General features: G+C 33.9%; 4 protein-coding genes and 1 pseudogene across 8 annotated transcripts; 1 reads left to right on the top strand and 4 right to left on the bottom strand.

Annotated features, from left to right (window-relative positions):
* Positions 1-18,285: 18,285 nt before the first annotated feature.
* On the bottom strand, positions 18,286-52,202 carry LOC140053105 (dynein beta chain, ciliary-like). Its single transcript, XM_072098472.1, has 60 exons — positions 51,510-52,202; positions 51,186-51,379; positions 50,853-51,042; positions 50,539-50,638; positions 50,109-50,320; positions 49,202-49,435; positions 48,725-48,892; positions 48,132-48,248; positions 47,746-48,014; positions 45,795-45,863; positions 45,038-45,665; positions 43,993-44,322; positions 43,349-43,603; positions 42,864-43,033; positions 42,316-42,655; positions 42,004-42,090; positions 41,435-41,836; positions 40,751-40,996; positions 40,150-40,374; positions 39,918-40,009; positions 39,578-39,704; positions 39,101-39,253; positions 38,494-38,727; positions 37,791-38,083; positions 37,515-37,671; positions 37,123-37,227; positions 36,657-36,814; positions 36,256-36,394; positions 35,687-36,052; positions 35,102-35,362; positions 34,681-34,829; positions 34,434-34,567; positions 33,843-34,165; positions 33,350-33,554; positions 32,866-32,966; positions 32,238-32,645; positions 31,707-31,868; positions 31,037-31,230; positions 30,630-30,792; positions 30,105-30,371; positions 29,812-29,973; positions 29,252-29,485; positions 28,814-29,074; positions 28,441-28,584; positions 27,414-27,695; positions 26,789-26,984; positions 26,466-26,578; positions 25,882-26,240; positions 25,436-25,640; positions 24,805-25,110; positions 24,156-24,326; positions 23,724-23,846; positions 22,863-23,056; positions 22,470-22,746; positions 22,097-22,324; positions 21,643-21,834; positions 21,219-21,338; positions 20,739-20,981; positions 20,303-20,485; positions 18,286-19,973 (listed from the first exon to the last, which is right to left on the bottom strand). The coding sequence occupies exons 1-60, from the start codon at positions 51,855-51,857 to the stop codon at positions 19,356-19,358; spliced, it is 13,386 nt and encodes a 4,461-aa protein (XP_071954573.1). The 5' UTR covers positions 51,858-52,202; the 3' UTR covers positions 18,286-19,355.
* A 685-nt stretch (positions 52,203-52,887) lies between these two features.
* Positions 52,888-85,132, bottom strand: LOC140053089 (uncharacterized). The gene is made up of 13 exons (XM_072098471.1): positions 85,109-85,132; positions 63,333-63,526; positions 60,303-62,215; positions 59,411-59,626; positions 58,736-58,876; positions 58,361-58,474; positions 56,956-57,252; positions 56,630-56,680; positions 55,899-56,085; positions 55,350-55,528; positions 54,788-54,967; positions 54,203-54,407; positions 52,888-54,070 (listed from the first exon to the last, which is right to left on the bottom strand). Exons 2-13 carry the CDS (start codon positions 63,514-63,516, stop codon positions 54,015-54,017), a joined length of 3,723 nt encoding a protein of 1,240 aa, XP_071954572.1. The 5' UTR covers positions 63,517-63,526; positions 85,109-85,132; the 3' UTR covers positions 52,888-54,014.
* Positions 85,133-85,268: 136 nt separating this feature from the next.
* LOC140053017 (uncharacterized) lies at positions 85,269-99,213 on the top strand. 4 transcript variants are annotated; one of them, XM_072098468.1, is made up of 5 exons: positions 85,269-85,422; positions 85,762-87,192; positions 87,533-87,713; positions 88,159-88,357; positions 99,090-99,213. In XM_072098468.1, exons 2-4 carry the CDS (start codon positions 86,029-86,031, stop codon positions 88,326-88,328), a joined length of 1,515 nt encoding a protein of 504 aa, XP_071954569.1. In that variant the 5' UTR covers positions 85,269-85,422; positions 85,762-86,028; the 3' UTR covers positions 88,329-88,357; positions 99,090-99,213. The 4 variants fall into 4 exon arrangements, with proteins under 4 accessions (XP_071954569.1, XP_071954568.1, XP_071954566.1 ...); XM_072098467.1 differs by having other exon boundaries at positions 88,159-88,340; positions 99,090-99,212; XM_072098465.1 differs by lacking the exon at positions 99,090-99,213 and having other exon boundaries at positions 85,269-85,334; positions 88,159-90,301.
* Positions 99,151-114,280, bottom strand: LOC140053063 (uncharacterized). Of its 2 annotated transcripts, none has more exons than XM_072098469.1 (4): positions 113,741-114,280; positions 112,040-112,129; positions 99,805-99,942; positions 99,151-99,434 (listed from the first exon to the last, which is right to left on the bottom strand). In XM_072098469.1, exons 1-4 carry the CDS (start codon positions 114,153-114,155, stop codon positions 99,151-99,153), a joined length of 927 nt encoding a protein of 308 aa, XP_071954570.1. In that variant the 5' UTR covers positions 114,156-114,280. The 2 variants fall into 2 exon arrangements, with proteins under 2 accessions (XP_071954570.1, XP_071954571.1); XM_072098470.1 differs by having other exon boundaries at positions 113,834-114,280.
* On the bottom strand, positions 105,210-105,330 carry LOC140063725 (5S ribosomal RNA; annotated as a pseudogene).
* Positions 114,281-124,797: the final 10,517 nt, after the last annotated feature.

Genomic DNA, 124,797 nt, shown 5'->3' with positions numbered 1-124,797 from the left:
CTGTATATACTATACATTCTGTATGCTTTCTGTATATACTATACATTTTGTATGCTTTCTGTATATACTATACATTTTGTATGCTTTCTGTATATACTATACATTCTGTATGCTTTCTGTATATACTATACATTCTGTATGCTTTCTGTATATACTATACATTTTGTATGCTTTCTGTATATACTATACATTTTATATGCTTTCTGTATATACTATACATTTTGTATGCTTTCTGTATATACTATACATTTTGTATGCTTTCTGTATATACTATACATTTTGTATGCTTTCTGTATATACTATACATTCTGTATGCTTTCTGTATATACTATACATTTTTGGTTATCCGCAACTTAGTTGCAGGATAACCCATGTGATTGTAAATATCTTTCTTCTTTGTTCTTCTTTCTTTCCCTGATTTTGTGAGCAGCATATCCCCTATAGCTTATGAATATAACTTTTGTATAACTTTGTCATTATATGGACATTTACCTGAAGTTGTGCACCTCCATATTTTGAATGACGTCAGAGTTGCGCAACGTGACTTACGCGCGATTTTATGAATTTCAATGATTGATCATAGGATAAAAAATAAAAGTCATTTTGAATTGACACTTAGTGAAAATTTAAGTTATATCAAGGGCAATCTTTCTATGGATTAAAAATGGCATGTTTTACAAGAAGTTACGCGCGCACGCGCATTTAAAGTTTCAAAATGCGCAAAATTAATTTCTAATCAACTTTCTACGCTGATCATGACATTTTGAGCATGTCAAAATTTCCCACGCGCGCGAAAAAAATTATTAAAATCACGTCATACGAGCACGTTGATTTGGACCATTTGCGCGCGTTTTAGTTGAAAAAGTTACAAAATATTGTCAAAATAATGCCTATTTTGAATCTATTATAGCTCTTCAGGATCAAAGGTGACCCCCAATTTTTTTAACTTATTATGCAAGAAGATAAATTGTAGATATGAATTCATGCAGAATCTTTACCCCTTGGATGTTATGACGTCATCGTATGGCCACACGAATGTAAAATATAGGATTTTTTACTCTTTCGTTATTGCTAATCACATTAAATAGAGCGCATCTCGCTTATACGTATTCCATTTCCTCAGATATTTTAATACTGTCTAGGTCAATCAACTATCTTTCGCATGAGTTAAAAATATTTTAATTTTTATGACGTCATCATGTCTAAAAATGTAAATAACGTGGGTAACCTTATTTCATCTTTACAGTAAATTTCAATCTGTTATAGCTCGTCAGAATAAAAAGAAATAATCATGAATAAAACGTTTTCTAGAAGCTATTGGATTGTAGATACGAATTCATGTCAATATTTTGCCAATCAAATGTTTTGACGTCATTATATGGCCAGTTGAATAACAAAAGTCGTATTTTCATATTTTGCGTCATAGTTCAGCACGTTTAAACGAGAGCGCATCTCACTTTTAAGTGCCCAAAATACTTCATATTTGTAATAATGTAATTATTTAGATAATTATCTTCTAAAATTGTTATCTTTTATGTCAATTTGATGACGTCATCGTGTTAATAATTGGATTTAAAAGATGGGTCTCGTTATTTCGTCTATGCTACACTGTATATAACATATACAGTTTATTCTGTAAATACTGTAATATGCTGTATGCTACAAAATAGGTACAATTCAGCACTGTAAACATTTTTAATTCATGTCAAAGGATGGCATAATAATTGTCGAAGTTCATATAGTTTAAAGTATGTGCATGTTGCGTTTGCGCGGATAACCCGAACTCGTCAAAGTGACGAGTTCAAATCTAGTTATAATGTATTTTTATATTAATGTGTTTTGCTACTTTGTTCCTGACATTTCTTTTTAATCTGTTTTTAACCATGTTAATTTGGCATACCGGTCACAATAACAATTGATTTGAATAAACTTGTTCTCACTAGAGACGCAATGTAAGAAAGTAGATGCAACACCAGCCAGTTAATCAATGACAAGCGACAGTTTGATTTTCCATCGCTTGTGATTTTTCAAATCACTAATACCTCTTTTACAATGCCTAGCTTAGAACAAACCTGTGTCGTGTCAAGATAAATTTCCATTTCACACGCGATTCATTAACCCGGGAATGACATAGGTTGACAGTATTTTACACTGCAAAATACCAACCCTTGTAAATGTACAGTACTAGGTTAATCAAAATATCACCCTCTGATGCATGAAGTGACACCCTAGTAACGGTCTGCTCATTATACCTCCTACAATTTTGTTTTATGGCAATACACACAAAAATGTTGTCTACTCGTGAAGAATAATATTTCTTGAAATCAAAATGAATAACAAATAACCATACATTGTATATTAAATAAGCGAATAAACAAAATCAGTCTTATTTTAATTGTATGTAAACAAAATACTATGAGTGAGCGAGGATATCAACCAATATGCGGGACTATTTACACAGTGAACACGCAAGTACACGGTTTCGTCCCGAGTTGCGGAGTTTCATCCAGTATATATAGTATAACTAAAAAATCTCTTTTAAAATTGTGCGATAAATCCTAATAAATCGTGACATTTTGACACTGGACAGATACTACTAATCCCAGTCATTTCCCACACTTGCTACAGTGGTCTTTGGAAACATCTGCGTAAGTGCGGCACCTCACCATATGTAAATTCCACAATTTCTCAATTCCGTATTAGTCTCTATGAAAAAATGGCAGTAAACATCTTTTGGGAAATGCCGAAGGCAGTCTTACTTAAGTATCAGAATTATTTATGTGTTGACAACATTATATCACACTTTTGAATCCGTGACACTTACAAAATGCGGTGCGATCCAGAAACAAAAAATGTTGAAATAAGAAAGTAAAAGTAACTGAACAATGTAACTAAAAATATTTAATATATTTATTCAAACAAATTCTCCGAGCTGAAAATGGTAATTTCCTACACCCAGCCCTGTAGTTCAAAAGGTACATTGTAGTATTATTAGTGTCATCCCTCCACCAGTCTTAATAATTCATAAGTCATAATAATTTAGCCTCACGTATTGACCGACTCTACTCTAGATTTTGGCGCTACATCAGCCACAATCAGAATAACCTTTATAAATGTAACGATCTTTATAATTGTGACGATGAAAAAAATATATATCCCATATCTCCCCCTTCATTACGAAGATGTCACCATGATCTTATTTTTCTTTTTAAATGTCTTTTTATGCAGGATCCTTGTTATCAGTTGCAATTATGATGTAATTGATGACTAAATAAATCATAAATAAATTCTATTTTTGACTGCAACTTTATCTCCAATTTTGGTATTCGTGTTCCCGCCCGTAATTTAAGAAATAACAATATCCTTTGTGTTCCCTTTAGAGTCAATGTTCTTAAAGATCTTATAATAGTTTAGTCCAGGCCCATCCCCATCGACATTTTAATTCCAATCTTTATCTGTTTTGTCGTAATTTAAGTGTTTCTGAGTTGTTGGAATTGTCTTTGTATCTGTTAAACCATGCTGTAAGTGGCGGATTTGTTTCTGCGGTTGTTTCGGGTTTTAAAAATAAAATAAAAAATAAAATTTGTCCTTAACTAATCACACTTTAAATGCGCAAACGTAAATAAAACGTATCATAGTATTCGTGAACTATACCAAAATTACCAGGAAATGCACGAGGATGGGCTAAGAGAGGACACTCAGTTTTTTACCAAAGAAAATACAGAAAAAGCCTTTTGAGGTAATACAATAGTATAATTCAAATTTAGAAATAAAGATTATACTACTGATAACTATTGAATGACACTTAAATTAGACAGCTCAATTTGTGGGATAGGTTGAAAAACAAAAAGTTAAATAGTTCGGGAAAAATGTATAGAGTTGAGAGAAGGAAGTGAGAGTTGTTTAACGTAACACATAATGTTGGCCCTAAATAAATAGCAAATATATTTCTGTACTTGCTATGCTACTCAAATACACACAAGTCATTTGATTTTACTATGGTATATCAAAGCTAAATTGTACTCATAAAAGCATTAAATTGTACAGTGAAAAATAAGTGTAACCAAGCAACTATCCAAAGTCTCTTATCCTCATGTGTCACATGAGCAATGACTGTTCGAATGGCGCTATATAAATCAAACGATTGATTGATTGATGGTGAGAGAGATAATGACATAATATTGACATGAGATAACCTACTCAAATACAAAGTCATTTGAGGAAAATATTGTATAATCAAAGGTAAGTTGAGGGAAGTAATTCGTAAATAATTGCTACACAAATAACAGCCATATCTCCTGATGACACCTGAGGAGAGATAAAAGATAATATAAACATGAGATACACAACTCAAACACAAAAGAAGAAGAGGTTAGTATGAAATCAAAGGTAAATACAAGATACACTTTTATTGCGACATTGTACAGAATATTATTTGTGCTGGTTTCTTGTGTTTATCTATGGCATAATATAATTATAGCGTGACTTCATACACAATTACTCAACCATACATTCAAGCACTGAACTTAAATGATGCTCCTTGTATTTCCATAATTTATATTATAATGGTTGTCAAGATATCAACAAAATATGAATGTTTGTAATTCATTAAATAATTGCTTTTTTAGAAAGAAAAACCGTTGAGATACACACAACAGGCTATACATAATATTGATGGGAATATAATAAATTTCTTTTAAATAACAGAAAGAATCAGCGGCATTGGATTCCTGACTTCTCTCTGAAAATTAGAATCGCCATTATCAGTAGGATTTAAGCCAATCAACTATTTAATAAATCTGGATGATTGAAAAATTTCAAGTGTAATTTTAAAATGTATGTTTAATAAAAGATTGGTAAATATAATGTATTTTTGCATGAGTGTTTTTTTTTACTTGCCAATAAAACATTTAATAATCCAATCTGTTTTCTTTTGATGAACCAAAGTTCAGTAGCGGATTATATTCTAAATTAATACTTTTGTGGCGTTTCATACTTGGTAATAATCGTCAGGTCCATTGGCCAGTTCTATCAATAACAAAGTTCATGTTGCAGTTTTCAAGCATCATCACACTGAACTTTGTGTTAATGTTAGTATTACTGTTTTATTGGCCACACCTGAATCTCACTGTATAGTAGGTTACAGAATGAACAACTGGTAGATTATCACAAAGAAATTAAGGTTAGTTACTAATTGTTATTTTGTTTTGTAAACAGTTTTCAAATATACAATTTAGTTTAGTTTTTGATCAAGCATTTGGTTATAAAGAAATCTATTTACATTTATTTATTTATTCAAGAACTTTTATGTTATTTGTTACATTATAAATAAACAAACATAGGCAAACAAAAAATTTATTTTTAGAAATAAAATTATGATTTAGCTAGCTTGGGGACATTTATATATGGATCTCTTTTTATTACTCAAAAAATACTTGTTTGCACTATTTTTTTATAAATACAAACTAATGCAAGACCAATGTGATTATGATTCAATATTTCAAACTTTATATGTTCATTTTCAGGAAATCAGAATTTAATAAAATATATACTATACAATCATAATGGCTTGCCTCATCGGCAATTTGTTTTATATTGTCATATATCAAATTTATTAGTTTTAATTGTTCATATTAGCAACCATATTAATCTGTTTTTGTAAATATTTAAAATCTTTTGTTAATTGTATAGAAAGAATTACGCAATGTTAAAAGTACAAGTCAATTGTAATCTATAAACAAATTTATTAGGGCGGTCGGATATGTGAGGATAACTAGCTCAAGCTCGATATTTGTGCATGTGGGGATTTATAGCGAGCCACTTCAATTATTGAAATCGGTTTTCCACATTTTTAACCATTTAAAGATGAAAATAGGACCATATAGTATTTATTTTTACATTAAATGTTGTTTGTTGATTATATTTTACTTTACACAAAATGTTTATGTTAAACTATATAATAAATCATTATTCCTTAAATTATTTAATAGAGTATCAATAACAAATAGCATCATTTAATGAAGATTGTTAAACTATATAATAAATCCTTATTCCTTAAATTATTTAATAGAGTATCAATAACAAAATTGCATCATTTAATGAAAAACCATAATAAAATCAAAAAGTCGAGCAGCGTTTTTTGTAAGAAATATTTCTTGTTAGAACATATTTTGGAATGTTTGCCACACAAGGTTGTTGACTTATCCACATTAAAAAATCAACCTGTAGTGCGTGCTGTCTATAACTGTTTTACTCTGCATCCAAAGTTGTAGCACTGCCTCGAAATATTATGTATGTTATTTTGTGGCATTCCCCTTGGAATTTGTATATTATACAAATAGTAGTGATGTTTATGATGATGGTGAGAATATTTCATGAGTTGAAAAATTGACTGCTCTATTTTTAACAAGGCGGCCAAATTGAAAATAGAGCAGTCAACTTTTTATCAAATGAAATATTCTTTCCATTCAAAGAATACACAACATTCATTATTTGTTTTGTAACCTACTTTTATTCAATGTATTTATCGTAATCATTGACAAATTGCTAGGCTGGGAAGCCATTAAAAAAGGCAGTGCTTTAACTTAGATGCGAAGATGGCAAGCACAACAAGTCGATTTTCGAATACTATCAGCAACATTGCATGAAAAAATTCTCAAAATGTAAGATACCTGAGAATCAATATGTAATATGAATAATGGTTGGTTTCTGAATAGCACTATTTTTCTTATAAATAGAACCTAGGCCTAATGCAAAGACCAAGCCAATCTTATACTTTGAGACTGCTAGAGAAAACTAATAAATCTAGTTTATAGCCCTAAAAAAACATAGGGAATTATACAAATTACCTACTGTATATACAGTGGTAAAAGAGAACAATTTGATTAAGTTATCATCCATTTGTATAAAATTGGAAACAATCAATAATGTGAAAGAATGAATCATCCATTTGTTTTGAAATCTAACATTACCTGAATTCGGGAAAAATCATTTTTTATTCCAAATGCCATTATAAATGTTACCATATTATTGTAAAAAAAATGGCGTCACATACTTCTTATATTATTATGATGATAAACTCCGAAAAAAGTAAGGCAGCCATTTTACGCTGTAATTCAATACAAAGTAAGGCAAGCCATTTTACGCTGTAATTCAACACAAAGTAAGGCAGCCATTTTACGCTGTAATTCAATACAAAGTAAGGCAAGCCATTTTACTCTGTAATTCAATACAAAGTAAGGCAGCCATTTTACGCTGTAATTCAATACAAAGTAAGGCAAGCCATTTTACGCTGTAATTCAATACAAAGTAAGGCAAGCCATTTTACGCTGTAATTCAATACAAAGTAAGGCAAGCCATTTTACGCTGTAATTCAATACAAAGTAAGGCAAGCCATTTTACTCTGTAATTCAATACAAAGTAAGGCAAGCCATTTTAAGCCATTTTACGCTGTAATTCAATACAAAGTAAGGCAGCCATTTTACGCTGTAATTCAATACAAAGTAAGGCAAGCCATTTTACGCTGTAATTCAATACAAAGTAAGGCAAGCCATTTTACGCTGTAATTCAATACAAAGTAAGGCAAGCCATTTTACGCTGTAATTCAATACAAAGTAAGGCAAGCCATTTTACGCTGTAATTCAATACAAAGTAAGGCAAGCCATTTTACGCTGTAATTCAATACAAAGTAAGGCAAGCCATTTTACGCTGTAATTCAATACAAAGTAAGGCAAGCCATTTTACGCTGTAATTCAATACAAAGTAAGGCAAGCCATTTTACGCTGTAATTCAATACAAAGTAAGGCAAGCCATTTTACGCTGTAATTCAATACAAAGTAAGGCAAGCCATTTTACTCTGTAATTCAATACAAAGTAAGGCAAGCCATTTTACGCTGTAATTCAATACAAAGTAAGGCAAGCCATTTTACGCTGTAATTCAATACAAAGTAAGGCAAGCCATTTTACGCTGTAATTCAATACAAAGTAAGGCAAGCCATTTTAAGCCATTTTACGCTGTAATTCAATACAAAGTAAGGCAGCCATTTTACGCTGTAATTCAATACAAAGTAAGGCAAGCCATTTTACGCTGTAATTCAATACAAAGTAAGGCAAGCCATTTTACGCTGTAATTCAATACAAAGTAAGGCAAGCCATTTTACGCTGTAATTCAATACAAAGTAAGGCAAGCCATTTTACGCTGTAATTCAATACAAAGTAAGGCAAGCCATTTTACGCTGTAATTCAATACAAAGTAAGGCAAGCCATTTTACGCTGTAATTCAATACAAAGTAAGGCAAGCCATTTTACGCTGTAATTCAATACAAAGTAAGGCAAGCCATTTTACGCTGTAATTCAATACAAAGTAAGGCAAGCCATTTTACGCTGTAATTCAATACAAAGTAAGGCAAGCCATTTTACGCTGTAATTCAATACAAAGTAAGGCAAGCCATTTTACGCTGTAATTCAATACAAAGTAAGGCAAGCCATTTTACGCTGTAATTCAATACAAAGTAAGGCAAGCCATTTTACGCTGTAATTCAATACAAAGTAAGGCAAGCCATTTTACGCTGTAATTCAATACAAAGTAAGGCAAGCCATTTTACGCTGTAATTCAATACAAAGTAAGGCAAGCCATTTTACGCTGTAATTCAATACAAAGTAAGGCAAGCCATTTTACGCTGTAATTCAATACAAAGTAAGGCAAGCCATTTTACGCTGTAATTCAATACAAAGTAAGGCAAGCCATTTTACGCTGTAATTCAATACAAAGTAAGGCAAGCCATTTTACGCTGTAATTCAATACAAAGTAAGGCAAGCCATTTTACGCTGTAATTCAATACAAAGTAAGGCAAGCCATTTTACGCTGTAATTCAATACAAAGTAAGGCAAGCCATTTTACGCTGTAATTCAATACAAAGTAAGGCAAGCCATTTTACGCTGTAATTCAATACAAAGTAAGGCAAGCCATTTTACGCTGTAATTCAATACAAAGTAAGGCAAGCCATTTTACGCTGTAATTCAATACAAAGTAAGGCAAGCCATTTTACGCTGTAATTCAATACAAAGTAAGGCAAGCCATTTTACGCTGTAATTCAATACAAAGTAAGGCAAGCCATTTTACGCTGTAATTCAATACAAAGTAAGGCAAGCCATTTTACGCTGTAATTCAATACAAAGTAAGGCAAGCCATTTTACGCTGTAATTCAATACAAAGTAAGGCAAGCCATTTTACGCTGTAATTCAATACAAAGTAAGGCAAGCCATTTTACGCTGTAATTCAATACAAAGTAAGGCAAGCCATTTTACGCTGTAATTCAATACAAAGTAAGGCAAGCCATTTTACGCTGTAATTCAATACAAAGTAAGGCAAGCCATTTTACGCTGTAATTCAATACAAAGTAAGGCAGCCATTTTACGCTGTAATTCAATACAACGTAAGGCAGCCATTTTACGCTGTAATTCAATACAAAGTAAGGCAAGCCATTTTACGCTGTAATTCAATACAAAGTAAGGCAAGCCATTTTACGCTGTAATTCAATACAAAGTAAGGCAAGCCATTTTACGCTGTAATTCAAAATTTGTCATATCAGAGAAAAACTTTTACTTTATTATACATAATCATCTTTATTGCATTATCTTTATTTTATATATTTATCAAAATATAAAAAAATATAGGATTGGATATCATAATAAATTTAAATTTGGTAGTAACCCGTTGTATAAAAAACCTGCTAAATAGGTAGAAGAATATAAAAATCAGTAGCCCACAGTGTAAATTTATATTTCATTATTGAAATAAATCAAACACAGTTATTTTCGGAGATGGACTGACAGCTAGGACTTTACAGATTCTTTCTAAGTAAAGGTCTCATGGTTAAAATTATATTTTAGAGGCCGCTATAACCATATATGTTAGTTGATAAATCACTGCAAGGTAAATCGTATGGTGCGATAGTAGTGCGTGTGATGCACTGTCGAACTAGAGGTTTATGTAGCATTTTTATTTGTTTAGTGTAGATAAATAAACAAATACATTAAACACAATCCATTCACTTTTCAGAAATGAAGATAGAAAATTGAATTTGCAACATGGAAGCAGGTGAAAATCACTTTCTTTTTTTCAAATTTTAAGTGATTTTTTTCATTATTATTATTTCAATTATAGCAATAGAGTTACTTATTAGCAAACAGATGCGTTTTAAGGGCTTTGCTAAATTAACAGAGGTTTGTTCCTGGATTTTAGAGGTGAGAACATTCCATAATACTGTTCCAAATTTTGAAAAAGTGTTATTACCAGAGGTCTGCTTTTAAAGATAACGATCCAACCTGGTGTGATCTCTCTCAGCCACATACATCCAAGTATAAACTGTAAGAAATTCCTCAAACATCTGGGTGTGCCTTATTATTTGTACAATTAAAAATACAGAGTAAATGTAAGTCACAAATGAGAGGTTCAGAAGTCATGTAAACATATTTTTGCTTATTAAATTAATGCATGGTTTACAACTGAAAGGAAATGAGGTTAAGAGAATTATGAAAATTAGAGATTAGATAGGCATCGTAAAATATTTATTTATTCAGATATTGAATTCTTAGTAGAAAACAATTACATCGGCCTACAAAACACAAAGAGTATCAGTTTTTACTTTTTAAAGCTTAAAAAACTTAATTACGTTATTTAATTATTAGAATTGAAAGAGGACGATTACAATGAACTGCTCACAGAGGTATCAGACTGGTGGAAGGAACATGGAAACATTGACATGCTGAGAGTGTTACTAAGCGAGTTCACGTATCGTGATACAACCATTACTTTGAACAAAATAGAGAGTGGAAATACACCCTATGATCTGCTTGGTCTACTTAAGGGATCTGGACTTCTCAAACCAGCAGACATTGGTATTCTTGTTGAAGCCACTAATATATGCGGACTTCAGGGTGTTCAAGATGTGATTGCGAAAACTGTGAAATTACCAAACTTCAAATGCATTCCATTCAAACATTTTTCAGAGCATCGAAGAAAATTGATAGCGTTTGGTCAGAAATTGAATACAGACAACATTTTCAGAATTGGCCACCTTAAAGGCATTAAAGTCAGTGACAAAACGGATCCGTTTTGGTTAATCTTAAAATTAGAAATGAAAGGCACACTTGCAGAAGGAAATGAGATGGACAAATTCATTGAACTGCTTACAGATAAGAAGATGACGAAAGAAGTCGAGGCATTGACAACACTAAAAGGTAAACCAAAGCAGTATAATTAGCTCATTCACAGCAGAAATAAATGATATAGTTCTGTAGTATAGAATGGTTTGAGGGAAAAAAATTATCGAAATGGATAGTAATCAATAACATGGATGTTGTAATACTGTACTAAAATACTTTCTTTTTAGGTGAACAATCAAGAAGTGGAGCTGGATCATCAAGCAATACAGAAAGTATGCTTGTTTCTTTTTTTCCAAAAAATGAATATTCTGTAATTCAACATTGTGTTAGGGTTAGGGTTAAATATTGCACTTATTTAATGGCATTGGTATACATTATTTTGATCTAACTGAAGGTCACAAACTGCATTTTATGCAAAAATACAGGGTTTTCCCCAATTTTTATTAATGGATTCTACTAAAAAAAATGTATTTATTTATTACAGTATAAAAATGTAATACAAAAAGCAGCAAAAGCTGAAAGCATTGTGTGTACATACTAAAATATATAACATTAAAACATTATGGGCAGAACCAGGAAAATCAAGACAATATTGAGCAGCAACAAAAACCATATAAAAATAATATTACAAAAAAAACAAAAATAGTCTATTGTAAGATCCTATTGCACAAAAATATAGTTGATTATTTATTTAAAGCTTATATAAAATTAATTATTTGTTATACTCTAACCTAAAATCCAATTTGAGAATAACGCTTATAAAATTGACCTATGATGTTTATTTAAAAATTGGGGTAAAAAGTGGGTATGGTCGACATCCTGAATCTTTGACTTTTAAATTTAGGTATAAAAAGAAAAACAACTAATTCAACCAGCAGACAACGCCAGCCTAACTAGCGTACAGTGTGTTTATATGTTACACTATTGCAATTTGACACAAGCTTAAATAATGTTCATAATTCTACATATGTCTATAGAATATCTATACTGAACAATGAAAACATGTGAATTATAATTCTTATAAACTAAACAATGAACATTCACATTAAAACTCCATTTTCAGTCTCACACAATGGAAGCCGGCACTGTTCAATTCTAACCATTATTTAACAAAATGCTTCCGGTGTGAACTAATCAATCAATAACTTTTTACTCCTAATCGTAATGGAAAACAATTTAGTAATAAGGTAATTAAAAATGCAATCAGAGAAGGGGGTGGGGTGGGGATGGTGCCAAGGAGAAAGCTTAATTATAAAAATATTTATATATAATATATATATAATATATAACTATAACATTGCCATACATTACTAGTAACAATTTATCCTAATATCCACAATTGGATTGGACCTCAAAGAGGTTATAAACATCTCAAAGAGGTTATGCTTGAAAGATTATAATTTATATTTATATTGTTACTACATGTGTTTTAATATTGTTTATTGTAAATGTTTATTCTTATGGTATTTTTATCCTTAAGGGCCACAATGGAAATAAGTTTGACCTTTGGTTACTTTTTTGTGTTACTCTGAATTCATTCTTTGTATTTTTTATGTTGTGTTATTTTATGAATTTGAATAAAGAACTGAAAAAAATTAAAAATGAATAAATTGTGTGTAAACTTTGAAGTGATCATTTTATGGTAAGATATTAAAAAAAAGTCAGATGTTTCAATGTATTGTAAACAATGTGTCCGTTTAAGTGTGGTAATTCATTGTGAAGGAATGTGTATTTCATGTAACAAGAAGTGATCCACTGAAACATAAATTTAGGGCAAAAGTACTAACACAACAACGACAAAAAAAATTTGAGTTACCATTTGTCTGTAAGTATCACTGTAAATGACAGTGCTCTACAAACAATAAGTTTAATACAGTAAAATGTGATTTTGTCTTCGCAGTTTTTTTCACATGGACATTGTTTCAACCTAATTCATTCTGGATCCAAATAAAATGAGGAACCACAACGAATATAGTCATATAAAATTAAAACCCTTTTAAACATTAATGCTTTGCTTTCTGCATTTTATTTTATTATTGTAAAAAGAAAATGTATCAATTACATGTATTTATGGGATATTTGTATGATATAATAAAAATGTTATATGACAATCTTTAAATTTAATAAATGAAAATCAAAGCTAAAATGTTGAAATATTTGCAGGAGAACTTGAAAAATCAAGAAATACAGGATCAGGTATGTACATTTAGTTAGGCATGTAGCTTTTAATAGTGCCAAAAAATCAACTCCCTGATTATTCTGCCATTTAATTATCTTTCTAGAGCCTAGAATTTATTGTAGACTGTATTCTAAAACAAGGCTGTTCAAAACAAAGAACATCAGTAAAAAACAAAAAACTTGCTACAAAATAACTTCATAATGAAATATAATATAATTTAACAGAACATTACATTTCTGGCTGTTTTACTTTTGATTTAGCTTTATGCTTAATTTATTTATATCTCCATTGAGATCCAGCCACTGATACAGCATTGTCATTTTCACACTAATTTGCCTTTTGATTTATAAACAAAATATAACATTTTTGTACATTTTAGAACCGCCAATTGTATCTACAAATCCACCACCAACACTGCAAACGGATAGGAGAAGAGAGTATGGTAGGTAATATTTTTTAATGCTTCTAAAATCTGATGAATAATCAGATGAAGATCGGTTTAAGATTATAACTATTTCTTTTAAAATTTATTTTATTGATATTGTCATAGTTATATCTAAAACCAGAAATTAGGCACTCTTCTAAATATAGCAATATATATATCTGACACTTTTAACTCTATATATGAGAAAAGATCAAATTTAAAAAACTCCCATTGCTTGTATATATTTCAGTTTCGTTATTACGTTTTTCTTTTCTTGTTTTCATCATTTTTTGTTTTGTATACTGGACCAGACTGCATTGTGTGACAAATTCAAAGGTGAACGGTCATCAAATAAATTAGAGTATTAATATATTTTGTAATTTCAGATGCGCCATCAACATCTTCAAATCTACCACAACAACCGCCACAAGTGGATAGGACAGACTATGCATCAGGTACAGTAGGATAGACTTAACTAATATTTTTAATGCTTCTAAAATGCAAAAATATAATCAGATGAAAAATATGTGGTCTAAAATAATAAACTACTGGTATTTCTTATATTTTAACATTTATTATTATGTTATTGTTACTATATCTAAAACCAGAAACCATTATATTAGAAATAGTATTTAATTTTGTTGTAGAATTATCAGATCTGGAGTTCAATGATTTGTTAACAAGAGTATCTAACTGGTGTGACGAACAGGGCCAAGGATATTTAAACAAGATGAAAATGGTAATCAGCGAGTTCAAGAGTAAGATTACACTTTTCGACATCCAGGCAATGGACACGACCCATGATCTGATTAGGTTGCTTGTGACTCCTGGAATTATCAAACCAACAGACATACGTGTTCTCATTGAAGTTATTAAATTATGTGGAATGGCTGGTGTTGAAAGCGTGATTAAGCCAGATTGGAATTTACCAAAATTCAAAGATGTTCCAATCACAAACTTTTCAGTTCATCGTAGAAAACTGTTACAATTCAGTTACGTGGTAGGTAAAGTCAATACGACAACCATTGGACAATTGTACAGCATTCGCAGAGAAACTGATCCAAATTCTTTGATTCTAAAATTAGAAATAAGAGGCTATCTCACAGAAGGAGACAAGATGAACGAATTCATTGAAAAACTTAGAGAATATGGCATGACTAGTGAAATTAATGCATTGACACGTTTAGATATCCAAGTAGACCCAAGTTAGATTACTCAAACCAAAGAGTGGAAACATTACGTAACAAACTTTAACATACATTACCATATAATGGTTACAGATAATGGTATAGTCCGTTTAAAAACGCCCTCTAGTGAGATATACCCACCTAACATATTCATCATTTCTTTTCGTAATGCTGGTGTGTGAACATCTACAAGAAACGAATTGAAGAATTGCTAGAATTCCTCAGTAGAAACAAAGATAACGAAGCTAAGTGTCATACTCTGTTATCACGTTAGTGAAATATGTGAATTAGTACAGGCTTTGCTATCAGTGATTCGTTGAAAATCGATATTTTAGGGTGTTCTCTAAAATAGAAATTAAGAAATACGTTTCAAGCCGTTATTTTAGGCTAGAAAAAGACTGACTAGAATAAAAACCGATACGTTCCTAGAATTCCTGAATTGAACTACTAAAATAAAAACAAAGATAACAAAGCTAAGTTTTATACTCTGTTATCACGCTAGTGAAATACGTGAATTAGTACAGGCTTTGCTATCAGTGATTCGTTGAAAATCGATATTTTAGGGTGTTCCCTAAAATAGAAAATAAGAGATACGTTTCAAGCCGTTATTCTAGGCTAGAAAAAGATTGACTAGAATAGAAACCGATACGTTGAGATACGTTATCCTAGTGTTACACTAGGATAGAAATAGGACTTTACTTTGTTAGGCTTGTGTAGGATCCATAGGGACCCAAATGTAGGGGTCCCACCTCAATGACCCAAGTTCTCCAAATATTATCATAGTGTGTGATGTTTCTAATATTACAAATAAAGCATCTTTAATTTTTATTCACTTAAACAACAATGAATGAAGAACATATGCTATAGAAAATATGCTAGTTTATGTGCATTTTAAAGATATATTGTCCGCCTGAAAAAATAATTTTTGTTAAAGTCGAAATATGATGTGTAAATAATTATGAAGAATATAGAAAGTAAAAAAAAAAATGCAATACCATTTCTAATGAATTTACTCGATGAATAGTGATTTGAACAGTTTCAGGGTGCACCTCTATATTCATTCCATCAATTTGAAGTGATAATCAATGTAATAATAATAATGTAAATAATGTAATTTGTGTATGCTTTCTGTATATACTATACATTTTTATATTGTATTTTTATTGTATATTATTGTGTTTTTCTACTTTGTTGCTGACGTTTCTTTTTAATGTACCTGTTTTTAACCATGTTAATTTGGCATGCAGGCCACGATAACAATTGATTTGAATAAACCATAATAAATAAATAAAAATATGTCGTACAATGTTATTCTGTATATTGCTTAAGCTCTCACTAGAGACGCAATGAATGTAGATGCAACACAAGCCAGTTGACCAATGACAAGCGACAGTTTGATTTTCCATCGATTGTGATTTGTCAAATCACTAATACTTCTTTTACAATGCAGAGCTTAGAACAACCCTGTGTCATGTCCGGATAATTTCCATTTCACACGCGATTCATTAACCCGGCCCGGAATTAATGACACAGGTTGCGTGTACAGTATTTACACTGCAAAATACCAACCCTTGTAAATGTACTAGGTTAATCAAAATATCGCCCTCTCATGCATGAAGTGACACCCTAGTAACGGCCTACAATTTTGTTTTATGGCAACACACACAAAAGAAAGAATAAGAAGAATAATATTTCTTGAAATAAAAATGAATAACAAATAACCACACGGTGTATTTAAATAAGCAAATAAACAAAATCAGTCTTATTTTAATTGTATGTAAACAAAATACTATGAGTGAGCGAGGATATCAACTAATACGCTAGACTATTTACACAGCGAACATGCAAGTACACGGTTTAGTCTCGAGTTGCGGAGTTTTATCCAGAATACCTAGTATAACTAAAAAATCTCTTTTAAAATTGTGCGATAAATCCCTGATAAATCGTGACATTTTGACATGGGACAGAAACTACTAATCCCAGTCATTTCCCACACTTGTGCTACGGTGGTCTTGGGAAACATCTGCGTAAGTGCGGCACCTCCTGTATGGAAATACCACAATTTCTCGTTTCCTTATAATCTCTATTAAAAACTGGCAGTAAACATTTTTTTGGGAAATACCAAAGGAGTCTTAAATCTAAATATCAGAATGATTTATTTATTTGACACTAACATGCATTATATCACACCACCCTTTGAATCTGTGACACTCACAAAATGCGGTGCGATCCAGAAACAAAACAAAAAAAGTTGAAATAAGAAAATAAAAGTAACTGAACAATTAATGTAACTAAAAATAATTACGTTTACCAAAAAAATTCTCCGAGTTGAAAATGGTAGTTTCCCTGTAGGTCCAGCCACAAAAGGTACAGTATTATAGTATTATTATTGGCACCCCTCCATCATGACGGTCAGAAGGCCAGTCTAGTCATCATGTGTGGCAAAACAAAGTAAGCAGGGCTAGATTATGAAGGTACTGTATGTTTAAAATCTGTTTTTAAATTTACGTTACAATAACATTATTAAAATACTACTATCTTTAAGAGGGCTTACCTTTTCAGTTTCAGAAATCGGGTTTGACTTCAGTATGATTATCATGGCCAATTCTTAACTCTCTTCCACCACACCACACTCAGTTCCCACAACAAGAACCAGAACAATGACGACCATGCTCAGCTCATTGTATGGTGGCTGCATATCTTTGTTCTGATTGGTTGTTTGATTAAAAATATGTGTAGTGTATTTTTTTTCTTCCCTAAATAATTTGTGATTTTCTTTGATAACATGTTTTTTTTTCTGTTAATGACATTTAAAAAAATAAAAATCTGTTCTATCCGAATAATTTATAAGTAGGCTATTGAGATGAGGCTCTGGTCTCCAGAACACTCCCCACAAACAAGGCATTTGGTGCAAGCTTGTATTCGATCTGGACAGTAATTTTAAAGCTCTGTCTACCCCATCAAGTTTGACAAAAACAGTGTGATGTGCCCAAATATGGTAGTGATTTGCCCAAATATGGTAGTGATGATGTCCATATATGGGCACATCACATTTTTTTTCACATAAAATTAAATTTGTAGTGTAGACATTCGTAATTATTTGTGAAGTCACACAGAGGAACTATTTTAATTGGTATTGCGCTAAAAGTATGCTTTGATATCCAATAGTAAAACATATCCATATTAGTATTATTCCATGTGTCACCCATTCAAATAAGTACTTTGTTGTAATTATTAATTACTTCTATATAGTCATTATCCAACATGAGAACAAAATAAATGATGGAAACTATCCAAAGAGACTTTGTCAAAATCATTTTATTATCTTCACTTCATAGCAAATTACATTGTTTTGAACATGTCAATATATTTTTCATTTTATAATCTCTTAAATTTAGAAATTGTATTTATAATAATGGACGGAACACTTTTTTTGGTATTTATACCACAAACAAATTAAATAAAATGGACAGAATAGTTGACACCCACAAACAGAATCAAATGGAATCCATAAATTGATTTGATGACAAAAAGAGGCCCCGCTATTTTTAATCCAAGACTAATCCTTTGCTAAAGCTCTGTCTACACTATCAAACTAGTTTGACAAAAAAAAGTGTGATGTGCTTAAATATGGTGGTGATATGACATCATCGTGTCCATATATGGGCACATCACATTTTTTTGTCACATAAAGTTTGATAGTGTAGACAGAGCTTAACACAATGCAATTCTAAAGCTTTTATGCAAGAAGATTGCATATTAATTCCAATGCAAGTAAAATTAGTAGTTTGTTTTGCCATTTTGGTAAAATACCTAAAAATAATATTTTATTTTATATATATTATATATAGTTATTACATTTATCTATTGGCACAAATACAAAAAAGGTTGTTAAAAATAGATAACAAATATGGACGGAAAGCACTGATAAATGGATGTATTGTTTATTTTACAATGCATAGTATAGAATTTAACTTTAAAATAAAAATATAAACATATTTAGTGAATGCTTTGAAAACCAATGTCTTTGAGTGGTGGCTTTAGCTCTATATACACATTGAATTAGTATAATACAATAGGTATAGTTGAAAACATTTGAATTATAAACTTTATTTTATTCATTTGAAAATACAGTAAACTTTCCAATTGTTAAGTTGCACTCAATTTTGCAAAAAGATGATGTTTAATTTAAATTAAATTTTCAATAAACAATCAAATATATAATAATAAATATACTAGATAGTATACTAGAGGATGTTCTGTTTACCTGGACTTGTTCCCAAATGTTTCCCATAACAAGGCATGGTAGTATATGAACATTAAAATAACACAGAGTTTTATGAATTAGGTAACTTTTAGTCACAAAAGTTTTAAAACATTTTTGTAAAGGAATGAAAACCTACGAAGACAGTAGAAGAGCAACACCAGCAAGAACCCATTTTGAAGCCTTCTCTTTGGACTTCAAGTTGAAAGTCCAAACAAATGTCGGTCCTCGTATCTTAGTCTTGTACACTGGACACTCATAAATGTTTCTCGTCTCTTGCTTATCAACAGGGATAGCCCGGATAAAGATTACTGGCATCGCAGGGGTGAGTTCCTTCAAACGCGCATCGGCTATCATACCCGTTTGAATATCCCATCGTGCACCTTCCATGAACAAGCCATGTACGTAAGCGCCCTCACGAGGTGCGCTGCTGAAATCTTCCTTATTCTTTTTCGTCACGTCACATTGTAAACACATCTTGTCTAGAGGCCATTCATTCTTGCGTGCCATCGACTGCATAATGGCTGTCAGGAACGACTGAGGGTTGAAGAAGCCTGCAAGCCAGACTACATTTGGTAATGCAAAGTCTGACGTCCAGCTTTCAAGCTCTTTGATACGTAGTAGTAGATCAGTATACCATTGACCTAGGCCAAATAAGCTAGGGTAGGCACGTTTCATCCATGAGGCTGGTACCTGATCAAGGTACAGAGCATTGCTGAGATCTTCCATATCTGCAGTGATTGTCAGTTCACCCTATAACACAAATTAAAATAACAATTAAAACAACTTTAGCTCCTCCTGGATGAAGAAGAAAACTACAACATAAATATAAGGCAAAGGTTATTTTGAGTAAACCAATACAAAACCAGTTACTGTGCTAAAAATGATGCAGTACCTTTTTAAAATTATAAAGTCTTACAATTGTTGGGTGAATTTTTCATCTTGGAATTAAAACTGGTATTGGCAGTAGCCATCAAGGAAAACATTAAGCATTACAAGGTTTAGGGCACAAGCTTTAAATTAAGAATTCCCATTCAAAACTGTCGCAACCAAGGTAATTATAAGACAATGATAATATTTACCTTAAGTCCAAGATCAAGTTCCTTAAGTGTGCGTCTAATCTCATTGGTCAACGTATTCATACGTTCACATTCTTGGAAGGCAACCACAACATATGGTGATCTTTCCTCAACCTTTGCTGCCAGTTCCATGATGTTGAACTCTTCTGGTAACTTCTCAATGATCTCATCTAGTAAAGATTTTATCTGTAGAGAAAAAAAGTCATTCAAAAGAAAACCAGAAGAAAATGTATGCATGCCATAAATAAGCAAAGCAATTTAACTTGATTACAGTATTCAGCAGAAAAAAAATAAATGACTTTTCTAAGAATGAAAAATGACACTGAAGTGTTTGCTTTCCAATATAAGGTTCCTAGATTCTAATCCATTTTGTTACAACACTAGGGTTAATCCTTAGTTTACAAATAATGTTGAATTTAAGTGACAACAAAACAATCACCTTTTCCTCTCTGCTACTAGCGCCCCCACCGCCTCCGCTACTGTCTCTCGGCTGCATCTCCAGTACTGTCTTGAACAAGTTATCTGATGTAGTTGTAAGGAATCCAATTTCTGCGTTAGGATGAAGTCCGTACAGATATGGACTTTCCGCTGGGAGCATCTCGTCAATGTAAGTGTGATATGCTTTGTAGTCTGAGTTACCAGGCACTGGGAAACCAGGGGCGAGGTACAATTCACCGTCAAGCTGCAAAGATATTGAATAGATGTAATAATTAGTTGTTATGATTCAGGGATGTAATACAAAACATGAAATACATAGAATGATCATGATGCTGTACTATTAAAAAAGATATATTTTCTGTATTTGTAAATTTTGACTTGACAAGGCTATGGCATTGATGACAGAAAAAATAGACATCACATAAGAGCATTCCAAAAGTTGACTGGAAGAGTAATAAGATATATTTTGACGGAATCTTACCATATCAACATGCATATACACTTCAAGATAAGTTTGGCAGAGTCTCCTGTCCCAGTCATCTGTGATGTGACCTCCGTACATGATTTCACCAAAGAGATAACGTAGATCTTCCCATGGGACCTGTAACAAGCACACAAAAAATTAAACCAATCTGTCAATTAGGATGCATAGAAGTAAGTTTCTTAGTAATATATAGTTTCTTAGTAATATAAATAATACTGTAGTTTCTTACATATTTACTCTTTATTGCTGAATAATAACTTTAAACAAATATAAAAAAAATAGGATAAATATGTTTTGCCTTTTAGTGCTTTAAGCAAATGCACCCATTAAATCATGAATTAGAATTACAACAATTAAAGATCAGTTTATTTAGATAAAGATATGACAGTTACAATAGGTTCAATAAAAGATTTTTACAAACCTTAGCATTTGCTTCAAGATAATTATAGAGTACATTGACAGAGATTGTCAAGTCTCCAGTGTTGTATGGATAGACTCTGTTCCAGCCCTGTGGTCCAAACTTACGACGCTCTGCGACGACTGCATGGAAGTAACAGAGGGCAAAGAGAATGCTCTTGAACTCTGCCTCACGGGAGCACATCTCAAGTGTATCCTGCAATTGATAATTTTATGATAAAAATGTGGCATAAACCATTAATCCTAAAGGGGTGTACTAATTTTTTAGTCAGTTTGTTTGTCAGTTTATTCAGGTAAGTGTTTAATTCTCTATTTTGTTTTATAGATAATATTTTTACACACAAAAATAAAGTTGCTTGTACAGTAAAGCAGATTCTGGTTTGGACAATTTTATTAATCGCAAGGGGTGTTTAATTATACAAACATAATGATGTTGAGATATGAGAAAAAAAAATTACCTGATTAAAGTTGTCAAGAGCCTTATGTAGATTTGCGTGCATGCCAGTTGGCGGTTCGTTTGTGATCTTGATGGAAGACTCCAATATACCTTGAGGTATGATGTGCGACTCTGGTGTGCCCGAGGGCTCAGCACTCATGAACACTCTGTAATCTTTATGACTACCATAGCTGTATGCTTCCAGCTTCTTTTCTAATGTCGAAAGCCATTTGGCAACCAAATGGATGTTCTGTGTATAATAACAGTGATGTAAAAATATGTCAAAATAAGTATGTGACAGTCACATCCTGATTGTCACCAAAAATTCAGATCAGTGTCAAAGATACTGTAAAAAAATATATAACTGCATTGAAACAAATATAAAGATACCTTACCTGTAAAATGACCCAATGGCCTTCTTTAGCTGCCAAATCCATACACTGTTCAGCCACGATTTCCTGACCTTGACCCAAAGACACATTGTGAAAGTTACCCTGGTCAAATGTCCAGCCAATCTTCTTACCCAACGCTTCCACGTCCTTCAACGGGTCAACACCAGGGGATAGAATAAAGAAGACAGGTGTTTCTGGACCGGTTTCTTCAAATGATTTGGAAAACTCAACAGCACGATTTTCTGTGTACTGAGCACCAAGTTTCTCTTCAATGAAGTTACTAAAATGAATCAAATATCAACTTATTACTTTAAAAAATTAAAATTTATAAAACAATGTAAATTTATAATTGAATTAAGATATGATATATTTCATTAAAAAAACTTAACACCATACCTGACAGCGTATGTCATCCTGTCTGGTCGGAGCGCCCTCATCATACATAGCTTCTGTAGCGATGACTTGTTCTTCCATTCTTGTGGGAACTTCTCCTTCTCTGGGCATTCACTCTCTACAAATTTCTTCCAACGTTTTGCAGAACCTTCAATGTCACGATCCAAGTTTCGGAATTCTTCCATACCAGACAGGGACTGAAGAGAATTAGGATTAAAGTCAAATCAGGCAACTAAATATGTACAATACGATACTATTTATTCATTTTAACAATGAGGTGCAAATGAGATTTGATTGCTTGGTTTACATTTTGATTTACATACAATTATACAATGAATACAAAAAAGAGAGAAAAAAAAGAGATCTTAACTTGCTACTAAATACGTGAATAAAATTACAAAGAGATTTCCTAAAATTCATCAACACTACTTTTTTTTTTTTTTTTTTTTTTTTATTCAGTATATTACACAGAGGCGCCTTACAAGATGGAACCATCTTAGCTTCAAGGCGCCTCAGATTAACAAATACAACATTTTAAAACGACTAACAGAAACATCAATTAAATCTTCCAGAATTAACAAGAAATTGTTGTACATAATAAAATAATAAAGCATTTTCACAATTCGAAAGAAGATCGGAACCAAAAATAAAAATTTCACTTAAAAATGTAAAATTAAATGTTAAAGAAAAATCCTGGGCTAAGATATCCTCAATAATTGAGTTAGCGCTTACAAGTAGAATATCTCTTTGTGTATTATAATTAGGGCAGTAACATACTACACTACACCATCAACACTACTTTATCACCATAAACTTAAAATGATTAGTATTAGCAAAAAATAAATAGAGAATATAGTGGCATACCTTGATTGCACCCCAAGAGTTGTTTGAAAGGAAGTCAACTGGACTGGTGACATTCATTTGTGATGGGAATCTTAGCAGGAACTCCAGCTCCAATGGGTTGATCTCTTTCTTCATCAATAACACCTATATTAAATAATAATATTATAGTTACAAAGACATTATTACTTTTAATATGAAAAAGTTGAACAAGTGATGGCTACAAGGAACATTAAAAATGTGGATTTTTGTCAGAATTTTTTCTGATACAGAACATAATAACACGAGAACTGGCACAACAGATAGTTTTATTAGCCCACAGCTGTACTTTCATTTAAAAAACACCTTATTGATATCAACTATCTATTTGTATTTTTCTTTGAAATAGTAAGGTTTGGTACCATGAGATTAAACATAAATGGGAAATTGGATGAAAACAAAACATAATCTACACACCTGGAAGGCGACTTGAGCAGTGAAAATAAGTTTGTCTTGTTCAAAGAGACCACGAGATGTGTACATGAACACAGAGTATGTGATGAAATCAATCAGGTTTCCAACACGTTGCTTTACTTCCTCAGCAGGCTCAGCTTTGCTGATGGCATGTGCGAACACAACACTGAAAGCCTGCAAAAAAGACAATTAAATAATGAGATCAGGAGCCTTAGATAGTAATGCAGCATTGTGCGAACACAACATTAAAAGCCTGAAAGAAAGAACACATTAAAGAATTAGACTTTTACTTAAAGCATGCATAGAGATATTAGTTCACTATAACATCTATATGCTTAAAGTGTAAGTGTTGTCAGGAGTCTTGGATAGTAGTGCTGCTTTGATAATAAGACAGATTTTGGTATGATTTGAACTCATGACCATGGCATTGTAAGCAATGAGCTAAATAATCACAAACACAATAATCCTCAAAATGCTACGTTTCAATACACTTTTTTAAACATTTCAACTGTATAAAATATAAATCTTATCAAATTATAAGGTTTACAGATTCAATTCTTTCTATATGACACTACATCCTTGTTTGAGATACTTGCTTTGTGTAAATAATTTCCAACTTATATAGAACAAAACAACTACAAAATTCTATTACCTTAAGAGAGAATTGATACATTGGATTGATCCTGTTAAGATCGTTCAGAATGAAGTAGAGGAGAGATGCTCTTGCAGCAGCAGGTCTGTAGTGTTCTCTTGCTTCGTTGATTTGCACTTCTGTTGTTTTCGCTTCCGTCACCTTCACCTCGATCTCCGCTGCAGTTCGTTTGGTTGTTTCCAGATTCTCCACTAGAGCTGTATCTCCAAGGAAGTTGCCTTCTGCAGATGACAGTCGGGAGAGGAGATTGTCTTCAAGCTCTTTGAGGACAATCTTGAAGTCGTTCTGTTGCTTCGTCAAATCCAACTAACAATTTGGAGAAAAAATACATCAATCAACTGTGTGTGTTTGTCCTGTGCCATTAGATGTGATGGGTGAAACCATATACCTTGCACCTTGAGACATATTTAACTGTAAGGTTTGGTTTTACACTAGACTGGCTCTAACAGGTTGATTCAAGGTTTACTATGCAGTAGAAAGCATCAATATTTATAATATTATTCTTCTCAAATTCTTTATAGAATGACAATAGCAAATTTTCTAGACTATCTCTAACAAAGTATTTGAGATTGTGTCAGTTGGTTTGAGTACTACAAGTAAGCTTAATTATTTTCAACCAGTGTTCTTATACCTTAAGAGCTTCAAGATCTGGTCTTTCTTGCGCAACAACCTGTGCCAACAACTGGTCTTCAAGACCGTCTCTTGTGACAGTGAAGTTGATCAGTGTTGTTTGGGCTTGCATCTCTGGTTTGTAATGAGGATTAGCTAGCTTAGTCTGTAAGATTAGACGGAACTCTGGGTTGTACTCAACCTCTTTGTCACCAATCTTGATGTATCTATAATTTATAAACAAATAAAGTATTTTTTTATATTTCAGTGCAACTCTTTCCTTCTAAAAGATTCTCCTTTTTTAGCTGTTGGTATTATCCAAACTGGAATGAAGATGCTGCAAGTTGATGATGTATTATCTATTTCTGATGAGACTAACACGTTTATTTATATAATAAAGTAATTGGTCTGACAGGAATAACGTTAATCTAAAAACATTTTATATTGATTTCTTGATAAATCTCTTACCTTCCTTTCTTGATAGTATTTCTTCCCAATAGAGGATCCAGTACAGGATCCACACTCTCCATCATATTCTCAATCAGCACCGTATCTCCATTCGATATTCCTTGCTCAATCGTGTCCAGATAACCACGCTGACCAAGTCGCACGACTCGTAGACCGTCTCCGTACTTGCTCTTGATCCATTTGATACCCTGTAGCTGTGGGTCAACCATTAAAGGCCAGCGTTCACAGTTGGTCAAAATGGTTGCGTTTTCTGTTGACATGCGATCACTTGGCAGACCTTCGTTGTTCCAAAGAGCAACAGCAGCATCGTCTGTAAGGAGTGACAATGGATCTATCCCTTCAGTTATTGGAATAGGAACCTAGAATAAATAATATATATAATTGTTAGTTAGTAGTATTAGTAATATTATATTTAATACATTTTTATTTTTTGAAAGACAGACATTTAGTTAAATGTTACTGAAAGATAGCAAATATGAATTTTTTGTAGACCTTAGGTCACAGGTGCTCACTTTTTAAAATGGTGCCCCTTCATGCACATATTATAAACTATACTGTCAATATCTTTTGTACATAGCACATACCTTTTGGCTCTTTAGGAATGGCAACCACATCTTCTCAATGAGATCAATACGGTAAGATTTACTGAAACATCCCATGTACGACACAAAGCCGGTTGTCAACAGCACATCACCAGCTGGAAAAAGAAACAAGATTAACAAGTTAGATGAAAGAATGATGTTTTACTCATAAATGAATATTTTTATTAAAATTGAAAAGAAACGTGAAATGTAAGCAAAGACTGGAAATATAATATAACAAGACAAGCTCCAACAAGATAAACCAATTACAAAAGGGAGAGTGAGAGGGTTAAAAAAAAATGGGGAAAGTTAATTTAATTACTTACGAAGAGTTTTTTCCTGCTCTTTAAATCCTGCTACAGCCTCAGCCCAACGGACATTCTCAGAGGCTAGGCCACCAACAAGCCTGTTAGCTAACGTGATGGTTCTAGCAGTGGACTCTGCTTCTTGCTGGCACTTCAACTTGGCGGATGTTGCTTCCTCAAAATCAGCTGTTAATTTAGCCAAGTTAGCATCCAATTCCTAACATTAAATGATAATTACAATGCTTGTTATTATTAAGATGTACTGAATCATCTAATATTTAAAAACTTAATATTGATACTTGTTGGGTGTTGGATAAAAACAGTGGATTTACAAACTTTGATATTATAGTATAATATTTCTGATCAAATGTTACAGCAATTTTAAAGACTTTGATAACAAAATGATGATATTGTATGTTGAATGATATTATAGAAAATGATACGAAAATGAAAAATAAATAAGTCTATGTACACTTTGGTTAATAATCGCTCTGATTGTTGTTAAGTGCGTTATGTCGCATGATGTTCAGCGTTCGTGATGATTATTATATAAGTTTTACCTTAATTGTGTTTTTAAGTGTATATTTTGTTATTAGCCTGTCATTGTTGCTTTGCACTGTTGGTTGTGGGAATATATCAAACTTACAGCAATCTTAGCCGTGATAATAGCCAGTTTGTCTTGCGCAGCAGTCAACTCAGCATTAGCCTTGTTCAATGCATTTCTTTTTGGTTCCACATCGCAGAACACATTGTAGAACGTAACAATGTTTACTGCCCATGAGCAGAGACCAGCTGCCGCGGCAGACTTTGACTTGATGAGGTCAGGCTTAAACTCAGGGTTGTTGAGATACTCTTGTACAGCTTTTAACGAGCCATCAGGAATGTTTTCTTTATCATAGTTTAATAGAGAATCCAAGAAACCATCAACCTAAATGTATATAAAAGTGTTTTTAATTTCTAAACTACTATACATACAATTGAAGGCAGACAATTCAAACAGGATCTGGAATAAGCGAAAAGCGAAAAACATATGGTGATGATAATAATAATAATAGTGATACAATTATACAGTAAAAAAATATCGTGAAAAAATATTAAGAAACCAAATCAACCGAATAATTTTTATTGGATTCAAAATTTTACATAAAAAGCCAGTAAAAGTTAACATCTTTGGATATACAACCCAACATGTGAAAAATACACTGATCTGAATTATGAAATGCTTTAAAAAGAAAGTTTATTTGTTCAAAACAAGTCAAGACAATTGTATGAATTGTTTAATTGAAATGCCACACGCAAATGCACTGGAGCTTCAATCGGTTCAGAATTGTAAATATATATTAAAAATATAAATCAATCAAACAACATAGTGAAATGTGTAACTTTACTGACAAGTACAGTAGCAAAAAATGTGCAATAAAATTGTAGAAAGAAATGAATGAAGAAAAAAGCTTTTAAAGAATGTAAGAACATACTTCTCCATACTTAAGAATCCAAGAGAGAAAATAATAATTAAAGAAGTTAGATTTATTATTGATGGAAAACTGTTGTATATTTTTATCTGTTTCTTATTATTATAAATATATATATATATATTATTATTTTCAAATCTACAACCACAAACCCCTATATAATATAATTATCATGTTTTTTTAGTGAAAAAAATATTTTACCTTTTGCATCATGGATTTAGCGGCTTTCCAGCCACGGTCTTTTGGTACTTTGCCATTTGGAGCGAGGAGACACATAACAGCTGCTGTGACCATAAGTACAGCTGATGGGGGTGTAGCAAAAGACTTCAGCTCAGTGAGGTTGTTCTAAAAATAGACAAAGGATGATTATTGATGGATACTGCCATTCTAACATATTTTATATGTATTTGTATTTCGGTCTTCTAACACGATTAAGTTCACTTTTGGCAATCCTATGTGTTTTGCTTACATTGGATATATTTTTGTATTTTTCTGTAATATTTGTTGTGCCAAAATTGAATAAATCAAATATAATAGCTTTTTCTAACACAGAAACAAGATTCAGTCAATGTACCTTATTGAGGGTGTTAAGAGCCTCTTGTGCTGCAATGAGGGCAGGTTCCGCTTTGGCAAGATCAGTTTCACATTCTTTAGCTTTCTTGCCGACTTCCTCCGCAATCACTGCTACCTTCTTCTCTTCCTCAGCAGCCATCACCTTCTCTTTGCTCACCTTTTCTGTCTCAATACCAACTACCTGGATTAGTTTGTCAGCATCCTCATTCTTCTGAGTAAGTTCAACTTCTTGAGAGGCTAACTTGGCTTTCAGGTCATCCACCTAATTGAAAATTAATTAAAGAACCAGTATAAATTACCAAAATACAATATTCCCTTTTACCTCTCATTTTAAAACAAGAGCTAAAATACTAAAAAAACTGGAATCACAGATGGGAAATGGCATGTTCTTCATCTGAAGAGAAAGAAGCTTGCAAGCCAAATTAAACAAGTAAAATACCTGCTGTGCTGTACTCTGTAGTTTGGTTAAGCCATTTTCCAGACGTTCCATCTTGGCAGTCAGTTCAAGACTCTTGACCGTCAGTAAACTCTGGTACAACTTGATCTGTTCAAGGAAACTCTTAGGTGTTGTGTAGTTATACCGTCTCTCATTCTGCAGGTACATTTTGCTTGTCTCGTTTACGCTTGTGTGTACATACGACATGAACTGTGCCACTGATAATTTGATATCTCTCTGAAGAAAACATATCAATAAATGACATCATATATCACATCAAAAACAACAACATTATATTTATTATTTTAATATAATGATCAGCTAAAAGTTTAAGTCAGGTCCAGTCTACAGTCACCATACAGAAAGACTACTTCTATGAATGGGTGGCTAGTTCGCGTCTAGTTGATCATACTCAGTACGGTTTCATACGTTTTATATATATTTATTAATTCATTTTAGGTCTAAATTAAAAAACTTTGATGCTAATCACTGATGTTGGGAAACTCTACAGTTTTTTTGTGTCACAAACATGCTTTATTGAGGAAAGAGACTTTCTTACTTACCGGTAGTAACTCAATTTCTTCAAGGAATCTCTGACTGACAGACACCAGAGCCTCTTCTGGCCACTCATGGAACCAATCGATACATGTGGAGTTGACAACTGCAGGGAACTTACGGCTTCTAACACGAAGAGTGTTACCAACGGGTGAAAAGCACAACACAACCTACAAAAAGAAAAATAAATGATATTACACATTCTGACATATTCATATTATCCTTATTATCGTAATAACTTGGCCATAATTAGTTGATGTAAAAGAACCAGACATGTGTAATCTATCTTCTCTCATCTTACTTTCAATTGCTTTCTGAGCCTCTCAATGAAGAACTTCCAGCAGTTTTCTCTTGTGTCTTGCAAACCAGTAGACTTCACTTCATTCCTTACACCACCAATGATATTCTCAACTTCATCATCTGGAAACAGATCTGGAATCTCACCAGATGCCAAGAGATCGTTGATCAAGACCAAGAAGATCTCATCTGCTACCTGTGCATCTGTCATCAAGAACATGGTGCCAACTCCTTTCATACCAGCTTTCAGACATTGGGCAGCCAAGTCAACCTGAAACGATCAACATAATATGTTATAATTATAATTCACATAACTACACCACTACAGGTGTTAATTGTAAGGTTTGATTTACCTGGAAATGATCAAAATAAATAATAATCTTTTTGGTTCAAAAAATGATGTGCTTTTGTTTTTATCCTGTTTTTGTTTGGTGGTCACTTTAATTGGTAGTCGCGTTTATGTGTGTCACCATTAAATTAGAGCAGAATTGTACCCCAGTGTTTGAAATAAAAAATTAGTAAAATTTACCTTAAGATCAGGTATTCCATAACCTTTCTTCAGTGTAATCTGGAAAACATCTAAACTACTGATGTACGCTGCAAGACGAGCCAAACTCTGCTTACCACTGCCACCAACACCAACCAGCAGAGCGTTGCCACGAGGAGACTCCAGTATACGATTGATACGACAGCTAAAAAATAAAAATTCAGCAATTACGCCATGGATGTAGTTATGTTTGCGGTACACCATGTGTTTCCAAAAGAAGAATTATGCCATATACCAACATTTCTTTCACAGTCACTCTATTTTAATTTTTTTACTACAATATGTACTGAATTTTATCTAAAAGAATATTTTATTTGTTGTATTTGACTATTAAAACACAGGCCTTCTACTCAACAGAGATACATTATTTAAAACACCATGTAACTTACACATGCTGCATGGCATCTTCAAACAGCACAAGGTTCATGACAGCATTGATTTCATTGTAGCTATCCAGTGCTTCCATAAGGATCTTGCTAAGCTCTTCCCAGCCAGCAACACCAAGGTATTTTGGATCCCCAATTCCTGACGCAAAATGGCAGAAGATGTTTGGCTTTTTTGTAAAAGTTTCTTCATCAACATCCTAAAAGAAAAATATTAAAATGATAAGAAAACATAAATTATATAACATACTGTATTACCAATAATAACGAACGAACCCACTTTTTGCCTGAAGTGCCCTTTTCAACTAGAGATCAGCAGCAGAAATAATAGTAAATAGGCCTAACAAGCCTTAATTGTGACAATTTTTCCCATTTTGTTAAAAAACGAATCCCCTATAAAAATCCTGGCTACGAGCTTGAATTGTGTAGTAAGATAGTAATTAAGCCAATGTCAATCACACAACAAAAAATAGCTTAATGTGCCAAGGGGTTACAAAAACCCCACATAAGCTTCTGTTGCTGATTTAGGTGTCTCACCAGAAAAAACATAAAAAACATTGAAATCAAAAACGAAATGTAGTTCCTATATGTTTAAAATAATTGTTTAAAATGTCTTTAAATAATTATTGTTTCTAAAATTAAAAATTCTTGGTAATTATTTAATTTGAATACTAACCTCAAAGTACTTTTTGCCAAAATCTACTAATGTTTTCTGGAATGTTTCAATGTCTTTCTCATCAATCATTTTGTCGCCATACACACGATCTGACTCATGCATCCAAAGACGAATAAGATCACTTGGCGTCTTCAAGCACTCAGGACTAGAGAATAACAAACCCTAAATATATGCAAAATGAAACAAATAACAAAATATAATAATGGTCATGTTAATTATTCTGATCTTATATGACTTCAAAAACAAATATAAAGCTCTGTCTACACTATCAAACTTTATGTGACAAAAAGATGGACATGATGATGTTGTATCACTACCATATTTAAGCATATCACTACCAAATTTGGGCACATCACACTTTTTTAGTCAAACAAGTTTGATAGTGTAGACTGAGCCTAATAAATGCTGAAATAATATAGCAATATTCCAAAAGAGAAAAAACATAGTCACTATACAGTGTTTTTAAGGCTGTTTACAGCATACAAAACTATTGACAAAAAAAAAATGAACGTAAAAGAACAAATTGAATACCTGAAAGATGTTTGAGAGATCTCTAAGATTAAAGATGTAATGAAACTTGACGGCTGTTGGTAGGAAGGCACTGGTGATCTTCTTGTGCAGATCAAGAGCTGCCGTCACGACTGTAAGACTCATCTTCTGAATGTTAGTGGTGCACCCTGTCAGGCTCAGATGTTGGCTGAAGATACTGTTGTATATAGTGGTGAGAGCATCGTGACCAGGGAAGCTAAGAGCAAACACACAGAAGTGTCGCTGAAGTCTGGAATTGATGGTGAAGCTTCCAGATGTTGGGTTCATGCAAGAGATGTATTGACAGTTGTGGATCTCTTTCAGACTTAGCTTTACTCTGTCATACCAATGTCTGTAATCCATGTGCTGACGTATCAAAGTATGGGGTTGTACTGTGCCATACGTATCAACCTGTTTATTAAGATTTTGTATTTCATTAATAGCGATTTATTTTATATTTTCTCCTTGTATCGTGTTTGATTAATTTGTATTATATTTTGTAAAATCTTTTGCCTGAATATATAATAACAATAACTGCAGATAGTTATATTACAGAATAAACATAAAATATTATATTTTGGTGATTAGCCAATAATTAGGATTTTAAACGTTAAATGAAATAAAAAGTTACCTCTGGCATGTTCATGTCATCAATGAAGTAGACAAGCTTCTTAGTTCCTGGAGGACCATAGTTACGTCCAGCTTTCTTCTCCAATGGTTTCTCCAAAACACCTAATTATAAATGACAATTAAGTTAAGTCTTTCGTGCTTGCATTGTGTGACATAATGAATACAAAACCATGGACAACATACATTGTAATCGACTTTTCTCTTCATCAAGTCACAATGTTTAATGTTGACTAGAATAAAAATAATGATTTTATTCTCATCTCACAAGGGGTTATACAAACATTCGTAGAGAAATTTAAGTTTTCTTTTCTAAAATTGATTTCCATTTTTAGTGTATATTTTCTCTATTTATAATTTTGATTTTGTCTTTACTTTGTCATGTTTGTTATAATATTTCCAATTACTGAACCACTTTAAAAATCAGTGCACTAGTACTGAAAGTGTCTGCAGACTAAAGAAGGAATGAAATGTTAAATAAAACTTACGTTGCAACATTTCAGAGGTTGTGTAGTAATTGAATGGTACATTAGCAACCATGTAGTCTTCAGACAGTGAGTTTAGTTTATCTCCAACGAGTACGCTCTTGCCAAGACCGGCATTACCAACTAGCATGACTGGACGGCCATTGGCCATTAACAGATCAACGAAGAACCGTACACGTGTTGTTTCTGCTGTGTGCACAAGGACAGCCTAACAATTTGAAATGAGATAAGTTTAATGTAGAGTTTGAAGTTTTTAGTGTGGCCAATAGAGCCAAATGAGGCAATGGTAACGCATTTATTTTTTCCGGCCTGAACTTTCTATTAAGTTTGTACTAATCATGTACGCAAATCATGTAGGCAATGGTACATGAGCAGAAGTATTGATACATACATAACACATTTATTATTACTAAACAAGGCCTACTTTCCAAATATTTGTAGAGGAAGGTCTAACATGAAATGAATAGTATGCTGTATAAGAAAAGTGGACCGTTACCTGTAGGGGCATCTCCTGATCAAGCTCAAAGACTGGAACTCTTTCAGACCAGTGCAAGAACTTTTTGGAATCCCGATCGATGTAATAATCAAAGACAGTTCCCTGGCTGGGGAATTTAATGGTCTTGAACTCAGTGACCCACCACTTGCTGAACTCTACCCGATAGTCCACCAGCTGATCTTGGAACATGGCACCACCAAACGCCCAGATGGAAGCAAACACAAAGTAAAGTTCGTAAAGTTCTTTTGGACAGTCTGGAGGTGTGTTTTCAGGTGTTAGGAGGCATTCTAGAAGGTAGCATAACATTTGTACCATACTTTGTTCTGAAAGGATAAAAATAGTGTGGTAAAAAATAAAAGACAATTTATCTCTTTTCATAAGTGCAAGAACACAACTGAAGTAGTGTAGTAACTGTGGTAGAACAATCTTGACATGATCAATAATATTTATGGCTGTTGTGGGTCAGTGAAGGGTGCTTGGCTGCTGTGGGACAGTGAAGAACGCAATTCATATTGTTCAGCTCTTTCTCAAAATGCAAAATTGTATTTGAAAATAAAATCACTAATGAGAGCGAGTAATCTGTGTGGTTACCTGGAATAGGAATAATCTTCTTAAATCGCACACGCATGGTTTCTAGCATTGCAGGTAAGTACTTGTCAAACAAAATGGTAAGGTTCGCTCTCTCTGACTGCACTTCTCTTGTGTCTATCCAGCTTGTAACAACGCTGAAGAAAAAAAGAAGCGTGAAATTTTATACAATAGCTACTTCAATATATACTATTATTTTTGTACACTTCTAAGCACTAGCTATCAAAGATGTATATGCAACAAGTCTTACGGATTCCAGCCGAGATCAGAGGCATTGATGTACAGAATACCAGCTCGAGATACAGTGGCTGGGGTAGCAGTTTTCAGATGACTAATTTCAAACAATAGACGCATACTGGGTGTTAATGGAATACGTTCATTACTGGCCAATGTTAGCACCTATACAAAGAAAAACAGTTTAATTATTTGAATTCGCAATGTTGAAAAATCATCACACAAAGAAATGTTCTAGCTCCGCAGTGTTATTTTAACACTACTACTTGTTTAACAATACTGTTCCAGTCATAGGACAAGAATTATTTTTGAAAGCATCTTAACATTTTATTAGAACAATGTGTATGGTAATTGATCAAGTATTAATCTGTAAGCTTTAATAAGCATTTACTGCTTAATTATGGTAAACATTCAATAAACAAGTGAAGAAGACTCACCTTGTTGTCATCCATGACGGTGTTAAGTGACTCAATCCACATAGGATCAATGTCACCATCTAACACGATCCATTTGGGTCCATCATGTGAGATGTTACTCATGTCTCGCATGATGGTGGAAAACAGACCATCTTTCCATTCTCGTGTTGCTGGGTTGATGATACCAAACAGTTCATCGTTTGTAACAGCTTTTGGGTTGAGGTCGATGAAGACAGGTTTGCGTTTCAGATTTGCATATGTTTTATTTAATACTTTCAATACCTGTGAACCAGAAAAAAAGAATGTTGTAAGAAAGCAGTAAATGTGAATTTTGTTCTTAACATTAGATTTGCATATGTTTTATTTAATACTTTCAATACATGTGAAAGAATTTTCGTCTTAAAAACTACCTCAAAATTAGAATTTTAGTGCGATACAGTCTTTAGTGTCTTTCACACCTGTTCCGGCATGGCACCAGAAAATCCACTCAAACGTCAATGTTTTGTTTTAAAACGAAACATTGATGTTCGATTCGCCGGACCGGAACCGTGCCGGAACAGGTGTGAAAGACACTTTATACCAGAGTTAAAGTATGAATGCTTTTACCTGTGTTTTACCGGTTCCTGCATTACCAATGACAAATACAGAATGCCTAACTGCAAGTAATTCCTCCAACTGCACAACTTTTAACACAAAGTTATCTTCTGCTTGTAGTTTCAGATCGATGGTAGACTGTTTCACAACCTTCTCAAAGTTCAAGTCTCTCTTACGTGGCACATCCAACGATGGGAAAAGATCGCCAATCAATCCCATAAATACTGGCATGTCATCGGTAACGATCTTGGGGATGTTGAAATCACGAAGCGCCCTCATTAGCACCTGGTCTTCTGGACGCTGCTTGTCGCTTCTCTTCAGTGAACCGGCAACGACCAATACAGATTTAATTGCACGTAACCCCCAATCATAATGATCCTGAAATCAAGTGTCATTAAGTTATTAATAGTAAAGGTAAGTCTTGTATTCATTTACTGAACACAGGGTAATGAGCTGTTAAGAGCTCATTATTCTAAACCTTAGCATTATTTGGTAGGGTGGCCAGTTCCGTTCCACGCCACCTTTTTTACAGCTGAGTAGACTCGGGTTCACATTCATACAAAGTTTAGCTAATTTCTAACCTGTTTTGATAACAACTCTTTACAGAGGGTGTAGAGTGTAATGAATTTCCTCGCCAGTAGCCTAGCATCAAGGAAACCTTCAGCCACCAACATGATCTCACAAATCAGTTCAAAATCTGGAACCACCATAGCACATGGCCTAAAAAACAAAACAAACCATTATTAAGGTGATCCAAACTAGTATAATTTATAGCTTCTGATATGTTGCTGATTAACATATACACCAATTCTATTTTTCTGGTTTGTGTGCAATGTTTTAGTTCTTTGCATCTAAGGATCCAAGGAAAATAAGTGGTTAAATTTTCTTGGACTTCCTATGTAATCGAGGCCTGTTCTTTTCTGTTTTACAATATTATTGTTTAAAACTCTTGATTACTGAATAATAAACTTTATTCAACTACCTAAAGAGCGCTTTCAGATTCTCTGGCAGTTCAGTCCTGCCGGCATAACCCGGATTCATAGTGATAAATATTCCAACAGTGGGAACCAAGTTGATCTCTTCTCCCATGAAATTAAAACGTTTCTTTTTATCCCGAATTGCATCCTGGACACACTTGACCTAAAAATGATCAAATTAAAATGAAATTAGTATAATTGAACAGGTGATATCTACTGAGTAAGTTCTGAATTTCTAATAACCATTTACTTTAGAAAACCATTTCAGGACCCAAGTGTAAATACAGGACCCAAGTGTAAATAAGGACATTTTTCTTGGCTATCCTTGTGATCAAGCTCTGTTCAAAATGTTTTTCTATTTATGTTTTATTTTGATACTTATGTACAGTATTTTAATTGACCTTGATTGCTTAATAAAGAAACTCAAACTCAAAATTCTACTAAGGTCACAGAGCTATTCCATAGTCTTACCTGTACAGCCACAACAGACAATACTTCTACAGAGATTCTGTTGAACTCATCAAAGCAACCCCAAGCACCAGTTTGAGACAAACCTTTATAGATGTTACCACAAGACTAGAAAACAAATCAAACAAGTTTTATTTTCAAAATCCTGATTTCATTAATATATGTATATATATATTGCATGATAAAACAAAATTAATTTCATAAAAAATTATACCATCATTAAACATTGAGGATATTATCACTTAAGCTCTGTCTACACTATCAAACTAGTTTGACAAAAAAGTGTGATGTGCACAATTATGGTAGTGATATGCTTAAATATGGTAGTGATATGACATCATTATGTCCATATATGGGCACGTTTTGATAGTGAAGTTTGATAGTGTAGACTTTACCTTATAGTCCATTTGTTCAGAGCAGTTGAATACATAGACCATGATTCCAAGTGCCCGACCTAAATCTTTGGTTGTTTCTGTTTTACCGGTTCCAGCAGGACCAGCTGGAGCACCACTCATTGTTAAATGCAGCGATTGGGTGAGGGTAATATAGCACCTGCAATAAAAAAATTACTATTAGCCATCTCGTTTTTTAAAAATGCAGTGATTCCTCCAAAGACTACACAATCATATGCAATACTCTCTTTGTGTTGAATAACGAACTATAAAACGTACCTATCAGTTAGTGGAGTGATAACAAGCCTAGCGGTGTTCCCGAGATACTCATACGAGTACCTAAATTGAGCGTCACAGATGTTAGCATAACACTGCTTACGTTCATCATCCCATCGATGACGTAACTGACTGAGCCACTGGAACGCTTGAGCGCTATCGATCTTCATTGCAATCAGTTTTGCAACCACATCACGTGCGTGCACGTCGATGGTACAGATGGTCATGATCTTTTGGCGGTCACCTGGTGTCAGATTGCCGATCAACATCGTGATCAAAGTGTTGAGTTGTGTAACCTAAAAAGTCATACAAATATAATATTAATAATTTGATTGGTAAAAACCTTTCATAATTATACGAAGATACAATGACAATGATCAGGTATGTGTGTAAGTTAGACACCTTCCTCTCATCTATGTCATCAGCTGAAATACTTCACATTTATTGCTTCATCCTTCAGATAGGACATTACGCTGTCGGTTATGTATGCATAAAAGACACAAATTTCAATGCTGTTCTTGCAATAGTTATTTTGCTTGTTAATAGGACTCCATTGGAAAAAGCTGTTTCAGCAGTATGCGTATCCTGGTATGTTCTCTCAATGGTTATTGTAAATACAAAATAAAACCAACAAAAACACACAACAAGGACTCTTATTTACGGCATGTTATAAGTATTCATAACTATAATTACACTGCTACATCACCTGTTTCTTATTGTATTCCTTAAGAGCATTTTCATGACCTTCTTCCAGCCTGCCAAATGCAATTCCAACTTCTGTTGTCCACCAGATCTGTGTGGTAGCCAGTGCAACCTGCGCTGCATAATCATACAGCCAGTACTCTCTTGGCTTCTCTTCATACGCTACAACGGCCTCATTGAATGTTAAACGAACCGTCTGACGCATCGCGTCTTGAAGTTTGTTCAACCATGCTTCAACCTAAAAAAGTATTTTAATTTATGAGCCAAAAATGTAAAAAATGAACAAACAGCACCTTGAATACTTTGGGCTGAAGATCAGACTTTTTAAATTCAGGGTTCTGGGTCTGAACACACCAACTTTGTTAAGTAAAATTCATATTGAGCATCTGGTGTCTGAGATAAATAATAGGAGGCTTTTGGTTTACGTCGACCGACAATCCAACTATGTGGTGTTAATACATTAATCGCATGCAGGGATATTGGGAAATGTTTCTCACTCTCCACCTTGACACAGTTTTGATTGATTGACCTGACCTAGTTCGGTCGTCGCAAACAAAAGCTTATTATCGATAGCAATAGTGTATGTTATTACAGATTTTATTTTCACTTACCTGACCAGTACACTCGCATGGTTGAGTGAATTCTGCGTATTCACCTTCCTTACTGTACATTCCAAGAGCAGTCTTGGTGTCGTTGCCCTCATCATCTTGCTCAAACTTCAGCTTAGCCATGTTGTCAAACAGTTTGGACAAGTGACGTTGAACCTAAAATTAAACAATGTAGCTTAGTATAATATGAGTATGACATTCTTAAGCCCTGTCTACACTATCAAACTAGTTTGACAAATATGTGCCCAAATATGGTAATGATGCTTAAATATGGTAGTGATATGACATCATCATGTCTATATATACAGTATGGGCACATCACATTTTTTTGATAAAGTTTGGCTTCACTTAGCAATCCAAGTACCAGACATTTCTATTGGGTAAAAAGAGTGCAGGTGAATTGGGAAATTAGCTTACAATGACATCAAGGAGTGACTTTGGGTACTGTCTATCCTAAAAACAAAAGGAAATAGCACTTACAGTAGATGGATTGTTTCCGTTTGAGAGAATATCCAAAAGATCAGCAGATGATACGAAGTAGAAACGTGGAAACGCTAGTCGTTTGGTTTCAAGATATTCAGCTAAAGCCTTTTCACACAATGATAATCTGAAAAAAATGTCAGGTATATTAACATCATAATAATAAATAAAAATTGTCATTTTCATTGCCTCCTTTTTTTACACAATCACTATTACAAGCACTATCTTTGATGTTATTTCTTATACTCTAGCAATTGTGGAACCAGACAGAAATGCATTCTTCATTTTCTTTTGTTTTCTTTTACACCCTCACCACAGACTGTAACAATATGTATCTTACCTTGACTGGATATCCTCCAGTTTGTCAAACAGGCCTGGTTTATTTGTTGCTTCTACTACATTTGGTGTTTTCTCAACATCAAACATAAGTTCCTGTATAATTAAAAGATTGAAATGTGACAGAAAAGATTAGGTAAAACATTGGTAAAAGCTAAACAGAAAACTAAACAAAGAAAAGCAGATTAAAAAAGAATAAAATTAAATGATTGCAAGAGACTAAAAAAGAGAGTTACCTTCACATCAGTATCAATACCATCAAAACGCTTGGAATCCTCTGGCAACTGGTTACGAATATCTTCAGAACCAATGAAGATACTCTCCAGATGTGACCATGTTCTCTGCACTTCAAACCAGATGCTGATGACAGAGTCTGCTGTGGAGAGCTTTTTCTGCCAGGTGGAGACTTCTTCCAAGAAGTGAGCAATGTACTTGGACGTCATCAAGTTTTGAAGTTGTACCTGAAGTATGAAGTGATTGTAAGATGTGTATGTAGCCAAATGGTTTAGGAAATTGTCTGTGAAGTTAGAAATTTTGGTCTATCCAAAGGCTTTCCATTTACAGCATTGAATGTGTTGTACAAATAGCCATATAGTAGGTCCACTAACAACGTATTTATATTATTTCATACGCATATAAAAATGAGTATCTTGCCAATTACAGGATGGACAAACTATTTTATAAATATAAACTCCAGAGAAATTGAGGCAAGCCATTATGACTCTATATTTCAACCTGAGTTTGTTCATCTACAGAAATGTGCAAACAGCTTTGAGCTTTGTAATATATTGTACTAATTAAAGACTTAAATGGAAAAGATGTAACATAAGTACTTACTTGGTTATCTTCAAGGGTTTCAATCAACTCTTCACTGGACTTCAGATTTGGTATACCAGTTCTTGGATGTTTTTCATACTCAAACTCCATTTGAGTCCAAGTGACATCAAGTTCTTTAAGAACCTTCTCCATGCTCATTTCTTTGACAGCTTTGTCCACAATGTTGCGGACCTCGTCTTCAAAGTTATGCAGATTCAGGGCCAGTAGATCTGCAAGCGTGGTGGACTCATCCATCAGGAATCTTACCTATATACATAAAGATTAATTCATACATGAAAACAACGAAGGCAACGCCAGAATATTTGTTACTGGAAGATAATGAGCCTATTAGAAACAACATCTGGGATTGGACAGCGAATGAAGCTGGTATAAAAACAACATTCGAGTTGAACCTGCCTAAAAAAACCTCTGAACTAATAATAATATCGAAAATTTATAAAGCACATTTTACGAGTCTCACAGCACAACATGAAAAGAATAACTATTGAAAAGAATAACTATTGAAAAAGGTGAGTTTTCAGGAGAGATTTGAATTGAAAAGGGGATGGAATGAGGAAATTGGTTCCAGATCTCTGGTGCCTGAGCAAAGAAAATGGATGAATTGCACTGGTGGCACAGAGATAGGGATAGGAGCAATTATACGAAATGAGATTTAAAGGTAAAATAATTGCAAAGAAAAACTACCTTAGTTGCGTGCATCAGCTGTTGCCAATGACGTTCCCTGATAGCAGGATTTTGCAACTCACTGACAGCACGTAGTGACGTCAACATGTTTTTGACGGTTGAATCAAGACCACCATACGCGTCCCATGCACGCATCTCTTTGTCAAGACTCCTGATGTCTTTAGCAAACTTCTTGCAGTCCATTTCCATCTGTTCAACGTTGATCTCCTGCCAAAGAGTTGTCTTCCAGTCATCGATACTGGAACGTACTAGAATGATCATATCCCAGAGAGTCTTCAGCATGCACACTTCTTTTCTGCAGACCTTCAGTTGTCTGTAGTCTGGTACGTTGACCTCAAACAGACTAGCAGATGCTTGTAATGATGCCATTTGAGTTTCCATCTCAAATATTTCATAATGGCACTAGAAAATTAAATTTGCAAACATTTTAATCAACAAAAGATGAATTTTTACTGTAATTTATTGACATACAGTATTCTAAAAAATATAACTTTCTCTGATCAACTAAATACTACTATAGTATCAGTTTTATAAATTGTTAAAATGTAGATAGGTAAACAAATACTTACATTATCGAGAGCTGGGTATGGTTCTTCAAAAGAAAACCTAAATGGAGCTTCTTTTCTAAACCTCTCTCTGAATTCATGTTGTTTGACCTGTAAATAGAGGTAAAATATTGCACTTTGATGACAAAATTTAAAGGAAATATCTTAAGCAGGAATAGTAATAGTCATGTGTTGGAATACAGGCAATAACAATTATGTGCGAGGAGTTTGCATGTTAAGTATTCTTAATCTTGAACTTAGGTAGCACTGCTATATGCAAAACCTCACATAAGGAGTTAGTTCCTTTACAAAAAATAAGACTTCAAAAACTCTTACATCGAATGACGTGCATTTACGTCTGATAATGGCGACCTCGTTGGCCTGCAACGGAGCCACATGCTGCTTGACTGTGATGGCAATCTTTTTACTGTTATTCCACTGTTCTGGCAATTCCTGCAGCTGCTGGTGAACCTCATCTGGCATCTCTTGATCATAGGTCTTCAGTAGTTCAATTGTCTGCTTGAGAGGCTCAAACATCTCGTCGGTGGATGATTGTCGTTCTTTGACCGCTAGTAGATGACCCATTACACTTACTAAGCCATCGTAGTCTCCTTCTTCTACTGGTTTAGTTAATCCGCTATCAGCTACTTTGATAAACTCTTGAAGGGCAGCCAGGCTAGATTGAGATAAGTGAATTATTAGTTGTTAGCTGTTACGACCAAAACCAGAATCGTGTTATAGTTATAAAAAAACAAATATTGTGGGTCACTCCAACAGTGTCCAATTTTAAGAGAAATGAAATAGAGAAATTGTATAAGAAGCACAAGTAGTAATCTAAATGTAATTTAAAGGATTAAATCTAAAAAAATTGCAATTAATTTTACCTGTTTGTGACATGATCAATGAGATGTTGTTTAAACATAAAGCTCCATCTCTTGACGATGTTAAGTAGAGCTTGCTTGAAAGGTTTGGCATCAACTCGGAACCAACAATCAAACGTCTGTACCGGTACAATCTCATCTACCTCCCCATAGATCTTCTCATATGTATCAACCTAAATAAAGTACAGCAATTAAGGTTAAATAATTGTAAGATTGTCTAAAGTTGTCAAGTCCAAAAGGCCACAGATACAGAAATTACAATCAAACATTTGGGGCAGTTGGCATTAGGGGATTGTAATCTATTAGCTTATTATAAGCAATTTCCTAAGATTTCTAATGTTAAAAAGGTTTTAAACCTCTTTGAAATATTACCTACAAGATATGGATGATGGAAGGGAGCACACAATAGCTTTACTTCACTTAAATACCCATAAGGTCTGTTAAACGGAAAAAAATTCAACTAAAGGATTAAACAAAATTTAAAATACCTGTTCCTTGAATTGTTCTAAAGTTGGCGGGCATTCTGGAACGCCATCTTCAGCGTGTGCTTCAATCTCTTCTGTGGTGAGTACATGATTGTAAAGGAGGAACTGACGCATGAATTCTTGCCGGTCGTCAACCCACAGATATGCGTAGCTGTCAAAGGAATTGCGGTATTCTTGAGCTTTGTTCATGATTGTCTGCACCCTGTCCATCATCTCTTGACGCATGTCTGACAGTTCCATCATGTCTTCCAAATCAGTCTGCAAATCAAAAGGACCAAAGTTTAATAAGAATACAAGAGATCATAAAAGCAATTAGGAAGAAGCAAAATATTTTGCATTGTGCCATTCTATTTATCTATGTAAATAACATTATTTCATATTTGAGATGGCAATTGGATTCCTTAACAATATTCATCTATTTATTTTATATATTTACAGTATGTTAATGTAACTAGTTTTTAGTGGGCCTTCCTATCATAAGCCATTTAGGGTTTCTTGGAGGTCCCTTTTATCTTTTAAAAATTTGTTTTACTCTTTTTTTTGTTATGCGTTTTGTTTGTTTATGAGTTGAATAAATAGAAATTGATTGATTGAGAAATTGACAAAACAAAGTTTAAAATTGAGAAAAAAATTCTTTTGATACAGACCTGGTAATGTTCAGAACCACTATGCTCTGCCAATCTCTTGACAAGAGATGCCATCTTGTAGATATCACTGACAAGCATCTCTACAAGATCATAGAAGCCATCAGCGATGCCATAATCCAGCGATGGCTGGAAGACCATGTCTGGGACCTGCAGCTCAAGGCGTGCTTCAAAGAGTGGTGCCAGACTCTTGGTGTTGGTGTTTTCCAGAAGGAAGTTCAGACTACAGTGGATGCAGTTGAAGAAGCCGTCTACTACCATGTCATCGAGGAAATCAACGTATGCCTTCCAAATGTCTGATGATGCATCAGCTTTGAACAGATCAAGATTTTCCTAATAAAAAAGATATTTTACATGTAAGACTTAAAACTGGTAATAAGAAAAAAAACCTTGTTGATTTTATTGGCTTTAAAAAAGTTGAGACCTTTTTGGTAGGTTGGTGGGTATGGGACATTCAATGGTAGGTTGGTGGGTATGGGATATTCAATGGTAGGTTGGTGGGTATGGGATATTCAATGGAAGGTTGGTGGGTATGGGATATTCAATGGTAGGTTGGTGGGTATGGGATATTCAATGGTACAGTAGGTTGGTGGGTATGGGATATTCAATGGTAGGTTGGTGGGTATGGGATATTCAATGGTAGGTTGGTGGGTATGGGATATTCAATTTATAATTTAATTTATTCACTTTATTGTATTATGGTGGTCTTGATTCAAGTTGAGACCTTTTTGGTAGGTTGGTGGGTATGGGATATTCAATTTATTCACTTTATTGCATTATGTAACCTGTGATGAAGTTGACAATGAGGTGATGTATTTGTCGGTGGAGCATAACAAAATAAGGCACAAATGCCTATATTCAAAGGTGTCACTATGATTCTTCTAGTTCGAGCCTTGTGGTCGTAGCGCTTTAGAGAAAATCTATTTGGTTAAGCGCTATACAATTAAAGACAATTATTATTACTATTAAAAGACAAAACTCATGTCATTTTAGTCTGACTAACGACAAAACAAACTTAAATTACACTTTCATCAGTAACAAATCTTACCTTGACCAGGGCATGAATCTTCTCTCCAGCAACAGTAATCTCATTGTATCTCTTAGTGATCTTAGACTCTCTATCTTCTAATGATAATAAAGAATCTGTTTTATTCTCTTTTCTTTCAAACAACGCCACTTTACTCCATTCCTCCATGATCTTTTTAATACTTTCAATATTGTCTTTTGATTTCTGCACCCTCTTCTCTAAATCTTGTACATGATCTCTAGTCTTCTGGATGTACTCCCACACTTCTTCTTGGTTCCAGTTCAACGAGTTTTCAGCCTTCTCGAGTTGAGTGTCAATTTCGGCAAGCTGACTTTCAATAAGAGGAAATTCTACTTCCAGCACAGTTTCCCTAACTTTATTATACCATTGCACCGTCAAGTCTAGGTTTGCATTGTATTGGCGAAGTGTCTCGTGTTTGGCGTAGATAACCGCAGCACTATCTGGAATCTTTTCTTCCTCGCGAATTGTAAGATATTTTACTTCGCGAAGAACAGCAACAAGTTTAGGGTCAAAGTTCACTGAAATTAAGTTTGTTTCTTTGTTGCGTACAACTAATGGTTGGTTGAGATTTACAGAGCATACATCATCAACGTCTGCTGTCCAGCTCTCATAAACTTTTACTTCATACCTGAGAAATTAACAATATAAACATTGTTCAAGGCCACATTCTTAAGACTATTTTTATCTGGTATAGCACTGATGTGGAGTTTAGTAGGATCAGCTTTGATCAGAGATACAAACACATTTTAACACTTACTTTCCTAAAAGTTCCATCATTTCTTCATACTTGTTAAATATTGTTGCAGCATCTTCTGTTTGCATAACTCTATGAAAAAGAAAATTATACTGATATTATATAACACCTATATAAATTCCTGTCATTTGATTGGACGAATGTGGGTCACATGGCGTGCAATAGTACGCACTATTCAACGATCGTTAAATAGTACTTTTTTATAGTACAGGAGTTGCTAGGTCAGTACTGGAAAAATATAGCATAAATAAACAAAGTGATTTTTTTATGCTGTTGTTTTATGCTATGTTTTATTGTACCACTAAGTAAAAGCCACATAGGTTTATAAATTACTTTACAATTTCAAAAATAAAGTTGTTTTATGTCCACTCATACTCACAAATCTAAGTGCTTATTGCTGTAATAGCTTAGGAAATTACCAATTTAAATATGCAAATGAGCATGAACAAAATGTCTGTTATGTGGTTACATTGAACATTACAGGTACATTCAATTTTTCAGGACAATTTTCCTGTATTACATATTATAAGTGTAAGTGTATAAATAAAAACATTTTAACATAAAACATGATTATAAAAACATTTTAGTAACATTTAAAACCAAAAAAGTGATACTGTTTATTTATCAGAACAGACTAGGAATTTTATATTTTGCTACAGTAATCCACTGGGCTAGTAACAGTTGTATATTTACTTGCCTACACATTATCGTTAGAATACTCAAATCAGAAATTGCATAGCCAAGATTGATTGTACAAAATGGGAATGTAGAAAATGGGCAAGTGGTACAAATGGGAATGTAGAAAATGGGCAAGTGGTACAAATAGGAATGTAGAAAATGGGCAAGTGGTACAAATGGGAATGTAGAAAATGGGCAAGTGGTACAAATGGGAATGTACAAAATGGGCAAGTGGTACAAATGTGAATGTACAAAATGGGCAAGTGGTACAAATGGGAATGTACAAAATGGGCAAGTGGTACAAATGGGAATGTAGAAAATGGGCAAGTGGTACAAATGGGAATGTAGAAAATGGGCAAGTGGTACAAATGGGAATGTAGAAAATGGGCAAGTGGTACAAATGGGAATGTAGAAAATGGGCAAGTGGTACAAATGGGAATGTAGAAAATGGGCAAGTGGTACAAATAGGAATGTAGAAAATGGGCAAGTGGTACAAATGGGAATGTAGAAAATGGGCAAGTGGTACAAATGAGAATGTAGAAAATGGGCAAGTGGTACAAATGGGAATGTAGAAAATGGGCAAGTATTGAACCAATCCATGTAGTAAACTACAGTATAACTAAAATCAAAGGCTATACAGTGTTTTTCTATATTATTATAACAATTATTTTATTTTAACCAAACCACAGATGCAAATAAAAAAAAAATTAAACCAATTAAATTGAAAAAATAAAACTTGTTAAATTAAAGAAAAACAAAAATGTTATAAACTGTAATATTGTTAAGGTGGTTGAAAAGAAGTATTAAAATTACAACATTGTGAAAAAAAAGAAACTATTAAACAAATTTTGCTTAATTTTACCTTCTTAAACCAGATCTGTTGCGGATGTAGTGAGTCAGGAACATACATAACGGAAAATTGATACATAGCATTTGTAATTTCAAATTTTGAGAAAGTGGAATCTCTTTTTTACAATTTATAATAGGATAAAGGAATATGTAATGCTTGATACACACATTTTCTGTAATTTCTTCTCATTTCTATCTCTCTTTCTTATTGTGCCTAATGATTATTACTAAACATTGTAATGAAAATTAGATACTATTGTAAAACAATATTTACATAAACAAAATAAAGGACAAACAATTTTTTTTTAAAAGGCACGACACACTTTTCTATATCTAGAATAACAATTATGTACAGTATGAAAAAAAAATCGTGGGAGTAGGCTTGCATGCTAACATAAATACTTGAATACCATTTATTCATACTTACGGGTGTTCTATGTGTTTGAAGCTAGCCATTGGTTTCTCAAGTCTCATTCTCAGTTCTTTCGCCCACTTCAATGCACCAGCTACTTCTGGCAGGTTCTTATGTAGTGGTGGCTTGTTCTCCGATGTCTCACACGACCTCATTTGGTTATCGTAGATGACCTTTGACTTGTCTAATTCTTCGTTGTACATCTTTAGGATTATGGGATACTTGTGCTCAAAGTCTTCACAGATGACAGGTCGATCCAGAATGGGACCATAGCAGTCAAGCATCTATACAAACAATATATAATAAATTATTTCACAAAAAAAGATATCAAAACATATCTTTAAATAAAAATATCATAAACACAAAATAGACTCTAATCCAGGAAAACCATCCAAACATACCTTGAAAGTAGACTCCAATCCAGAACAGTCATCAAAGCCTTGGCAAAGGATTGATCCCAGTCTTCGATCCAAATCATAAACTTGGTTTTCAAAGATACTGTAATCATCAACAAATTCCTGGAAAACCCCAAAATAATTAATTAGAAAATACCTAATTAGTGGTAGTCGCATCCCATATTTTTGAAATACAAATTTCTATCCTCATTAGTCCATATTAGATCCCTTTACACCTGAACTGGTAGATATAGAAAGTCATTTATTCCGAACTCCATAACTCTATATAACAGCTAAATATCTAGATAAAATTAGTATAATGATAAACTGTGTCTCATTGTAGACTTCATGGCAATTTTTATAGGATTTTCTGTTTTGCCTGTATGCTTTTGAATATTTTGATGCTTTTTTTATTATCGTGTTTTTTTATGCTTTTTTTATATTTATATTTTTTTTTTACAAGTTATAAATATTGTTATATATTTGACAATAAATGCTGTGCGGAGTGCATTCATTCCTGTATTGATAGTGATGATAATGATATGATAGTGATTAGGAAGAAAATGATACAATAGCAACAAAGACATGATTCTTATTACCTGACAATGTGGGTCTAGGCCATCATATGGTCGCTCTGCGAATACTTTCACATACTCCTGGAATTCCTCATGTACTTTCTCCACCATGCTTCCCAGCATCTTTCCTTTCATTCCACCCATCTCAGTCTTTTCAAGTTTGCTGAATTCAACTGTTGTCTCAAAAAGTTTCTGTAAGCAATTACAATCAAAAAGTGTGATGTGCTCAAATATGGTACTGGTATGCTTAAATATGGTAGTGATATGACATCATCATGTCCATATATGGGCACATCACATTTGATTCAACATAAAGTTTGATAGTGTAGACAGAGCTTAATACAAACGTTTGCATTACAGTATTGGCACTGGTGGTTAACATGCTTGCTTAGCAATCCCAGGGTGTAGGTTCAAATCCTAGCTCTGGCATTGTCAATAAACAACACTGCCTAGGCTCATAAAAATGTTAAGGGTTATTGTACAGTACAGTAATGTTTTTACCTGAAGTGTGTCAAGTCTATCGATGAACGCATCCATACGTGTGAACACCATATTTGATGCAAACTCCCACAATCTTGGTTCCTTGCCATCCTTAAAGTAGTCCTTCAGCTTATTGCGATGTTCTTCATAAAGGTCACGGAAGCATCTCAAGACACTGACAGCAGATCGAGTCTTCTCAAGAGCTTCTTCTGCTTCCATCTTAAAGATCTCACCAGGATCCAGGTAGTTGCGGCACTGTTGAAGAGAATGATTACTTTTAAAAACCCAACACATTATTTAAGAGTTATGGGCATTTTGTATTCTTTTCCCCACCATTATTCACATTGCTTCTCATACTTGTTCAAGCTAGGATACAAACTAGGAAATCTCTTTTGATTTTAATATTTTGCTTCCTATCTTTCAGTTTTTGTCCACACTGTCCAAAAGCTAGGCCACAGCTCATATATTTCTGTGACACAATTCCAACACTAGCTTAATGTAAATTTCATGATCCACTACACTACCCCTGGGAGAGGTGAGTCATTTGTCCAATGTGCGTCACCATATGAACACCATGACTTACCGCTGTGTCAAAAAATTGACTTACCTTTAGGTGACCATGACGCACCCATTTTGATGCACAATGACTATGTTGTTCATGATATGGTGGGTGGAAAAGTGACGGACAGTGTTGTTCATTCATTCATTCATTGTTCATTGATGTGATGTACCATCTAGGGGTTTTTTTTCGCACTCGTGCGTCAATAATTATTTGTAAATGACGCATCTATGGCGCACCTTTCCCAGGGGTTGTATAGTTGGTCATACAATTGACAAATACATAACTTTTTTATTATGTTTTCCAAGCAGGCTCCCTTCCTTCCACAACGCCCTTAAACAAAATTTGTCAAGATAATTCCCAGCTCACCTGATTAATAAGTGAATTGCAGAGTTCTTGGAAGAGAACAATGATCCTGGGAGGTGTGTTGTAGTATTCAGAGTGACTCCAGATCAGGCATATGGTGTGCATAAGAGCCGGCAATCTTTCTGGAAGTTCTGGAAAGTCCACCTCTTCAAAGCCGTCAATGTGGCGCAGTAATGGCTTCAGATGTGTTGTGATGTCTTGAGCTTCCGTCAATGCTTTACAATTTAAATGAATACAAGTTTGATTATGATATATAAATGAGAATGCCCAGAGACCACTCTAATTTCTAAATATAGTGTGTGTATATCAGGAAAAAATATATAATCTGTTTAATCTTTTTAGGTTCATGATGCATTTTCAAATATTTGAAAAAAGCATATTTAAAAATCTAACCTTCTATATTTTGTTAGTTTTGAAACGAATGGATACTCACCAGCTTCTACATCTCGTTCAATGTTTTTGAAAGTAGGCAAGTAACTACTGTTTGTCCTTTCCAGAAGTTCTTTCATTTTGCGGACTTTTGGATCTCTAAGCTGAAATATTATAGGCAAATAATTGTGATATATAATAGTTTTAATTAATGGGGAAAAAAGAAGGTGCTTCAATCACTGACAAAATGGTGAATATTATTTTGAGACTGTGACTGTGTTCGACATCTCATTATTTTTCAATTATTATTTCAACTTCAAGATGGCCTAGAATAATTTCTAAACTTTGACCTTTGAAAGCAATAAAAAAGTAGCAAACCTGTTGGAAGATGCAATCTAGATTTTCACATTTTGCTTTCCAGAATTGAACTTCGACATGAGGTCCAGGATTGAATCCTTCAAGAAGTGGCTGTGCTGAGTCTCGTTTTAAGACATCTCTTATCTGGTGAGTCCAGTCGATAATGACAGATTCAATAGAGTGGACTAAGCCACGATCAATTGATTCACTCCTGGAAGATAAAGTGGTAGAAATTAACTAAATAGTTTTAAATTACTATTAAAAAAAATGTTTTATATTTTGTGTACATAGCATTAGTAGATTGTAATGCTATGGAATAAATAGAATAAAACATAAAAAATACTGATAATTTACTTCTCTTCAGCTTCTGAATTGGCCTCAACTTTCTCGGAGCCTACAGGTAACGGCAGCAGTGTCTTGCCTTTAACTTGACCTGCAACCACGTAAACATTACTTTTGAGATTGTGTACATGTCTCAGGACGTCTTGCGAGACAACATTCGGCCACGAATCATGGTTCCGTGGATTTGATAGTAAGGGAACCAAAACCTAGTAAAATAAAAATTAATTTAAGAAGCATTTATTATTATTAAAAATGTAACGTTGTTGAAAACATTTTTTTTAAATGTAATATTATTGGTAACATTAAAAACTTTTTTAATATATTATTTGAACGTACCTCATCAACAAGTGCTGAAAGTTGTTCCAAAGGTGAATACGAAAGGTCTCCATAAACAAGAGAATTGGAAATGTTATCTTTCGAAACATTTTCTTTCCCTTTCTTGATAAAATATATTGCTTTGGTTTGTTTTAATGCTGCTGGAAATTCATAGGCTGGTGTCAGTAATCCCGCAGAGTTCATTGTGATAATGAGTTGTTGGTGTTCTGCCTTTTCCAAGAATTCCATCATCAGAATTTTCTGTTCTTCCACACCGATACATTTTGCCCATTTGTCTGGTTTCAGTTTATAACATTTTAAAATATATTCTGCAATAAAGTCTAACCGTGCATCACCAGAGTCTGCCATAATTGCTTAAGTAAAGTTTAATACAAATAGTGTTATAGGCCTATCTTTGCTAGGCCCTAGAAACTAGCCTACTAGAGACTACCCTGCTCTGTTTCTCGCGCGCTCTTCAACTCAATCAATTATCGTGAGAGCGAATGGCAAGTTGCAGACAACCATAAACAATTCAACTATAAAAAGTAAATATAACTTTACTGAAATCATTTGGCAAGGGTCCTTAGAACAGTCTTAGTTAAAGCATTAGCCATCTATACTCTTCTTTGATTTTGGTACCCTCTAAGATGGCATAAATAAATTCTTTTCTGTTTGACACTTGTCGGAGTTTCAGATCGTCTGCTCTCTCCTTTCAAAATGGCCGTATTGTGTAGCGTTTCTACATGGAAACTGTTGCTAGGCTTCGATCGATAAGTGATTGAATTAGAGAGGGCGCTATTGTATTTTTGTATGTTGGTTGCGATTCATCTGGTTATTTTTTTACCAAATTTTTACCTGGTTTTATTTTAACACCAAAGAAAAATGTTAGTTCAATAAAAGAAAAAAACAAAAACAACAAAAAATTTTAGGTAATTTTATGTCATTAAAATATATTTTAAAAAGCTCATAAGAAAAATTACACTACAGCACTAACTGATAGGTACGGTAGGCATCAGGCTTTAAAATTCTAAACATAAAACAAGTCCAAAAGTAAAGTAAATGTGTTCAGAGGTACAGTAGGTAAAATAAATAATATGAATTCAAATACATTTTGTGTTTCATATTCAAGAATAACAGGATCATTTTTGGAAAATGACAGACAAGTAAAATCTTTCTAACTGGTGGCTTTAAAAAAAAGTCTTTGGCACATCAAATGGTTTATAAACACCAGTATGCAACATCTTCCCAAGGGCTAGTATAGCCTCCAAAACGTGGAAGGGGATTGGTCGCAAGATATATGACATCACTGAAAAGGTTGATATCGAATCATGAGTTGTCTATGACTCATGACTGGTGAAACTTGAAGTATGTTAAAGAAATTCACAAGTAAAAATAATGTTCTGTTCTGTATAAATGTTTTTATTTATATTATCAAGGCTTACTCAATATACGTTATAATAGAAAAAAAGACAAAATGTATTGATAACAATAATTGTTAAGGTATATTATACAGTAGTACATATACAGCACCATATCAAAAAGTTAAAAAAAATTCATGCCATCTTCAGTAATATTGTTTTGTTCCGTTTTTTTTTGTTATTCGCATTGTACCTTTGGAAAAGTAATAGGCCTACTGTAAACTGTAAGCAAGCAACACCCATACAATGGTAGGATTGTGCCAAGTCCAAATATGAGACATACAGTAGACCTAAAGCTCTGTCTACACTATCAAACTTTATGTGACAAAAAAATGTGATGTGCCCATATATGGCCATGATGATGTCATATCAGTGACATATTTGGTATATCACTAACATATTTGGGTATATCACTAACATATTTGGGTACATCACACTTGTTTTGTCAAACTAGTTTGATAGTGTAGACAGGGCTTAAGTAAAGTAACTGATCATACAATAGCAAAGAGCAGGCCTACATAGTATCTTATTCTTTCATATTTGTTTAAAAAGTTGGACATGAACGTTTTTTCAAAAAAGCAATATACTCTATATTAATATTGCTATGGATACACATGCATATTATTGTATTCAACAACACAGTCTAGATTTTAATATTTTTTATCCATAACATTCTGTCATTCTTTGAAATACAATTAACAGAAATAATGTATTGAATAATGACCTTCATGATTGGCCATACTGTATTTGACCAATACCCAGACATACATCACATCATGTCAATGTAAGAATATAAGTCACTTCTTCTCCATATAAGGACATATGTCATATCTTTTCCAAATAAGGACATGTGTCACAACTTGTACATATAAGGACATATGTCACATCTTGTCCATATAAGGACAGAAGTAATTCTTGGTTTAGCACCATTTACAGTATACCAAATTGTTAGGAAAACTAACAAAATATAGAAAGAATATTTTTAATTGAATAAAGAAACCCTGCAATGTAGTACAGTATATTAAACAAAATACGATGACATTTTACAAGCACTCATCACATTGGTGTAGATCCTGTCGGTGCCTTTCCATTCTTATCATCCCTTGCATCATGGTGTAGATCTTGCCGGTGCCTTTCCTTTCTTATCATCCCTTGCATCATATCCTACCAAACAAAACAAAAAATTTAATATAAATTAGGTTTAATAATAAATTTAATTTAAATCCAAACAAAGATATTTACAGCATTTATATTTAACGTAATAATTATTTTTATACTATGATGAACAGTGAATACCTTTTGCCTTGCGCTCCTCCTGAAGCTTCTTCTCAATTTCCTTGACCGCTCGTTCGTCGTCCTCTTTCGGGTCACTCCAAAGGGAGCATGCTTGGCATTTTGCGCATGTGTGACCGGGAGTGCGAGGGTGCTGGCAGAAATGATTGTAATCAATGTTTGGCAATCGGCAGATGTAGCACATCTTAGCTCCACAACGGCATGTTATCTTAAATTGTAAGTTCAAGCAAAAATTTAGGGAAAAAAATATTTTACACATTAAAAATAGAAAAAGAACTTATAAACTCTGTCTACACTATCAAACTATTTTGACAAAAAATGTGATGTGCTCAAATATGGTAGTGATATGCCTAAATATGGTAGTGATATGCCTAAATATGGTAGTGATATGACATCATCATGTCCATATATGGGCACATAACATTTTTTTGTCACATACACTTTGATAATGTAGACAGAGCGCAAGAGTAGACACAGCCCTAGAAACATTTGCTTTCAGCAAAGAAGCTGTGCAGAAAGGGAGAAAATATTGAAGTTAGGAACGGATTTAAATGCAATTTCTACTTGTAGATTTCAAGTAATCATTACCTTATTGCAACCATCACTTTTCATATAACCAGTTTTGCATTTAAAACACGTCCTCATTTTGGCGTTTGTCATCCGTTCCTCGTATGAAACTCGTAACGATGTTTCGTCTTTCTTTTCTATCTCGCTGCAAGGGACACCAATATGTTCTTTCCAGTTTTCCTTACAATATCTACAGCTTTCCTAGAATTTGAAGAAAAATAATTACTATCAATGTGTTTTACTGCTACTAGTTACTACATGTTAAACTTTGGAAGTTTTTAAGAAGTAGGCAAATCCTAGTATACACCAAGTTCAAGTTGCTCTTCATTGTATAAAGTTAAATTTATCCAAAATAAAAGATACTACTCCACTTATTGAATTAAGAATTCCGAAGAACAAAACATTAAGTAACCACTATGAGGGCTCACTGGCTAAACCCATAGGCCACAGAGCATTATCAGCCTCAATGCAACTACCCAGCATTGGAGGGACCATTAAGAGTGCTAAACCAAGGGTCTTTACTCCAGCAATACACCACTGTGTTTCTATTTCCTGTTTGTTTAATTTGTAAACAAAGCAATACCTTAAGACAGTCCGGATTTTGACATTTGAAAACTTTGTCGTCTGTGTCCATGATGGCGGCGAATTCACAAGATGGACATTTAACAAGGTTGTCTAAATCGGCAAGATTCAGCGACTCCTCCTTTTGGCGTTCCTCATATTTGGCAATTACGTCTTTGGGTAAACATTTATCAAGCTGACCTGTAAAGAATAATAGCAAACATTATACCATGAATTTGTTTCTTTTCCCCCTGAAAAAATAATTTTTAAACATTTTTTTTTTAATATGCCCTTTTAATGTCACCTAATAGTTATTCACTTTGACAAAAAATCAGATCGAAAAGAAAATGTCTTTACCTAAAAAACTGTAATTTAAAGAAAAAAATAGTCAAATTGGCTGCCAGTCAATGGGTTTTTGGTTGAATTTAACCATTTTTTTTGTCATTTTATAATAATAATTTTAATTTTTAATAATTATTAATCTTTATTTTTCATGTTTTTGGGGGACAATACATCTGTAACATTAATGTAAAAAAGCTTTGAATAAACATAATTAACCAGGGATATTTACTTTTAGGGAACCTTGATTCGCATCCATCAGACATGCAGGAAAGGTTTAGTTTGCCCGAACCGTACACGGCTTCCTTCGCGTAACTGTTCATGCACATCGTGCAAAATAGATGACCGTCGGAGCACTGCACCATTTGTTCAAAGGCTACTTCACCATAGCAACAACCACACTCAATCAACTGACCCTCCTATATGAAAATAAAAACACAAAAATTAATTCATAATTATATATAATAATTAATATAAGTGTTGCATGTGTTTGCAAATATTTGTTCCATAACTAAAAAATGTATTGTAGATGGAGAAGTATTCTGTTTATATATTTAAGCTCTTAGAGTTTGCTAATTTATTAGAGTTTTTCGATGGATGAAATATTTCCGAAATAAAAGAAATTGAATTAAAATCTTTCAAAATTATAAAATTTCTATTTTCAATTTCGATGAAACTGATACTAATTTTTTAACGGCAACAACCATCTATTATAATATACACATAAGAAATCAAAGACACCATTAGCGCTATAAGATACATTTAAACAAATTGTTTAACTGGAAATAGTGTTTAACTGGAATTATTGTTTAACTGCAAATAGTGTTTAACTGGAATACTGTGCAACATTAGTTACAATGGTTCCACATAGCACAGCTCACATACAATACCATAAACGATCTTGTCTTCCTATCACTGTGATCTCAAGATAACATTGCTTTACATTTATTAACAAAGGTTTACCTGTTCATACTCTTGGCCATTTAGAGTGACTGCAAGCTCTCGATCAGTCGACTAATAAAAAAGAAAGAATAATTATAAAAATACTTGTAAATTGCAATATATAGTGCTGCACAAAAGTGTTTTAGATAAGTAGCTAAACTAAATAATGAGATTCCCTCTGCATTCAAATTTAAATAATTATATCTGTATTATACGAAATAGCGTTTGTACACACGAGGTATTAAAATAACAGGAGTTTACTGGAAAGATTTTGAAGTATTTGAAAACAGCCTCTGTATCTTTCCTTAATTAAAACATGCATTTTATTTACAATTTAAAAAGCAAACCTCAATATCTTTCTGAATTTGCCGGTTATAAAAATCTATTTCCTCCTGCAACTCTGGGATTATATTCGCTGGTGGCCTGTAGTTCTTACGGCCGCACAACAGTGTTTTGATTGACAGGTTCCGAGTCATCTTTCCGGCAATGTTGACCGAGACCACGCCCTTATAGTGCTCACCTGGTTGTAACATACACTTGGTAATTTCTTTGTTTTTTTCCAGGATTTCTTGGATTGCTTTCTCAGTTGGGGCATAGTGATGGTTATAAATAGACAGGATGTCTCTCAAGAACTGTGTAGATAACTAAAATAAAAACCAGTGCTTGAGATTAATAGTTTTAAAGCTCTGTCTACACAATTTATTGAATAAAGTTCACAAGAAACAAAAACTAGTTTGCTAAAAAAAGTGTGATGTTCCCAAATATGGTAGTGATATGACATCATCATGTCTATATATGGGCACATATTTTGTCATATAAAGTTTGATAGTATAGATGAGGCATTAGGTTGGTTTAGCAGAAAAGTAGACCCCAAAATGGAAAAGTTACTTAGATTTTTAGGCTATCTAGGAAAATCTTCTATAAATGTAATTATCTGTAAAATCTTGAGTAGTTTACATTACCACTTTGGATATAAGTATAAGTAAGTATATAAATCAAAAGACAAATTACTGACAAAATGACAATGCTGTGGGTATCAGTGGCTGGATCTCAATGGAGATACAAAATGACAATGCTGTGGGTATCAGTGGCTGGATCTCAATGGAGATACAAAATGACAATGCTGTGGGTATCAGTGGCTGGATCTCAATGAAGATACCAAATGACAATGCTGTGGGTATCAGTGGCTGGATCTCAATGGAGATACAAAATGACAATGCTGTGGGTATCAGTGGCTGGATCTCAATGGAGATACAAAATGCCAATGCTGTGGGTATCAGTGGCTGGATCTCAATGGAGATACAAAATGGCAATGCTGTGGGTATCAGTGGCTGAATCTCAATGGAGATACCAAATGACAATGCTGTGGACGTATCAGTGGCTGGATCTCAATGGAGATACAAAATGACAATGCTGTGGGTATCAGTGGCTGGATCTCAATGGAGATACCAAATGACAATGCTGTGGGTATCAGTGGCTGGATCTCAATGAAGATACAAAAAAAAAGCGAAAAGCTAAATCAAAACGATAAAGTAAAACAGCCAGAAAAGTTAGCAGAGCTTTCTAGCAACACTAGCCCTTCATCAGTGAAAGTGAAGGAATTTGGATAACATCATAGCAATAAGTAAGTATATATATTTTTTACAATATTTAAATTAAATTCAAATCAGTTTACTTCTATGTTCACTCTTCATTTATATAAGATAAACTTTACAATAAATATTATAATATAATATTAATAGAATAAGTTACCTTAAAATGCTTTGCTTGCATTAGACTAAGTACTTGTTGGCAATAAGTATGAGACGGATATAGAGAAAAATCAACAAAGTAATCAATCTCTCTTTCATCATGCATAGTTGTTTTCTGGAATTGAAAAATTATGTTTATGTCAAAGATTAGCTCACATAACCTTATTGGGACAATTAGGATGCTTTTAGAAGATCAGAACTAAATGTTCAAATCATACAGTGACATAAGAAAATACCAAATTCCTATGTAAACGCTGTTAGTTTACAATCTGACAAACATGTTACATTAGAACTGGAACTTGATGTTTTAAATTTACACATAAAAACACACACAAATACATAAAATAGCATACTTTTATAATTGTATATAACTTACATTTTCTTTGGTTTGCTTAGGATAAGGGTTTTCTAAGAGGTAGTTGATAATTCTCTGAACTGTAGATGCATTGTCCCCACCCTGAAAGCCAGCCAATTTTTCTCTTAAATAGTTAACTTCTATATCTGGTATAAGGTTCATCTAGAAAAGAAAAAGACATTAATTTGGTGATCTTTGTCTAATGACACTAAAAATATTGACATATAATACATGCAGTTAGTTAGATTCTACACTGCTACTCTAAAAAGACAATGCTGTGCTATAAGAACCTCATTTTATTTTTATGCTATTTGTTTCGGTTTCTGTGATTTTTTAAACATATTTTAAGATTTTTATTATGATTGATGTGCTTGCCTTTTTGTGTGCTTTTTAAATGTTTTTATGAATCTTTGTATTACCACAACCAAATGAATTCCCACCCCCGCCCGAGTTTGGGATAATAAAGTTTTATTGAATTGACCACAAGAGTCACATGTCACCAAATCACAAAAAAAAAAAGAACACAAAAAAGACATCGGAGAGAAAATGAAGACAAAGGGAATGTGATGCTGATCAGCACAGAAAAGATAAAGAAGAAAAGGATTGTATGTTTTTAATTTCTTAAATGCAAAAAGAGGAATGCATTGTAAAGGTAGGGACACAACCCTAACACACATGAATACTTAAGATACTTACCACTTCTACCATTTGTACATCAATGCTAGGCAGTTCTTCCACTGGTGCCACTACAGGTACTACTGTTGTCCCTGGCAATTGGTTATTTGAAGTTGGTTCATGTACCATTGGTTTCTGTGAAGTTGGTTCCCGTACCATTGGTTCCTCTGAAATTGGTTTTTGTACCATTGGTTCCACCATTGATGGTACAATTTTGTTTGCTTGTTCTAAATTCATCTGATCAAAACATATTAAGATATTAGTAAATATATCCATATGGCATAATTAGGCCTAAAAAAAGTTCCCCAAGCACACTGAAAATTGATAAAAACAGGGTCGGTAGGTAGGGATTTTTAGTAGGCCTAAGGATGTCAAAAGATCCCCCTATTTTGCCAACCTGAAATTCGTCTCTGCATTTTCTAAAAATGAAAATCATGCTGTTGGCCTAGCTTTGCCCTATATTCCATGTCACAGTGAGGCTAGTAATAAGCTAGCCTCTACTAGAATAATATGGCATAATGCAAAAAGAACTTATGTAAAATTAACTGTAAAACACCAAATCTGATTAACAATAACATTGAATATCATGCTGATGTAACCATAAAGAATGATTGTTTTGCTAGCCACAAAAGGCGATTCCTCTCAACAGGCTAGTGTGCACCGGTCCTACCAGTAACACATGCATGTATATTCAGTGAATTCCGGAATTATCTTAAATTCTAATTTGTTTATACTGGCACATAATATTATAATTATCTCTTTATTTCAGATGACCTCTTAACTGAGTGCAAATAAAGATTAGAATACTGCACACCCAACTAACGTCTACGAAGAGAACAGAGCAAGATTCCATTTTTATACCTTTCGACAAACTGAATTTTTAGAAAAATAAGAAAAAAATAAAAATACATACCATGTTTTGGCAGTAAAGAAAGTTAGTTTGCAAATTGGGAAGTGGATTGGCAGGAACAATGCCGTAGAGATCTTGAAAACTTGGTGAATTACTGGTTTCTGTCAAATCTATCATATTATTAGCATCAACCTCTTTGATAGACACCATCTGTCCATTAAGACTTGCAACCTTTCTTCCGCTTAACATCCAATTAGTACTACCGAATTCTGATACATGCACATGATTGTAACCTCCGACATGATGTCCTGTTGTTGGGTGATGATAGGTACTAGCAGATTCATCATTAAACCTTACTTTTTGTAGACTTTTATGATTAACTCTGTCAGCAGATTTTGACACAGCACTTGCACCAATAAGACCAGAATCTGGTCCAAAAATGTTTCTTGGAGGAGTTTTCAAAACGGCATTTTTATCTCCACTTGTGTTAGTTTGACTATGATATGATTGGCTTTTATATTTAACTCTGTCAGCAGATCTTGAAAAAGCACTTGCACCATTGAAACCAGTAGTAAAATTTGCATTTTTCGGCAGAGAATCTGGTCCTAATGTTTTCCTTGGGGGAGTTTCCAAAACGGCATTTTTATCTCCACTTGTGTTAGTTTGACTATGATATGATGGGCTTTTATATTTAACTCTGTCAGCAGATCTTGAAAAAGCACTTGCATCATTGAAACCAGTAGTAAAATTTGCATTTTTCGGCAGAGAATCTGGTCCTAATGTTTTCCTTGGGGGAGTTACCAAAACGGCATTTTTATCTCCACTTGTGTTAGTTTGACTATGATATGATGGGCTTTTATATTTAACTCTGTCAGCAGATCTTGAAAAAGCACTTGCACCATTGAAACCAGTAGTAAAATTTGCATTTTTCGGCAGAGAATCTGGTCCTAATGTTTTCTTTGGGGGAGTTACCAAAACGGCATTTTTATCTCCACTTGTGTTAGTTTGACTATGATATGATGGGCTTTTATATTTAACTCTGTCAGCAGATCTTGAAAAAGCACTTGCACCATTGAAACCAGTAGTATTTTTGGACAGAAAATCTGGTCCAAATGTTTTCCTTGGGGGAGTTACCAAAATGTTATTTTCATCTCTACTTTTGTTTTGAAACTTTTTTTGTTTTACTGTGTCACCAAATTTGGACACAAAAGACACAGAGCCTGCACCAACGAAATCACTAGTAGAATTGTCACTTCTGTACAGAGCATCAGGATGTCTGGAGATGGAAGAAGATGCACCAGAGATTTTTCTGAATTGACAGCTTGGAAACAAATTTGGTGAAAGACAATATCTTGTGTCTGGAATAAACGAAGGAACTACTTCCGACGACGATGCAGCAGAAAATATATCCGAACGGGCAAATTTAGGAGAATTTACTTCATAACCAACAAGGGGGCGCTTTAATTGATGTCTGTAACTTGTATCATTGTTGTCGCTACAGTCTGACGAAACACACGATTCAGTTGTTATTTTATTTGAGCTGCCGGTGGTCCCGATAATCATATTATTACCGAAACCATTTGCTTGTACGTTTTCCAAGTTATTGGAAGTATTCAGGAACTGCTCTGGTAAAATGTTATTATTTTTAGAAGTATTTGTCTGTGTTTTAGATAGTTCATCAATCAATATTTCTGATTTCTTAAGTAAGCAATCAGTATTAAGAAGGAAATTGGACAGAAGGTCATTGTTATTCAAAGTTTGTTCTGGTTTGAAGACAAGCGTTGGTGTTTTAACAACAGCTTGCTCTGACTTTACACCAAACTTTTGAGACTTCAATAAACTTGATGGTGAATCTTGTGTCATATAAGAATTTGGAAAATGTTTATAGCCATCTTCTTCTGGTGATTTTACTATTGTCGGTTCGTCACCATCTTCGTTATCTTTTATTACAACTGTTTCAGAAACATCAGGATATTCTGTGGAAAAAACCCAATATCATTAAATTGATAAATTATATATTATTACTGTCTAGAAAAAAAGGCGCTGGACTAATTAAAGTAAAATCATCTGTATATATATATACAGTCGACTCCGCCTAAGTCGAATCTAATGGGACCGGTATAAAAATTCGAGTTACGCGAACTTCGACTTACAGATTTGCAAAAAAAATGCTAGGCCTAGGCTCACTCACTAGCCGCGCTATGGCTAGGCCTAGTAGACCCTGTCGCGATCGTGGCCCACGCGATGAGCCTTCTTGAATTGAGTTTGCTTAGCTAGCTAGCTAGCTAGGCCTAATAAATGCTAAGCCTCTTTTATCGGCAATGATAAACTGTATTTTCTTTTATGGTTTAAGCCCGAAACAATACGAAAACGTATAATAAATATATTTCGGTTCTTATTCGAAATCGGTATCCATTGTTTATTGCCATCTGTCTAGCACAAAATGGGTACCCACAAAACGCCGCTCAAGTTCTCAACTCTGAAACAACTCATACACTATACACTAGCGCGAGTTGTAGGACGCCACCTATACTATACAACCTGCTTGAGAGAACCGATATGGTCCCACATTATCTCCTCTGTCGTTTGTTTATCGAATTACGTACGTTTCATCGGCTTTTTTAGCGCGTTGTTGCCGCGTGATTTGTGACTTCGACTTATACGATATAAATCACTAAAGAATGTCTGTATTCGGACCGCAAAAAGACGTCGACTTAGACGAATTTTGACTTAGAAAAATTCGACTTACAAATAAAAATTACACAGTAATGTATAGGAAAGAATTGGGACTTTCATAAAAATTCGACTTTCGCGATTTTTCGACTTACGCGAATTCGACTTAGGCGGAGTCGACTGTATATATGATGAAATTTCAATTTCATCATTTGTCTTTTTGCACAAACAACACGCTAGCCTAGCTGATTAATGGGTTTTCACACCTGTTCCGAGATGGTTCCATTCCGGCGTTGGCAAATCCAATCAAAACGCTTATCAATTGGCGCATAGCCGTGTGGAGCGTCGTAAAATGAAATATTGACGTTAGATTTTCCAGAAAGGAATCGTGCCGGAACAGATGTGAAAGACTTAACTTACTATTTTCTTGAGGGATGGTATCCATAGAAAGTAAGGTTTCCACACACCTCACAACAAGCTGTTCCTGGTCCAATAAATCAACTGAAATGATTGTATCGTTGATTAAAGACTTGAGGATCTTCTTACTGGCGTCTGGAAACATGCCTTCCAGTGTGCTCAAAGCGCTTAATCTCATAATCTCCATTTTTCTCAATCTAAAATGAAGGAAAGTTTGCCAACTGAAGTCGTCATTTCCCGAAACTACCAACACATTTAAAAACCGCCTGGATGCGTTGTAGAAATGGAATTAAACACACACCACCTAAACTCACCCAACAAAACTAAACTAAAACCAACGTAATGCAGGGATGTCACCAGCTTTTTGGAGTGCCGGTCGCTAAAATACACCCCCCCCCCCCCCCCCCCCCGGGGGGTGGTACCCCGGTGTTCATCCCGGGGGGGGGGTGGTTTCGTTATTTTAGCGAAACATAAAGAATTATGAAAATAAATAACAACAAATTGCGTCAGGTCTAGGCCTAACCTTGTACCACCGGGGAGTCGCCGTTATTATTCGCGAAAACAAAAAAACGCTTACGAAATGAATAGCAATAGATCGCGTCAGGCTTAGGCCTAGCCTTGTAGACACTACGACCACTAGGCCTAGCCAAGGCTTAGATAGATGCCCCAAAATCTGAATTCCACAAAAACTGGCGCTTCCTTATTTAGGCCTAATCCCCAATCAAATACTGTAGATAAATTATTAGCCTAGACCTTACTACTTGTTGCTCGATATAATGTTCGTGTTCTTTTGCGCGAGAGTTTTTTAGCGTATTCGCGAATTCCGGATTTTTTGTTTCACAACTGTGCGGCAAGCATGTAGTGCATGGCCGGCAAGAACAGACACGTGTTTATGGGTTAACTGAAGTTCAGCAACCTGAAGTTATCCCAGGGACGTGTAATTATTGTACCATGCTCGGCGATCATAAACGAACGAACTTGCCCGGTCCCACTGAACTATGCGCATGTTTTTTTATTTTTTTTTAATAGTTCGTAGAGTACAAAAATGTAAAACTAGTAACATAATATAATTAAAGTAGGGTGAAAAAACATTCAGCAATTAAAAATGATTTTGTTTAGGTCTATGTAGTTGTACATTTTTAATTACTGCGTACTTGTTTGTATTTTTAATCTGTGCAAAATAAAACGCTTGAATGGTCGCTATGTGAACTTTAAACTTGTACACTGTGCTGCGTAGCACGTTGTTCGCCATGACTCACAAGCTGTAACAATGAATACCAGGGCAGAGTAGGCCTGGTATTGTGTTACAAATAAAGTAACGTACGTAACCACGGAAACATTTGCTGTATAGTCTTTTGTCTTATCTATATGAGGCTAGCTTGTCTGTTATTAACGATGTGCTAGGTAAAATGTTTTAGTACGAATTTTAGTTAGGCCTAGGCCTAGGCCTAATATAAATATCGTAATTATTAATAAATAATAGTGGTGGTCGGCAGCCTGTGAATCCTGGTCGGAAATGTTGAGTGCTGGTCGGGGCCGACCAGCGCCGACCAGCGTGGTGACATCCCTGGTAATGAAAAAAAATACTTTTTAGATAGTATTAATATTAATTGATTTGTTAATTACAGGACAGTAATATATATATATTTTGTAAAATTTTACACAATTTAGCCTTTGGCTACAATGTAAATTTTAGCTTTATTGAATAAAAACCTTGAATGAATGACAGTTCAGACCCAGCAGTCCCCAATAAGGTTGATCGTAAAGAGCGTGAGCGGCAGATGATGGGAAGGGTTTGTGAGCAAACGTCACAATGATGCAAACGTACAATATGTATATGATATGTTGTTTGTACGTATGCATCTCGAAGTTTGCTCCAAAACCTTTCCCATCATGCATTATTGTGCAACAATGATGTTCCTCGCAAAAATCAAGCTATTTGCGATAAAAACCTTATTTCCTCAACTAGGCTAGTTAGCTGCATTGAAGTAAGGACAGGTCAACAAATCATATTGATTGATAGCTACCCTTGACCCTCCTCACACACATACGCTTGTGTCAAGCTAGCCAACAATAAGCCAGCCAACAATAAGCCAGCCCACTTTTATTTTTTCCAGCCAACAATAACTATGAAACGCCGTTTGTGCATTCTTTACATTTTCATTGTTACTTATGGCTTTTATGGTATTAGGAATTAAATATTTGTGAGAAAAACGGCGGATTGTTCCTGGGATTCACTTGGTGGGATTATACTAGGGTACCCCCTTAGTCGTCCAGTATAAGTTAGAGTGGGACCACTGGTCCCGTTTACTCAGCCCTCATCACTAAAATTTGAGTGTAACTCAATTACGATTTTTAAAATATAGTTAAATTTGAAACTGTATTTGTGAGAAAATGGCGGATTGTTCCTGGGAGTCACTTGGTGGGATTATACTAGGGTACCCCCTTAGTCGTCCAGTATAAGTTAGAGTGCGACCACTGGTCCTGTTTACTCAGCCCTCATCTTAAAAATTTGAGTGTAACTCAATTACAATTTTTAAAATATAGTTAAATTTGAAACTGTATTCGTGAGAAAATGGCGGATTGTTCCTGGGAGTCACTTGGTGGGATTATACTAGGGTACCTCCTTAGTCGTACAGTATAAGTTAGAGTGGGACCACTGGTACCGTTTACTCAGCCCTCACCTTTTAAATTTGAGTGTAACTCATTTACGATTTAAAAAATATAGTGAAATTTGATACTGTATTTATGAGAAAATGGCGGATTGTTCCTGGGAGTCACTTGGTGGGATTATACTAGGGTACCTCCTTAGTTGTCCAGTATAAGTTAGAGTGGGACCACTGGTCCCGTTTACTCAGCCCTCATCTTTAAAATTTGAGTGTAACTCATTTACGATTTTTAAAATATAGTGAAATTTGATACTGTATTTGTGAGAAAACAGCGGATTGCTCCTGAGAGTCACTTGGTAGGATTATACTAGGGTACCCCCTTAGTCGTCCAGTATAAGTTAGAGTGGGACCACTGGTCCCGTTTACTCAGCCCTCATCTTTTAAATTTGAGTGTAACTCATTTACGATTTTTAAAATATAGTGAAATTTGAAACTGTATTTGTGAGAAAACGGCGGATTGTTCCATAGAGTCACTTGGTGGGATTATACTAGGGTGCATCCTTAGTCGTCGAGTATAAGTTAGAGTGGGACCACTGGTCCCGTTTACTCAGCCCTCATCTTTTAAATTTGAGTGTAACTCATTTACGATTTTAAAAATATAGTGAAATTAGATACTGTATTTGTGAGAAAACGGCGGATTGTTCCTGGGAGTCACATGGTGGGATTATACTAAGGTACGTCCTTAGTCGTCCAGTATAAGTTAGAGTGCGACCACTGGTTCCGTTTACTCAGTCCTCATCTTTTAAATTTGAGTGTAACTCAATTACGGTAAAAAAATTTTAAAATATAGTGAAAATTGATACTGTATTTGTAAGAAAATGGCGGATTGTTCCTGGGAGTCACTTGGTGGGATTATACTAGGGTACCTCCTTAGTTGTCCAGTAGAAGTTAGAGTGGGACCACTGGTCCCGTTTACTCAGCCTTCATCTTTTAAATATGAATGTAACTCATTTACGATTTAAAAAATATAGTGAAATTAGATACTGTATTTGTGAGAAAACGGCGGATTGTTCCTGGGAGTCACATGGTGGGATTATACTAAGGTACGTCCTTAGCCGTCCAGTATAAGTTAGAGTGCGATCATTGGTTCCGTTTACTCAGCCCTCATCTTTTAAATTTGAGTGTAACTCAATTACGGTAAAAAATTTTTAAAATATAGTGAAAATTGATACTGTATTTGTGAGAAAATGGCGGATTGTTCCTGGGAGTCACTTGGTGGGATTATACTAGGGTACCTCCTTAGTTGTCCAGTAGAAGTTAGAGTGGGACCACTGGTCCCGTTTACTCAGCCCTCATCTTTTAAATATGAATGTAACTCATTTACGATTTAAAAAATATAGTGAAATTTGATACTGTATTTGTGAGAAAATGGCGGATTGTTCATGGGAGTCACTTGGTGGGATTATACTAGGGTACCTCCTTAGTTGTCCAGTATAAGTTAGAGTGGGACCACTGGTCCCGTTTACTCAGCCCTCATCTTTAAAATTTGAGTGTAACTCATTTACGATTTTTAAAATATAGTGAAATTTGATACTGTATTTGTGAGAAAACGGCGGATTGTTCCTGAGAGTCACTTGGTGGGATTATACTAGGGTACCCTCTTAGTCGTCCAGTATAAGTTAGAGTGGGACCACTGGTCCCGTTTACTCAGCCCTCATCTTTTAAATTTGAGTGTAACTCATTTACGATTTTTAAAATATAGTGAAATTTGATACTGTATTTGTGAGAAAACGGCGGATTGTTCCTGAGAGTCACTTGGTGGGATTATACTAGGGTGCATCCTTAGTCGTCCAGTATAAGTTAGAGTGGGACCACTTGTCCTGTTTACTCAGCCCTCATCTTTTAAATTTGAGTGTAACTCATTTACGATTTTAAAAATATAGTGAAATTAGATACTGTATTTGTGAGAAAACGGCGGATTGTTCCTGGGAGTCACATGGTGGGATTATACTAAGGTACGTCCTCAGTCGTCCAGTATAAGTTAGAGTGCGACCACTGGTTCCATTTACTCAGCCCTCATCTTTTAAATTTGAGTGTAACTCAATTACGGTAAAAAATTTAAAATATAGTGAAAATTGATACTGTATTTGTGAGAAAATGGCGGATTGTTCCTAGGAGTCACTTGGTGGGATTATACTAGGGTACCTCCTTAGTTGTCCAGTAGAAGTTAGAGTGGGACCACTGGTCCCGTTTACTCAGCCCTCATCTTTTAAATATGAATGTAACTCATTTACGATTTAAAAAATATAGTGAAATTTGATACTGTATTTGTGAGAAAATGGCGGATTGTTCCTGGGAGTCACATGGTGGGATTATACTAAGGTACGTCCTTAGTCGTCCAGTATAAGTTAGAGTGCGACCACTGGTTCCGTTTACTCAGTCCTCATCTTTTAAATTTAAGTGTAACTCAATTACGGTAAAAAAATTTTAAAATATAGTGAAAATTGATACTGTATTTGTGAGAAAATGGCGGATTGTTCCTGGGAGTCACTTGGTGGGATTATACTAGGGTACCTCCTTAGTGGTCCAGTAGAAGTTAGAGTGGGACCACTGGTCCCGTTTACTCAGCCTTCATCTTTTAAATATGAATGTAACTCATTTACGATTTAAAAAATATAGTGAAATTAGATACTGTATTTGTGAGAAAACGGCGGATTGTTCCTGGGAGTCACATGGTGGGATTATACTAAGGTACGTCATTAGCCGTCCAGTATAAGTTAGAGTGCGACCACTGGTTCCGTTTACTCAGCCCTCATCTTTTAAATTTGAGTGTAACTCAATTACGGTAAAAAAATTTTAAAATATAGTGAAAATTGATACTGTATTTGTGAGAAAATGGCGGATTGTTCCTGGGAGTCACTTGGTGGGATTATACTAGGGTACCTCCTTAGTTGTCCAGTAGAAGTTAGAGTGGGACCACTGGTCCCGTTTACTCAGCCCTCATCTTTTAAATATGAATGTAACTCATTTACGATTTAAAAAATATAGTGAAATTTGATACTGTATTTGTGAGAAAATGGCGGATTGTTCATGGGAGTCACTTGGTGGGATTATACTAGGGTGCATCCTTAGTCGTCGAGTATAAGTTAGAGTGGGACCACTGGTCCCGTTTACTCAGCCCTCATCTTTTAAATTTGAGTGTAACTCATTTACGATTTTAAAAATATAGTGAAATTAGATACTGTATTTGTGAGAAAACGGCGGATTGTTCCTGGGAGTCACATGGTGGGATTATACTAAGGTACGTCCTTAGTCGTCCAGTATAAGTTAGAGTGCGACCACTGGTTCCGTTTACTCAGTCCTCATCTTTTAAATTTGAGTGTAACTCAATTACGGTAAAAAAATTTTAAAATATAGTGAAAATTGATACTGTATTTGTGAGAAAATGGCGGATTGTTCCTGGGAGTCACTTGGTGGGATTATACTAGGGTACCTCCTTAGTTGTCCAGTAGAAGTTAGAGTGGGACCACTGGTCCCGTTTACTCAGCCTTCATCTTTTAAATATGAATGTAACTCATTTACGATTTAAAAAATATAGTGAAATTAGATACTGTATTTGTGAAAAAACGGCGGATTGTTCCTGGGAGTCACTTGGTGGGATTATACTAAGGTACGTCCTTAGCCGTCCAGTATAAGTTAGAGTGCGACCACTGGTTCCGTTTACTCAGCCCTCATCTTTTAAATTTGAGTATAACTCAATTACGGTAAAAAAAATTTAAAATATAGTGAAAATTGATACTGTATTTGTGAGAAAATGGCGGATTGTTCCTGGGAGTCACTTGGTGGGATTATACTAGGGTACCTCCTTAGTTGTCCAGTAGAAGTTAGAGTGGGACCACTGGTCCCGTTTACTCAGCCCTCATCTTTTAAATATGAATGTAACTCATTTACGATTTAAAAAATATAGTGAAATTTGATACTGTATTTGTGAGAAAATGGCGGATTGTTCATGGGAGTCACTTGGTGGGATTATACTAGGGTACCTCCTTAGTTGTCCAGTATAAGTTAGAGTGGGACCACTGGTCCCGTTTACTCAGCCCTCATCTTTAAAATTTGAGTGTAACTCATTTACGATTTTTAAAATATAGTGAAATTTGATACTGTATTTGTGAGAAAACGGCGGATTGTTCCTGAGAGTCACTTGGTGGGATTATACTAGGGTACCCCCTTAGTCGTCCAGTATAAGTTAGAGTGGGACCACTGGTCCCGTTTACTCAGCCCTCATCTTTTAAATTTGAGTGTAACTCATTTACGATTTTTAAAATATAGTGAAATTTGATACTGTATTTGTGAGAAAACGGCGGATTGTTCCTGAGAGTCACTTGGTGGGATTATACTAGGGTGCATCCTTAGTCGTCCAGTATAAGTTAGAGTGGGACCACTTGTCCTGTTTACTCAGCCCTCATCTTTTAAATTTGAGTGTAACTCATTTACGATTTTAAAAATATAGTGAAATTAGATACTGTATTTGTGAGAAAACGGCGGATTGTTCCTGGGAGTCACATGGTGGGATTATACTAAGGTACGTCCTTAGTCGTCCAGTATAAGTTAGAGTGCGACCACTGGTTCCATTTACTCAGCCCTCATCTTTTAAATTTGAGTGTAACTCAATTACGGTAAAAAAAATTTAAAATATAGTGAAAATTGATACTGTATTTGTGAGAAAATGGCGGATTGTTCCTAGGAGTCACTTGGTGGGATTATACTAGGGTACCTCCTTAGTTCTCCAGTAGAAGTTAGAGTTGGACCACTGGTCCCGTTTACTCAGCCCTCATCTTTAACGTTTGAGTGTAACTCAATTACGATTAATATTTTAAAATATAGTGAAATTTGATACTGTATTTGTGAGAAAATGGCGGATTGTTCCCGAGAGTCACTTGGTGGGATTATACTAGCGTACCTCCTTAGTTGTCCAGTTTAAGTTAGAGTGGGACCACTGGTCCCGTTTACTCAGCCCTTATCTTTAAAATTTGAGTGTAACTCAATTACGATTAATATTTTAAAGATGAGGGCTGAGTAAACGGGACCAGTGGTCCCACTCTAACTTATACAGGATGACTAAAGAGGTACTCTAGTATAATCCCACCAAGTGACTCTCAGGAACAATACGCCGTTTTCTCACAAATACAGTATCAAATTTCACTATATTTTAAAAATCGTAAATGAGTTACACTCAAATTTTAAAGATGAGGGCTGAGTAAACGGGACCAGTGGTCCCACTCTAACTTATACTGGACGACTAAGGGTGTACCCTAGTATAATCCCACCAAGTGACTCTCAGGAACAATCCGCCGTTTTCTCACAAATACAGTTTCAAATTTCACTATATTTTAAAAATCGTAAATGAGTTACACTAAAATTTTAAAGATGAGGGCTGAGTAAACGGGACCAGTGGTCCCACTCTAACTTATACTGGACAACTAAGAGGGTACCTTAGTATAATCCCACCAAGTGACTCCCAGGAACAATCCGCCATTTTCTCACAAATACAGTATCAAATTTCACTATATTTTAAAAATTTTATCGTAATTGAGTTACACTCAAATTTAAAAGATGAGGGCTGAGTAAACGGGACCAGTGGTCGCACTCTAACTTATACTGGACGACTAAGGACGTACCTTAGTATAACCCCACCATGTGACTCCGAGGAACAATCCGCCGTTTTCTTACAAATACAGTATCAAATTTCACTATATTTTTAAAATCGTAAATGAGTTACACTCAAATTTAAAAGATGAGGGCTTAGTAAACGGGACCAGTGGTCCCACTCTAACTTATACTGGACGACTAGGGAGGCACCGTAGTATAATCCCACCAAGTGACTCTCAGGAACAATCCGCCGTTTTCTCACAAATACAGTATCAAATTTCACTATATTTTAAAATATTAATCGTAATTGAGTTACACTCAAACGTTAAAGATGAGGGCTGAGTAAACCGGACCAGTGGTCCCACTCTAACTGATACTGGACGACTAAGGGGGTAACCTAGTATAATCCCACTAAGTGACTCCCAGGAACAATCCGCCATTTTCTCACAAATACAGTATCAAATTTCACTATATTTTAAAATATTAATCGTAATTGAGTTACACTCAAACGTTAAAGATGAGGGCTGAGTAAACGGGACCAGTGGTCCCACTCTAACTTATACTGGACAACTGAAGAGGTACCCTAGTATAATCCCACCAAGTGACTCCCAGGAACAATCCGCCATTTTCTCACAAATACAGTATCAATTTTCACTATATTTTAAAAATGTTATCGTAATTGAGTTACACTCAAATTAAAAGATGAGGGCTGAGTAAACGGGACCAGTGGTCGCACTCTAACTTATACTGGACGACTAAGGACGTACCTTAGTATAACCCCACCATGTGACTCCGAGGAACAATCCGCCGTTTTCTCACAAATACAGTATCAAATTTCACTATATTTTGAAATATTAATCGTAATTGAGTTACACTCAAACGTTAAAGATGAGGGCTGAGTAAACGGGACCAGTGGTCCCACTCTAACTTCTACTGGACAACTAAGGAGGTACCCTAGTATAATCCCACAAAGTGACTCCCAGGAACAATCCGCCATTTTCTCACAAATACAGTATCAATTTTAACTATATTTTAAAATTTTTTATCGTAATTGAGTTACACTCAAATTTAAAAGATGAGGGCTGAGTAAACGAAACCAGTGGTCGCACTCTAACTTATACTGGACAACTAAGGACGTACCTTAGTATAATCCCACCATGTGACTCCCAGGAACAATCCGCCGTTTTCTCACAAATACAGTATCTAATTTCACTATATTTTTAAAATCGTAATTGAGTTACACTCAAATGTTAAAGATGAGGGCTGAGTAAACGGGACCAGTAGTCCCACTCTAACTTATACTGGACAACTAAGGAGGTACCCTAGTATAATCCCACCAAGTGACTCTCAGGAACAATCCGCCGTTTTCTCACAAATACAGTATCACATTTCACTATATTTTAAAGATCATAAATGAGTTAAACTCAAATTTTAAAGATGAGGGCTGAGTAAACGGGACAAGTGGTCCCACTCTAATTTATACTGGACAACTAAGGAGGTACCCTAGTATAATCCCACCAAGTGACTCCCAGGAACAATCCGCCATTTTCTCACAAATACAGTATCAAATTTCACTATATTTTTTTAATCGTAAATGAGTTACACTCAAATTTAAAAGATGAGGGCTGAGTAAACAGTACCAGTGGTCCCACTCTAACTTATACTGTACGACTAAGGAGGTACCCTAGTATAATCCCACCAAGTGACTCTCAGGAACAATCCGCCGTTTTCTCACAAATACAGTTTCAAATTTCACTATATTTTAAAAATCGTAAATGAGTTACACTCAAATTTTAAAGATGAGGGCTGAGTAAACGGGACTAGTGGTCCCACTCTAACTTATACTGGACGACTAAGGGGGTACCCTAGTATAATCCCACCAAGTGACTCCCAGGAACAATCCGCCATTTTTCACAAATACAGTATCAAATTTCACTATATTTTAAAAATCGTAAATGAGTTACACTCAAATTTTAAAGATGAGGGCTGAGTAAACCGGACCAGTGGTCCCACTCTAACTTATACTGGACGACTAAGGGGGTAACCTAGTATAATCCCACCAAGTGACTCCCAGGAACAATCCGCCATTTTTACACAAATACAGTATCAAATTTCACTATATTTTAAAATATTAATCGTAATTGAGTTACACTCAAATGTTAAAGATGAGGGCTGAGTAAACGGGACCAGTGGTCCCACTCTAACTTATACAGGATGACTAAAGAGGTACTCTAGTATAATCCCACCAAGTGACTCTCAGGAACAATACGCCGTTTTCTCACAAATACAGTATCAAATTTCACTATATTTTAAAAATCGTAAATGAGTTACACTCAAATTTTAAAGATGAGGGCTGAGTAAACGGGACCAGTGGTCCCACTCTAACTTATACTGGACGACTAAGGGTGTACCCTAGTATAATCCCACCAAGTGACTCTCAGGAACAATCCGCCGTTTTCTCACAAATACAGTTTCAAATTTCACTATATTTTAAAAATCGTAAATGAGTTACACTCAAATTTTAAAGATGAGGGCTGAGTAAACGGGACCAGTAGTCCCACTCTAACTTATACTGGACAACTAAGAGGGTACCCTAGTATAATCCCACCAAGTGACTCCCAGGAACAATCCGCCATTTTCTCACAAATACAGTATCAAATTTCACTATATTTTAAAAATTTTATCGTAATTGAGTTACACTCAAATTTAAAAGATGAGGGTTGAGTAAACGGGACCAGTGGTCGCACTCTAACTTATACTGGACGACTAAGGACGTACCTTAGTATAACCCCACCATGTGACTCCGAGGAACAATCCGCCGTTTTCTTACAAATACAGTATCAAATTTCACTATATTTTTAAAATCGTAAATGAGTTACACTCAAATTTAAAAGATGAGGGCTTAGTAAACGGGACCAGTGGTCCCACTCTAACTTATACTGGACGACTAGGGAGGCACCGTAGTATAATCCCACCAAGTGACTCTCAGGAACAATCCGCCGTTTTCTCACAAATACAGTATCAAATTTCACTATATTTTAAAATATTAATCGTAATTGAGTTACACTCAAACGTTAAAGATGAGGGCTGAGTAAACCGGACCAGTGGTCCCACTCTAACTGATACTGGACGACTAAGGAGGTACCCTAGTATAATCCCACCAAGTGACTCCCAGGAACAATCCGCCATTTTCTCACAAATACAGTATCAAATTTCACTATATTTTAAAATATTAATCGTAATTGAGTTACACTCAAACGTTAAAGATGAGGGCTGAGTAAACGGGACCAGTGGTCCCACTCTAACTTATACTGGACGACTAAGGGGGTAACCTAGTATAATCCCACTAAGTGACTCCCAGGAACAATCCGCCATTTTCTCACAAATACAGTATCAAATTTCACTATATTTTAAAATATTAATCGTAATTGAGTTACACTCAAACGTTAAAGATGAGGGCTGAGTAAACGGGACCAGTGGTCCCACTCTAACTTATACTGGACAACTGAGGAGGTACCCTAGTATAATCCCACCAAGTGACTCCCAGGAACAATCCGCCATTTTCTCACAAATACAGTATCAATTTTCACTATATTTAAAAAATTTCATCGTAATTGAGTTACACGCAAATTAAAAGATGAGGGCTGAGTAAACGGGACCAGTGGTCGCACTCTAACTTATACTGGACGACTAAGGACGTACCTTAGTATAACCCCACCATGTGACTCCGAGGAACAATCCGCCGTTTTCTCACAAATACAGTATCAAATTTCACTATATTTTGAAATATTAATCGTAATTGAGTTACACTCAAACGTTAAAGATGAGGGCTGAGTAAACGGGACCAGTGGTCCCACTCTAACTTCTACTGGACAACTAAGGATGTACCCTAGTATAATCCCACAAAGTGACTCCCAGGAACAATCCGCCATTTTCTCACAAATACAGTATCAAATTTCACTATATTTTTTTAATCGTAAATGAGTTACACTCAAATTTAAAAGATGAGGGCTGAGTAAACAGTAACAGTGGTCCCACTCTAACTTATACTGTACGACTAAGGAGGTACCCTAGTATAATCCCACCAAGTGACTCTCAGGAACAATCCGCCGTTTTCTCACAAATACAGTTTCAAATTTCACTATATTTTAAAAATCGTAAATGAGTTACACTCAAATTTTAAAGATGAGGGCTGAGTAAACGGGACCAGTGGTCCCACTCTAACTTATACTGGACGACTAAGGGGGTACCCTAGTATAATCCCACCAAGTGACTCCCAGGAACAATCCGCCATTTTTTCACAAATACAGTATCAAATTTCACTATATTTTAAAAATCGTAAATGAGTTACACTCAAATTTTAAAGATGAGGGCTGAGTAAACCGGACCAGTGGTCCCACTCTAACTTATACTGGACGACTAAGGGGGTAACCTAGTATAATCCCACCAAGTGACTCCCAGGAACAATCCGCCATTTTCTCACAAATACAGTATCAAATTTCACTATATTTTAAAATATTAATCGTAATTGAGTTACACTCAAATGTTAAAGATGAGGGCTGAGTAAACGGGACCAGTGGTCCCACTCTAACTTATACTGGACAACTAAGGAGGTACCCTAGTATAATCCCACCAAGTGACTCCCAGGAACAATCCGCCATTTTCTCACAAATACAGTATCAAATTTCCCTATATTTTAAAAATCTTAAATGAGTTACACTCAAATTTTAAAGATGAGGGCTGAGTAAACGGGACTAGTGGTCCCACTCTAACTTATACTGGACGACTAAGGGGGTACCCTAGTATAATCCCACCAAGTGACTCCCAGGAACAATCCGCCATTTTTCACAAATACAGTATCAAATTTCACTATATTTTAAAAATCGTAAATGAGTTACACTCAAATTTTAAAGATGAGGGCTGAGTAAACCGGACCAGTGGTCCCACTCTAACTTATACTGGACGACTAAGGGGGTAACCTAGTATAATCCCACCAAGTGACTCCCAGGAACAATCCGCCATTTTTACACTAATACAGTATCAAATTTCACTATATTTTAAAATATTAATCGTAATTGAGTTACACTCAAATGTTAAAGATGAGGGCTGAGTAAACGGAACCAGTGGTCCCACTCTAACTTATACAGGATGACTAAAGAGGTACTCTAGTATAATCCCACCAAGTGACTCTCAGGAACAATACGCCGTTTTCTCACAAATACAGTATCAAATTTCACTATATTTTAAAAATCGTAAATGAGTTACACTCAAATTTTAAAGATGAGGGCTGAGTAAACGGGACCAGTGGTCCCACTCTAACTTATACTGGACGACTAAGGGTGTACCCTAGTATAATCCCACCAAGTGACTCTCAGGAACAATCCGCCGTTTTCTCACAAATACAGTTTCAAATTTCACTATATTTTAAAAATCGTAAATGAGTTACACTCAAATTTTAAAGATGAGGGCTGAGTAAACGGGACCAGTAGTCCCACTCTAACTTATACTGGGCAACTAAGAGGGTACCCTAGTATAATCCCACCAAGTGACTCCCAGGAACAATCCGCCATTTTCTCACAAATACAGTATCAAATTTCACTATATTTTAAAAATTTTATCGTAATTGAGTTACACTCAAATTTAAAAGATGAGGGCTGAGTAAACGGGACCAGTGGTCGCACTCTAACTTATACTGGACGACTAAGGACGTACCTTAGTATAACCCCACCATGTGACTCCGAGGAACAATCCGCCGTTTTCTTACAAATACAGTATCAAATTTCACTATATTTTTAAAATCGTAAATGAGTTACACTCAAATTTAAAAGATGAGGGCTTAGTAAACGGGACCAGTGGTCCCACTCTAACTTATACTGGACGACTAGGGAGGCACCGTAGAATAATCCCACCAAGTGACTCTCAGGAACAATCCGCCGTTTTCTCACAAATACAGTATCAAATTTCACTATATTTTAAAATATTAATCGTAATTGAGTTACACTCAAACGTTAAAGATGAGGGCTGAGTAAACCGGACCAGTGGTCCCACTCTAACTGATACTGGACGACTAAGGGGGTAACCTAGTATAATCCCACTAAGTGACTCCCAGGAACAATCCGCCATTTTCTCACAAATACAGTATCAAATTTCACTATATTTTAAAATATTAATCGTAATTGAGTTACACTCAAACGTTAAAGATGAGGGCTGAGTAAACGGGACCAGTGGTCCCACTCTAACTTATACTGGACAACTGAGGAGGTACCCTAGTATAATCCCACCAAGTGACTCCCAGGAACAATCCGCCATTTTCTCACAAATACAGTATCAATTTTCACTATATTTAAAAAATGTTATCGTAATTGAGTTACACGCAAATTAAAAGATGAGGGCTGAGTAAACGGGACCAGTGGTCGCACTCTAACTTATACTGGACGACTAAGGACGTACCTTAGTATAACCCCACCATGTGACTCCGAGGAACAATCCGCCGTTTTCTCACAAATACAGTATCAAATTTCACTATATTTTGAAATATTAATCGTAATTGAGTTACACTCAAACGTTAAAGATGAGGGCTGAGTAAACGGGACCAGTGGTCCCACTCTAACTTCTACTGGACAACTAAGGAGGTACCCTAGTATAATCCCACAAAGTGACTCCCAGGAACAATCCGCCATTTTCTCACAAATACAGTATCAAATTTCACTATATTTTTTTAATCGTAAATGAGTTACACTCAAATTTAAAAGATGAGGGCTGAGTAAACAGTACCAGTGGTCCCACTCTAACTTATACTGTACGACTAAGGAGGTACCCTAGTATAATCCCACCAAGTGACTCTCAGGAACAATCCGCCGTTTTCTCACAAATACAGTTTCAAATTTCACTATATTTTAAAAATCGTAAATGAGTTACACTCAAATTTTAAAGATGAGGGCTGAGTAAACGGGACCAGTGGTCCCACTCTAACTTATACTGGACGACTAAGGGGGTACCCTAGTATAATCCCACCAAGTGACTCCCAGGAACAATCCGCCATTTTTTCACAAATACAGTATCAAATTTCACTATATTTTAAAAATCGTAAATGAGTTACACTCAAATTTTAAAGATGAGGGCTGAGTAAACCGGACCAGTGGTCCCACTCTAACTTATACTGGACGACTAAGGGGGTAACCTAGTATAATCCCACCAAGTGACTCCCAGGAACAATCCGCCATTTTCTCACAAATACAGTATCAAATTTCACTATATTTTAAAATATTAATCGTAATTGAGTTACACTCAAATGTTAAAGATGAGGGCTGAGTAAACGGGACCAGTGGTCCCACTCTAACTTATACTGGACAACTAAGGAGGTACCCTAGTATAATCCCACCAAGTGACTCCCAGGAACAATCCGCCATTTTCTCACAAATACAGTATCAAATTTCCCTATATTTTAAAAATCGTAAATGAGTTACACTCAAATTTTAAAGATGAGGGCTGAGTAAACCGGACCAGTGGTCCCACTCTAACTTATACTGGACGACTAAGGGGTAACCTAGTATAATCCCACCAAGTGACTCCCAGGAACAATCCGCCATTTTCTCATAAATACAGTATCAAATTTCACTATATTTTTTTGATCGTAAATGAGTTACACTCAAATTTAAAAAATGAGGGCTGAGTAAACAGTACCAGTGGTCCCACTCTAACTTATACTGTACGACTAAGGAGGTACCCTAGTATAATCCCACCAAGTGACTCCCAGGAACAATCCGCCATTTTCTCACAAATACAGTATCAAATTTCACTATATTTTAAAAATCGTAAATGAGTTACACTCAATTTTTAAAGATGAGGGCTGAGTAAACCGGACCAGTGGTCCCACTCTAACTTATACTGGACGACTAAGGACGTACCCTAGTATAATCCCACCAAGTGACTCTCAGGAACAATCCGCCGTTTTCTCACAAATACAGTTTCAAATTTCACTATATTTTAAAAATTATAAATGAGTTACACTCAAATTTTAAAGATGAGGGCTGAGTAAATGGGACCAGTGGTCCCACTCTAACTTATACTGGACGACTAAGGGGGTACCCTAGTATAATCCCACCAAGTGACTCCCAGGAACAATCCGCCATTTTTTCACAAATACAGTATCAAATTTCACTATATTTTAAAAATCGTAAATGAGTTACACTCAAATGTTAAAGATGAGGGCTGAGTAAACCGGACCAGTGGTCCCACTCTAACTTATACTGGACGACTAAGGGGGTAACCTAGTATAATCCCACCAAGTGACTCCCAGGAACAATCCGCCATTTTCTCACAAATACAGTATCAAATTTCACTATATTTTAAAATATTAATCGTAATTGAGTTACACTCAAACGTTAAAGATGAGGGCTGAGTAAACGGGACCAGTGGTCCCACTCTAACTTATACTGGACAACTAAGGAGGTACCCTAGTATAATCCCACCAAGTGACTCCCAGGAACAATCCGCCATTTTCTCACAAATACAGTATCAAATTTCACTATATTTTAAAAATCGTAAATGAGTTACACTCAAATTTTAAAGATGAGGGCTGAGTAAACCGGACCAGTGGTCCCACTCTAACTTATACTGGACGACTAAGGGGGTAACCTAGTATAATCCCACCAAGTGACTCCCAGGAACAATCCGCCATTTTCTCACAAATACAGTATCAAATTTCACTATATTTTAAAATATTAATCGTAATTGAGTTACACTCAAACGTTAAAGATGAGGGCTGAGTAAACGGGACCAGTGGTCCCACTCTAACTTATACTGGACAACTAAGGAGGTACCCTAGTATAATCCCACCAAGTGACTCCCAGGAACAATCCGCCATTTTCTCACAAATACAGTATCAAATTTCACTATATTTTAAAAATCGTAAATGAGTTACACTCAAATTTTAAAGATGAGGGCTGAGTAAACCGGACCAGTGGTCCCACTCTAACTTATACTGGACGACTAAGGGGGTAACCTAGTATAATCCCACCAAGTGACTCTCAGGAACAATCCGCCGTTTTCTCACAAATACAGTTTCAAATTTCACTATATTTTAAAAATTGTAAATGAGTTACACTCAAATTTTAAAGATGAGGGCTGAGTAAATGGAACCAGTGGTCCCACTCTAACTTATACTGGACGACTAAGGGGGAACCCTAGTATAATCCCACCAAGTGACTCCCAGGAACAATCCGCCATTTTTTCACAAATACAGTATCAAATTTCACTATATTTTAAAAATCGTAAATGAGTTACACTCAAATGTTAAAGATGAGTGCTGAGTAAACCGGACCAGTGGTCCCACTCTAACTTATACTGGACGACTAAGGGGGTAACCTAGTATAATCCCACCAAGTGACTCCCAGGAACAATCCGCCATTTTCTCACAAATACAGTATCAAATTTCACTATATTTTAAAATATTAATCGTAATTGAGTTACACTCAAACGTTAAAGATGAGGGCTGAGTAAACGGGACCAGTGGTCCCACTCTAACTTATACTGGACAACTAAGGAGGTACCCTAGTATAATCCCACCAAGTGACTCCCAGGAACAATCCGCCATTTTCTCACAAATACAGTATCAAATTTCACTATATTTTAAAAATCGTAAATGAGTTACACTCAAATTTTAAAGATGAGGGCTGAGTAAACCGGACCAGTGGTCCCACTCTAACTTATACTGGACGACTAAGGGGGTAACCTAGTATAATCCCACCAAGTGACTCCCAGGAACAATCCGCCATTTTCTCACAAATACAGTATCAAATTTCACTATATTTTAAAATATTAATCGTAATTGAGTTACACTCAAACGTTAAAGATGAGGGCTGAGTAAACGGGACCAGTGGTCCCACTCTAACTTATACTGGACAACTAAGGAGGTACCCTAGTATAATCCCACCAAGTGACTCCCAGGAACAATCCGCCATTTTCTCACAAATACAGTATCAAATTTCACTATATTTTAAAAATCGTAAATGAGTTACACTCAAATTTTAAAGATGAGGGCTGAGTAAACCGGACCAGTGGTCCCACTCTAACTTATACTGGACGACTAAGGGGGTAACCTAGTATAATCCCACCAAGTGACTCTCAGGAACAATCCGCCGTTTTCTCACAAATACAGTTTCAAATTTCACTATATTTTAAAAATTGTAAATGAGTTACACTCAAATTTTAAAGATGAGGGCTGAGTAAATGGAACCAGTGGTCCCACTCTAACTTATACTGGACGACTAAGGGGGAACCCTAGTATAATCCCACCAAGTGACTCCCAGGAACAATCCGCCATTTTTTCACAAATACAGTATCAAATTTCACTATATTTTAAAAATCGTAAATGAGTTACACTCAAATGTTAAAGATGAGTGCTGAGTAAACCGGACCAGTGGTCCCACTCTAACTTATACTGGACGACTAAGGGGGTAACCTAGTATAATCCCACCAAGTGACTCCCAGGAACAATCCGCCATTTTCTCACAAATACAGTATCAAATTTCACTATATTTTAAAATATTAATCGTAATTGAGTTACACTCAAACGTTAAAGATGAGGGCTGAGTAAACGGGACCAGTGGTCCCACTCTAACTTATACTGGACAACTAAGGAGGTACCCTAGTATAATCCCACCAAGTGACTCCCAGGAACAATCCGCCATTTTCTCACAAATACAGTATCAAATTTCACTATATTTTAAAAATCGTAAATGAGTTACACTCAAATTTTAAAGATGAGGGCTGAGTAAACCGGACCAGTGGTCCCACTCTAACTTATACTGGACGACTAAGGGGGTAACCTAGTATAATCCCACCAAGTGACTCCCAGGAACAATCCGCCATTTTCTCACAAATACAGTATCAAATTTCACTATATTTTAAAATATTAATCGTAATTGAGTTACACTCAAACGTTAAAGATGAGGGCTGAGTAAACGGGACCAGTGGTCCCACTCTAACTTATACTGGACAACTAAGGAGGTACCCTAGTATAATCCCACCAAGTGACTCCAAGGAACAATCCGCCATTTTCTCACAAATACAGTATCAATTTTCACTCTATTTTAAAAATTTTATCGTAATTGAGTTACACTCAAATTTAAAAGATGAGGGCTGAGTAAACGGGACCAGTGGTCCCACTCTAACTTATACTGGACAACTAAGGAGGTACCCTAGTATAATCCCACCAAGTGACTCCCAGGAACAATCCGCCATTTTCTCACAAATACAGTATCAAATTTCACTATATTTTAAAAATCGTAAATGAGTTACACTCAAATTTTAAAGATGAGGGCTGAGTAAACCGGACCAGTGGTCCCACTCTAACTTATACTGGACAACTAAGGGGGTAACCTAGTATAATCCCACCAAGTGACTCTCAGGAACAATCCGCCATTTTCTCACAAATACAGTATCAAATTTCACTATATTTTTTTAATCGTAAATGAGTTACACTCAAATTTAAAAGATGAGGGCTGAGTAAACAGTACCAGTGGTCCCACTCTAACTTATACTGTACGACTAAGGAGGTACCCTAGTATAATCCCACCAAGTGACTCTCAGGAACAATCCGCCGTTTTCTCACAAATACAGTTTCAAATTTCACTATATTTTAAAAATTGTAAATGAGTTACACTCAAATTTTAAAGATGAGGGCTGAGTAAATGGGACCAGTGGTCCCACTCTAACTTATACTGGACGACTAAGGGGGAACCCTAGTATAATCCCACCAAGTGACTCCCAGGAACAATCCGCCATTTTTTCACAAATACAGTATCAAATTTCACTATATTTTAAAAATCGTAAATGAGTTACACTCAAATGTTAAAGATGAGTGCTGAGTAAACCGGACCAGTGGTCCCACTCTAACTTATACTGGACGACTAAGGGGGTAACCTAGTATAATCCCACCAAGTGACTCCCAGGAACAATCCGCCATTTTCTCACAAATACAGTATCAAATTTCACTATATTTTAAAATATTAATCGTAATTGAGTTACACTCAAACGTTAAAGATGAGGGCTGAGTAAACGGGACCAGTGGTCCCACTCTAACTTATACTGGACAACTAAGGAGGTACCCTAGTATAATCCCACCAAGTGACTCCCAGGAACAATCCGCCATTTTCTCACAAATACAGTATCAAATTTCACTATATTTTAAAAATCGTAAATGAGTTACACTCAAATTTTAAAGATGAGGGCTGAGTAAACCGGACCAGTGGTCCCACTCTAACTTATACTGGACGACTAAGGGGGTAACCTAGTATAATCCCACCAAGTGACTCCCAGGAACAATCCGCCATTTTCTCACAAATACAGTATCAAATTTCACTATATTTTAAAATATTAATCGTAATTGAGTTACACTCAAACGTTAAAGATGAGGGCTGAGTAAACGGGACCAGTGGTCCCACTCTAACTTATACTGGACAACTAAGGAGGTACCCTAGTATAATCCCACCAAGTGACTCCAAGGAACAATCCGCCATTTTCTCACAAATACAGTATCAATTTTCACTCTATTTTAAAAATTTTATCGTAATTGAGTTACACTCAAATTTAAAAGATGAGGGCTGAGTAAACGGGACCAGTGGTCGCACTCTAACTTATACTGGACGACTAATGGGGTACCCTAATAGAATCCCACCAAGTGAATCCCAGGAACAATCCGCCATTTTCTCACAAATACAGTATCAATTTTCACTATATTTTAAAAATTTTATCGTAATTGAGTTACACTCAAATTTAAAAGATGAGGGCTGAGTAAACGGAACCAGTGGTCGCACTCTAACTTATACTGAACGACTAAGGGGGTACCCTAGTATAATCCCACCAAGTGACTCCCAGGAACAATCCGCCATTTTCTCACAAATACAGTTTCAAATTTAACTATATTTTAAAAATCGTAATTGAGTTACACTCAAATTTTAAAGATGAGGGCTGAGTAAACGGGACCAGTGGTCCCACTCTAACTTATACTGGACGACTAAGGGGGTACCCTAGTATAATCCCACCAAGTGAATCCCAGGAACAATCCGCCGTTTTTCTCACAAATATTTAATTCCTAATACCATAAAAGCCATAAGTAACAATGAAAATGTAAAGAATGCACAAACGGCGTTTCATAGTTATTGTTGGCTGGAAAAAATAAAAGTGGGCTGGCTTATTGTTGGCTGGCTTATTGTTGGCTAGCTTGACACAAGCCACACATACCACCATTGCTAGAGTAGCCTAGGCCACCGTACCTAACACCAACCTGTCCATGACAGACCGTCTTATACATAACAAACATGCATGATGAATATGGCCAGTCAGCTCAGCAGACGGATTCCTTTTGGTTAGCCAATAAAACAACTTAGCTCTTACTTAATGATACATAAGTTAAATAACTTAATTCTAATGTACATTTTAATTATTGATTGAAAGAATATATTACAAAAATTAAAGTGAAAATGAGTAAAAAATATAATATCTTCTAAATGTACCAACCAGTAAACTCTTTCCAGGCTCTCTCTACTCAGCGCGCTCTAAATTCCCAACTCAAAAAACATGTTTTGGTAAGTTAACGCCCTCTATCGAATTTCCACGACGAGAAGCGATAATTATTAACATTTTTGTTTGGCATTTCTATCTCTCTGCGGCTCGTACAGTGGTAGTGGGCCTAGGGCCTAGGCCTGATCGAATTTAATTACGAATTTGATTTACAATCGTAATCGTAAATATTACTATTTCTTAAATATAAATATTATTAGGCCTAACTAAAGCCTAACGCCTAACTTCGATTAGGCTAGGCCTCCTAGCTAGTAAGTAGCCTTTCCTTTCTTATTTTATTTTAGGCTAGGCCTAGGGCCTAACTAAGGTAGAGCGTAGGTAGGCCTATCTATCCGGTAGTAATAAAAGAGATCTCCTGATGATGAGTTGAAATTCTTGGAAGGAACGGCTAGCCTTTTTAGTAGTAGGCCTAGGCTAGAGTAGATTTAGGCCCAGCTTTTTTTTGTAGAGTAGGCCAAGGGGAATGTCTCTGTTCTGTCTTGGCAACAATATCTGGAATGTGTAATTCTCTTCTGATTCTGTTCATGTATAAAACGACCCAAAAGTAGTTGTATTGCGTCTAACAAATTACTTTCATATTTGCTCCACAGATTCTTCTAATGTGCCCAAGATAAAACCAAAATAATGACTTATTTTATTAAATATTTAAATTGTCGGCAAGTTATTACACGTACACTTGTATTCTTTTTCAAATTTGCATACACGTGTCGCATACACCTGCCTCTGTGGGTTGCTATCAGCTTTGTTATCCCACTGGATATGCAGTTCCATGTTCAACAGCAGCCAGCTCTAGCTTGACATAAATGTTCAGGCAACACACTTGTTAGCAGACAGAAAGCAAGAACAATCTGAATTGAATGCAATTGTACATTTTGATTCAACAAAACAAGATGTCACGGAGTGTAAAAGATTTACGAGAACTTGTCTGCGTTTCACGGTTGACAATCCGTGAAAGTGATGATGAGTATAGCGACGATGAAAGCTTAGTCCGTCCATTTAGTTCAATGAGCATTTTATCAGATGGTACAACGACTCTACGAGAAAATTCAGCAAAAGTGAATCATGCTATCAATACTACCATAGTTCCAAAACCACCCTCTACTGCAAAGCAAACTAAACATAAGTTTAAAAAAGCAGAAATTCAGTTTTCTGGAAAAGTCAGTGGTTCAAAACAAAATGAGTCTAATCATACGAATGATTTCAAGTTAGCTAAAAAACCACTACCACCTGTCCAGTCATCCTTATCAAGGTCAATTAATAGTGATGAAGCCCGCCCTCTATCATCTACTGGTAACTTTGACAACGTACTTGAGTATATGGATGAAAGTTGCGTTGAATCTTTTTTAAAACGTGCGAACCAATTGGTAAATGAGTTATCGTCATGGTGTCATAATAATTACAACTTTGTCCATTTTGCAAATTTTTGGCTACAAAAAATCCCTGACAGACAGAAACTAGATCTGTATAAACTTGAAATTGGGATAATCAATGATGAACTTAGATTTGCGTTTCAAGTAGGAATCGAACAACAAAAAGTAAAATTGACTGATCTACGCAAGTTGGTTTCTGCAGTTGTACGAGAGTATCCGACAAGGTTGTGTACTCTTCGTGGACCATATATATTCCTTGACATTTTAGATACGCTTACATCTGACAGAACTGACGCGTACAAAGAGCTGCTTACAGATGTCAAAATATCCACAAGAAATCGTAAATTTGCACAATGGATGCTGGCAACGAGGGCGTTTGCTTTATTAAATATCTGGACTGCAGCGGTTAATTTTTACCGTAGATTAATCAGTGATTCGAACACCGATATTACACCAATTGAAGAACAATCTAAAGATACCGCTGCTCAAAGAGTATTTGTGGCTACTGGTCAGGGATACGTGCATTTTCTACATTATTATTTCAAGGCTAATAAGATTTCAGCAGATGTGTTGGATACTCAGAAACGCTCACTGGTGTTTGAAGCGGTCACCAAGAACCAGGAAACTGCTCTCTTGTATCTGCTTACCAAGGTATGCAGGAGTAAATAATGTACAGGCCCATGGGGAGAATTATATTTTTATAATGGAATAGGCCGATTTGGATTATGAAAACACATCAAAATACTACTTATAACACAATTTTTCATATCCTTTAAAATAAATGCCTAAACCAAACTATTTTATAAATTGTATGTTTTTTTGTATGACATTATCTCATATATAAATAACTATCGAATCTTTATTTTGATAAAAAAAAGATCAAATTTAAGATGGCGGACATACAACATAGGGCAGAGCCTGTAAAAAACGTACATTGAAAAACAATACACAACAAACATATATAGTAAAATTCTGTTTTTGATATTTTCAGGTGAAGCCAAGGCCCGACATAAACAATCCAGCCGACTCTGGTAACATGGCGCTTCATACTGCTGCCAACATGGGCAGCATGTCAATAGTGCGTTTGCTACTGGAGAAAGGAAATGCAAACGTGAACTGCAAGAACGTTAAATGTGATGATGCTACACCACTTCACCTGGCTGTTATGCAAGGTACCAGTGTTATAAAGCTCTGTCTACTCTATCAAACTTTATGTGACAAAAAATGTATGAACATTGTGATATCATATCACTACCATATTTTGGCACATCAACATTTTTTTGTCACACTAGTTTGATAGTGTAGACAAAGCTTTAGGAATTAAACAACTAAAGCTTCCTTTAATTATAGATTTTTGGGGCCTGGTTTTTTAAAATCTAATAACAAGACCTATGTGGGAGCCAAGGTTCTTACTTGTGAGCCCATCTCCTAGAAATAGGATGTAGGCTTAAGTGGACCAAGAAAAATTGGCATTTAGCAGTTTAACTACCAGGAGAATCAAACCTAGAATTGTATACATGCAAGCTTGGTGTTCAAAATTAAAGTTTAATAATAAAATATTTAAACAAAAAGCAAATATTATGGTGTAAGTAATCATGTAATATATTCTTTTATCAGGCCATCAAGATGTATGTCAATTGTTGATAGAAGCTGGTGCAGACGTGCAGGCTAGTATGGGTGGAATAACCCCGCTGGACTTGGCTAACGATATGGGCCACACAGACGTTACAGACATGATATCTAAAATGACGGAGTCACAATCGCAAAGTCCAATGGAAGAGTCATAAAGAAGATACATAGTAATATCAATTTAATTGTAAATAAAATATTATAGAGATAAAACAATCACTTTGACTAAACATGATTAGAACCAACTACCCTTCAGAATGAAGGTGAGCATCTTGCACTTTCTGCCATTTATTTAATTGGCAAGTATAGCAGTTGCATTTACCAATTAATTTGACTTGTCCTGAAATCTAGATTTAGTAGTATAAGAATGATTAATTTAAAGTTGGCCTATGTACGAGTGGGAATGATTAGTCCAAATAAGAATTAATTTTTGAAATATGCCATTTCAATGTCATTGTCACATAATACTGTACAGGTAGTTATTCACTTTGACCAAAAACTTTTATTGGAAAAAAAATTTACCGACCAAAAATAATTTTTTTTTTTTCGTTTTGAATAACTTAACCTATTAAAGTCCGATTTTATTAGTCTTCATTTTTCATGTTTTTGAGGGATAATACATCTTTAATATTTTAAACTTTAAAGTTATCTTTTAGATTAATTACTAATTTCCATGATTTAATGCATGTCTATTGTATGATGCCAGTTTTTGGTGTTGACAAATTGCACGTCCCATACTAACATCTTAAACTTAACATCTTTAAAACTATAAAATAATGAAATAACAACATGAAGGCAAAGGTTGTCTTGTGTGCAAATCATATAGCATTTGTATTGGTATGATGTACAGGCATCAAGATGCAGTCTGAAATGAACGTCATTTGTTATGGCACGGTATTGTATATAAATCGGCATGTAATCTTTTGTAATGAACACTTTAAGTGTGCACTTATGCCAAATGTGTATGTTTCTATTTATTGTTTCTAAATACTGTAATTTTATTTGTATAAATAGTAAACAGTTGCTTATGATTTATTTTAGTTAAAAGTATAAAAACTATGAAATTAAAGGTACTGTACTTGCAAACTATTTGACATTTATAAATACATTTGCAATATAAACTTCATTTGCTAAAATAGTGTGTCTACAAAAATAATCTAGAAAACTACAACCATAGACAGCATTAAAACACTGTTTCTCATCAAATCACCAAAGTTAAGCAATGTTGGGCCTGGTTGCATTCTGGATGGGAGAATGTCGTGGAGGGTGCTGTATATACTGGAGAGTGGTGGTGTAATGATAATATCGGACTAGCATGTGATAGGCATGGGTCCAAGCCTATCTGTATCATATTAACTGTGTCCTTAGGCAAGATGTTTTACTCTCATTGTCTCATCTTTCGGATAGGACATAAAGCTGTTGGTCCTATGTACATAGTGCACATTAAAGAACTTTGTACACTTTTCGCAAAGAGTAGGGTACTGTCTCCCGGTGTACTGATCTGGTAGGCGCTGCATTGGGTCCGTGGAGGGCCTAATCTAAAACTAAAATAAATACCAAAAACTAAGGTTCAGCTGGTCTGCAGGATCAGCTAGTCTGCGGGTTCAGCTGGTCTGCGAGTTCAGCTGGTCTGTGGGTTCAGCTGGTCTGCAAATTCAGCTGGTCTGCGGGATCAACCTTCTCTCAATATATATATATAAAGCATAGTTTAGGTTCTGAGGGCTACACATGTCCCAGTTTGTGAAGATATTCAATTATATTATTCCGTCAAGCACGCTGGCCTTGAAAATTGTCTTGCTTGTCGCATATAAACATTAATAAACATTAATAAACTATGATAAAATGTGTAAAATATAAACAGTATGACACCAAGGGGTACAAAAGAAATAAGAGACACAAAGAAAGGTAGAAAGAGTAGAATTCATGTATCTTTTGTCAACAACAGTATAATTGTAATCCTGCCCTCAATATGGTCAATAACCGACAACTACATTATGAGTTGTATTTATATTATTACCAATGCATACATTACATAACAAATATGGAATACAAAGAAACACACAACGAAGTCAATAGAAAAGAATACAAGATAGAATCTCCTGAACTTAAATTCTTGCATAAAATCATTCAGATATCAATTTGTCAGGAGCAGATGTAGGTGGGAGCGAAACGGGCTTTAGACCCATGTCTTTTTAAAATAAAATAATGACTAGTTTTTATTTATCTGCAACCCGACGGATCATTTTTATCATTTATAAATATTTATAATTCTGGATCCGCCCCTGATCAAATTAATACCCTATTGTAGTTGTCTGCCAAAAGGCAACACAAAATTAATTCTTTTTTTAAGATAATAATTCAAATCATATTTTATATATTTTTTTTCACAAATTTGCTAATCTTGTAGTTGTACTAAACTGTAGTTATGTTTTTTTTTTGGAAAAGAAAAAAAATGTAAACTGCCTATTGAAACTTGAATTTGACATGCTGAAAAAAAATAAATAAAAATTAAACAAATAATTAAAACATAATGTTAATATTGTATACATATATGATTTTAATGACTTCATAATAATAAAGAATAAATTATCTTATCAATGTATAAGAATTATAATATCTATTTAAAATAATAAATTATAAAATATCTGTTGTTGGGTATCAAGAACGTTACCATAGCAATGTATGCAAACCCATATTATTTGTAAGATTAAAATGTATGATTGCCACGGGCGATAGCTATAGAATTGAAATTCATTCCTGTAGGCTGTCATTCTATATTGGCTCAATTTCATTCAGTGTATACGGATAATCGTTTTTAAACTAAGTGTCATTTCTTCATTATAAGAAAAATGCCATGAGTTATCAGCTAAAATATCCATTGACAATACATAATGTACCATTTATATACTGATTCAGATTTAAGCCCAGTTTGAGCCAGTGTATAACCCCATAACCATTGCCATCTTTGAAATATATAGACATTTTATATCATTTTTTGTTAGACCTAGAGTTTATAGTCAGAGAAAACATGTTCCACCACTAGAAATAAGAGCGAGTCGGCCTCAAACCCATGTCAACATTTGTTAGGTACGGTAAACGGTGCCCTGCATTAACCGATCAGCCATTTGACTCAGCCATTCTTTGTAGTAACCATTTATATACTTACTCACAGATTTATATGCAAGTCCACCATTTGTTGGACATATCCAAAATGGAATATGACAGCCACTGTGTGTACTGTAATGCTTTTAGGGAAGATGGGGGCGAAAGAGGGGCGGGGAGAGAATGGCATGAGGGGAAGGGTGAGAGGTGGCAGAAGGGGAGAGGGGGAGAGGTGGCAGAAGGGGAGAGAGGGGGAGGGATGCAGTGAGAGGCAACCAGGAGAATTGTTTTCAGTTTTTCATGAATAGGGATTTGGGAAATGTTTTATACTTTATACAAATTTCATACTGTACTATCTTGGTTTGTATGACAATAAAAGATCTGTATCCAAAAAAGTCCAAAAACATTTCAACAGAGCAAATTTTTACTCAGGGAAACTTATAGATTTCCTTTCCTTTTGGTTTATTTCTGCATTTAATGTGCCTTTTGCCTTGACTGTATCTCTTTTCGATTTAAAATTTAAAAATCATTTGTTATAAAAAAACATAAAATGTCATGTGTGGACGAGTCAATATTTTACAAGCATGTTTTGAAATTATGCTAGTATAAATTGTGAATTTTATCATTTACATTTGCCATTCAAAATGCGATTTATAGTCGCCTCACCTGACCGAGTCTAATATCAGAAGTACATATGCACGTCATGTTACGCTTCACTGAGCAGGCACAAATGCCAAAAGCAGCGAGACGACTCAACAAGAAGCGATCAATAACATAGGTTTAAATATCCTAGGGAGACAGTGTGTTGCCATGGTAATTGAGTGATGATGAGCGATCATGCGAGGTGGATCACCTTTATGGTGAATCATAGCAAGCTGAGGAGTCATCAGCTATTTTTATAAAGATAAGGAGTCTGAATGATGTTGTCAAGGATTTTACATAATTAGCATCATCATTCTTATTTATTGTTTGTATTGAACATTTAAAGACAACCTGCCAAATACAATGAAAGCTTAACCGTATCTTGTGAACAAATTTCATTAAAAGGCAATTTATAAAAAGTTAAAACCACAAGAAACAATGTTAAAATTTCATTTTTTTATTAAAAGATATTTTAAAGCAGAACTACTTGCTGTACAATTTTAACATTATGCATAAAAACAAGCAAATATATATATTTTTTAAATTTTACTTGGATCTCAATAAATAATCTATACTTAACTTTCTTTTTCGTTTGATCAAAACCGTACAAGAAAGTACTATCAATATTTGTACTTATTTATTTTCTCGAATTGGATAAAAAAAAAAGGAAGTTATACCTATATAGCAAATATTTATTTTTTCAAAATCCTCTTTTGCATTAGCTGATAAGACCTGCAAATAATTTGTTGAATTTTGACAAAAAGAAAACAAATCTGAATCAAGAAATATCATCTTTGAATTATTACGTTATTAATAAATACATTTTAAAAAACATTAAAAATATAGCATACAAAATTCCATTTAACCAACAGGTAATCCAGTAAACCAACTGTAGTCCAGTTAACCAATTGGTGTTTAGTTAACCAACTGGTTTCCAGTTAACCAATTGTCATTTAGTTAACCAACTGTAGTCCAGTTAACCAATTGGTGTTCATTAACCTACTGGTTTCCAGTTAACTAACTGTAATCCAGTTAACCAATTGGTGTTTAGTTAACCAACTGGTTTCCAGTTAACCAATTGTCATTTAGTTAACCAACTGTAGTCCAATTAACCAACTGATGTTCATTAACCTACTGGTTTCCAGTTAACTAACTGTAATCCAGTTAACCAATTGGTGTTCAGTTAACCAACTGGTTTCCAGTTAACCAACATTAACAGGCGCGGGTTTAGGCGAAGGCTAAACAGGCTTTTTAAAATAAAATAATGACTATTTTTATTTTTCTGCAACCCGACGGATCATTTATTTAGCCCCCTAATCTATAATGCTGAATCCGCACCTGATTAAATAGACTTCAATATTTTGAAGTACAGAAAGAAAAATATACATTCTCATTCAGATTTGATTTGACTAGAAGCTATCGGATTACAGAATAATATTTGCATATTATATATAATGATCATTGGTTGTCAATTCAAGTTTCATGAAATGACAGACTTATTGAGGTGAAATAACCGTGTCGATCTCATGCGTGATATTTTCACATAGTTATTTTTTTATCAGACAGCGCAACTACCGATCATAATGCGATACAAACAAAGATGTATTGTGGCGCAGCAAGTAAAATAATAATCACCAACATTATTGACACATACTTTTTTAGAGAAAATTGTTCAAGTTCAAATTATTTTTTTTATTGTGCGGATTTGCAAGTTTTCAATAGTTAATGTTGTGTTAGTTGTATTTTAATACTATTATGTATATTAATAAATCGTTTATATTTATTCCTCAATGGTAATTTGTAAATTTTTTTTAACTTTCTCATAATTAAATTTATCTATATTTTATACTGATACCATTATGGTTGTTAATGTTACACACAATTATGGTAATTTATATATTTTTTTGATAATGAAAAAAAAACTTTTTTTTGCTTGTGTCTAATATGATGAAAATTTTTTTTTATTTTTCTGACCAAGTGTGATCATTTTGTCCAACAATCGTAAACTCCCACAACAACCAACTAAACATACACCATATATTTGATTTTAAACTATGTTAAAAAGTTAGAGTCACAGTATATTCAAAACTGTAACACGCATATTATATACACTATATTCATTTGTATATACAAAAAATTAAATAGGTTATACATTAAGTATATACATTCATTATTGAAAACAACATTATTAAAAAACATGAGAAAAATATTGAGTATATTATTTACAAAGAAAATCTAAGTCTGTATATATTTAATTACAAAGTTTTGTGCATAGAATTGTTAATTTTAGAGTTTACAAAAAATCTTTAAAAGTTTTAAAATAATATTATAAGGTTTGTGGCCTTAATAATTAATGGATATTACAGTAAGTACAGAATGGGCACATATTCCATAATTGTAGTGGAGCTGCAGCTTGGTGGTTAGCATGCTTGCCTTCCAACCCCAAGGTCCGGGGTTCAATCCTGACCTAGTGCCAGAGTTGTAACTCACAACATCCTGACCTAGTGCCAGAGTTGTAACTCACAACTCTTTCAACTCCACTCCCTAAGCCTCAAATGAGACTTTACAAGGATGATAAATGATTAAATTAAATAGTTTATCCATCCTGTAATTGGCGAGTTACTCGAAGTCAGATGCAAATGAAGATGAAAGATATTCCTATTCTAAGGTCACTGATGATGTTAGAAGAAGGGAGGAATGGGTCCTGTCAAAACAAGTAACATACTATAAAATCTTGGAAAATAAAATTTTAGAGATGACCAAAAAAAGTGGAGAATGGAGAGACGATTAAGGAAGCAAATAAATTGTACTAAACGACGACAAAGTCAACTTTGTACTTTTTTTTCTCAAAATAAACATGTTTCAAATAAAATGTTTAAATATGGTATATTTAAATAAATAACACAATTTCACTATATAATTAGGTATTGAGCCAAATACATACAGCTTGGGGGCAGTCTAGATATAAGCTCCATATTCCATCCTAATCTAAATAATACATCTTTAGTAATGTTTTATTTTAATGTTGTTTAGTTTCTTAATGTTGTTTAGTTTCTTAATGTTGTTTAGTTTCTTAATGTTGTTTGTTATGTAAATTGCTAAGACTGAAATAATGTAAAATATTTATTACCAAAATACTGATTACTGTTTCTGTTAATTAATGTATATTATGATAGCTAAATAGCTGTGGCTGTTAAACAGGTTGGAGTTATACTATTAAGTCCGATATCTAGCCACTCATTGGTGGTGTTAAAGCCCCATTCCCTACGTTTTTTAGATCTAATTTAAGATCACAAACTATATTTAATGTAAAAATAATACTATATGGTCCTATTGCGATAACTTTTTTTGTCTTTAAACGGTTAAAAATGTGAAAAATAAGTCGATTTTAATAATTATAGCGGCCCGCTATAAATCCCAAAATGCATTGCGCGCGGATTGATATTTTTGTTTTTCACCTGTAATTCGCCCACTTTTCGATCGATCGTGAGGCCAAAATAAATGGAAGACTCCTAATTTTTCAGCGAAAATACCGGGTTTTCCCCAATTTGTATCAACGGAGTCTGGCAAAAATAGAAAGACAATTAATGCAGCAACTATACAACGTCAGGCTAGGTATATAGCTAGCGTACGATGTTCGCACGTTACCGATGTTTACCAGCTAGGCCTACAAAACTAAGCCTAGCCAGGCTAGGCCTAAGACCGTCCACGAGAGGTCGATCGCCGCGAGCTACTTAGGTAGTGCATTGTTTCTCACTTTTTATCATAATTTACCATAAAACGTACATTTAAGACAAGGAATGACATGGTTTAATGTTTTTAAAGTGATATATATGTATTATTTTCCAAAAAACGTCCAAAATTGCAGGGAAGGGGTCTTTAAGATACAGTCAGGTTGCCCAGAGCATGACGGATTGATTGGTTAGCTACAACGACCTTAAATGCAATTAGTTGATGCCTTTACATCCAAAAACAACAGTAGAAAACCATTGTTAGAGCTTTGAGTGTCAGGCTTTAATATATCCTAATAAAGGTCACTTAATTATCTCAATTTGGGTTGTTTTTAAATTGGACAACAAATTTGACCAAAAATCTGGATACATCAGTTAATTGCATATAGGCCTACATTAACATTGTCAAAAGCAATTATATAGATACAGTATTTGAGTGGTTGTATTAATTAATTGCACTTCAGTGAGACATTCAAGTCATTAAATCTAGTGTTTGCCTTCACTGGTATATAGATGGTGTGTTACAGTATACGCAACACAAAGGTTCTAAATTCTGTTCTAGGTCTAATATTAAAAATGTATTCTCAAAATCACTGACATTTTGGGCCAGCCCAATAGTGTTCGATTGTGATAGAGTTGACCATATATTATTTGTCCTGTATTTTCTAACAGCCTATTGTAAGCCCAGAACACGAAGAGTCAAATTTGTTTGGCTTTGATCTTGCATATAAAAAAATGAATGAAAATATTCCAATTATGAGATTATGCAGTACATTTTAACAATTAGTTTAAATTAGCTGAATGACCCCATATCCAGGGTCAGACAGGTAAAATGAAGTTAAGAACTTTTTTTTTAAATATCTATTTTTGAAAGAATATTAATAATATATTAGCACTCTCTAAATAATCCTGCTTTCTGGTCTTTGTAATACATTTTAAATTTTAACGTTTATTTATAATATTACAGTATATAAAGTTTATGAAATACAGAAAGAAGAGGTATTAATTCACTCAAATATAATATAATATAGGCCTAGATATATAATTTTTTTTACAAATAATATTTAAATTAGGTTTATAGGATGTCCTAGTTTGTATGTTTACTTTCTTGTGATAGGATTCAATTCTATCTCAAATATTACTATGTAGAAAGGAGAGAAATTACTTCATTAATATAGCAACACTTGAATTTAAATAAGGGCTTTTTGATATGACAAAGGACGATCTTGGACATTTAATCAATGTACGAGGTATCTAACACCAAACGAGTACACCGGAAAATCAATATCACATGATTGATCAAATATTAAGTACACAGTTATAGATGAACGTCTCGGGGCTGGCGGTAAGTCAAAGATATTGATCGTCAATTTCATCAGGGAAGCAAACCAAATGTACTTCTTTCGAGAATGACAATACAATTTTCAAACAATTACAAACACGAATTTCCATTACTAGAGATGTTGTTCTAAATAAAGATACCAAGAAATTAATGTTAAATATTACAGTACATCATCCAGTGATAAATGTAATGCATGGTTTGTGTAGTTTAAATGCTGTAAAGCAAGTGAACAGCAACGCATACTAAGCTACTTAACGGGCATGCAATTATTCTTTATTCTAGTCTTGATGTCCCAGGCTATTTTAAAGTCAAAGCCCCTTTACAGAGATACAGTAAGGTCATATCAGAATGGCAGACAGATTCTCCGTCTCATAAAAAAGACTTTAGCAAAAAAAATAATAATAATAATTCGATCTTAATTAGTCATTCTAATAAATTTTAAAAATGAAAAATTTGTCCTAAATGACATCTTTTCTCCAAATTGCAGGAAAGTCAAAACTTGCCTTTTATGGATCGGAAATTATGATTGAACAAGACCTACATATATAAACTTAGTCACTGAATCCTAATGAATATACACATTGTAATTTTTATACACCAAATATGGACATATGATGTCATATAATACAAAATATAATACTATATTAAATTGCACTTAAATTATGTTATGTTAATAAACATTAGTTTTTATAAATGTAAGCTAAATATGTTAATATATTGGATGGGTTAATTAAGTAAACTATTTGCATCACTATAAATGGCAAAATATTGATATAACAACCAGAAATTACTATGAAAATGTGTGTAGAAAAATATGCAGTGCATTTTTTCTAGTAAAAGAATCTGACACCTACAGTATAAGGTTGTGTATTAGATACAGGCGTATTTAGACCCCTCATTTATGCAAGGTGTGCAATAGACAAACATCCCTCTACACCAACAAATTTATGTTATTTTTATAAAAATTAAACACAATTTTAGTATAATAATTTATATATATATATATATATAAACCAATTATACCATTAAAGCCTAGTGGTCTAATGGTAAGAGGGCAAGTGCATATCAATAAGAAGATTCAGAGTTCAAATCTTGTTGGGTGAGGCTTTTTTCTCTCATTTCGACGATATTTCTTCATTTTATAAGTTTAAAAATTAATCAATTTTCATACTTTTCAGTATATCGCTGAGCGGTATAATAGAGTTTGTACAAATTATGTACGGTATAACAAAGGTATTAAAGGCATAAAAAAATTAGGTCTGATAAATTATTTATCATGTATAATATACTCGTACATGTATAATTAGATATTCATAAATTGATATCTTTAATAATTTCAGATGTTTTATATTAATGCTATTTATTTCTTTCTCGTTATCTGTTATGAAATTTAGTTTCATTATTATATTCAAAATGATCATCATAAAATCAAATTTAAACTGGAATATTCATATAAAATATGTTTAATTCATACTAAAGTAGCTTTGACTTGTATTACATATTTTATCCGTAGATTTTTGTATCGAGGGTTAAAGGGGAATTAAATTTGTTATTTAAACAAAACATAATCATTCGCTACAACACTGATAATACTGCAATCAAAGAAAACTCGTCAAGTATGCTTAAAAAACTAAAATTTTTTTAAATCGCACACTCTTCGGAAATAAAAGCGCGAAGATAAGTGAAGACAGTTCGTAAACAGTGAACCCCCAAAAAAATGTGCTATTTCTATGTTTATCCAAAACTCCAAATTACACTTTTATCAATTTACATTGTTTAACCATACACAAATGCTGTGTAATAAATGTTTAAGTTATTTTCTATATTGCACTTTATGTTCTAGTGGCAAACAAGAACACATTTGATATTTTAAAAATACACAACAACAAAATATCTTGAATAGAAGCTTTCCCAGTGATCTCTAATATCACTTGAAACAACCACTCTGGCTATATATCTTTGTATTAGGTCTAAAGGTTTTTTTTTTCAAATAGAAATAGTATTAAGGTTTAATGTATGTACATGTATTTTAATTAAAATCGTTAGTTGAAATATTTAAAAATACCACATTCCTATTTAAATTTTGTTGTTTTTGTTTGCAGCTTTTTCGTGAAAGAACAGCCTCAAACTGAGGGCGCAGCAACTTCTTACTTAGTATCCTACTCAAGCTTTTGTTTTATTCCGTGAGTTAACAGACGTAGAGTCTCGTCGAACCGTTTTATCCACCGGGACTTCGTGAAGTGTCTCCATTTTGAAGGCTCGTGCAATTAAGAGGTAAAACGTTCCAGCTGTTGATGTCAGGATAAACGAACTCCAGGCTAGAAAAAACGAGTAGTGATACATGACGCTGTAATCCTGCGGGAACACGACGTATTGACGCGGTTGTTCGTTGTACTCATATGTTATTGTGACTATGAAGAGACTTGTAGATAACAGGACTGCAACAGCTGAAAAAAAGAAACAAAATTATGATATGAAAATATGATATTATATACAAATGATATATGAAATGTTCCACTATTTTAATGACTGGAAAATAAAGATAAAAATGTTGAATGACTTTCCACTATATTTCTTGTTTGGTTTCCAAGTATACACGTCAGGCGTTTTACATGAGGGTGGTTAGATCTTGGCGGTTTACATCTGGAGTGATGTTTTTGATGTTTTTTTTTAGAGAGTATTAGGGCCTCTCCAAGTTGCCACAACGTAGTACATCAATAGTGACTGATCAGTGGTGAAATAAAAGGGCACATCCACCCTGAAGTTAATAGCCCTAAGTACCCCAAACCTAACCAGGCAGAACAGAACGGAGCTTACCTCCAAAAAGAAACATTATACCACAGTCTGTAAAGAGTGTGACTGACATTGTGTATGTCGCTTGGAAACTGCTGAGGACGCCAAAGAACTGAAGACCAATGGCAATACATAGACAAATCCCAGACATTTTTTCCAATTCTGTGAAGAAACACAAATAATCAATTATTTTCAACATGATCACAGAAGTTGGAAAAATAGGGAGTGACCATATTAGTATTGTCTACATGATATATTTTTATATTAGACCATATTGTGCATATAAATAAAAAAATATTTTTGAAGATTCTCAATAGTTGCTTGGATCCGATCATACCACCCAATATTTATATATCTTTATCCTCGTCTGAATCCGAATTGTGGTTACTGTTCTCTCTACCAGATTTTCTCATATCTAAACTTTCACAAAATCATATTTTATCCTATTGAACTTGCTATCTATGAAAGGTTTTGATTGTTGAGATATTCTTGACAGCATTTGATGTGTAGGAGAGCCACACACTCGACAAACTGTCAATAATTAGTCAAATATTTGATTCTCGATTACTAATTTAGTTGCGTTTATATAAAAAATATGTTTTTAACTATCTCTTCAAAACCGTTCAAATGTGACTATCAACACATTGCAATAATGTTTCATTTAAAATGAAACATTATTTATAATGATTCACAAACATTTGGAGCATCAACTTGCGTGTCATTTATTTTGTCATTAAGTGCGAGAATAATTGCAATAACATTTGGAGATTATCTACTGCTAAAACATTTGCACGTTTCCATATGGAAAAAGTTATTAACTTTATGTTGTTGATAGAAACTTTAATATCATATATAAAAAGGCAACAATTAGTTGTATGATATCTACCAAAATGAGAACCCAACTAGCAATTAATTCATTTACAGAAATTGGCAAAATAAGTAACTTTGCTAGACTGAAAAATAAGTTCTACATTTTCAAAAATTACAACTAAAAAACAATACGTAGTTGCTTGCTAAACTAGCTATTATTTTGGAGTTGTATTTTTTGATAAAAGTATAACTTATTGTTCAGTATGATATCTACTTGAAGTCTCTTTACTTTACTATAGTAAGAAATACTAAGGTAAACAATTAGTAGTTTGCTAGGGTAAATTTTGAGCCCTGAATAATAATAATAATAATAATAATATTTATTCGGTCATCAATGTAAAAAATAACCAGGAATGAGAATAGGCTAAAGCCCAAACAGATTCTGCACTCAAATAGATATCCTCAACTTATTTCATATTATATGAATAAATACTAACGTTAACTCAAATTTTTAAATATAATATTATATCAACTATAACAGGACAATAAAGGAGAGTTCATATATTCGTAACACATCATACGTATTTGAATGTATGATGAATGTGTGAGTTGACAAAGTACAATTATTCTTCAAGTAGTAGAAGTAAGTAGTAATAGTTAGAATTAAACGATGACAACTCATGTGTACTATTTCATGATTGCTAACAGTGGTGCTTTATCCACTTAGCACTTTTCCATTATTATAATTATAACAAAACCTTCAAATAATGTAATTTATTATTCAAACAAGTTGTATATCGACCTAAGAAAGATATAATGAAAAGGTGATTAAAATAAGTATGTAATTTACATGATAGCACATAATATTGTGTCAGTTTGTCTGTGAGATCTGTAGCTACAGTATGCCATTAACAACTCATTTTCTTCAATATTCCTTTATTTATTCTAATTTTCAACTTTATTTATTGAGTATTCTCAAAGAATCTGAAAATGATCAAATAGATCGAAGTGTTCCCATTATGTGTTCTGTCTCTTTATTTATGGAGATCACCCTTGTTTGATTTTATCCAAGTATATTTTTAATTGTTTCCAATGTTTATTATCTTTGCTCACTCAACACTTGATCTGGGCTATTTTTTCGCTACTCATACAATGTACATTGTTAAAAGATTAGAGAAAATTGTCAAATTAAGAAAATAAATTTAAAAATACAAAAAGGAAAAAAAAAAACTCTTTAAATAATGCATTGCCCGCTAGAACAGATAACATGTCAACTAAAAATGTTTTTATCCCAAACTCAATTTATGTATGTAACGAACGATGTGAATCATTTAATTAACTTGTCTTCTTTAAACGAGACGCATGTTTATACAACACTCTACAAATATATTGAAGCAATAATGTACACATCATGATCGCAATAACTTTCAAGTAAAATCTACTTTTGAAGCATGAATGCTTAATTTCTTGGAAAGGAAGTTTCGATGGGTTAATCATAATATTTACTTAATATGCAATGACATTTTTTTTTACTGCATTGTCTCTCAAACTATGGCCTGGATAAAGACAACGTATAGTATAGTAAGAGGCAAAAACTAAATAATTATTTTTGGATGTAGAATAGATTACACAACTAGAGACTTTTCTGACCGCTTGAACAAATTGACATCATCATTTTATAAATGATCAGCGACTGAATTAAAATGGTTTTTAGGAGTATTTATTCGGCATATGCAGCAGAAACAGGCCCTTGTAGTAGGTATACATCAAGTTGATCTATCAGCTGGTCTCAAACATCAGATTTAATTTTAATGCGCATAACCTCAAGATATTTGATTGCATAACGATCTATGTGACATCATGTTGTGCGTGATACAAGGAGGCATGACCTCATAATTCATGTTTGATTAACGTAATTAACACTTGTTCAGGCTGATGTGTTATTTGAGTATTTACTTTACCTAATTATTTAATTATTAGAAAACAGATGGCTAAAGATGTATATAGCCTACTGTTGTTTGCTCAAGCACATCTACAAAATTATGAACTTTCTACCTAACAAAATAAAAAATGATCTTTATGATATGACAGTATCAACCTTCAAATCACAAATTTCAAAACTTTAATTTTAATTAAAAACTAAATCTAATTAATGCTCAATGATTAAAATTTCTTTTATCTTGTTTAAAAATCTCAATTATTTTTGTTTCTACCTTTAAATGTGCTTACTTTAATTGTGTTAATTTGATTTTTGACAATTTTAGGTTTAATTTTATATTTTCTTTTGTCCATTTATATACTGTATTTTGTTTACATTTATGTAGTTAAGAACTGAACCACTTTGGAAATCAGTACATTGTATTGAAAGTCTATTTCAGAATAAAGAAAGATTAAATAAAATCATACAGTAGTAGAGATTCCAAGTTGTATGAGAAAAAGGATGATTACAGTGGGCAGACATATGTCCCATTGAGAAAGAGGATGATTACAGTGGGCAGACATATGTCCCATTGAGAAAGAGGATGATTACAGTGGGCAGACATATGTCCCATTGAGAAAGAGGATGATTACAGTGGGCAGACATATGTCCCATTGAGAAAGAGGATGATTACAGTGGGCAGACATATGTCCCATTGAGAAAGAGGATGATTACAGTGGGCAGACATATGTCCCATTGAGAAAGAGGATGATTACAGTGGGCAGACATATGTCCCATTGAGAAAGAGGATGATTACAGTGAGCAGACATATGTCCCATTGAGAAAGAGGATGATTACAGTGGGCAGACATATGTCCCATTGAGAAAGAGGATGATTACAGTGGGCAGACATATGTCCCATTGAGAAAGAGGATGATTACAGTGGGCAGACATATGTCCCATTGAGAAAGAGGATGATTACAGTGAGCAGACATATGTCCCATTGAGAAAGAGGATGATTACAGTGGGCAGACATATGTCCCATTGAGAAAGAGGATGATTACAGTGGGCAGACATATGTCCCATTGAGAAAGAGGATGATTACAGTGGGCAGACATATGTCCCATTGAGAAAGAGGATGATTACAGTGGGCAGACATATGTCCCATTGAGAAAGAGGATGATTACAGTGGGCAGACATATGTCCCATTGAGAAAGAGGATGATTACAGTGGGCAGACATATGTCCCATTGAGAAAGAGGATGATTACAGTGAGCAGACATATGTCCCATTGAGAAAGAGGATGATTACAGTGGGCAGACATATGTCCCATTGAGAAAGAGGATGATTACAGTGGGCAGACATATGTCCCATTGAGAAAGAGGATGATTACAGTGGGCAGACATATGTCCCATTGAGAAAGAGGATGATTACAGTGAGCAGACATATGTCCCATTGAGAAAGAGGATGATTACAGTGGGCAGACATATGTCCCATTGAGAAAGAGGATGATTACAGTGGGCAGACATATGTCCCATTGAGAAAGAGGATGATTACAGTGGGCAGACATATGTCCCATTGAGAAAGAGGATGATTACAGTGGGCAGACATATGTCCAATTGAGAAAGAGGATGATTACAGTGGGCAGACATATGTCCCATTGAGAAAGAGGATGATTACAGTGGGCAGACATATGTCCCATTGAGAAAGAGGATGATTACAGTGGGCAGACATATGTCCCATTGAGAAAGAGGATGATTACAGTGGGCAGACATATGTCCCATTGAGAAAGAGGATGATTACAGTGGGCAGACATATGTCCCATTGAGAAAGAGGATGATTACAGTGGGCAGACATATGTCCCATTGAGAAAGAGGATGATTACAGTGGGCAGACATGTCCCATTTTTTTCCCCAACATAATAAAAAAAATGGTATCTTCGTATTTAGTTTTAACCAAATGCTGTTTACAGTATTTCAAAATATGTTCATATGGAAAAAACAACCATTTCAAACAGTATACCTCCATGCCTAAACAGTTAATACTTTGGTTTTACTTTATTTCTATAGTAAATTTCATTACGTAAACACGTAGAGAGCTTTCCAAATATAAAATGCATGGTTTCTGTTACTGAACAGCAGCTGATATGACTTGCTTTTAATTCAGTTTTTTTAAGGCCTGAACAATACAAACAGGTCATGCCAGCATGTGGCAAGGATTTTAGCATAGTAATTCAAAATTCTGGTAATAATACTGCAATTAGAAGATTTACAACGCATGTTTCTGTGTTACAAAATGTTTCAGAAATCCAGTATTAGAAACGATAATTTATTCTTATCCAAAGTAGACAAATTTATGAGTTTACATTTTCTTGATAGAAACCTGTTGTTATGCTACGTTGTATTGAAACATACATTATTCAAGAAATGAAATGTATACACGTTATAACTTATAATTACAGAATAATTCTCTACTTATCAAATACGCAGTTTTGTATTTTGTATATTAATATTTTGTCCTCAGTGAGGAAATTCGGATTAGGCCCTCCACGGACCCACGGCAGCCAGCAGTGCAGTGCCTACCAGATTAGGCAATGAGAGTAAAGCATCTTGCCTAAGGATGCAATTAGTATGGTACAGATAACCTCGAACCCATGCCTATCACATGCTAGTTCGATATTACCATTACACCATCACTCTCCAGTATATACAGCACCCGCCACGATTTCTAGACGGTCTCCCATCCAGAACGCAACCGGGCCCAACGTTGCTTAACTTCGGTGATCTGACGAGAACCGGTGTTTCAACGCAGTATGGCCGTATATAAGCTGATAATTTTCCCTTAATAATTATCAGAAAGACATTTTTGTGTGTCGATAATAATTTCCTTAACAAAAGAGAAATTAAATGGCGATATCATTATTAGCATCAATGTTCCATTCTGTGATTATGCTGTCTGTGAGGTATTATTTCAATGATCTTCTTGGAAACTTTTATGTTCTAAATTAGGACTTAATTTGAATTCTTACTCGTATTACATTAATACGAAATTACTTGTTAACGTAAGTACCTACTGTATACCTTCTAAATCAACATTTGACAAATCTAGGCCAGAAGTAAAGTAGATAAAAAGTTTTTTTAATTCTCTCTAATAACCTAATATACAGTATATGAACACAATTTTGACTATTGTGAATCTTCAATGACTATTTGTTTCATAAATAGAAAGATTGCATTTGGAAAATGTAAAACAATGCAGATCTTCATATGTATTTAGTTTAGTTGTATCAAAAAATAATATAATTTTCCAAATGTTTCATGTGGTTAAAAAAAAATCATGGGTCTAAATTATTATAAAATAGTAACTTATAAATATTCATTTTGAACAAGGGAGAAAAAGTGTTTCAAGTCATTCACTTGGATGTATGGTTCTACAACGTGTAATTTAATTTCACAGTGAAGCCTATTTACCATGATGCCTTAACATTTATAAATAGATGTTAAAATTCAGATTTAAAAAACAAAAGCTGCTGTGTAGAATGTCGTACCTTGAAATGCTATTGGTTATAGGTACACAAAGGAATATAGATAGAACTAAAGAAACATATGGCACAAGCTATATGCAAGCTACTAGTGTATTAGCTGATAAAACTGACAATTAAATTACTTTAAAAATAAGCATTTTTTGCTAGAAAAAATCAATAATACAATATACATTCGAAAGAGAACATCTATTTTTGATAAAAATGAATTCAATTCAAATAACAATTCTGAAAATAAGGAAGGCCAACGTGAATACTACTCTATTTGTTCTCTTCAAGAATGAATGTTTCCAATGTAAACATATGTTATGTATCAGGACAATCAAACGCCCAAACGACGACAAACCTATCAAAATAAAGTAGAATTAAATAATGTCATTAATGTCAAATTAAGCCTTTGAAAATATCATACGGTGTTTATAAAGTAGCTCTTTGAAATAAATAGTTCATAAAGCAGAGTTTATTGAAGATAAATATGAAGTCAATCATGTTGTCAATGTTGAGTTATATATTTTACTAACTAGTAAACATATCTGACCTTGGGATTTAGAGTTGTTGGTGGAAGTCACTGTACCAAAACAAGTTTTCTACAACCAGATATATTTTAAACAAATGCATTGTGTTTTTGAAACACAATGAATTTGTTTAAAATATAAATAGCAGAATTCAAAGTCCACTAAACCTTTATAAAACATGAACAATTGCAGTATTTTATTGTATTACTTTTATTCAATTCAAACAAAATTCAAAATACGCTTCACTGAGTCAAGATTAGTAGATAAAGTAGGTTTTTCACAAATTTTCCAGTTGCTGTTGACATTTTCAATTTTTTCATAGACATGCCAAGAATAAGGAAAATATATTTGGAGTGTACGCAACAAAGATACATCATTGTTGGAATAGAGCTTGAAAAACAGAGTCTGAGAGTAGTTTTATTTTCACACAAAATCATATCAATCAGATCACTACAACTCAATATAAACTTACAAATGATTTATAAAATATTTTGATATAATAATTTATAAATTATTCAGAAAACTCATACTAGAGATGCCTATATTTCGCAGAAAAATAGTAGACATCGAAACACACTTGAACAATGAAATAATGATTGATAAATGAACAGTGACAATATAGTAAAAAGGAAAACATCTAATTCAAATAAAAGCATCGCTTATAAATGTCTGAAATCATATTGGGGTCAGGTTGCTAATTTGCATAATTTATTCAATATATAATATTTCTTTAGTGAAAATAATCAGCACATAATCCTGCTACTAACTGGCAATCTTCTGTAGGAATTGTATTTTTAAATTATCTTTGATTTGAACAATATGCTAATTTCCTGACAAAGCTCATTTCAAGATGCAATTGCATCAAATAAAGATTATTGGAAAGAAATTCAGTTATTATGGAGAATCAACTTCAAGGCTAATGATATAGTAGTATAATGAGAATATATTCTTTAAAAAAATCACTCTCAATAATAAATCTTATTTTCAAAGGGAAGAAGAAATATAAATTGTGGGAAGGTAGGAGAAAATGAGATAGTGAGGAGGATAGGTGATATCTGTATGGATGAATTAGGGACAGAAGATGAGTGTGCCTGTGGATCTCTGCGACCAACTTTTAATTAATATAAACTGTTTTAAGCATAGCCTTAAGAAATATTTTAATAATCTGTTTTAATCTGAACATATGTATATTTTAAAGATATTTTCTTAATTCTATCTTTTTAAATTAAAATTTTTTTATAAAAACCCATTGCTGAATTTTATAGTTTTATCTCAATTTTAATAGAATCCATGTATTATTCATTTTATGTAAGTATTTCGATGTGGAGAGCCTCTCGACGGTTATTTTTATTTATAACTTTTAGGTTATCCGGCCTCATTGCCTTACTTTTGTATTGTTTTTTTTGTACTGTTCGGTATATTGGCGAAATAAATGATATGATGTGAGTGTGAGGATAAATGGGAAAGGAGGCCAAATGTGGGTGTAAGGAGGAGTATGACATATTACCAGCAATAGTTAAATGCTCCACTAGTCTAAACAGTTTCAAGACCAAACTAAAGACGTCGCTATTCGTTGATGTTCTCGCATGTTGTTAATGCACAAAGCGCCATGAGCTCCACATGGGTGGGGGATACCGGTGCCATATATGTTTTCATTTATCATTATTATTATATGTTATATTATTATATAAATCTGTATAAGAATTAAAGAGAGAAGAGGAAAGTTGAAGTGTGTGAAATGTGAAAGATAAAAGAAAAGAGACGTGAGGTGAGGTGTCATGAAGACAAGAGACGATGATTGGGAGACAGCCTTTGCTTTAAAAATCCGGATTTAATTAATGATTCAGGCTGCTGGTAACTCTTATTGGAAGTTCTTTTAAAATGGGGGAAAACAACTATTTTTTATAACTTTCCAAATTGAGAAAAAGGTATATAATGTAGTGATAACATGATTTTGCTTTTAGCTTGATACAAACTGTCTATATCAGACATTGATTCCATTGGCTAAATATGCATAGTAGCATAGAATGGCATTAATCACTATTTATAGTGACTGACGTGACAACGTTAGGGCATTTGATACAATGTTAAATCCATGCATTGCTTCACGGAAAAAAGCTCAGCGAATTCTATTCTGGTTTTGATTATTGTAATAAACTTGTGATTACCGAGTATTATGATTTGAACATTTTATTACATATTAAAAAGATTGGAATTCGCAAATTTCAAAGAGTATTTTAGAATTAGGACTGTAAAAAACAAAGCATTAATAATTTATGGTTCCAACCTTATTGCATAATGTAGACCCTAAACTGGATATTTTGGATGATAACAGTAAATATTAAAGAATTCAATACATATTAGACTGAAGAAAGAGGACCAGTCAATAATATCGCAAAATTGAACGCCCAAACAACTCACAAAACCTGATTTTATTGAAGGATTTTATGGCATCCAATTTATTTTTACTATTCAAAATGCAGGTAGAAAACAAGACTTTTAAACCAACCATGAATGATGGGTAAGCCCAGGGCTTTTGATTGCATACAATATAGGCCTACTATCGAGAAATTACTATACAATTTAAATCAATAGACACGATCCGCGAAATTAACACACAATTTTGGAATCGCATTATTACCACGATTGTTTGACCTCAACATCTAAACAACTCCCTGGAGAAAATAAATCAATCGATAGCAAACAAACGTGTTAATCCAACATATTGCCAGTCGTCTATATTAGATATTAATGAAAGCATATTCTATTCCTATTCTATTCCTATTCTATTCTTATTAGATTGTGATTATTGATACTGAAAAACAGTAAGATTTTAAAAGAGCTCTTGCTGCTTAACCAATTGTTATAACTCTGCATAAAATCAACATTTCTTTTTCTTATAATTAATATAATGAAAATAAAAATTATCAATCAATTAATCAACATAATAGCCTGTTTAATGAGGCCAAATAAGAAATTGTCAATTTTCACATCACCTCTCAACAAATTTTGAAGCTGTATATTAAACTTTTGTCTTTTTAAAATGATCAAATTCAGTTTAAAGAAAAATTGTTCTTCTGTTGATCCAAGGTGTGTAAACAGCAACCAACTAAAACTATCATTGTCATGTTGGTACATCACAATAGTTTTTTTATTGTAATTGCCTTTCATACAAAAAAAATTCAGTCCAAACATGAAATTAATAATTTGTTTCTTGACGTAATAAAACAGGTCAAGAAACTATAGTATATCGTATTAAGTTGATTAATTTACTTATACTATTATTTTGTATAAATAATAATATTTTAATTTTTATCCTAATTATATTTCAATTTTTATCCTAATAATATTTTAATTTTTATCTTAATTATATTTTAATTTTTATCTTAACTAGGTTTTAATTTTTGGAAAAAAGACTGATTTTTGTTAGCGTTATCATCTTTACTTCAGAACAGCAGAATAATGATGTGCTAATCAACTAGATAAACAACTGAGCTTTCTTACATCAGCTGTCTTCAGTGCCAGTGGTCCCATACTGTGTTTCTGTAATTGTCTGCTATGGTATCATATGATTTCAATGTAGTATATAATGGTATATTTCATGATGTGCATTTCAGTAGTATAATTAGTAACAGCATACAGATATTATAATGTTTATGATGATGGTATAGCTGGTGATGTGTCCTCGTGAAGAAACATCTAAATGGCTATCCCACAGAGCCATTCATAGGGGCATGTGTGTAATAGAGTGGATTTAGTAAGGTCTCCATTCTTGAAATGGCATAATGACAACAAAATATATAACAATAGTACATTTAAAAAGTGAAGGAGAGAACAGACAATTATGAACTTTTGAAAAAAAGTGAGAATTTTCTTTTTCACACATTAAATCATGGACACAAGTACGGTTGGTAAGACCGGACGACCTTTTCAGATTCCTTTGATAACCTAATGTTTTGAATAGAGATTGTTCCCTTTTCTTGGAACAAACACACCACTTAATTTTTTTTTTATGATATCAAACTTAGTATAATTGGTATGTTGATTTGCGTAATTTTAAAAAGAAAATTGGAATGTAGTTCTTTATAGAAACAATAATGATAAATTAAAGTTCAGTAGGAAACGAGGTGAAAACAAAAGAGGATATAATTGGACAGTTTAAAACGATATGATGAACCAAGAAAATCATCACGAAAGAGCATATAAAAAACACATGTAGTGTATTAATATTGAATGAATATATAAATCATTCACGTTTAGAAACAGAATTTGTCTGCAATGTGACAGAATAATGATGGATAATTGCTAGCTTCCGGGGGAATTTCTCACACAACTTGTAAATATGGCAATTTACAGTCAAGCAGTTAATGAAGCCAAAAATGATGTTTAAACTAGAATTTTTTGCGAAAAAAAATTGAAATTTTACAAATATTTTATCTGATCTGAGAGGTATAAATATAGGGATATACTTTATATAAATTTTATTTTGATGATGAAGGAATAGTACTTTTTTAGTTTATTTTTTACAAAAGCATGGTTTTGACAAATTTTTTTATTCAGCGTTTTGCTTTTTTGTATCTAAATCATTATCATTGTTCTGTTTGTAGATTTGATTTCTTATTATTGCCAATGTACTGTATTTACTTTTAAAGTAAAAGATCCATTTGTACAACTCTATTGTAGATTAAGTCACTATACAGAGACACTTTTTCTCGCAATAAATTCCTTGTTACTATTGTGCAACAATTCTTTTTTCATCATTAACAGTACACCCTTAGCAGTTTTCTTTTTTTGATAATAATAAATGTTTAATAAGAAGACTGATAATGATTTTATTGACTGTGCACAAATTCAATGTCCATCAGCCACCGTTCGTTATCTACTTCCGTCGAATCATGCCATCTTCTCACCACGACGAAAATGATGACGATATCAATGATCAATAACTATCAACTTCATTTCAAAAGATGATTTGTGCATTCAAGCGTAAAAGATAACTTGTGCGTTCAAGCGTAAGAGTAAAGCTCAGCTGATCTTATGTTATCATTCCCAACTGAGTACTTCCACACGAAGGAATCAGTCCATGGATCCAATTACCAAACACATGCCGTGTTTGTACACACACACACACGCGTAATTGAAAGCCTAGGGTGAACGACGCGAGTCAACGATATCTCAAGCTGGTGAATGGATTGATTTGCCGCTAGGTGATTTTAATTGCCGTTGCACCCTAGGGTATGATCTTTGTGTATTACAGATCGTTTCAACTAGGCTGACAACTGGCTTGCAATCAACATTAAACAGTAGATGATTCAAGTGTTATACTAGTTGATATAAAGTTTTTGTTACATTACATACATCACAAAGTGATAGATATCATTTTGCGTAACATCACATTTGCTTCAGACACATGTATAGGCACAATGGTGGCCTTATACACTTAAGTTTGAACTGAATTACTAAACACCAGTACTTACGAAACAATGTGTTATAATATGACTGGCACTGTGCAGGAATGACATCAGGAATGTATACAGTTGTGTTATACTTTTTACATACTTCATACGCTAAAAAAGAAATTATAAAAAGTTAAAATTGTCATGAAATTCATGCTTCCCGAATCAAATAAAAGCCCACACCTTTCAAAAGTGGGATGTTTTATCCAGGGTGGGTCCATACTCAAAGTCAGTACGGTGCTTGAATACTTACCTACCTAGATAAAAACCAAGATTTTATAGTTAGTTTCCATTTATAGTTTCCATTTATACCTCGAAGTGCAACCATATTTTGTAGACAATAATAAAATGTTTTTCATTAAATGAAATCCAGGAATACAAACCACCACCATTTATCTTTATTTTAAAAGTTTTCAGTATACACTATTAGTATCATTAGATCTATTTATTTATTAGATAATAATAAAATATGATGGCAGGAACTTGTCTTAATTATTTGTCAATATTTTCCACACTCATAAGAAGTATTCAAATGCCATATTGGCCTTTGCAGCAACTCAATATTGTATTCTTCTTGAGACATTGACACAGTATTACAAATCTATAATTTTTACAATTACAATACAGATCATTTAACCTATACATTAAAACAACCCTGAAGGGCCTTTGTCGAAGTTATCAATATTGAATTGTTAATTACGGAAGAAAGAAAGACTTCTGGCAATTTCAAGGTAAAAGGCGTAGAAATAATTATTGATTTTTGTTACATTGCTTCCTGATAACGCAAACTATGTGAGGCATATATTACAAGTACAAAATATAAAATTACCTAATTAAAATATTTCAAAAATATTTACCAAAGACAATGAGATATTGTATATTGAATTTCATTTTTTTGTTAAGGCACTTTGAGCACTCTTGTGGGGGCTCTTGTGGTATGTTGCTATATAAATCTATATTATTATTATAACACAGATTCCCATTTTAAAGTTAAAAGGTTAAAATGGGTAAAAAAAAAAGGAGGAAGAGGAAGGGGGGAGAGAGGAAAAAAATCTGGAATCTTCTGCTTGTTATAATAATATAATTTGACAGGCATCATTGAAACTCCAAACCACCAAGTATAGAAAATGTTCTGAGCTTAAATCTCAGTTTGAGTGGCTTTTTCTCATTCTCAAATATTTCCCGATTTGTTCATATTTTTATATACGTTTCTGTATATAATTATGGCATTATTGTCAGAGTTTTGACACACAGAATTGACACTCATACAATAGAGGATGCTATGGATCATACAGACAAAACAATTACAATCAAATATAATAAATTAATATAATCTATAAAACTAAGCATACATCACAACAACATTATTATACTATACTGCAGTACTTAACATGTACGCCGTGCGTGTCGGATTCCCTAACGGTGGGCAGTTGAGTTCCGGTGCCGGATTCCTAACCACGGCGTAACATGTAATACACCACCAAGCATTCACTAAATCCACAAAATTCACAATACCACCATTCATAATTTACTGTGCTTCTGTCAGTTTTAGGTAAAAGTTTATATTGACAATAAAATAAGTGAAAGATTAACATTTTGTACTGGTAGCACCTCCCGTGGCAACTATTTTGTTTTGTGTAATAAATACAATAATAATTTTGACTTAAAACTTTTCAGATAAAACTGACTCGTAGGCACAGTTTTAACGACAACAAATCTTACTTTCATCCCCCGTACCACCACTTGAAGTGGCCAAAATATTTGAAGAAATGTTTCCACTACCACCACCACCTTTATTATAATTCAAAGACATACCAGGCTCAGGGGAGACCGCCGGGTCTGGCCCTTGTTGGTCTGGAATTCGTGTAGTCTGCTGCCCTACTAAGCTAGCATTTGTTGGTACGGGCACGGGCGCAATATAAACGAATTCACAATATTTCCAGAGTCCTCGGTTTTTTATTAGAGGCCTTGTAAAAACATCAGAATAATTATTACTCGTGTAGTATATTTCAGCGGATCCTTGAAAATTTGTTGAAGTCCAATAATTCGTAGACATGGCAATACAGTTGAAAAGAAGAGCTAAAAATCCTATAAAACACGTCAAAAGCAACGTTGAAGTCTTGCTGAAGAAAGTCATCGTTTAGAAATGTTAAATAAAAGTACTGGACAAAAGTAAAAACATGTGAGTTTTAGGCCGAGTTATTTTCTGAAAGGCTTAACAACCAAATAATCAATGGTGACTCCGTGCTAAGTAACTGAAATTGTCTGCTCTTGGTACTAAATGCTTGACTGCGTTTATTTTAGTACAATGACGCCCTCTATAGTTTCAGAAAACTTTACTACCGTTCAAAGATCCTCTACCACAACATTACGCGCTTATTATATTAATTGATTGGTCCTTAGTGGGGTCCTTGGTTCTCGCAAGGGCATAAGCGCAACGCAAGGTAATTTGACCAAAAGCGAAATTATTCGTCATTGGTCAACTCGACTGCGTTGTGCTTACGTCCTTGCAAGCAAGCAAGCTTCACATATAAAGGGAAACTGTATTTCCAAAAATGTACTAATCCAGTGTGTGTGCTAAGTACACGGTACTATCTGCTGTATGTTACCACACAGCAGACACAGGCGTTTTCACTTCAGTTTTATCTGATAATAAATGGTTCGTTACGTTTTATATAATTAAGTAAGAAATACAATGTACGGTAGTTTGGTAAGCGGTTCCAGACTGTATTCAATTACCGGGATAACAATTTTTATATCAGTTGGGACAGAACCCGATGATCATGAGGTATTGATAATAGGCACTAAAGGTTTTAAAATAAACAGAGAAGCAGATTTTATAAGTTGAGGACTTTATACCATCATGGCCAAGAGCAGTATTTTTTTTTTTTTTTAATATAGTGGTTAATTTCATGCTCAGTAGCAGGTTTAAAAAACACTTGAAGAGGTAAAATTTCATTTTAAGAAAGTTCTGTGAGTGTTTTGATCATTTTGACCTTCATGCCTAAATTTATTATTTAGTTTTTCTCCGATATTAAAAAAAAAGGAGTTACATCAGCATTCTTATCATTATAAGAGAAAGTCTCAGTACCCAATTTGATGTTCGTAATATCATTTAGGATTGTCCACGTTTTTCAAATATCTTATTATTTTTGTTCAAACTGCAACATATAATATTCTTTTTTCCGATTTCTAATAGTACAGGTAGTAGTTAACTTGTTTCTAAAATGTATGGACAAAAAAACATCAATTTTCTAACAACCAAATAATCAATGGTGACTCCGTGCTAAGTAACCGAAATTGTCTGCTCTTGGTACTAAATGCTTGACTGCGTTTATTTTAGTACAATGACGCCCTCTATAGTTTTCCGAAAACTTTACTACCGTTCTACAGTACCAGGGAAGAAACTCTTCCCTGGTTCTATGAAGATCCGACTACAACCACCACAACGTCGTTGTTCTAAAATTTTAGGTACCCCCATAACAGAGTGCACCCCCTATCGAATTACAAATGACGTCACAGTCTAATTTGCATTTGCGAACCGCCCATATTTTTTAGCATCCCCTCTGATGATGATGATATGGATCGCGTGTGTTAAAAAAGAAGAAGTGTGTACTGTACGTCGTGTGTCGTACGGGATACTAGGCCTATAGGTAGTAGGCCTAGGCCTAGATGGCCGGCCTAGGTCTAGGGCCTAGGCCTAGTTATTTATTAATTATTCTTTTTTAATTAGCCTAGAGGAAGGATATATTTCCCACTCCGTAATAAAGTATACTACTATTATTAAAGACATACACTAGGCCTAGCATAGGTCTACAATACAAGTCATAGGCCTAGCTAGGCCTAGCTAGGCCTGACTGAGACTGTGAAAAGGTAAAAATAAATGGGGTCGGATGGTGGTGGTGAGTAGGGGCCGTATCCCGTAGGGCCAGGCCTACTACCCAAGTAGTAAGGGATTCCCGTGTAGTAAGCATTCTACTACTGGGCCTACTACTTATATAGAATATAGGCCTAAAAGAAAGTTTATTAATTATTGTCTACTCTACTACTAGCCTTATTAGGTAAAGTAATACTACTACTATAGGCCTAGGGCCTAGGCTTATTCCTAGTAGATGGTGGTAGAGATAGTACTTATAGTAGTTACTAGCCTACTCAGTAGAGACCTAACTAGGCCTAGGGCCTAGGCGTTTATTTTTTAGGTGTAATGTGGTAACAGGAAATACAGTATAAATCTAATAAATATCCCCTACTACTAGTACTAGCTATGAAAAAATTTGGCACCTCTATTTAAACGTCAAACTTTTGTGTTGTGCGATCTGTTCTTTGTAGGGCGTCATTTAAAAACTTATTTTAAATATTTTATATATTTGACAATAAATGCTGTGCAAGCAGCGCATTCATTCATTCAGAATAGTCCTACTGTATAAGTGAATACAGTGAAAATTGTATTATCAAAATACTTGGTAAATTGTAGATCATGTCATTCTACTACAGATTGAAATGTGATACACAATTGTGTATAATGGATTTGACGGAGCCTTTATTAAAAATCATGTTCTATTGGGAGAGTTCCACTATTGGTAGGCTTCTTAGACCTAAAATACTTCAAATTTGGTTAGAAATCATAAAACTTGGTATGGCAAATTGTATCAAAAATTTGCAACTTTTAACAATTTCAAATTTGAGACCATTTCAATTTTGACATTTGACCTCGTAAAAACACGAAAATAATGACAAATGATGCAAAAGTATTGCCTGGTAAGGTTTTATGGTATAAAATTGAAACCTTATTTAAAATTGAGGGCACTCCAAAAGCACTTGAACAAAACGACACAATTGTGAAAAATGTTAAAATTAAATTGATGTAAAAAGGCGTACTGTACTTTGGACAAATTAACAACACTGGGGTTATTCATTCATTCATTCATTCTTTTATTTCGGAATCTCTGGTCCATAGAAAGTGAAAATTACATATAAATGAAATAAAATAAACAAGACTAATTACTACTACTACTGTAATCCACCTAGAGGGCATCTTCGACTTAACTAAGACGTTGCTTATAATCGTTGAGACTAAAATATTTTCGCTTGCATTTAGTCTACCCATCAGGCCATATATTGATTTCTTGGCAATTCATAAAAAGAAGGAATTCTACATTCCGTAAACATAAGGCTGACACTGCAATGTCGAGGCCTTTGTAGCAACATTCTTAAACCATTATTGTAGCATACCTGGAGAGATCGCAAGGTACCTTGATTATAGTTGCACCATAATGTAGCGCAATACATATTTACACAATATGTTCTAAATAAAACACATTTTACATTGATAGAACACATACTAAATTTTCTGACCAAGGAGTTTGCTCAGATACACAAAGATCTGTATTGCCGCTTTATATCGATAACATGACCAAGATATATGGTTGAGTCAACATATTCTAAGCTTTTGTCATTAATGGTAATAATAGGTTTCAATTGAATCCTCTGTGATTTAGGACAGATTATCATACAAGATGATTTCTTAGCATTGTAAGCAATATCATTTTTGGCCGCATTCAGACATATTATACAATTAAAAGAAAGATTACAACAACAATATGGACGGTGGAGAAAGTGCAAAAGTTTCACACATTTTTTCCATGGAAAGTCAGAAAGGAAACTGATCATGAATTAAAATTGAATATACTACATCAGAAGATTTAAAATAAATACGTTCAGTTCAACATACATTTCCACTTTTGTATTTTAGTGTATACTTAATTTTAAAAAAGATCAACATTGCTATGGTGTAAAACAAAAGTGCAAAGAAAATTGTGTGGTAAAATAATTGTAATCTTGTAAAATTACTGTATAGCTATCACAAATACTGTAAGTAGAAACTGGAATGAGAACAAAATAATTGCACTACTTAAAGGTGCGAGAGCATGATTGTAAGCAGAGATACTTGCCGCAGAGTGGGTACCAACCCCCCCTCCCCCCGTCACCAACCTCCCCTGCCCGTCCGTCGTGGCAGTTTTCAAATGTTAAATGAAAACCCACCCAGTACAGCATAAGGCTATGATCCATTACTCCCTCATATTGATACCCCATTTGTATAGATACATACAATAACAAAAATGTGTGTAATACCTGTATGTAACTTTTTTAATATAGGTATGTCGCATAGCACAATATATTATAAATTAATAATTCCTACATTTTAAAGGAGAGTAACCAATAAAATACTATTATAATATTTTAAATTTTGTTAAAAGATATATAAAACAGGTTAAATATTAAAATAAATTGGTGCTACCAATTCATATTTTCAACCTAAAGGTTCTTTAAAAAATGTGTTTCAATACTTTTGTTAAAAGATATATAAAACAGGATAAATAGTAATAGAATAAATTGGTGCTACCAATTTATATTTTCGACCTAAAAGTGTGATTTACTATCCAAATGTCAAAAAATAGTAACTTGATTTAACTTAAATTAAAACCTTTCATTTGAAGAAATGTCTTTTGGACATTCGTTAACATGGTTTCCTTGGCCTTTATCAAGTGAATTGGCTTGAAACCAGGATGACAAAGTCTCACACACTTTGTACTGGGATGGAAGTATACATTTGCCAATTTTGACAGTGCCATTTGACCCGTTGCTTTGTTAAAGTAAGGGGTTCGCTCTTTGTGTCTTATGACAGTGTTATATGGAGAGATAATTGGCTTTATAAACTCCTTGCCACATCCCTTGCATTTTCGTATCCTGTTTGATAAATAAACAAGTTCAAATGGCTCTGATTTATCTGGTTTTTGCTGTGTTGTTTTTTTTAGAGGCGTGCAGCTTTTGCATTTATATTTTTGATTCATACTAAATGATGGACAGATTTCTGTGCATTCTATGTGAAACCACTTATCTGGTTTACATTCCTCACAAGCAATCTGCAAAAAATGAATAAAAATAGTTAGGCCTACAGGTTTATTATATAATTGCATATCCAACTGCAAATTTATAATTCACAAAACAAAATGATCTTATCAATATTTAATATTTGCCTAGCAAACCCTAGTTCCTTCTATTAATCCAGGGATTTAATTGAAGTATAGATTGTTGGTAATTATGAAAAATTGTTTTAGCACTTATATATAACTCCTTGTTATTTATTATTCTTTCTTTATGGTCACGTAGCTATAAAATGTTCAAACAATATTGCGTAACTTTGTCAACATATAGACATTTATTTATATGAAGTTGTGTACCTCCTATTTTTAATGTCAGAATTGTGCAACATGATTTAAAATTTCATGAATTTTAAAAATTGATCATAGATTAAACACTAACAGTTATTTTTTTTTTAACACTTTCTGTTGAATTAAGTTCTGATGAACTTTTTACATGATTCGTGAAACAATTAATATTGCGCATCTCGCTTATTCGTACAATTTCCCTCAAGAATTTAATAGTTGTTTGCTCAATTAAATATCTTAAGCCTGATTTACAAACATTTTAATTTTGATGACAACATCATGTCAACAAATTCAAATAATAATAATATGGGTCATTTATTTTTTTCTTTACAGTAAATTTTAATCTGTTATATAGCTGCTATGAATAATCAATGTGATACTGAATTGTAGATATGAATCATATGGCTAGTTGAACGAAAAATTTCTAGATTTTTATCTTATGCTTCATTGTTTATCACATTTAAAAAGTCATGCACCTGTGTATCCATTTTTGGTTAATAATCTTGTTGCTCAGATACTTTTCTTCCAAAATTACGTTCTTTGGTTTTTATTTTGACAAAGTCATCATGTTAAAAATGTTAATAAAAGGCATGCTACATGCTACAGCATGTATACAGTATTCTATGTATACTATATATACTATATGACACAAAGTAGATGGCATACATTTTCTTTAGGGCATAGTGGCATAATCTTTTTCTGTGAGCAATATTCTAATGCATGGCGTGCATGTGGCATTTGCTGTGCGGATAAAGTATACTAGACCCTGGATTATTTTGTAGTTCATCTATATTGTTGTACCTACCCATTGCACTGTTTGAGTATCATTGTTATCTAAACTAGTCGGCAGATCTTCATATCCACAGATTCTGCAATAGGAATCTAGGTTTTCTGTCCAACAAGAATACAAATTTATAATTACTTGATGCTACAGTTATATCAACATTTCATTAGAAAAATCCCAATATTTAAAATTTATCTACTTCATATTGGATGTAAATTGATATTTTCTTGAAATTGTCTGACTTGAAGGTTTAGAGTTTTTATATCCTTATAATTTTCATCAGGCAGCAAAACTTATGCAACCAAGGCATGCTGTATTTTGTCTGCAATTTATTTATTGTTTGTTTGTTTGCACGATAGCATCCACAATTTTCAAGTTATAATCCTGAATATATACTCACAGAACATTGAATTATTGAATTTCAGAAAAATTGATATGTAGTTGATAAAAAATACTACTATTTTAAATATGAAGCAAAATAACAAATAACAAGCCCTCTGTTGCTCTCTGTATATCTTTGAGTTGCTAAGTGCTTAATTACAGTATGGAGTAAGTCATAAACTATAGGCTGAATTGTTTGAAACATTGTTAGAATTAGTAAAGTTAGGTTTGTGGTGCACACGAAAAACACATAGCATACTGCAAACCTAACTTTACTAGTGTTTATTAGCAATTCAAACCTTTAAAGAAAAATACCATTGTTAGAATTCAATAAAACCTATAGTTCACTTATTGACTATAATTAAAAGTACTATCAGTGTACAATATCTGTAAAAAATCATACCTGAAGCCATTAACATTTCTACACCAATTTGTTTTCTGTAATGCTGTATTGATTTCTTGTCTGTTTTAAAAATCAGACTTTGATTTTCTAATGAAGCCTGTGCAAACTTAGAATAAAAATTTGCGCTGTTAATTGATTTTGTTGAGAAATGCCAAACAACGTTTAGAGCACTTCAGCATAAAACTATGTTACATACATGGCATATAATTAGAAAAAGTTGATTTGTTTTGATAACGAATGTATGTACTGTAATTGTTCATATTTACCTTTAGTACAAACACACCACATGACGAACTGTCTTGTTGTTTGGAATGAACAGATGTAGATACATCCCAACTTTCTTGCTCACTTCCCACAATTCCCTTGTTGAATCTCATCTGTAGAAATTTGCTAATAATAAATAAACAATGAATCATATTAGTAGCATGCAATGGTTGATTTATGTACTGTATTTGTGAGCTCATTTTCGTTAATATTTGTTTTCTTACTTCCAGTTCATCTTGATGGTCTCAACTTGTTCTTGAAGTTCTCCTAACGAGTTTAGGTATATCAGTAGTCTTTGCTGTGGGTATCCAACCTGGAATTAAATATGTTATTTATCAATTGATATTATAATGATATTATTTCTTTAGAACAATTTCAAGAGCTTTATTAGTTATTACTTATTATGGATGACTTGTCGGACACTATGTCATTTGCCAATAATAGTTAATCACAATTTACTTTACATGTTATATATTTGTAATGCTTTTTAAGTGAATAATAACTGGCAATATGTATTTTAAAGAAATATGAAGAAAATTTCCATATCACTTCTTAAAATAAAGTATATGATAATGTAGTAAATTGTGGAAAAAACATGTCCCTAAAGTTATAGTTTATATTTTTTACATAAAGAATATATACCACAAGTGTCCAGTGACGATTCTCAATCAGTGCGCCTATTATGATGTCAAATTGCGACAAGTCAACCTAATGAAATAAACATATTTATAATAATACATAGTGTGAAAACATTTGTGGATATCTAGTCAGTTTGTATCTCATGTGACATAAAGGCATGTGAATCAATTTGAATCTGTGTGACTGATGTCATTCAATATAAATGTTCAAATAAATATTCAGGAATATTGATTACTCAGTGTGCTTTTATTTAATTCATCATGTTATAGGGACACTATCAGTGACTTCGTGTTGATATAAGAGATGTTGTGCTGCCACATGGACAGTAAACTTTTCAACATGTAAAACCTACATTGCTGGTTGTTCGAAATCCTTACCCTTCTCAGATAGTTTTCTTGACACTTTCCTTTCAGAATTTCTGTCATAATCACTGCATCAATTCGGTGTGTTCTCTGTTCCTGTATGACACAATAGAAAATATATGCTTAACATTTGAAAGCACATTACAGTTATCTTTTACTGTTGAAGATAGTGGTATGTTACATTTATATTCAATTTTGTGTAAATACTAATTCACCAGTCCTGTTTCACTGTACAATTATGAGGTCATTATAAATTGTTATTTAACTATATTTTGACAATGGAATACAGTACCAACCTTATTCCTATGCATTAACATTTCTATGTACACATCTATGACCTGCAATTTAAAAGAGTAATGATATTACACAGCCCAATAAATAATAATGTAATTCAATTCTTTCTGTTGTTCAAATAAACATACAGAACTTAGTATTACAAAACAATTAAACAATATTATTTATAAAGGGTGGACCTAAACATGCTTACATTAAATAAAAGAGATCAAAACATACATAAAATACAACAAAACACAAAAGGTATTGACAGACTTTAAATAACTTCATTTAACTTAGATTACAAACATATTAGGCTTACCTGATCAGAGAGCCAACTCTCAATAGTTTTTATATCATTGTTGTATATTTTAAAATCTCCAACTTTACTTAGCAAACACCTATGATTTTTCTGTTTCCATGCGGTGGTAAGAGCTTTAAACAAAATTTTTTTTCATTTTAAAAGCAATTAGAACTGTAATCATGTTTATATTGTAGTCACTTTTAAATTTTCATCTTAAAGAGAGATTTATAATTTTGATTACCAGTTATCGATCACTCAATCAATCACAAAAAATGAAAAAATGACATATCTTATTAACCTAAATCCCATTTTTAAAAGAAAGGGGAAACCGTACAGTAGTATATAGTGTAACAATATGATTATAATATTATTGTAAAAATGTACAAAACTACCATTTCATTTTTATACAATTTTAAAAATTTATATTAGGCCTACTGATTTGATAATTATTAAATTGTACTATATTAGACTTACCATTCTCTGCCGTTTCATTATCATAATATCTACCAATTTCTTGAGCTATTTAAAGAACAACATTTAAATATACTGTAGCATTGTGTAACATTAGTATGTAATACTGTATATCATAACTAAGCACAGTTCTGTTTGAATAAAAACTTTTAATTCCTATTAGTATTACCTTTCTTCTCATCATCATTATCTTTCTGCTCATCTTCATCATCATCTTTCTGCTCATCTTCATCACTTATCACTGTATAAAAGGAGTTTGAAATAATTGTTTGTTGTATTGCTGCATACAAATTAGGTTATTGTTCAATAAATAAAAAAACATAACAATACACAATTTATACATACCTTCTTGTTTAATATTCAGATCAATGTTTTGCTTGGTTCTCCAATCTGCACCTATTTTAACTGTAAAAAAATGTTGAATTTGGATCATAATATTTTCTGCAAGCTTTAAAATCATCTTTTAATAACTTTGTTACTGTAATTCAAGTCCCATTACTTTGTTTTTCATTGTTTGCTACAGTGAGTGCAGAATTAGTAGGTCTAATCTGCTGACCGGCTGACTTAATAAAAAATATTATTCAGACTATACTTTTATTATAACATATAATTTATTTTTATGTACAAAAAGATTTATATACTCACAACTCTCTTGCTTTGTCCATGATATATCTAGTTCAGCTGGAATAAAATTGTTTTTTATTTAATTATACTAAAACTATTGCTACAATGGATCAACAACAGGGGCATTTTTAGGAGCAAATCAGTATATATCAGTTCTTTTATTATTTTCAATTATGTACTTACGTAGATTAAAAAAATCTTCATCTTCAACTAAAGAGAAAGGAAAATAATGTAAGTGTTATATATGCTGCACCTATTGTAACATTCTAGCTAGGAAAGGTCCATTGATTTTTACAATTATATCAATGGATATATATCTTTTTCTTGTAAGTTTATTTCTGTTTTATTCATAATACTACCAAATACAAAATAAATAAAAGGCAGGGAAAGCCAAAACACACAAGCATCTATAATGCTGAATCAAAATATTTAAATTAAATTAACAAATTAATTATGACCTACAGTAGTCTATATCTATAGGCCTAAACTAACATGAAGAACATTGTTGAATATAAGAATTTTTAAAATACCTGGTTCTTGAGACTCTGTAAAATCATCTGATACAAGAAAAAATGAAACCAAATATACATTATTGATAAAATAATTTAATCAAACATAAAAACAATGCTTTAATATATAAAATAATAACAACTTACCAGGCTCTTGAGAATCTTTGTTGTTATCTAATTTAAATATATATATATATATATATATATATATATATATATATATATAAACATAAATAGATAAAATATTATGAACAATGTTGTTAAAATATTACAATTTTCCTGGTTCTTGAGAATTGATGAAATCACCAAATATATAAAAAGAATGTGATAAATTAATCAAAATTAATATAACATGAACATTGCTTTATAAACTTTGACAACCTACCTGTCTCTTGGGACTCTGTGATGTTATCTAATTAAAAAAAAATATTACATACTTATAAAATAATATAAACATAATTTGATAAATTAAAATTTATATAATTAACATAAAGAATGTGTTGAATCGTATTTGTTTCTATTTAACAACTTACCTG

The sequence above is a fragment of the Antedon mediterranea genome, chromosome 1, assembly GCF_964355755.1.
Source record: "Antedon mediterranea chromosome 1, ecAntMedi1.1, whole genome shotgun sequence".
In the NCBI taxonomy this organism is placed as follows: Eukaryota; Metazoa; Echinodermata; class Crinoidea; order Comatulida; family Antedonidae; genus Antedon; species Antedon mediterranea.
The sequence above is the reverse complement of the archived record's forward strand: the minus strand, read 5'-3'. Positions and strand labels throughout refer to the sequence as shown.

What these genes read in the sequence shown, in the direction of transcription:
- LOC140053063 (XM_072098469.1), bottom strand. Translation starts at nt 114,155, where the DNA reads ATGACTTTCTTCAGCAAGACTTCAACGTTGCTTTTGACGTGTTTTATA. An exon ending in ATATTATAACACATTGTTTC is followed by an intron (nt 99,943 to 112,039) that starts GTAAGTACTGGT and finishes GTTTCTTCACAG; the next exon opens with AATTGGAAAAAATGTCTGGG. An exon ending in TATAATGTTTCTTTTTGGAG is followed by an intron (nt 99,435 to 99,804) that starts GTAAGCTCCGTT and finishes TCTTTTTTTCAG; the next exon opens with CTGTTGCAGTCCTGTTATCT.
- LOC140053017 (XM_072098468.1), top strand. Translation starts at nt 86,029, where the DNA reads ATGCAATTGTACATTTTGATTCAACAAAACAAGATGTCACGGAGTGTA. An exon ending in TCTTGTATCTGCTTACCAAG is followed by an intron (nt 87,193 to 87,532) that starts GTATGCAGGAGT and finishes TGATATTTTCAG; the next exon opens with GTGAAGCCAAGGCCCGACAT. An exon ending in TCACCTGGCTGTTATGCAAG is followed by an intron (nt 87,714 to 88,158) that starts GTACCAGTGTTA and finishes TTCTTTTATCAG; the next exon opens with GCCATCAAGATGTATGTCAA.
- LOC140053105 (XM_072098472.1), bottom strand. Translation starts at nt 51,857, where the DNA reads ATGGCAGACTCTGGTGATGCACGGTTAGACTTTATTGCAGAATATATT. An exon ending in GTATTGATACTGATGTGAAG is followed by an intron (nt 40,010 to 40,149) that starts GTAACTCTCTTT and finishes TTAATTATACAG; the next exon opens with GAACTTATGTTTGATGTTGA. An exon ending in AATCTGAAAGCGCTCTTTAG is followed by an intron (nt 36,395 to 36,656) that starts GTAGTTGAATAA and finishes TTTGTTTTTTAG; the next exon opens with GCCATGTGCTATGGTGGTTC.
- LOC140053089 (XM_072098471.1), bottom strand. Translation starts at nt 63,516, where the DNA reads ATGGAGATTATGAGATTAAGCGCTTTGAGCACACTGGAAGGCATGTTT. An exon ending in TACCATCCCTCAAGAAAATA is followed by an intron (nt 62,216 to 63,332) that starts GTAAGTTAAGTC and finishes TTTTTTCCACAG; the next exon opens with AATATCCTGATGTTTCTGAA. An exon ending in CGAATCAAGGTTCCCTAAAA is followed by an intron (nt 55,529 to 55,898) that starts GTAAATATCCCT and finishes TATTCTTTACAG; the next exon opens with GTCAGCTTGATAAATGTTTA.